The 123,832-nt window shown below is 32.3% G+C and overlaps 18 protein-coding genes and 1 pseudogene across 26 annotated transcripts; 9 read left to right on the top strand and 10 right to left on the bottom strand.

Moving 5' to 3' along the window:
• Positions 1 to 5,915: 5,915 nt before the first annotated feature.
• On the bottom strand, positions 5,916 to 7,236 carry LOC125577806. The gene has a single exon (XM_048739695.1). It carries the CDS (start codon positions 7,072 to 7,074, stop codon positions 6,019 to 6,021), a length of 1,056 nt encoding a protein of 351 aa, XP_048595652.1. The 5' UTR covers positions 7,075 to 7,236; the 3' UTR covers positions 5,916 to 6,018.
• A 426-nt stretch (positions 7,237 to 7,662) lies between these two features.
• On the bottom strand, positions 7,663 to 12,851 carry LOC106427803 (expansin-A18-like). 3 transcript variants are annotated; one of them, XM_048739692.1, is made up of 6 exons: positions 12,364 to 12,851; positions 11,453 to 11,632; positions 10,967 to 11,048; positions 9,253 to 9,419; positions 8,627 to 8,942; positions 7,663 to 8,207 (listed from the first exon to the last, which is right to left on the bottom strand). In XM_048739692.1, the coding sequence occupies exons 1-6, from the start codon at positions 12,632 to 12,634 to the stop codon at positions 7,895 to 7,897; spliced, it is 1,329 nt and encodes a 442-aa protein (XP_048595649.1). In that variant the 5' UTR covers positions 12,635 to 12,851; the 3' UTR covers positions 7,663 to 7,894. The 3 variants fall into 3 exon arrangements, with proteins under 3 accessions (XP_048595649.1, XP_048595650.1, XP_048595651.1); XM_048739693.1 differs by having other exon boundaries at positions 10,967 to 11,039; positions 12,364 to 12,850; XM_048739694.1 differs by lacking the exon at positions 11,453 to 11,632 and having other exon boundaries at positions 12,364 to 12,848.
• A 4,648-nt stretch (positions 12,852 to 17,499) lies between these two features.
• On the bottom strand, positions 17,500 to 24,041 carry LOC106365273 (transcription factor bHLH125-like). Its single transcript, XM_013804726.3, has 3 exons — positions 23,567 to 24,041; positions 20,855 to 21,253; positions 17,500 to 19,664 (listed from the first exon to the last, which is right to left on the bottom strand). Exons 1-3 carry the CDS (start codon positions 23,879 to 23,881, stop codon positions 19,605 to 19,607), a joined length of 774 nt encoding a protein of 257 aa, XP_013660180.1. The 5' UTR covers positions 23,882 to 24,041; the 3' UTR covers positions 17,500 to 19,604.
• A 9,210-nt stretch (positions 24,042 to 33,251) lies between these two features.
• Positions 33,252 to 34,408, top strand: LOC111197895 (copper chaperone for superoxide dismutase, chloroplastic/cytosolic). Of its 5 annotated transcripts, none has more exons than XM_022692445.2 (4): positions 33,361 to 33,626; positions 33,715 to 33,753; positions 33,826 to 33,929; positions 34,015 to 34,408. In XM_022692445.2, the coding sequence occupies exons 1-4, from the start codon at positions 33,431 to 33,433 to the stop codon at positions 34,255 to 34,257; spliced, it is 582 nt and encodes a 193-aa protein (XP_022548166.1). In that variant the 5' UTR covers positions 33,361 to 33,430; the 3' UTR covers positions 34,258 to 34,408. The 5 variants fall into 5 exon arrangements, with proteins under 5 accessions (XP_022548163.1, XP_013664380.1, XP_022548166.1 ...); XM_022692444.2 differs by having other exon boundaries at positions 33,365 to 33,626; positions 33,709 to 33,753; XM_022692442.2 differs by having other exon boundaries at positions 33,252 to 33,626; positions 33,709 to 33,929.
• Positions 34,409 to 34,487: 79 nt separating this feature from the next.
• On the top strand, positions 34,488 to 34,862 carry LOC106368863 (zinc finger A20 and AN1 domain-containing stress-associated protein 1). The gene has a single exon (XM_013808927.3). It carries the CDS (start codon positions 34,513 to 34,515, stop codon positions 34,846 to 34,848), a length of 336 nt encoding a protein of 111 aa, XP_013664381.1. The 5' UTR covers positions 34,488 to 34,512; the 3' UTR covers positions 34,849 to 34,862.
• Positions 34,863 to 35,365: 503 nt separating this feature from the next.
• On the bottom strand, positions 35,366 to 37,125 carry LOC106365271 (metacaspase-5-like). Its single transcript, XM_013804725.3, has 2 exons — positions 36,240 to 37,125; positions 35,366 to 36,160 (listed from the first exon to the last, which is right to left on the bottom strand). Exons 1-2 carry the CDS (start codon positions 36,625 to 36,627, stop codon positions 35,535 to 35,537), a joined length of 1,014 nt encoding a protein of 337 aa, XP_013660179.2. The 5' UTR covers positions 36,628 to 37,125; the 3' UTR covers positions 35,366 to 35,534.
• Positions 37,126 to 37,257: 132 nt separating this feature from the next.
• On the bottom strand, positions 37,258 to 40,428 carry LOC106368860 (4-coumarate--CoA ligase-like 1). The gene is made up of 6 exons (XM_013808923.3): positions 40,299 to 40,428; positions 39,850 to 40,179; positions 38,604 to 39,182; positions 38,093 to 38,437; positions 37,720 to 37,787; positions 37,258 to 37,632 (listed from the first exon to the last, which is right to left on the bottom strand). The coding sequence occupies exons 1-6, from the start codon at positions 40,377 to 40,379 to the stop codon at positions 37,404 to 37,406; spliced, it is 1,632 nt and encodes a 543-aa protein (XP_013664377.1). The 5' UTR covers positions 40,380 to 40,428; the 3' UTR covers positions 37,258 to 37,403.
• Positions 40,429 to 40,592: 164 nt separating this feature from the next.
• Positions 40,593 to 45,665, bottom strand: LOC106368857 (protein SCAR4-like). Its single transcript, XM_013808920.3, has 9 exons — positions 44,506 to 45,665; positions 44,194 to 44,360; positions 43,844 to 43,967; positions 43,622 to 43,733; positions 43,459 to 43,523; positions 41,331 to 43,347; positions 41,152 to 41,238; positions 40,948 to 41,061; positions 40,593 to 40,859 (listed from the first exon to the last, which is right to left on the bottom strand). Exons 1-9 carry the CDS (start codon positions 44,652 to 44,654, stop codon positions 40,809 to 40,811), a joined length of 2,886 nt encoding a protein of 961 aa, XP_013664374.1. The 5' UTR covers positions 44,655 to 45,665; the 3' UTR covers positions 40,593 to 40,808.
• Positions 45,666 to 50,970: 5,305 nt separating this feature from the next.
• LOC106368856 (aspartate aminotransferase, cytoplasmic isozyme 2) lies at positions 50,971 to 61,922 on the top strand. 2 transcript variants are annotated; one of them, XM_048739691.1, is made up of 12 exons: positions 50,971 to 51,157; positions 51,298 to 51,369; positions 51,475 to 51,536; positions 51,792 to 51,875; positions 52,007 to 52,106; positions 59,410 to 59,530; positions 59,614 to 59,777; positions 59,965 to 60,102; positions 60,207 to 60,328; positions 60,448 to 60,542; positions 60,627 to 60,747; positions 61,311 to 61,589. In XM_048739691.1, exons 1-12 carry the CDS (start codon positions 51,104 to 51,106, stop codon positions 61,369 to 61,371), a joined length of 1,194 nt encoding a protein of 397 aa, XP_048595648.1. In that variant the 5' UTR covers positions 50,971 to 51,103; the 3' UTR covers positions 61,372 to 61,589. The 2 variants fall into 2 exon arrangements, with proteins under 2 accessions (XP_048595648.1, XP_013664372.1); XM_013808918.3 differs by lacking the exon at positions 61,311 to 61,589 and adding an exon at positions 61,708 to 61,922 and having other exon boundaries at positions 50,972 to 51,157.
• LOC125577804 lies at positions 52,142 to 55,979 on the top strand. Of its 2 annotated transcripts, none has more exons than XM_048739689.1 (7): positions 52,142 to 52,746; positions 52,818 to 52,893; positions 53,035 to 53,885; positions 53,964 to 54,455; positions 54,544 to 55,079; positions 55,522 to 55,612; positions 55,681 to 55,979. In XM_048739689.1, the coding sequence occupies exons 3-7, from the start codon at positions 53,037 to 53,039 to the stop codon at positions 55,903 to 55,905; spliced, it is 2,193 nt and encodes a 730-aa protein (XP_048595646.1). In that variant the 5' UTR covers positions 52,142 to 52,746; positions 52,818 to 52,893; positions 53,035 to 53,036; the 3' UTR covers positions 55,906 to 55,979. The 2 variants fall into 2 exon arrangements, with proteins under 2 accessions (XP_048595646.1, XP_048595647.1); XM_048739690.1 differs by having other exon boundaries at positions 52,144 to 52,746; positions 54,544 to 55,083; positions 55,681 to 55,844.
• Positions 61,923 to 71,067: 9,145 nt separating the features above from the next.
• Positions 71,068 to 73,404, bottom strand: LOC125577803 (hsp70-Hsp90 organizing protein 2-like). Its single transcript, XM_048739688.1, has 7 exons — positions 72,521 to 73,404; positions 72,159 to 72,447; positions 72,003 to 72,088; positions 71,698 to 71,921; positions 71,545 to 71,611; positions 71,402 to 71,461; positions 71,068 to 71,305 (listed from the first exon to the last, which is right to left on the bottom strand). Exons 1-7 carry the CDS (start codon positions 73,334 to 73,336, stop codon positions 71,192 to 71,194), a joined length of 1,656 nt encoding a protein of 551 aa, XP_048595645.1. The 5' UTR covers positions 73,337 to 73,404; the 3' UTR covers positions 71,068 to 71,191.
• Positions 73,405 to 75,080: 1,676 nt separating this feature from the next.
• On the bottom strand, positions 75,081 to 77,272 carry LOC125577802 (pentatricopeptide repeat-containing protein At1g62720-like). Its single transcript, XM_048739687.1, has one exon. It carries the CDS (start codon positions 76,697 to 76,699, stop codon positions 75,242 to 75,244), a length of 1,458 nt encoding a protein of 485 aa, XP_048595644.1. The 5' UTR covers positions 76,700 to 77,272; the 3' UTR covers positions 75,081 to 75,241.
• Positions 77,273 to 77,421: 149 nt separating this feature from the next.
• On the top strand, positions 77,422 to 80,589 carry LOC106368852 (vacuolar-processing enzyme beta-isozyme). The gene is made up of 9 exons (XM_048739686.1): positions 77,422 to 77,777; positions 78,223 to 78,387; positions 78,764 to 78,920; positions 79,035 to 79,120; positions 79,214 to 79,413; positions 79,490 to 79,538; positions 79,628 to 79,837; positions 79,919 to 80,116; positions 80,256 to 80,589. The coding sequence occupies exons 1-9, from the start codon at positions 77,571 to 77,573 to the stop codon at positions 80,439 to 80,441; spliced, it is 1,458 nt and encodes a 485-aa protein (XP_048595643.1). The 5' UTR covers positions 77,422 to 77,570; the 3' UTR covers positions 80,442 to 80,589.
• A 2,575-nt stretch (positions 80,590 to 83,164) lies between these two features.
• LOC106368851 (pentatricopeptide repeat-containing protein At1g62680, mitochondrial-like) lies at positions 83,165 to 85,779 on the top strand. The gene is made up of 2 exons (XM_013808914.3): positions 83,165 to 85,155; positions 85,447 to 85,779. The coding sequence occupies exon 1, from the start codon at positions 83,272 to 83,274 to the stop codon at positions 84,877 to 84,879; it is 1,608 nt and encodes a 535-aa protein (XP_013664368.1). The 5' UTR covers positions 83,165 to 83,271; the 3' UTR covers positions 84,880 to 85,155; positions 85,447 to 85,779.
• Positions 85,780 to 86,699: 920 nt separating this feature from the next.
• Positions 86,700 to 89,379, bottom strand: LOC106368849 (acid beta-fructofuranosidase 3, vacuolar-like). The gene is made up of 5 exons (XM_048739685.1): positions 88,902 to 89,379; positions 87,804 to 88,421; positions 87,295 to 87,704; positions 87,091 to 87,178; positions 86,700 to 86,979 (listed from the first exon to the last, which is right to left on the bottom strand). Exons 1-5 carry the CDS (start codon positions 89,235 to 89,237, stop codon positions 86,923 to 86,925), a joined length of 1,509 nt encoding a protein of 502 aa, XP_048595642.1. The 5' UTR covers positions 89,238 to 89,379; the 3' UTR covers positions 86,700 to 86,922.
• A 15,051-nt stretch (positions 89,380 to 104,430) lies between these two features.
• On the top strand, positions 104,431 to 106,349 carry LOC106368847. The gene is made up of 2 exons (XM_013808911.3): positions 104,431 to 106,286; positions 106,324 to 106,349. The coding sequence occupies exon 1, from the start codon at positions 104,675 to 104,677 to the stop codon at positions 106,064 to 106,066; it is 1,392 nt and encodes a 463-aa protein (XP_013664365.1). The 5' UTR covers positions 104,431 to 104,674; the 3' UTR covers positions 106,067 to 106,286; positions 106,324 to 106,349.
• A 1,699-nt stretch (positions 106,350 to 108,048) lies between these two features.
• On the top strand, positions 108,049 to 109,878 carry LOC106368848 (transcription termination factor MTERF15, mitochondrial-like). The gene has a single exon (XM_013808912.3). It carries the CDS (start codon positions 108,306 to 108,308, stop codon positions 109,653 to 109,655), a length of 1,350 nt encoding a protein of 449 aa, XP_013664366.1. The 5' UTR covers positions 108,049 to 108,305; the 3' UTR covers positions 109,656 to 109,878.
• A 436-nt stretch (positions 109,879 to 110,314) lies between these two features.
• Positions 110,315 to 112,517, top strand: LOC106365270 (rho GDP-dissociation inhibitor 1-like). The gene is made up of 5 exons (XM_013804724.3): positions 110,315 to 110,922; positions 111,140 to 111,206; positions 111,498 to 111,722; positions 111,802 to 111,926; positions 112,044 to 112,517. The coding sequence occupies exons 1-5, from the start codon at positions 110,752 to 110,754 to the stop codon at positions 112,113 to 112,115; spliced, it is 660 nt and encodes a 219-aa protein (XP_013660178.1). The 5' UTR covers positions 110,315 to 110,751; the 3' UTR covers positions 112,116 to 112,517.
• Positions 112,518 to 116,373: 3,856 nt separating this feature from the next.
• Positions 116,374 to 118,678, bottom strand: LOC106365269 (annotated as a pseudogene).
• Between the last annotated feature and the right edge of the window lie 5,154 nt (positions 118,679 to 123,832).

Raw genomic sequence — 123,832 nt, 5'->3', positions numbered from 1 at the left:
AATGATTTTGCATTCTTTTTAATTAAATATATATAGAAAAGATACACGCCTTCTACCAAAATGACTTTTATTTTACGCAATGAAAGTTATGAAATCAAAATATTGGTCAGATGTCGAAAAAATGAAAGAAACAAAAATAAAAAGGGACATAGTTGGTCGAGACAAATACAAAATGGGCAGTATTGTCGTTGTCTTAAGTCTAAGATTTAAGGCATCTCGCATCTAACACAGTGTGTGGTCCTATTCGTATGAAAACTACTTCTCAACTTATATAATGCAACCATTACCAAATGAAAAGAAAGGTAACGTTAGTGTTGTAGTACAATACTCATCAGTAACTTATAGATAGGCTTTTATCAAAAAAAAAAAAAATTATAGATACGCCAAATAATATTTTCAGTATAGACTTTTTTTTTGTCATCAAATAGATCTTTCAGTATAGACTCTATTGGGCCAATAAATTGATGTGTAAGAGCATCTCCAATGTATTACTCCAAATTTTACTCCAAAATGGTGTAACTCCAAAATGAAGTTGGATTTTACTCCAATGTATTACTCCATTTTTTACTCCAAACAAAAGAATTTTTTTTTTATTTAGTAAATAATTGTTATTAGTACCTTCAACTTATAAAAAATTAACACTTAACCCAACTATTTTATGTTTACAAAATTTCTATAATAATATATTTTATTTAAATTAAATATTTATCATTAAAAATACAACTAGAGATTATCTTCCAATTTCAATTCGTGCAAATTTTATCATATGCAATTTTTCTAATTCAAAAATATTTTTATGCATTAAAAGAACATAAAGAAAAAATAAAGTTTTTTTTTGTAATTTGAATTATGTATTGGGTCCTATTGTTTGTTTGTGCATATATCAAGTTCAACAAGTACAAATGTTATCAATCAAAATTTTGACCCACAAAATTAAAAAAAAACTCATCTATTCCGTTTGAATAATACTTCACCGCTTTTGGTAGTTTCGAAAACAATTTACCGAATTAATTATTAAATTACTTATTTATATTATATTATATTATATTTATTTTATATTTTTTATTCTCAGTTTTGACTTTTATGAGTTTATGCATATTTTCTGTAAACTATAAAGTAGTAATCTTTTGTGGAGTATTATATTTTTTTATGTTATTATGTTATTTTAAGTATGAAATAAAACTATTAAAAATCAAAAGGACCATTTCATAAATATAAAAAGTTCAACTCCAAAATGGAGTAATGGGTAAGATTACTCTATAAATGGAGTAACCCTAGCTATTACTCCATTTTGGAGTTGAATATGAAGTGGGATTGGAAAAGATTTTACTCCATAATTGAGTTTGGAGTCAAAAATGGAGTAGGGTTGGAGATGTCCTAACATCCCTTATACTTGGAAACTTTGTATAAAACTAGCATATATATTTTCGGTTTTTACCTCCTTCTAGTCAAAAATAGAGATCTGAAAGAATCTCTTCTTCTTTGAGATGATTTTGGGAAAATGTTGTTATTATTTTGGGACTCATTTAAACGCATTTCCAGTTTATAAATTACACTAATTATTAATAATGTTACCTTATAATTTATCACTACTACATGATTTTCCATACTCATGCACCGATATAAATATTTATTTTATAAATATATTATAATAATTGACTAACATTTTGATTTAAATCATTTTGTAATTTATATTTGTGATTTATTTTAAATAATATTATATTTTTATTAGACATAGTGATTTTGGAAATATACTATGTAGTCAACTTGATTATTATTTGTGTATTTTGTATTGCCTTTACTCCTCGGAATTCAACCGTAATATTTTTTGTTTAAAATGATTTAAAGTTGGGGAATTGCCACCAATAACACATTCATAGTACCATTTTTCATGTTTACACTAACCATTTTTACCTTCGCTTTTAATGACGGGTAAAAGACAATTATACCCTTAGAGTTAACTAATCTAGACTTAGGGTTTAGAGTTGAGGGGTGGGGTAGGGTTTTTGGAATGTGAAATTTAGGATTCTAATAAATATATAAATAAATACTTAAAAATATATACAAAATTTTAAAAAATAGTTTCAAACATAATTTTCGTTTTTCAAAAAGATTTGAATAAAAAATAAAAAAATTCGAAAAAGAAATTTCAAAAAAAAATTTATAAAAAAGTTCGAATTTGAAAAAATATAATTCGAAAACATAAAAAAAAAATTTTTATTTTTTTTTTTATTTTTATTTTTTTTTGTTTTGTTTTGTTTTTATTTTTTTAATTTTTTTATAATTTTTTTCATTTTTTTTAAATAATGATTTATTATATATATAATAACAAGGGTATAAGAGTCTTTTGCTACTTAATGAAGAAGATATTTTTGAAATGTCTTTTTAGTGGTTGTAAAAATGAAAAGTGGTACCATGAAAATGGTAAACATGTTATTTTCCCAAAAAAAAAGGAAATTGCCACAAATAGCACATTCATAGTACCACTTTTCATTTTTACACTAACCATTTTACCTTCACTTTTAATGAAGTGTAAAAGACAATTATACTCTTAGGGTTAAGTAATATAGACTTAGAGTTTAGAGTTGAAGGGTGGGGTAAGGTTTTTGGAATGTGAAATTTAAGATTCTAATAAATATATAAATAAATACTTAAAAAATATTTAAAAAACTTTAAAAAAAAATTTAAAACATAATTTTCGTTTTTCAAAAAGAAATTTGAAAAAAATAAAAAACAAATTCGAAAAAAAAAAATTCAAAAAAAAATTATAAAAAAGTTCGAATTGCAAAAAGTATAATTCGATTTTTTTTTTTTTAAAATAATGATTTATTATATAGATAAATAACAAGGGCATAAGAGTCTTTTGCTACTTAATGAAGAAGATATTTTTGAAAATATCTCCTTATTGGTGATAAAAATGAAAAGTAGTCTCATGAAAGTGGTAAACATGTAATTTCTCCAACAAAAATTTTAATTAAAACTTTAAAGGGAAAATTACATGTAAACTTTCATTTAATTTAATTTCCCCAACAAAACCTTACCCCACCTTTCAACTCTAAACTCTAAGTCTGGATTAGTTAACCTTAAGGGTATAATTGTCTTTTACACTTCATTAAAAGTGAAAGTAAAAATAGTTAGTGTAAAAATGAAAAGTGGTATTATAAATATGCTATTTGTGGCAATTTCCCTTTTTTTGTTTTCATTTAGTTTGGTTGTTGTCTTATATTAGAAAACATAGTATGATAATATATGGGAAAATTACATGTTTACCACTTTCATGGTAACACTTTTCATTTTTACCACCACTAATAAGACATTTTCAAAAATACCTTCTTCATTAAGTAAGTGACAAAAGACTCTTATGTCCTTGTTATTTATATATATAATAAATTATTATTTAAATAAAAAATAAAAAATAAAAAATAAAAAAATAAAATATAAAAAATAAAATATAAAAAAAATAATGAAAAAATAAAAAATAAATAAAAACGTAAATTTTTATTTTATTTTTCGAAATATACTTTTTCAAATTCGAATTTTTTTATAAAACTTTTTTTTTGAATTTTTTTTTTCAAATTTTTTTATTTTTTTTTTTTCAAATTTCTTTTTGAAAAACGAAAATTATGTTTGAAACTATTTTTTTAAAAAAAATTTATATATTTTTTAAGTATTTATATATTTATTAGAATCATAAATTTCACATTCCAAAAACCCTACCCCACCCCTCAACTCTAAACCCTAAGTCTAGATTAGTTAACCCCAAGGGTATAATTATATTTTACCCTTCATTAAAAATGAGGGTAAAAATGTTTAGTGTAAACATGAAAAGTGATACTATGAATGTGGTATTTGTGACAATTTCTCATAATATTATGTATAACTTAATATATATATTGAGAACTAAATAAAAAAAACTTAAATTTCAATCGATTCAAATTATATAGAGTAGTATGAATTAAATCTTATAAAAATTCATAATATATCTTAAATTGTAACAATTGGTGAATATTTCATTTTCATTTATCAATATGTTAAAGCCATTCTATAAATTTATATGTGTAAAAATAAATAAAATATAACTATAAATGATAATAAATTGTTATTTTAGTTTGAAATTTTATCTTCGGTATACAAAATTATATTCATCCGATATTCATTTTGTGATTTATATTGAGTTACATATATTTCTTCAAATTGAATGAAAAAATATTTTTGATTCTAATTTAGCCAATTTGATTAATTTGATTCATTGCATTTTCTTATTGTTTTCATGATAATGTGTAAGATACTTTCATATTTTGTATAATTTGAATTTTTTTTAATTTGTAAAAATTAGAAAATAAAAGGATGGTCAGTATGAAGTTGCATAAATGGAAATAACTGATAAAATTGTGAATCCTCACATATGGATATCAGTAATTACAAGATAATAAAAATAGTTTAAATTTTTTAACTATTATTCCTTAAATGTATACAAGAAAAACTAAAATTGTTATAAATAATATTAAACATAATAATTTAGATTTATTTATGTATTCTTATTATGGTGATATTGGGTTGTTAAAATATAAAGAAAAAATAAAATTAAAAATAAAACTAAATATTAAGCAAAAAGACCTTCTTATTATGGCGACATTTAGTTCACTAGAAGTACTATGAGTTATGCTATTTAAAAACATTTGGTAACTTTTTTTTATCAAATAGGGTTTTTAGTAAAAATAATATTTTTATTTTCCTTTTCTATTATACGACTTATTTCTTAAATTCAATTGAAAAAAGATATTATTTAATGTTTTAAATAAATATAATTCTCGCTAATCGTTTTTTTGAAAACTTATGTGACATAAATTACATATTAAGTTTCTGTTTTAATATATATATATATATATATATTTAATTTATGTAATTTGATTAACACATTAAAAAATGTAAAAAAATTAAAAGTATGCACAAAATAACATTTCAATAATAATAATAAAAAATATTATTATTTCATTATAATATGTTATGTTGTTTAAATTATGTTTAAAGGGATGATTATTTTTTATAAAATTTTTAATTTATGAGATCATATTATATGTATAATATCTTTCCATGCTCATATATTTATAAAAAATATATTTACATAAACATATTTTTTTCTTTTTCTAAAAATAATTTATTTTACATTTTAAAATTACAAAATTATATTATATATATTATTTGGAAAAGGAAACCAAAATTTAAAATTTAATTGACAAAATAAAAAATAAAAAGATTTTTTTAATAATCGGAAATAAAATAAACATAATATTTTTGGTCATTATTAATAGAGGAAGGTTTTACTCCAATAGTTACATATTTTTCTACTCTAAAAATGATTATTCTTAGTATATTCATTTTTTTATTTAGTAATTTATTATGAAATTTTAAATATTAAAATTTACCCATTCATTTTAATTTATAACAATATACTACCACAGTTTACACTATTTATAAATGTAAATAATTACTTTAAAATTAAATTTTATTACAACATATAATTATAAACAAACGATGTACTAAACATAGTATTTAAATGCATAAAGTTGTAATATATAATTTTATTTTGGTGAAAAATGAAAACATGAAAAAATAAGGGGTGATTTTGTAAAGAAAAAAATATAATTCTAAAAATATAGTAAAAGAACAGTATTACTATTGTTCATTCCTCTATATTTGATGCAACATATCGCGCACTATTAGAGTGACTTATATATTTGACATTTAAAAAAAAAAATAGAGTAGCATTGGAGATGTTCAGAGAACACTTATGTAACTACTCGTCATAGAAATTAACATGATTGAAAACCGTAAGAAGTTGAGTTCTCGAATGATTTATAGAGTTACAGTATATATAATAACTGACTAAATACCGAATATTAAAAAAAGACTAACTAAATACCGTATATGTTTACTCCCAACAGAATATATATTTAATGAAAACTTTTTTACAAGAAAAGGAAAAAAAAAAAAAAAAACCAAACGTACGTAAATTAATTAATTTGGAACACACTCATGTTCCATGAAACCAGGCAAAGTCCTTGTAGCAGAAGCAACAAAAACCCTAGAATGCCCCACCATTGTCACTACTCTCAGAGCTTCTTCTTCACAAGCTTTTCTCTCCATTTCTTCCCTTTTTGCCCTTCTCCCCCGCTTCTTTGCCGTCACAACTGCTGCCGCCATCACAAGCCCTAAAAGCACTATTCCCACCGTCACAGATCCAACAAGCCCTCCAACAACCGATCTCCACCGTCCGATCTTCTCCTTCTTCATCTTCTTCTCTCCCCCACCAGCCGACTTGGACGAATCCTGATCATCTGTCACCACTAAACCAAAATGTCCGTTAGTTTTAACGGCGCAGACATACGGCTTCACTTCTCCAGCAAACGTTACTTTCCCATCTAGTCCGAAAGCTGCACACATTGGCTTATTCAAGAATGTTCTTTCTACCACTACCATCGACGGTCCAGAAATGTTTCCAAAATCAACGGTGGACGGATCTTTAGCATTGTCTAGGAGAAGACTTATCTGATAAGAGCTGCGGAAATTATTACCCAAAACAATGTCGTTTAATGCATTATAAACTAAGAGACCTAGAACCGGAGAGACAAGTCTATAACCGGAGAGATCATAGTTCTTGTAATAGATATCAGACCAATTTGATCCCAAGATTTGTCTCACGAGCACAAGACGTTCACCACACGGTTCAAGAATCGCTCCAACACCAATATGGAATTCTTGGAGTTGAGCTCCATATCGCCGGAAACTCCCACACCGGAACCTAACAGCGTCGAGGTTTATGCCAGAGTAGTTAGAGGGAAGATGAATATGCCGAACAACGCCGGTCTTGACTGAGTAATGTTGATTCTTAAAAGAGTTTAGAATGTAGTCTCTTAGGAGAAGATCGAGAAGCCTTGAAGATTCCTTGAAAGGTTCTTGAGTAGTACTACTAGTGGAAGTCGAACCTTTTAGATGAGACGGAAGCAGTGAGATTAATAATATGGTTTTTATTAGTGGAAGAGAGGGAAAATAGAATGTTCTTGTTGCTCCCATTTTTTGATTTTGATTGAGTTATTGTTCTAGTATGTTGTTGTTGAGAGAAATGCGAAGAAGATGTGAAGGGAAAGACATTAATTTAGTTGATCATGATATATGAATTTTTCTTTACTCTCCATGAAGGCTTTAGATTGAAGGGAAATGTTTGTCCAAAAAAAAAAAAAAAAAAAAAGATTGAAGGGAAATGATTGCTTTTATATGTATATATATCTTTATGAATATGTATATGTTTGTATGCTAATGGGTATGATTTCTTGGGACAATAAAAGGCGGCGTGAGATTGTTTTGAGTAAAGTATACGTCTACATTTACGTATACTTTAGTTCATTAGTACAATTATATATTCAGGGGTACGGTCAACGATCAGAGTAATAACTAAAGTAGTTAATTATATAAAGTAATAAAACTGAAGATAATGCAGGATAAGTTATAAATGATATTACATGTTTACCACGTAGCAGAAGTTTACATAACAGCAAAAGAAAATTTGATCGTGAACTCATCTTGATTGATGTCTCCGGAAGTAGCACGTCTTTTATGTTGTCAATGAAAAGAGTTACCAATTAGATCCCATCAATTCTAAAGTCAAAACGAAAAAAACAAAATTTAAACACGAAGGGTTCAACAATTTGTCTCGTTGAAGCCAATTAACGAGACATCCTTTTTCTCATAACCATTGATGGACAAAACAAAATACACAAGAATTAGTTACCACTACATACAATCAAATCGAGTTATTAAAAATTAGATATCCCCTCGATCGATCTGCCTCAAGATTACAAAGAGTAAAACCGTAACTTTGTCCTTTTCAATCGAATCAGCTGAAATTAGCATTGCTCTTGTAGGTCTGGCCGGCGCTCCAGCTAGCCGGAGCAGCATTCCAAGCGTAAATGGTCTGACGAGTGGTGTAGGAGGTGAGTCTAAACGAGAGAGATTGGCCATAGAGAGAAGAGAAAGCTTGGTACGAAGCTCCCCAGTTGTGGCTCATGTTGATCCAGTTCGTGCGGCTACCTTTAACGGCCATGGTCTTTATATCGCCAGCACCACCTACGTTCATCACGTACACAAGAAGCCAATATCCATTTCCTTCAAATTTGAACCTTATTCCTCCAGTCCTTTTGCAAGCCACTCTGTATATATATATATATGTATTTTATAACGAATGTGTGAGAAGGGCATACATAGAAACATAAATAACACAAACATATTTAGGCAGGTATATATTGATTTTTCAATGCACCTTTAAAACTTAAGTAGGGCCTTCATATCTACATAATCACTGAAGTTGTGGTTTCAAAATTTTGAGAAAAATCGAACGTATTATATAGTAACCGAAGATCTCGTAAAACTCAAACTATTATCTTGCAATTCTGTACATCTTCAATCAACATTTAGCTATCTAAAGAACTCTTTGGTCCTTTTTATAGACGCACATCTCCGCAAAAACAAGGAATTATTTAAGAGTAGGACACACATATCCTTAGTAAAACAGTTAAAAATACTTTGTATACGTATATGCATAAAGGTCGTGGTGGTTTTGTAGATTTACCTCCGGTATGAGATGGGGATGATACCAGCCTTCCAATTTGCGATTTTCATGAAAGCCGGTTTAGTCAGATCAAAATGGGCACGTGGCGGATTACACCACCCACCGTTGTTGGAATTTTGACCCCAATTCGGTGGACATATGTTGGTTGCAGTCACCACGGTGGCTGGTGAACCGTAGTAGCAGTTAGGCGACGACACACACCTTATTTGGAAACACTGACCGCACGAGTAACCATCGTTGAACAGCACTGTACTTAATGCCGACGTGGCTGCACCGTAGCCGCTGTTCCATAGGTTGCCATAGCCACAAGCCCCACCTGATCGATGCACATTATGGTCATGCTAAAGTTGCCGGTACATTTTAATTATAGCCTCAAAACATTCATGCATTATATGGATGCCAAAAAAATTTCTAGCATACAATTTTAAATAATTATATCAATCCTTGAATTATTCTATAGTAAATAATAGAAATATATAAATGTATTTCTCTTAAACGTCATAAGCTTATAATGAATAATTTTGGGCTAAAATTAATAGTTAGTTAAACCAATATTGTCACATGATCTTGCTGTAATATAGTTCGTGTTGTACATATAATGTAATGTTGGAATGTTTGTTTTTTACCCATGGTTTCGCGGGCAGTTTCATCCCCGTAAAAGGTGGCTGAGGCACGGCGCCACGGGCCCCCAGCATATGCCGCAGATGATGTTCCGATCATCCCCATTACTGACAAAATAACCAAGCACTTGCTGTACAAACTTTGATCCATTTTTTCTTTCTTTGTTTTCTCTCTGGAAACCCAAGTTTTATGATTGCATAAGATCTTACATTTATAGTGAATACAATGGCTAGCTAATTTTTTTTTTTGGCTAAAATGAAAGGAAAAATCAATTGACGCAAAATCTCAACGTGAGACACACTAAAAGAAAAGAGTATGAACAAGTGAGACGTGCGTTCATGATTGTTTTGGTCTGCGCCTCTCCATTAGCATTCTAATAAATTAGTTGGTTTGATTTTTTTAATGGTTTCTATTTGTTAAACATAGGCCCAATTTCTTCTCTCTGCAGGCCAATCCAAGCTTATATCTATTTATAAGTAGTTCACTGGTTATACACGGATATAAATAAATATATTATAAATAATTATTAATACTTCATTTTAAAATCATTGTTTAATTTACATGCATAATCTTATATATTAAAACAGAAGTCACAATATTTTTCATGTGTGATTTTTTAAAGTTGGACCATCTTTAAAAAAATTTGTTAGATGTATATTTTTGTTATCCTAACAATAAAGTAATTCCTACTAATTATCATAAAATATTCCATATATCATAATTAAAAGATTTTCTACTTCCTACTTTACATCGGATATTTAATTTCCTACGGATGCTCCATATACGAACATTGTATATAACTTAAGAAAACAAGATTATAATTGCATTATCATAACTATATTTTTAAATATAAACATTTATATCTAGATCCATACGTAGATATGTACAATATCATTTTATTAAGGATATAATAAGTTTAAACCAAACCTATGCCAACCACCAAAACCAAAATATATTATTTTATTTTTATGCATTGCACGTATGGATTAGAAAAAAGAATCATACTAGAACCCTCATTTTACCAAACTATATTTATTTAGTTTATACGAGAATTTGAAATGGACCATTATCACAATTGCATACATACAAAATATAAATTATTGTATTTGAAATAGTTATATCAACATTTAAAAAAATAATTAAAATTAAAATATATACCACTAATTATTTAAAATAAATATATATGCATATAAAAACTGATTATAACACCCGCTCGGTTGAGCGGGTCAAGATCTAGTTTATTTTAAATAACAATGTGTTATTTTAATTATACATCTGATTTTAGATATATAATATCTAGCTGGTTTGATAATATTTAGATATAATAGGTTGCATATATTTCATCAAATTCAACTTCATATATTTTTATTCCAAAAAGATTAAAATTTTGATTAGTTTTTTTTTATTAGCATTTAGGCTGGTTGTTCTTCTAGATTGTAAATATATATTAGTAAGACTATGTATAAATTGATTAAATAAAAAATCTTGATTAAAGTGTTGATCGATTTAAATATATAAATAAATAAAATATAATATTTGTGAAATTTCATGTACAAATATTTGTGAAATTTCATGTACATATATAAATTTTACACAATAACTAAATTGTAAAAAGGCCAATTTGGCTAGAAATACACGAAAGAGAAATTAATTAAAAGTTCATGCAAAACAAAAGATAATTAGGTACTTGGAGAGAGATGCATAAGCGAAATTACTCACATGTCCCGTTGTAATATACAAGTTGTGTATATAGGCTGCAGAGCTATAGTAGGCATATCCAGCTTGGCTACACCTGTTAAGTCTTGTCAGACGAAAACAACATTTTTTCTCATATAATTAGAACATATCAAATTCCCACGTGTTTGACGCACAATGCAGCAACCATAATAATATAAATTGTTACTTATTTACACTTAGCCCTTAAAATTCTCCTTATTAGATGAATAAGACGAAAGTTTGTAATATAGAAATTAGGTCAGAATTTGAACGAAATCAAACACACAAGAACACATTTTAACAGCCTCGTTAATACCAAAAAGATTCCATATAAACACATTTCTCAACAGAATGCATTATTACCAGTACCAAATACCAACAAAAACATTTTATTCCACCTCTTAATCTTATAAAAAGATAGAGCCAACAACAATAACATGAAACGAAACGAAGCAAACCAAATGGTGAAACAAATCAATATTGCCTCACCCGTACGAGTAAACAGAGCAAGCTGGCCACTCAAGCCTATACTTTGTGCTTGTACAACTTCAATACTTTTAACCCACCAGACCGTAAAGAAAGTGTTATTCTTAGCTTCCTTTTCCAGTGATGATTTGTTCGAGGGGTATAAGGACATCCATTGATCGTAACTTACTACACCAGGTTCCTCTTTAGAAAAAATCAAACATAGAAAATCATTTATGAAGGGCTGATGTATAGAAGTTTGTTCCCTACCACAACTATAGCCAAAACACTCCAACCACTTCCAGTACTAACTCAAGTCAAACCCTCTCATTAACGAAACCTTTTTGAGAGGCTGCAACCTTATGAACAAAATACAACTTTGCCAAATATTTGCTAAGCAAAAAGATAGAACACCAAGACACCAGTAGCAAATCTTATTCATTTTTCCTAAGCTCTTGAAGAGGAGCAAAAACAGAACCAATATTAAACCCTGGGTCATAACCCGGCAACAGGGAAATAAGGAAAATAGTAGCATAGTTTCAAATTCTACGCACCTCCACCAGCAGTTGTCTAAAGTCAAACAAGAAACCAAAGAAATAGATTTTGTAGCCAAAACGAGAAACACCATTTATTCCATTCGTTAATGAAACTAAAAATGCTCAAATCATCAATGAAACTCAGCAGTGTATGGTTTAAACATAAACTCAACAATGTATGAGGATCCTGCAATTGAGGAAACAAATGTCTAAAATTCGATAGCCAAGTAGAGTTCAAATCATCTATATTTCCTCGTGATACTACTTTCCCAAGCTCTTCTATAAACACGTAGCTTCCTCATGAAACCAGCATAGCCACATCTAATACCATTTCCAATTCCTTGCAAGTCTGATATCTGATCCATAACAAGATAGGAAAGCTTAAATTTCTCAGTATACCTTGCTCAAATGATGATTGCCTCCAACATTCCATATCCTCTCTGAAACCCATTATCGCCTTTAGATCCTCTGTATTCCCGTTCATCGCGAATCCCAAAGATCCGATCTTTCCTTCAATTTCCATAGAATCCCAAAGAGAGACCCTTATCTGCAATTGAATCGCAAATCGTCGAATCCTTTTCAAGCTCGTACCCGGTCTACTTGATTCGTTTTCCATCCTCTTCCCTGTCCCATGAACGCTTCCTTTCCTCGCGCAATATAAGAGAGACATGATCCTGATGAAGATCCTTGTTAACCCCTGAAAAAACCTTGCAGAATCCCCAAATCCAATCGAGTGCCGCCATCTAAAAACCTAGATCTTGAGTCGTCTTTTTCTATCGCCATCTTTTTTCTGTCGAATATGTATTTTATTAATAAAAATAAAAAGGTCTCAGAGATATTTTTCCATACCTATAGCCTAACGATAATGTCGATCACTAGGTTATAGGGGTACTTGTGGGATATATAGAAAAAACAGTAGGTTTCTGATCACCTAAATAATCTTAATATCGTGTATATCAAGTGCAATTACCCTTGTAAAAATTGGTTAATGTTTTATTAATATACTAGTATTATGCATGTGCACGCACATGTCAATTCACTGTTTCAAAAATTATTTGATCATCCTCGTAATTTTCAAATAGAGTGAATGTTGTTTAAAATATTATATGAATAGTAGCACTTAATATTAGAGGCACATGCATTGAAACAAAGCTGTTAAAAGGTTTGTAGAATTTTTCAAAAATAAATAAAATATAACCAAAATACAAAATATAATTGAAATACAATATTTGATGGTTGTACAGAATAAGAAATACTTACTGTAGTTTAGTGCAAAATTCTGATACGATGGTTATAATAAATTTATTATTTTAGTTTGCTTATAGTTTGAAATTGACATTTTATGTTAATTCACCTAACATGTTTTTTTAAACACACATTTAACCAAAATTAACCCACATTAGTCATTACTTATTTTGATAGTTTGTTTAATTTATAAGATTAAAATTTACAAATTTAGTTTGCCTTTTATAGATTAAAAAGATTTGTTTAGCAATAGTAAAGTGATTCAACTTGGGATTCAGAAATGCAAGCTTCGTTATACGTTCAGCAATAGTTTTAGCTTCATCAATTGCAATAGTGAATACTAAAAGATAATTGAATCAACAAATAAAAAAAAAAAGTAAAAGTGGCAAACTTTCTTCTTGAGGCCACAACCTTATGCATCTTTGATTCAGCTGGAAGATCACTGCCCGAGAGTGTAATTATGGGTTTTCCACAAGAATAATATTTTATGCTTCATCCTATCTCTCCAAACCGTGATCACCAGGGATCGAAGAAAGACGAAGTCAAAATTGCTGATATAAGAGAGGTGAAAAGATTTGTTGCTTTATTGGAGAAGATAGACAAAGGAGAAAAAAGAAACATAAAGTAAATTATTAGAACAAAAGCTATATAAAAGAGGAAAACAGTTTAAGATCGTGGTAAAGTGGCTTTCAACTTAAATGAAACTAGAGTTTGAACCATGCGATCACGGATATTTAGTTTTATTTTTTGTTTTGTATAAATTACATAATATAAATTTATAGTTTACACATAATATATAGTTGTTTAATATGACATTTTAAATATACTAATTTTATTTATCACATTGCATAATTATATTTTATTTTTTTAAAGTTAATTTTATCACCCATATTTTTATCATATAAATTTATTGTATTCCATTTTTAGTGGACTTTTATTTATATAAAAATATGCTACCAATAGTATATTAAAGGAATAATTTATATTTTATTTATATATTATATAAATGATTATTTCATGTGGTTTTTATTTTAATTATTAATAATAAATAATGAGAAATATAAATATATAGTTTTAAAATGATATTGTGTTCCAAATTGAGTAAAGGAATACATAAATCGATTTATGTGGCTTTTACATGTAATTTTATGTGTATGCAAATTAATTATTTTTTCTACGTTTAACATTATATTTTTAACCATCCCGCATGTATAATAGTTGGATTTATATATTTTTTTCAGCAGTTGGATTTATATTTATATGAAAATAGTCTTCTTATAATACACTAATAGATTTTTATATTTTATTTATATACTATATAAATTGATTTTTATGTGGTTTTTTACCTTTTCATTTATTATTAATAAATGATAATTTTTAATGTCTTAAAGTTTTAAATTAATTTAGTAAATGAATAAAATAATTTCCAATATCACTAAAATTTTTAAAATTAATATTATATATGATTTAGTGCATAGAATTTTGAGGAAGAAGAGTTACGTTGATGGATCTTTGCAAAGAGAATCCATTTATGTATAGTATTGATGTGCATTAAAGTATTTTATTGCATTAATATAGCCCTTATAAATTTTAATTTATTTACAAACCCATATAAATTTAAGAAAAGGACAGAAGTTCATATTGGAAAGGAAGAAGAGTTACGTGGGGGAGGTATGGGCAGCAAAAAAACAAATGATGATAGATTATATTTTGTGTATAGTATTATATTTTGTGTTTAATGTTGATGTACATTAAAATTTATAGTATTATGTGCAATCCGTAAGTAAAATAATTATACTGAAATTTTTTGTTCAATTTATTTACGAAATTGTGAGTTGGAGATTTATATTGATTTTTTATGCATTCAATTTAAGAAATTATGTATTTAATTTGAAAAAAAAACAATTAATGCTAAAAAAGAGTAGTTATTAATTCATTGGCATTTAGGTTTAATTAAGTTGAAGTTTTAAGGGTTAATCAATATTTGTACTTCAGTTTTAATAGATTAGATAGTGAGATATAATTGCTAAAAATTAGGGATCGAAGAGCTTTTTTTTTTCAGTCAATTGTTTTTATTTTCTAAAAACTTTTCCATTTGTCAAGTGACTTTTGCTTTAATATATAAAAGATTTTGAGTTGTTCTGTAATAATATGTATACAATAAATAAAATCTTGCTATAAAATAATATGCTGTTATTTTAGTTAAACCTTTGATTTTAGATATAAAAATCTGGATAAGTCCAGCTAATATTTTGTGGTGGGTTTTGAGTTACACATATTCTTTGAAATTGAAAGATAATTATTTTTGGTTCAATTAGGCCAAATTGAGTTAGTTTTATTACAACTTAGATGTATAAGTATATGTTTGTATTTTAATAATTTGATATATGTTGATTTGGTCAGCTAGAGTGAAAATTTAATGGTATAAAATATTACGTGGTAAAAATAATTTAATCACTTAGAGTAAGCGTTTAATACCCCTAATTTAGTAAGAATTATAAACATTCTAGATATAATATAAAGTTTGGTATTAATACTTGATATTAATGATTTATTTTTAATATCAAAATTATTTTAGTGAACTTATATCTTATGTAATCACATTATATATAAAAATTTATTCTTTTAAAATGTTTCCATATTATATATTTATTTGAAAAACATAAAAAAGGAAACTAAATTAAAAACTTTTTTTGGAACACAGCTGAACTAAAATCCAATATACATAATTAATTAATAAAAAAGAAGTTCTAATACAGATAATTAAATATAATATTTTTAATTCATTAAGGGTATTTTTGTTATTAACCATCATAAAAATTAACATGGGCGCGACACGTAAGAAACTGATTTTCCAAATAATATTATAGAGAAATTTATTTCTTTTTAAAATTTTTTCCTTTAAATTTAATAAATGTTTCCATATTATATATGATACTTAAGGGAAAATGAAGTAGCATCTAATTTACAAAAAATAATAATTAAAAATAAAGAGTTTAATAACAGTAATTCAATATAATATTTCTAATTCATTAAGTATACCTCTGCAAATTAACCATCGTAAAAATTAACATAATGCTACACGTAAAAAGCTGACTTCTCAAATAATAGTATATAAATATTATTTGAGAATTCACATTCTTACCGCATTCACATTAATTTTTATAACAGTTAATTATAAAGTTACCATAAAAGAATTGATCCAATATTGTAGAAGAAATTACATGTTTACCACTTTCATGGTACCACTTTTCATTTTTACCACCACTAATGAGACATTTTCAAAAATACCTTCTTCATTAAGTGACAAAAGACTCTTATGCCCTTGTTATTTATATATATAATAAATAATTATTTAAATAAAAAAATAAAAAAAATAAAAAATTGAAAAAAATTAAAAAAATGAATAAAAATATTAAAAAATTAAAAAAAATAAAAGAAAATAGAAAAAAAAATGTTTTCGAATTATACTTTTTCAAATTCGAACTTTTTTATAAATAAAATTCAAATTTTTTATTTTTTTTTTAATTTCTTTTTGAAAAACGAAAATTATGTTTGAAACTATTTTTTAAAAATTTTTATATATTTTTAAGTATTTATATATTTATTAGAATCATAAATTTCACATTCCAAAAAACCGTACCCCACCCCTCAACTCTAAACCCTAAGTCTAGATTAGTTAACCTTAAGGGTATAATTGTATTTTACCCTTCATTAAAAGTGAAGGTAAAAGTGGTTAGTGTAAACATGAAAAGTGGTACTATGAATGTGGTATTTGTGGCAATTTCTCAATATTGTATCTACTTCCCATAATTAAACCTTTTTAATTTTAGTTTCCTTTTTATTTAAATTCTTTCCAAATAACATATATAATAAAACATTTATTAAAGGGAACAATTATCAAATTTAAAAACGAAAATATATATCATACCTAATATTATTTCATAAGAAAGACAGATCACAAAAATTTTAACATTAAAAATAAGACTTCATTTATAAAAATAATCTTAAATGACATAATATATCATATAAATTTTAACGTAATAAAAGTATTTTCTTTATATCAAGCTATTTTCCCATATGAATAGATATAATTTAAATAACATAAACTAAAATACATTTGAATGAAAACTACAAAATTACATAATTTGATATTACTGAGATGTCTTATTTATGTTGCATATATTTTGGTTTAATTTTAATTTACGCTTTCCTTATTTTATATCAAACTACATAGAAAAACAAATCTATAAAATTTTAAAAGTAACTCAACATTTTTCTTATATGACATGCTTTCTCCAAAATAATTCACAAGAAATTTTTTCCACTATCTTCATTTGTTTTCCTCATAAACGTGGGAATTTTTTAACAAATATTCTCTCCTCTAATCTTGATGAGGAACAAGAGGAAAATAATAATTAAAGTTTTAAAAATTAAAAAAAAAAAAAACAAAATATAGATAATTAAAAAAATGGCGCAAGACACTACTAAAGTATTAACTCATCGTCATCCAAGATCAATTAACTGCATCATATACCCCAAAAGAAGAAAACAAAAAAAGTTTGAACTTATCTTCTAGATTATGATTATCCTACTAACTCTATAAATACTTAAGTATTCTTCCTCCTTAGAAAATCTCATTGACAAAAGCAGAAGCAGAGGTAATAGATTTATGCTCTCTATTTTCTTTTAGAAAAAGTGAATTTCTATAGCTGACCAGTTATGACGTGCAAATAGACGTGGTACACGACGCCTATAGTTCTTAATTCTTTATTGTGTTTTAATATTCGTTTGTGTTTTACTGTGTGGTGAGCAAATGTCAGTTTTCAAACGTGGAGTTAACTTGTATTAGAAGTTTAAAACTTGGTTTCATTATGCGTGTATTTTAATACTAGTTATATTTCACTTTAAAATATGGAAACACATGTTCATCTCTTTTTTTTACCATTCATGTTTACTTTTTGTTCAATTCTTCTTTTTTATTTTTCCTCTTTATTCAATTTTTTTTCAACTCAATTCAGTAAATGAAATTTTGTTCAACTTTTTTTTCATTCATTTCATTTTTTACAGAGTCACCAATTGAAGCCTAAATATACTTTTAATGAACTATACATATTATATCTTACCATTATTAAAACCTGTTTTGCTAATATTTTTAGCTTTATTTTATAAATATATTTATCACCCAATATATCCATGATAAAAATACCCAAACTAAAACAAACTCCTATGTTTAAGATGCTTAAAATAGTTTCCAAATTTTATACGTCAAATGTATCATTTAATTAGAATTTATAAAATATTTTAATTATTTTGTAAAAAATAGTTTAATTTAAAGTAGTTCCAATTTTGAAGATTGTGTAGTAAGAAAGAGTGGCGTTTGATTTGTCACCCAAAAAACTATGATACAGAGTTTATTAATCTCCAAGCATGATCATAAGGTTCATGAAATCACTGGTCAATCCCTAAGTTGAGAGTATTTGCACTCTTTTTTTCTAAGTGATGGTTTTATCTCAAAGAAGTTTTCCACATTTAAGTTTTTAATATGACAATTATTTTTGGATCCAAACTTATCAAATGTTCTCCTATGCTCAAGATTAAAGGGTAATGTCGGAATAAAAGAGAGAAAAAAAATATAAAAATAAAAATAAAGAGTTGACCGGGCTTCACCAAACTTCACCAGACTCACTAAAATTAGCCAAACTTTGAGTGTATACTACTTGGAATGCAAAGAAGAGAAGTGAATTCGACCAAAAATCAGTTTACACCTTCTAGAAGACTTCCTTTAACCTTAACAAGTAAAGAGCGATGGTTCCTTTGACCTTCACAAGTAAAGAGCGATGGTTAGCGAAGGCCGACCATTTCAAATTTGAAAATAGAGTTGTCGGAGAAAAGAAACACTCTTATCAAGATCTATTAGCCAAATCTCATCTCTACTCAGTTGTCTCTTATGTCTATCACCCTGTCTTTTTTTATTAATAGTTTATTGTAGCTTCTAGTATATTTAGTGTTACAAAAAGAGAAGCTGCTAGTATCTCTAAACATGCTCTTGTAACTGATGTCTTTAAGTTAAATTAATCATTTTCTTCGTAATTCTCTGGTTACTTCATCTCACTCATATTCTCTTATTGTCTCTACTCTCTAAAACTTTCATATTGCGGGTATAAAAAACATTACTTTTCTTTAATTTTTATTGTCAACTTTTATTTATGAAGTAATTTTTTCCAAATTAGTATTAATACATAAAATATTAAACATCAGAGAAAGCATTTTGAAAAAAAAGCCCTAACTCTAGGCACTCAACAATTTAACCGTAATACTTAAGGAACATGATCTTAATAACTAATAACACAAATACAATATACATTAAAGTTTGCCTACATATTCCTTTATGGCTACATATTCACTATTTTGTCTTTAAGCTCCGAAATATTGATCTTTATCCCACTCCCGACCTGAAAATTCGAAACCATAATATATTGGTATCAGTTTTTATATACAAGATGTATTAGTTTTGTGTTCATAGCCTAGTGAGTTTCACTAATATTATCACTATAGCATGTGTAGTTTAAATATAAATGTTGGATTTACAGATATTATAAGAGATACTCGGAAATTATATGCTATTTAAGTTGAATATTACGGAAAAATGTGTCGCAATTTTGATTTGTGGAAACCAACACCAATAAATGGTATAAAAAGACTTTTTCTTGGGTTCACCCCCTAGGGTGAACCTTTAGGTTCACCAACCAATAGAAAGTTGTCATTTTAGATCTAGTATCTTTTAATTAAGGAAACAAAATAACTTGCCAAATTATATTATGCTTTTAAAATAAAAAATAAAATATTAAATAAATAAAAATAACAATAGTTCTAAAAAAAGATTATTCAAAAAAAATATTTGTTTTTAAGATTTAGAGTTTAGTGTTTAAGATTTATAATTTAGAATTTATCCAAATGTTTAGTATTTTTCCAAAGGTTTAGGATTTACCTAAGGGTTTAGGGTTTACCCAAGGGTTTAGGGTTTTCCCAAGGGTTTAGGGTTTTCCCAAGGGTTTAGGGTTTAGGATTAGAGTTTAGGGTTTAGTGTTTTGTTGACAACATGTTTAGTGTTTTTCCAAGGGTTTAGGGTTTACCCAAGGGTTTAAGGTTTAGGATTTGAGTTTAGGGTTTAGTATTAGAGTTTAGGGTTTAGTATTAGAGTTTAGGGTTTAGTGTTTTGTTGACAACAATTTTTTTTTTTTTGAATTCGTTTTTATATATTATTTTTATTTATTTTTAAATTTTATTTTGAAAAGATAATATAATTTACCAAGTTATTTGATTTCTTTAATTAAAAGATATTAGATCTAAAATGACAATTTTCTATTGGTTGGTGAACCTAAAGGTTCACCTTAGGGGGTGAACCCAAGAATAACTCGTATAAAAAACAACTACTCCATACAAAAGCTAATAGTTAAGTTTAACATTTACACCAAAAAAAGCTAATAGTTAAAAATTAAATTATTCAATACTGGTTTTATTTACAGCATATGGTTTTAACTAAAACTAAAAATGATAGTTTCTGAAACAAATAAAATTATGTATAGAAATAAAAATGATGTTAAAAACTATACTATATGATAACTTTTAGTTACAATTTTACCTGAGAAACAATGGTGTGTACGAATCTCTGTTGCAGCCTAGTTGAGAGGCAACTAACAACACTAAGCCTTTCTTCTTGAGCCAAGATTTGAAGAGCAATCGAGAGACAAGACTTGTTTCTTTCAAGGCAACAACTTATGATGATCTCCATACCCACAAAACAAGGCATGACCATAACCGTAATGTGTTTGTCCCCTACACATGAGCATCTCGATGACGATGTTGACAATGATGATGATAAACTACTAGTGCATTCCTCTGCAGTTGGATGAGCGGTAAGTGTACTCGGTAAGGACTTTTTTAACCGATCTTTCTTTTCATTGAGTTTTTTAATCTTGTTTTGTAAGTCTTTGATATAGTTAACTGCTTGAGAAACGTGATCTGCTGTCGAACGCTTGCCCTGCATAGTAAACGATATGGTCACTTGTACAATAAATTGTAATTATCTGATTTAAGAGTGTAGTTAAATTAGATAGTTTTGAGAAGAAAAACAAGATTAATCAGTTGGAGAGGATGTTTAATCAACGCCGGATCCCAAATTGCCAATTGAATTTTTTTACTTAATTTGGAGAGAAACTTCATTTTTTTATCTTTAACTACCAACGAAGTTATAAAAAATATGTAAACTAGCGTAACTAGATACTAAAATTTTACTGGTGTCAAAATCGTATACTGATTTATCAATGTAGGTAAAGGATTTAAATATGTATAAATTTATAAGAGAATGAATTGTAAGTAACTATCTTGCAAAACTAAGGTTATATATAGGTTGCTCTATAGTTAATATCAATCTAATATATTAAAACATAAGTCATGACTTTTTTTCATGTGTGGTTTTTTTTAGTTTGGACCATTCCTAGAAAATATCATATTTTTCATAAGTTTATTATTATATATTTTAATATCTTTATCTTTTTATTTGAAATACAAATGAATATATTTAAAATGTTCTAACAAAATCTTTTTAAAATCTTCTTAGAATCTTTTTAAATTTACTTTCAAAAATTAGTTAGTTTTAATTTAAATTATCATTAAATATAATTAGAAATAAAAATTGAATATAGTTTCGGTTTATAAACGAAAATTTAAATAAAATGAAATTAAATAATTTCAAAAATACATTTACTAATAATTTTAAAATATTTTGTTAGAAATAAAAATATTTATTTCTATTTTAATTTTTTTTAAAAAAAATTTCTAATAAAATAAAAATCATGATTTTTTGATGAGTGATATTTTTATTTGGCCCATCATTTAAATTTTCTATTAAATGTATATCACTAATGCTAATATATATAATATTTTTAACTACTTTAATCATAATATCTTTTAATTTTTTTAAAAAAATTTAAAATTCTAACAAATCTCTTGAAAAAGATTATAATAAGATCTTAATTGTCATAAATTGAATATAAATATTTTCAACTAATTTTGTAATTAGTAATGAAATGTTACTAAAAGAATAAAATTATATCATATTTTATCAATTTTATAATAATATCTATCATTTTAAAATAGAAACGTTATATTGAACAAAATATGATAAAATTATTTTAAATTGATAAGTTAACATATTTTATTTTCATAAATATAAAATATTTATGCTAAAAATATAATATGTTGGTAGAACGGGTTAATATTAGTAAACTATATAATACATGTATAAAAATTTATCTTATATTAAACTTTTTAATATACAGTAATTTATTATATAAAATTAATAAACAATAAAAAATTACTTAAAAAATCTAGCAATTTGAATTACGGATCATGATTATAATAAATTAAATACAAAATTATTTTCATATATGTTGCTTTATGCATTAAAAAATTAGTTTAGTAATCAAACGCAAATTCAATAGAACAAATATATAATAAGCAACATATATATGTGATGATTTTAATTTACAGCATGAAAACTATAAAATTATTATATTTGGCATAATTATACAAACATTTAAATATGTGAGTAACATTAAAATATATATAATAATTATGTAAAATAAATATATATATATACCCGCACGGTTGTGCGGGTGAAAATCTAGTAATACTATTAAAACATAAGAACTTTTGATCCATTACGCTTACAACAAATCATAATTTGGTTTGACTAAACATTTGCATAGCTAAATTTTGTAAAATCGGAGCATCATATAATATATCCACCGTTCATCTAAATATCATGAATTATAATACTTTAAATATGACAATTTAAGTCAAATTGTAATATATAATGGGTCATCCATCGGTTTAACCAGTAGCCGGATCCCAGATTTTAGGAGTTTTTTGGATTTTATAGAATTTTTAAATGATAATTTTTTTTTGAAAACCAAACCAGATTACATATAGAGTCATTGGTTTTACCGCGGATCCGTTAGGTTTCAGAACACTGAACACTTCATGTGTAATATTTAAATTTATATAATATAATATTAGTTTATACATTTAAATTATTGATATGGATGCAAAGCCATATCCGGACCCGCCGTAATATTGCAATAAAGATATGGTTTCGTGAGACTTGGTACAAGCCCGGTTCTGCGTCTATAATCAAAATCTAGTTTAAAATTAAAATAACTGCTAAATCTTTGTTTTTCTGGCACACGCAATTAAGATTTGGACTAAAAATATAAAATAAAATAGTTTTTGACAAAAGAAAATAAAAATAGGTGTTAAGACAATCAGATTAAAAAATCTTTTAAATAGCTACCTGGATATATTGAAGTGGCAAAAGAGATCTTAGACTTTTGAAAAGAGATGAAACTTCAAATCTTCTTTGCCTTTCAATGGCTCTGTGTTTCATCTTCTTGCTTTCTCGATCACCATCCCCATTGTTGGCTTCACTTGCGACATATGTATCACACAAACTTCGTTTCTTATTGCTTACACCATTTTTGTATGTGATTTGATTGCAAACATCATGGTTTTGGTATGCTATTAACGGCGGAAGAAGAAAAGAATCAGAAAACAGTAATCCATCTTCGTCGGTTAAATCAGGCATGAACATTGAAGTCACAAAGTCCATCTTTTCTTGGTGAAAGTATATAATCTAAGAATTTAGATGCTAGGTGTGCTTTTGGTTTGATTTTGTAGTAGTTTGTGACTTCCTTACTTGTTCGTCTCTTTATAGTTGGCTCAGATTTAACTTTTTCTTCTTTCCTTTAATAATTAATATGACAGATGTGATGACAGGTTAGTGATTGATCTTTTAACCTTTATTAAGATCTCCACATAAGATAAGAGTAGTTGGGATTAAATGTTGATAATATTATTAAATAAACCTTCGGGCTGTTCACTTAGTGGCTATTGAATAATCACGTCAAAAGGAAAAGGAGATGGGAACATATGTTTTAAATGTGCTTGAAAATACATCTCAGCTTCATTATACACCGCCCAATTTTCTACCCGAATTAACTTCTGATATACAACGAGCATGATCGGTAACATGAGAGTAAAATGGAGTAAAAAAAAGTTGGTGAAAAAGAGAGAAAAACAAATAGTGAAAAAATGAGAGAGAGAAAAGAACCTGGAGTAAAAAACTACTCTACCAAAATCTAGAGTAAAAATAAAAGTGTATTTTTCTCCTAGGGTCTGACTGAAAAGTAGTTTTAGCGAGAACATGTTAGCGTTAATTAATTTTCCACTCAGTTCAACTTATTTTTTACCAGTCAGGTGAAACTAACTTTTATGTCTTTTACTCTCATTACTGTTTTGTTAGAGGTATATATGTCACTTTATTACCTCACTGTTTTCGGAGTGGAAAACAAATTAGGTTGGACTTTCATTTATTTTTATCTTTATTACTCTACTTTTTTCCCTCCTATTTACTCTAATTGGGTTACTCTCATTTACTCCAAAATTCACCAGTCACACACCTAATCAATAGTACCTAGGAGGGGTGTTCAATCCGGATATCAGTTCGGTTTCGGTTCGGTTTTTTTTCGGTTTTCGGTATTTCGGTTAGTAAAATATAACTACCATTCTAAATCCATATTTACTTCGGTTCGGTTCGGTTTATATACCGTCGGTTTTCGGTTTATTTGATTTTATACCAAAAAAACATAATTATTTTGTTTGAGATCATATTATATGAAATTTAGAATCATATTTTCAACACAGTCATTTATTAAAAATATATTACATGTTCAAATAAATGAACAAAAAAGTAAAAATGCTTCTACCATCAAATAAAATAATCAAATCAAATAAAAAATCAAAGCTTGAAATTTTAAAAATAAAAATATGAAACAAAACAGAAACATGAAAGAAAAGTTTTTTCACTCTTCCATATTTAGTGTTCATTAAAGTTATGCTTTTTCAATTAAAAATTTTCCATTAATTATTGTTCATCAAATTTATAATCTTCATATTAATTTAGTGAAGACTAAAATAAATCAAAAAAATCAAAAAAAGACTTAGAAAATAAGATGTCTGAATTGAGATGTATTGTTATTTAGTTATAGTTCAAGTGTTTTACAAATTAAGATTTTTTTATTACTATAAAATTATGGTAATAGTTATTAACACAAATTTAACTTATGTAACAAATAGATTTTCATGTATTGTTATAAAATAGATACATATTTATATGTTTCTACTTTTAATCAGTTTTGTTCGGTTTATTCGGTTTAATCGGTTATATACCAAACCATATCCAAATCCTACGGTTTTTATAAAATTATATCCATTCGGTTTATATGGTATATACCAAAACCAAACCATATTGTCTATTTCGGTTCGGTTCGGTTCGGTACGGTTCGGTTTTACCATATTGTACAGCCCTAGTACCTAAAGTAAATATGAAAAATAGTATTTCACTTAATTAGTGATTTTTTGGTTCAATTTACTCTATAAATACTATACAGCCATATCCAATATTTCTATGTACTCTTTTTTTCGAAAAAGTACTCTTTGTATTTCGTGAGGATATACATTTTAGGGTTTTTGATGATTAAAGGTATCCATCGGGCGGATCGAAATCTAACCAATTAATCTTCTGGAGTCTGTTCACCGACATCAGACAAACCTTGTTACTCGCAATAAGAAGTAGAAACTTATGTCACTTGACCACACAAACGGACATATCTGAGATGGTAAGTTTAGAATCTGTGGTGCTTAGCACATTTTCAAGCCCACCATACTATTCTATGATGCTTGTGTGGTTATACTTTAGGTTTTTAGAAAAATTCCTTCATATCAACTATGTTAATAGATTTATATGCATAATTATATGATACCTACAAATATAATGGATATGTCTAATAGAAAAATTCTCTTGAATAACACTAAAATTTTTTTTATCATAAATATAGCACATAAAAATCAAAACGACCAAAATGTTTCATCAAAAAAATAAAAAAATATACTTATACCTTTAAGATTGACTAATCTAGATTTAGGGTATAGATTTGTGGGTGGAGTTTGGGGAGGTGGTGGGTTTATGATTTAATAAATAAATAAATTAATATTTAAAGTTTAAAATAATAATTTAAAAATAATAGCAAAAAGAATTTTTGGATTTCAAAAAAGAAAAAAACTTGAAAAAACAAAAAAGTTTGAATTAAAAAAAACATATATTTATAATTTTTATTATGTATTTAAATAATTATTTATATTTATAAATTAAAGGTGAAAAAGTCTTTTACCTATTTAATGAAAATATTTTGGTCATTTTCTTATTTGTGTACTCTTCGTCATAAAAACCCTTTTTAAGGTTTTTCAGAGATTTACCTTATCTAATATTTATATTGAATCCCCCAACAAATATTGATGTTGAATGATAAAACATGAATTAGAAGTTAATGTTCAATAAGCTAATCACTTCGTTTTCAATATTTAACCTTTTAGAGAAAATTGTTTGTTATAAATCAAACGATGTTTTTAATTATCAATGTAAAATTCATTAACAATTTTATGTTTTATGATCAATAGTATTCTGCAATATACTATATTATTATTGGTTGAATTGTGATTAGATGAATAGTTAATGAAATTTTTGTTTAGAAAATGTAAATAGTAAATTGTTTTCTTAATTTAGGTGTTTAGTTCAAAAATGTTATATGTTAAAAACGGAAGAAATATAAAAAAAAGTATACAAACAAAATAAATAACAATATCAAATTTCAAACCATTAAAGGAAATTAAACAGTAAATTCAGATTCATAGGGAATGACTAATACGACTAAACTTGCACGAGATTTCAACAGTATCATCTGGGATAACTGTTTATAAATCTCATATAATGTTAAAGTATATTTTATAAACAATATATTTTCTATAATATAAATAAATAAAATTTTAAAATGTATTCTATGTAAAATGTATAAATTAAAGAAAAAACATATTTTGTAAGAAGTTCTCTATTTGATAATTTCAGATTATTATTTTATTGTACTTAACTCAAAAATATATTCATACATAATAAAGTAAAATGTATTAAACAAATCACTATATATTAAAAATACCGAATAAGAAATATAAACAATAATATTATAGAGTTATACAATATATAAAGTAAAATAAAAAATTATATATTTAAAATAGGGCTTATTGCAGCAATAGCCATATTTGAGATGGAAATTAAGAGAGTAGCCATGATGTTGACATAATGTACTCACTGTCTTTTTACCATCTTACTAGCCGGTTATACCCTTGTAGAGAACAGGTTTCCAGTTCCTTTAACTAAAGTAAACGACGTGGTGATTTACTGACCATAGTAACAATGAGAGTATTTTGGCAACGCCTGAAATAAAAATGAAAGGAAGGAAAACATTTTAGAGAGATGAAAATATAAAAAAAACAGAAGTGTAAAAGAAAGAACGTTATAAACGGAGAATGCATGGATCGTAATGCTGATGCCAAAATATAGAAATAGTTCCACTTCAAATAGAATACACATAGTATAACAACAGTTTAAAGTTTGTCACCGCCATGTCATATGATAATATTTTCCATTCTATCGGATATAGATCAGTTTATATTTACTAAAATAATCACAACCGAAGACGGTGAAGTGTGCGGTTGGAGAAAGGTGGTGATGTCGTTAGTGCAAAAAATTTGCAATTGTGGGTTACAGTTCGTCTGTGATGATGTCGTTAGTGCAATAAATTTGTAATTGAAGGTAGTTATATTCCATATAGTATAGTGTATGTTATGTACATTTCTATCACTTAATCATTTATATTCGATCCGAACTACAATTCAACCTTATATAAGCCATGTTAATCATATAGTAACTGTATAGTATATCATATATACATATATCTAAATAATATAATGGAGATGGGAGACTTGTATTTACATTCCTAATGAGCTAGATTATATACAAAGGTAAAGGAAATTTGCATTCACCTTCACCCTACGACAAAGGAAACATGATGTCTTCAATTAAAAACTAGTCGATATTATAGGAACTACAAAGAAGTTCCGACCAAGACATGTCGTAAGCACTACAATAATATCGCTTAAACATTACAATAAGATCATTACATCTTAAGAAAGCGGTTAATTATGTCTTCTTCTATCTCTTCTTTCTTGACCAAATCACTACTAAGCTCAGCAATTGTCTTCTTCAATTGTGCAATAATTTTGTTTTTCTCCCAAATTTCGTTTCTAGCTTCAATCAAAGCTTTCTTCTGCCATCCAAAATAGTTATATAGTTTTATATTCATTACATTCCACATACAGTATACTATGTGAGGTGAAAACAAGTTTAATGAAAGCTTGTTAAAACTAAGCTTGAGAGTAATCACTAAACCCAAGTTAGTGGAATATAAACCCCAAGACGAAGTAAACGGAACCCAAACATTTTTTTAATTAAACCCACATGGCATAATAGGGGATAAAGTAATCACTAAACCCAAGTTAGGGGAAATATAAACCCCAAATCCTATTCTGATAGTTATATAGTTTTATATTCATTCCATTCCATTTACAGTATACTAAGTTAGGTGGAAACAAATTTAATGAGGGCCTGTTAAAACTACGCTTGAGAGTAATCACTAAACCCAAGTTGGGGGAATATAAACCCCAAGACATAGTAAACGGAACCAAAACTTTTTTGTAATTAAACCCACATGGCATAATAGGGGACATATGTATTTAGATGCTTCATTACGAGGGAGTGTTAAAACTATACTTGAGAGTAAACACTAAAGCCAAGTTAGGGGAATGTAAACTCCAAAACCTAGTTAATGGAACCCAAACCTTTTTGAATAAAACTCACCTGACATAATAGGGGACATATGTATGTAGACTCTTCATGAGCAAAATCAAATAGAAAGATAGGGGGTATGATAATAGAACACTTGACATCAAATACTAAACCCAAGATAGAAAAATATAAACCCCAATCCAGCACAGAGAAGCGAAATCTATAGTAAACTTATATACAAAGCTTGTAGTGACATGTATATTCTGGTGGACATTTTCCATTCCATATACTGTATACGTCACTTGGATACAAATCTAATGGGAGAGTGGTAAACCTACACATGACGTTAAACACTTAACAAAAATTAATAAAAACAAGTACATATGAAAGACTAGGAGGATGGTGAACCGATAGAAGAATGGAAATAGTATTAGGGGCTTTACTATTAGAGATGAAATGGAATAGTTTGACATGTATACTATTTGTCTTGTTAGTGTAGCTGAATTCTATTCCACTTGTTAATTAAATGAACAACAAAACGGACATGGCGAACTTACTAATCAAACCACACCAAAACTACACATAATGGTTAAGGCCAGTTCTTTTGAACATGCGCATACTACTCAAACAACACAGAATCACCGGTAGCAAATCAAGCAATTGCAAACTTATAGTTTACTAAATATCCTGGGTGAGTGATTCCTGATTACTATGTCATTCGAAGTGGAAACCTAAAATGACAATACATACTATGATATGACAGGATATAATATACTACAAAAAATGGTTGAGTGATTCCCGAATACTATGTCATTTGAAATGGATAATTCCAAGCAATAGTAGTATAAACAGCTTCATACGATCTGTTATTGGCTCCTTCACGATGATACATAGAACTAGTAAAAACCCTAATTTTGACGAGATAGAATAATCAAAACAGAGAAACAGAGAAGAAGCATAAGGAGGCAAGAACTTACGGTCGTGGCAGAGAATTGAGAACCCCGCGGCGATATGAAGTTGAAGACACCGGCGGTTTTACTTGGCTCTGCCGAAACCGTAACGCGTTAGCGAAGATGGAGAGAACCGAGAAGCAAAATAGAAGACGGAGACGATCTGAAGCGAGAACGACGGAGACGGAGGCGAGCGGGTGGAGGAGATTTGTAAGAGAAGCGTATGGAGGGGGAAGAACCGTAGATGAAGAAAGTGGGAATGGAGGTTGTGTGGAAAGGGAAGAAACACGATTTACTTAGGGGTTAAAAGAAAATGATTTTTCATTTTTTTTCATAGCAGGTGAGCCGGTAAATTAAAGAGGGTCTTACAGTAATATTATGTATATATCACGGCGTATATCGATCCGTTAGGGTTAAGTGCTAGTCCTCTAATTAACGTTTTTTTCGTGGCTATATGCCCCAATTTCCCTTTAAATTTGTAATAATAACAAATACATTTATAAAATAAAAAAAATATACACGGAGGTGCAGATCAAATCTAATTTATATTTAAATATTTATCATGATCAGTCAATGCAGTGAAAAGGAGATTAAGACATATTTTGTATTTGATCAATTTAACGCCCAATAATAAGGGGAGTGACGGGGTGTAATGGCGATCTTTGCAGACGAGAACGTGGACACTCGAAAAACCATTAAATGGTTTGCAATAATTGTTAGTGAAGTAAGGGTTTTGTATTTAATACGTTAAATGTCAGGATTAGGTCTGACATTTTGTTAAAGCGGTCCCTTAGTTGCATGCCCATTTCGATATTATTCAGATACAAATTTGTAGGTAATGATGAATTAATGATATATTAGGATAAGATTCGCGTTCTATGTTCTTTTCATTACAAAATTAACCAAATGTAATTGATGTTGTTATATTAGAAATTTGTTTAAAAAAATCTAAATAGATCCCATAAAAAGAAGGTTTAGATATACTGGAAAACCTGATCCAAACAAATGTGCCACAAATATCACATTCATACTATCACTTTTCATGTTTACACTAATTACTTTTATCTTCACTTTTAATAAAAGGTAAAAAACATTTATATCCCTAGGATTAACTAATATATACTTAATGTTTAGAGTTGAGGAGTAGAGTAAAATTTTGAAATGTGAAATTTAATATTCTAATAAATAAATATATTAAAAAATTAAAAAAATAACTTCAAACATAATTTTTGATTTTCAAAAAGAAATTTGAAAAAAAATTATAAAAAATTGAATTTGAAAAGTATAATTCGGAAACATTTTTTTTGTGTTTTTATTTATTTAAATAATTATTTATTATATATATAGAGAACAAAGATAAAAGAGTATTTTACCACTTAATGAAGAATGTATTTTTGAAAATATTTTTTTAGTAGTGGTAAATATAAATAATTGTACCATGAAAGTGATAAATATGAAATTCCTCTATGAAAAGCGCTAACCGCATAAACAAGAGCCCAAAATTGCACAAAGCACTGGCGCCACCTAGAAAAAGTGATCATCACCAAAAAATAACTATGCAAAGTATAAACTGAGGTGGAGGTAACAGTAAAATCTAAGAATGATCAGAGCGTGATTATTGGAGGTTCTTAGGATGAAGTTCTTAGCGAAATATAAGAATCCGTCTCTTAACTTTTAACTAAAAAACATAAGATCCGGCTCTTAAATATCTTATTTAAGAGCCGGTTCTTAGCTTTTTTAGTTAAAAGGTAAGAGACAAATTTTTATATTCCGCTAAGAACTCCACTCTAAGAACCCTTCAATAATCATGCTATTAAGATCCGGTTTCAAGGAATTGTCGCCGTAATTAACCGCTACATGATTTTTTTTTATTTCTTTTCACGATCTTCCATTGTCTGAGAGTTAAAAAGATATCTACATCTCAACTAATCACTTTCAAACTTAATGTATGATTGATACCATTTTTTAGTTATCTATAAATTAGATCCTCAACTCAAACTAAATCAATATTAAGTCATGTTCTAAAACTTGGCCGCCTAGCCAGTTTAGCGGCCGAGTAAACGTTCAATGGTAACCAAGCGTGGCGGATTGAAGCTATTCGGTCAGAAAATCAGATCTGGATTTCTTTTTTTTAAGTTTTTGGTAAATTCAAGTTATAAATCGATTTATCCCCCCGAGTATCTATGAAGATTGAGCAAAAACAACAAATAAACCCAATGATTGAAGCTTCTAGAAACGTAAATTTACACAGCCATCGCGTTTTAGTTGCAGAAAAACAGAAATACATATATGGAAGACAAATGGTAAATGACATTCTTATCCTTCATTAAAAAAAGTGTAAAAGAGAGTCAAAATAGACTCTACGGACATCAAACTCAGGCTGTTTGGTTTAACTAAAGTACGCAAACCGCTACGCCATGACTACATTACGGAATATTAACTAAAATATATTATAGATAACCAAAATAAAACGCCGATTAATCTGCCATATTATCTCCAATTTGTGATACAGTGCTAGGTCCTGCCCGACCACATGCGTTACATCTAGCGAGTTTCCGAACACATGTTATAACCAGAGCCGTGTTATAGAGATGTGTTACATGCGATATTTTTTTAATTATCTATATATTTGTTAGAGTTAAATAACAAATTATTATTATTTGTTTCGAAAAATGCTGATATGTTATGGGTGGATTTTTACTTTGTATTTTTCATATTAGTTATGTTTCTTTGTATTTTAGTTTATGTTCTTATGTGATCTATCTAATAATTTTAGATATTTTGCAACAAAATTATTGTTATCAGTTTCTAAAATAAAAAATATCTATTTTTATTCTAGTGTGAAATATTTTTTTTACTATACTTCTTATTAGTTAAGTGTGTTGGTAATTTTAATTTTGGGTTGAAATGTGATATTATTATCAGAAAATTTAATTTAATCATTTAAGTTAGGTACTAATTTATGATTTTTTTATTGAAATTTTTGTTCTAAATGATTTTTTGTGTTATAATACTCATATTTGTACCATCATTTTGTATTACTATTATTGGTCTCTAGTCTCTGACTCTCTGTACCATTTGTTTTATTCTGCTGTATTTCGTACAATCTAGATCTGTACTACATCACCATTTGTTACCTATAACCACTTTCTTTTGTACCGTTGTTATTTGTACTGCCTATTCTCGTAGTTCCTTTTTGGGTAATCTTCTTAATTTGTACTATCAAATTTTGTACTAAACTCTACGATTGGTCACATAAAAAGATGAAAAAATAGTCGAAAAAAAGATGAAAAATCTGTACTATCAGCGTAACTTGACACCAATTAGAACCATTGTACTTCTCATTTTAGTAGTTACAAAAGTGTAGTGTCCTTTCGTACTATCAACTTCTGTACTAACTTGATGATTGGTTACATAAGATGTACTAACATAACGTAATACAAATATAAGTACGAGCTCAGAACACAAGGCAATGATGTCATTTCTGAGGTCAGTGGCAACGATCCCACGAGCTGCATCTGCGACTCCGACCGAGTCTTCACTCCATTCTTTCTCCTCTACCAAACCTCAGACATTCCCCTTTCCATCTTCTCACCGATCTTTGCCTAGACTTCGTTGGGGATACAAGAGAATCTTTGCTAGCTCTCCCATGGCGTGTGTTCCTCAAGGTTTGTGCTTTTAAACCATCTTCTTATGGATAACTCGGTTTACCATATAACATTGGTTTGGTCGGATTGCATTTTTTTTTAGTTTCAGCTACTGCAGTATCAGAATTCAAAGGCCCAGCCATCTTCGGTGTGGTTCGATTCGTTCAAATTTCCATGGAAAATGTAATAATTGAAGCCAGTTTTGGTGGGTTGTCTCCAGGAAAACACAGTTGGTGTATCAATGAGTATGGAGATCTCACAAAAGGAGCTGCTTCTACAGGGAATATATACAATCCTTTACAAGATGATGAAACCGCCACACAGGTTTGAACCGAACCAATCCAAACCGGGGACTATTTAAAATAAAATATAATGATATAAAATTTGCCATGTTTGTTATATAAAATAGCTACCAGGCGACCTAGGAACGTTGGAGGCAGACCAAAATGGAGAAGCGTTATATACGGTAAAGAAAGAGAAGATGAAGGTAACGGATCTGATTGGACGAGCTGTTGTGGTTTATGAAACAGAGGATATGTCGTTACAGGGGATTACTGCTGCTGTTGTTGCTAGAAGCGGAGAAGTAGGAGAGAGTTGCAGAAAGCTTTGTTCTTGTGATGGAACCACCGTTTGGGAAGCTACTGTTTACTGAGTCATGGCCATAAAATAATTATATATTCTAAAGTCTGAATGCAGATCCAAAAATTGTTCGTTTACAATTTTCTTTTCCTTCACATATGTTCTGTATTTTCTTATATTATTGTGTGAATATATTCAATAAAGATCTAGTGGATTTGTGTACTCTTTTCATTTTTCTTGAGTTCTCAACCGATCAAAAGAATTATAAACGTTTTTCCGAAGTACATTTATCCAAAAGGGGATCCAAAACATTACAGTCACTGGTAATATGAACCTCTGCTCCAAATGCTATCACGACCTCAGAGTCACCCAAGAAGCCTCCTTCGAACCCGAAACCTCCCTTGAATCTGCTCTTGCGTCGTCATCATCATCATCAGAGAGCAGTGGAACGGCTGCACAGACTAGTGCCAAGACGAGGAGGTGCTTGAGCTGTAACAAGAAAGTGGGCTTGATGGGGTTTAAGTGCAAGTGTGGGAGTACATTCTGCGGAGACCATAGATATCCCGAGAATCACGAATGCGAGTTCGATTTCAGAGGACAAGGAAGAGATGCGATTAGCAAAGCTAATCCCTTGGTGAAGGGTGAAAAGGTCAAGAGATTCTAAGTAAAAGAGTAATCTGAATGTTTTTTTTTGGCTATTAAAGATGATCCTTGTGTTACTTATATGTATATGTAGCTATGGTTATACGGTTTGATTGCTCTAGGGATATGTTAGATCGGTTTGTGTTGTTGCTATTGATTTGTCTTTTTTTTTGGTGGAGTGTTGGTTTTTGATAAAATTTGTTTATAGAAATGTGTGTGTGACAGTGTGAGTTCTTGGTACTTGCCTCATTGTGGAATTAGTCGGTTGCTTTCTTAATGGTTTCTATTTCATCAACAGCATGGCTAAACATTGACCTTAGGACTTCAAAAATTATATAGATATAGGTTTTCATAAAAAAATTTTTAAACCCTTAAATTTATAAAAAGAAAATTTAGTTGACATTTTTAATAAGTCGTCTAGGGTCCCTAACTCTCATGGCTGGTCCTGAATAAACACTCTATTTTAGATGTTGTGGCTTCTCACTGTCTTGAGCTCTACAGTGCGTCAGCTCAGCCGGACATGTTCACCTTGTGTTTTGGGTACTTATTGCAGCTAGAGAAAGATGCATTGATTGAAAAAAAAATTGGCTGATGAAAGAGTTTATGTTAAAATAAATTATTTATTTTAAATGAAAAACACAGCACACAAACTTCATTCAGCAACAAACTCCAAAATACTTCAAAGAAACTAAATGTGAAAATTCATTTTCAGCATATGAATGGAGCATCAGCATTACTATCGCTGCAATATAGCCCCGGTTGTTGAGGATAACATTCATACTCAAGAAGCTCTTTCACACCTAAAACCAGTTCTTTGTTTGTGATCTTCTTACCTTTTGTCTCATCAAGTATTATCTGTATTGCATCGCTGAATGCTCCATATGCTTGTCCCTTGGTGCGTACATCTCCTGAAGTCTGATCAGTCTGACATCCACTTAGCAAAATGCCCTTGTCTTTCTTTCTCACCACTTGTTTCTTCGTCGCCGCCTTGAGGCCTTCAGTTTCCTGCACTTTTGGAGATGCATCTTCTCCAAACGCATGGAGAAGAGACCTCCTGATACTCCCCACCTCTATATCATCATTTCCTGTTTCTTGCTTTAGCATATTGATCATACTCTCCAGAGACAGAGATCTGTTTACCACATGGACTCCGTTCCTCATCTCTTCTTGTTCAATCTCCTCAGTAGTCTTTACTGCTTTCCCCGCCTTCTTGGTGCTCTCTCCTATCTGCTCCTTGGTTGCGTCAATGAGACCACCACTATGACAAGAGTCCGAGACGATTGTAATGGAGCAGTCTTCAGGCACTTTATCAACAATCTCCCTGATTTCATCATCTGAAAAAAAAAACAATTTAGATGGTTTGTATTCTCTCACCAAAGATAAAAAACAACATTAGAAAACTATCGTACGCACCAGTGATGTTGTTCATATCACAGGGAACAATACACTCATCGAAACCAGTATCATCGTCTTCACCAGTCTCCGGAGGCAGCCTCACACCGTGTCCACTGTAGTGTACGAAGAGAACATCTCCAGGGTTAGCTGATCCCACAAGCTCCGACAATGCCTGTCGTATGTTCTTACCAGTGGGTTGGATCTTGGACTTGTCGGTATCAATCAGCTCGGTGATGTTTTCCTCTGAGAATCCGAACCGGTCAACGAGGCATCTGTGCATTCGCTTGACGTCGTTGACGCAGCCACGTAACTCTCCCTCGGTTCCTGGGTAGTTGATCCCAATCAGTACTGCTTTCTTCACCATTGGTGATGATTTGATGATTTGTGTTGTGAATCTTCTTATCATTTTGGATAAATTTATCGTAAGATGTTTTGATTGTTCACGATGTTATAAGTCAACCTTTATGTTGATGAAAGATGCTTCTAATTTTCGTTTTCAATTTTTTTTTGTTAATGGCTTATTTATTTATGTATTCTTACCACGGACTAAACGTGAAATGATGATTATAAAAATCAAACAGAGAATGCTGGATGAGCTGTATTTTGTTTACTATAGTCTTTTATTGGTAACCGAGAGGTTCCGTTTGAGCTGTAACATATTTTATTTTGTTTAGCCAACTTTGCATGTGGTTCGGCCATAATTGGTTTTCTTTTTTTCTATGTTTTAAAATGCGTTTTTGTAAATGAAAAAAAAACTATTAAATGGGTTTGTGATTTGGATTTGGTGGAGTCTTTGTTCTGTAATAGTCTAAGAAAATAATTAAACAACACATGAAATTATCGTAGGTAGTTTATACGAATGGATTTTATTGATCTTTATTCACTTCTTAACCGTTAATCTATCACATGGTTCTAAAGAACATTTGTGAATACTATAAAATTTCGATTAATCTTTCATTATATTTTGGATTGGTTTCTACGAACTCGTTATATATTTTCTGGTAGAGCTTGATACATCGGAGATTATCTAACAAACTTAGTAGAATGTCTTGGTGTGTTATTAGTTTTGTCTACTCCGTTAAACATCAGAAACGTTGAAGAAGTTGATAATAATTAGACATTCTTAATAAAAGAAGATCAAATTTAAGTGACTAATGGATAACCAAACCGTTAATCAACCACTTAGAATAGCGTTTTCTTGATGCTGAGGATGTTGTCTCTGAGAAGCCTCCTCATGATTTTACCAGAGAGAGACTTGGGAATTGAATCCACAAAATGGACGGCTCTGATCTTCTTGTAGTGAGCCACATTTGCCGCAACAAAGCTAAGGATGTCTTCTTCTTTCTCTTTCGCTTTTGGATTCATAACAACACAAGCCACCGGAATCTCTCCCGCTTCCTCGTCCGGTAACCTTTGCTCATTATTTTATTCCAAATTATTTATTTTAATTAACCATTCTTGAAAATTTTAATAATTAGACGGCAATGTATATACTCACGGCACGACGGCTACGTCTTCAACTGATGGATGAGTGAGTAGAATAGCTTCAAGCTCCGCTGGAGCCACCTGCCGGAAAATAAACAACTCTGTTTTTAGACATGTAAATGATTTACTTAGACAAGACTGAACCATAACCAAACCAACTTTAAGGTTTTAACTGTTGCAAACACAAGTATATACGTAAAAGTTTAGTAGACACAAATAAACAATTAAAGGCATAATGAGACGTTGATTAACTTTTTGATTCAAAATAAAACTGCACACAAATATGAAAATCCAATCTGGACCAAAAACGGAGTTCAGTATAACATTCTCAAACCGGAAATAACCGAAAAAGAAAACCAAGCTAAGATACTTGTGAATCAAGTTACCTGAAAGCCCTTGTATTTGATAAGTTCTTTGATGCGATCAACGATGAAAATGTCTCCATCATCATCAATGTAACCTATATCTCCAGTGTGAAGCCAACCTTCTTCATCGATCGTCTTCTCCGTCTCTTCCTTGTTCTCGAAGTAACCTTGCATCACACATTGGCTCCGCACACAGAGCTCACCAGAAGTGTTCTTCGGAAGCGACCGGCCAGTGTCAGGATCTATGAACTTCACCTCGAGATTGGGAAGTATAAAACCGACAGAGTTTCGTTTCGCGATTCCTTGTCCTTTATCAGGATCACCGTGAGTTAAAGTAATGCAGCTATGCTCCGTTAATCCGTAAGCCTATTAACACATTAATGAAACCTAGATTGAGAACAACAATAACAGAAAAGGACCAAACACAAACACAAGGAGTTGGTTCCGTTGTGCCTCTAGTCCGAACTCCTCTTAGTTAATAATAATAATAATAAAAAAAAAACATAAAAGGTTTTAGGTATTTAGAACTTGCCTCTTGGACTTGAACATTAGGAAACTTGGCTTCAAAGGCAGTGAGAAGCTCGGGGGCTAAGGGAGCAGCAGCCGTCATAACAGAACGGAGTTTAAGCTTAGAAAGATCAAACTCATCGACGATCGGATTCTTGACAAGATTCAATATAATAGGTGGAACAATAGGCGCAAACAAGACCTCATGAGTAATCAAAGCATTCAAGAAAAGCCTTAGATCATACCGACTCATAGCAACAACTTTGCCTTTATTCTTCATCGTAGCACAACAGATTCCAACGATACCGTAAATGTGAAAGAACGGAATCAAACCAAGAGTCACGATCTGGCCGATCATTTCAGACCGGACGCTGAAGAGAGTAGAGCAAAGATTTGCTATGAGGTTGCGATGTGTGAGCATCACTCCTTTTTGTAATCCTGTTGTGCCTGAAGAGAAAGGAAGTGCACATAGATCTGTCTGAAGTATCTTCTCTCTGTTGTTATCTCCAGATCTGTCTCCTGCTTCTAGAAGATCTTTCCAGTTCACTGCTCCTTCGATCTTCTCTTCACCTAACACTATTACCGGTAAGCCTAAAGCCTTCACCTGTCCAAAATAGGTACATTATATGCGGATCAGTAGATTTTGATAGAACCAAACTCGAACCAAAATAGATACCGGAAAAAGAACTCAATCTTAAAGACTTAAACCGACCAGTTAGGACTGGTCCTAAAGTTTTCTGGAACTTGAACAATTATGATCAAACATAAATTTAATTTAATCAATTTAGGGACCAAATGATATATACATCTTACCTATTGTAATATTTTAGGGATCATAGATAAATGTTTTATTTTGCTATGCGTAGGACTGGCTCTGCAAACAAACTTCCACTCCAAAACCAGGTCTAAACCTTAATCTTATCTTAGTCCAACCAAACAAAATCAACCAAGTATATTTGCATATATTAATTAAAATCGTTATTTTGTTAATTTTTCATACTGAATTCAGACAAAAACTATACCAAACCCGAATATAATAGAACTAAATAAATAAATAAATAAAAATATAGAAAACACATTTGAATTTTCAAAAATAAGATTTCACCACCAAACCAACATTTCACCATGAACTAAAATAACACACGGTTATAACAAGTGATAAAATCGGGCATACCAAATACTAAAATAACCGAAACGAACCAAATTATATGTCTAGTCTTAAACATTTATATGCACAGACACAAACATACAAAGTACCCTATGTATTTTACCTTTTCGAAGTTAGTAGAATCAGTGATGATTCCTCTAGCACCAGAAGCTTCAACTTGCTTCTTGATCTCGGAGACAAGAGCCGTCGGATTAGCGCCAGAGAAAACTCCACCGGCGGACATAATGCCAAGGGCAATAATCCCATACTCGGCGACATTTGGTAGAACCACAACCATTACTTGACCTTTCCTTAGTCCAAGTGAGGTCAACGCTTTGGCTAGCCTCTTTGTATCTCTCACTACATCACCGTACGTGACGGCTTTACCGGTCACAGCTTCAACGAACGCCACATTCTCTGTGAATTCTTCTACTCCTTGGAGCACAAACTCAGGCTGAACACAATAAATTAAGTAATTCTCATTAGGATAGTCAAACAAACCGAATACAATCCCACATACTCATATTCAAAGAGTTTTTCTTTGTTAAAAAAATAACAAATTCAAATCCATACCAGTGTAAGCTTGTCGGGAATGGGCACAGATGGATATAGACTGCGGAAAATGTGTTCATTGTCTTGCTTTTGAGTCTCCATTTTCAGATGAGTTGAATTCGATTTGAGTTATTACAAAAGAGTTATTATAAATAGGAGGATATTTTCTATTGTTCATACGTCATGTCATATCATATGTGTGTACAAACCAATATTGGTAATTAAGAGGAAAGTAGAGGTTAGTCCTTCTTTGCCTTTCTTAGACATAGGTGAAGTTTTGTTGAGTCACAGAAATGTTGTTCTTAGAACGAATTATTCATTAACTGAAAATTTTCAATAAAGAAAGTAAAAAACTGAGAGTGACATACATTGCATATGTGTGAAAGAGAGCAATAAAAACATTACGAGATACCAAAAAAAAAAAATACAATCTGAGAAGAAGTTAACACTTCTTCTATACAAATTACAAAAATGTATTGTGTATGTGTATGATCAATATGTCCTCTACAGGTTACATGCATGGAGACTCATTCACTCACTCCAGCTATCTGAATCGTGGTCGTCGTCGCTTCCCGCCATTGCCTACATAAAAATTAACACATCAATAACTTTTTTCTCTTTTTTATACATGTAATTTTCCAAATTAAACCAAATAAGGTTAGAGAGAGACATGGCGAAGACTATTGGCTTTCTCTAGAATTGCAGCGACCTTCAAGTTGGTTATGGGAGCAGCTACTTGAAAGTTGTGTCTCACCGATGCATCTGCTGGTCTCAAGTTGAATGACTGCTAATGCATTTTATCAGTTATTGGTTTATACTAAACTAGTGAAGCCAAAAGGAAAAAAAAGAAGAAGATAAGTATAGAGCGTTTGACCTTGCTGCGTATGATCTCCAGTAGTGAATCATTCTCATCCACTCGAGCTCCAAGTTGTGTCCTGTTTCTTTCAGACACCTTCCTCAACTGTAATTAAACAAAAAAAGTCAAGTGATTAACGTCAGAGAGATAAATACTGAACTAACCATAGAGATATAAAATTTAAGGTAATTAATCACCATGCTTCTATCGATGCCAAGAACAAGAGACTCCTTGTCTCTTGGAAGCTTCTCAACTTTCTCATTATATTCATATGATTTATTATCTCCTTCTGTTTCTCCTGGTGGTTCTAGTGGATGATCAAGCTGAGGTTCCTCTTCTAGCTTTGTAAGGTTAGGATTGGTATGCTCTTTTAAGTTCTGACTAAACCACTCAAGTGCTTCTAAGCCTTCGGTTGATTCTGCCTCTGGTGTAGCTTCCGGTGTGAGTAGTGACTCCCAAGCAACTGATTCTGAAGGAGACTGTTCCTCCTCGGTTGCTTTAGATGGTTCATTCAGAGTAGTTTTTGCTGAAGTTAACACTGCTTCAACTGGATCAACATCAGTATTGTGGCTTTCATCTGCGGTAACTGAGGCTTCTGACTGATCTAGTGCCTCGGTCCCTTGAACTAATCCATTATGTATCTTCTCATCCCTGTGAATGTAGAAACTGTTGTTCCCAAGTGATGGCACTGGAGAGAACTGAGTTTCTGTTGTTTTGACAGAATCAACCAGCTTCCCCATCCACCATTGTGTTGGAGGGAGAGGCGGGAGAGGAGGCGTTATTTCAAGATCTTCCATAGGTGTTACATGGAGGGACGTGGAGAAGGGAGCCATGGGCACATCCAAGCAATTTTCTTGATCAGTCGGATCCATGGAGAGAACAGACTCAGGGATATTACCATTTAGTGATGTGATATCTCCTTGGTGTGGTGCATTAAGAGCTTCTACTTCAGCTTCATTTTCGTTGCATGTTAGTGTTTCCTCTGAAGTTGAATACTGAACACCAAGAGGAACATCTTGTGGAGGAAGAGACTCGGCTGCTGCTTCTGCTGTTGTATTTTCTGAGTCTGTTTCAGATAGACTCTCTTGCCCTCCTTGGCTATGTGTCTGTATGTAATACTCAGGTGACAAACATTCTTGAGTACCTAAAAGACACTCTTCTGGATCTACTTCTAAGGCTACTTCGGGGACGGTCTCACTGGCCTTATCATTCAGGCTAGTATGGTTATCACCCGCACCATCTCTTTGAGTATCAGTACCATCACTACTCCCAGCTGCAATAATAGGCATGTTTTGTGGATCCTCTTTTCCAGAATATGATGATATCTCAGCTAGATCAGAGTTGGCTAATGCGTCTTCTTGCCAATATGAGGCCGAGGGGGTTATGTTTCCTGTTTGAACATCTCTCGGAGTATCTAACATCAGAGTTTCAAAAGTTGAAGCGTGTCCAGCGTGTTCGTGTTCGGTATTCACGGAATATCCATCTTGTGAGCTGGTTTCATCTTCTTCTTTCGGGACAGCACTGTCATGTATTGCATCAGCATCCACAGATAAATCTTCAAAGTTGTCAAATGTGCTAATATGCTGGTTTTGAATAAGAAGACAATCAGGCTCTTTCTCTGTCTCTTGATTGGTTAAGGAACAGAACTGGTCTTCTACTAAACCGGTTAAAGACATCTCAGATCCAGTCTCCACACTAAAAACATGTTGAGAATGATCATCCTCACCGTCATTTGTTTGAACATCTTTGGTACCCTCAGATGCTCCTTCCTCCGTTGAGTGGTGCAGAACATTAGCAGCCAGGACCCCTGTTTGAGTCACATCAGCCTTGTCTGCTTCCGTCTCTGTGGAAGCAGGTGGTGCATCTGTGTCATTGTAAACCATTGCTCCTCCTCCCTCTCTTTCATCATCAGCAATGGCTTCCATTTCCCTCTCTTTTCTAGTCTCTCCATTGTTTGGATAAACCAAAGAAGGTGTTGACAGGTCCACTCGTACGTTGCATGTTGCAACTTCATCAGTTTCCATTGCTGAAGATGACTGATCCAGTGTCTCATGAACTCTTTCACAGTAGGGCAAAGAATTCTTCAGGAACTTCTCCATGTAACCTGTCCCAGAGCTTGAGTTAATTGGAGGAGGTCCATTCAGATGTCTTCTCTTTAGTTTAACTGTAATTTCTGGATCTTCAGCATGGTCCATTAAGAAGAGCTGATTCAACCTGTACCATCCAAAAAGCAGATTGTCACCAAATCAAAGAGTTGATCATATGAAACTTCAGAAACAGTAATGACTTGAGAGAAAACTAAACATAAAGCATATGGGTGCTCACTTAGCATGTGATGTTTGTGAATCCCCAAGTGTTCTCTCTCCATTACTAATGTGTGATGCTTTCTTCTGTAGATGAAAAATATTGTACCACATAATATACACAAATTATGCATTCCAAATGCTTGTTTTGGAGAGACAAGTGACAAGAGTAGTTAATAAAATACCTTTGGTTTGATTGGTCTCTCATCTTTGCTGAGTTGTGATGCAGTAAGCTTCTTTAACAAAGATGGGTCAGAGTAACGCTTCAAGCATGATCCAGACCCATCAACATCAAACCTTAATTAAAAACAGCAGAAAAAAGACAAAAAGACAAAAAAAAACTTGTAAGCCAAGTTTTACTATAATGAAAATTTCTGAAACTTCCTTGAATCTACTGAAAATTGTACTTGTCAAGAAGGTAGAGCTGGGGCGGACCACGACATTCCTCATATGAATCAATTATACAATGAGGCAACTTGTGTGGATAAATTAGATGTTCTTCTGTTTTCAAAGTAGAATGCCATTCCAATCCTGAAATATTGCATGACCTAATCAATCCTATGCCTGGAGTCTAATATCAAATATCAATACACTAGAATAGGCTGAATTGACATTTTAAAATGATGTGCAATGACTTAGCTCATCAATTCCACACAAAATTTCCATTTGCCTTGAATGAAATAAAATGATTATACCATCAACATAACACCTAAGAGCTCTTATAATACTATATATAAGCCAAAGTAAGATGACTTGCCTGGATCGTAAAAGAAAGTTGAATGATCGGTTTGAGACAAAATAGGTATCTCAACCGAATTAGGAACTTGTGCTTCAAGCTGTTGAAGACGAATTGCCAAACCTTGTCCTCGTGCTGAAGTTGTCATTAGTTCTTCATGCAGGTTATGGAACACTTCACCAGCAAACCTTAAATGTGAAAGTAAGGACAGAGTTGAAACATTGGTTTCAAATAAGCATGAGTAAAATTCCTAGATAAATACTAAAATGATAAACAAAACTCAAATGATCTCTCAAACGGCACCTCATAGCCAATAGGAAGAAAGAAACTTACTCAGCGAGGTCGCCAAGCTGGCGCAAAAGGCCGACGAGTCCAGCCATTGATGAACCTTCGAGCAAAACTTCAGCATCTTCCTTATCGCTGTAGAGCTCCTTATCCGCCAAGCCGTACTCGTTCCGTATCTGGTATCTCGTCAACGTCATTAGTGCTTCTACCTCCGAGAACAATCGTATTACTTTAAAACGAAACAATTAACGAGATGCTTCAACTTCTGTGGTAGACTGATAAAACTTATAAGTGTACAAATAACTAGTATCTCTCGGCTTGCTTACAGAGCGACAAACTTTGCTTAGAATCATAAGAGGTAATAAAACGCATCTAGTATAATTATTGCAATGTAATTATATATTTGTACGAATTATTTGTCTTCAAGTGGCTGTGGTTGAGATCAGTTAGCCCAATGGTTACAGCAACCTTCACCTAAGTTTTTTTATTATAAACATTTTTGTCTCCATTACGAATAGTAATCAGAAGTGTGAATTTATTTTAAATTAATTAAAGATCGAATGACCAAACTTCCTAACAGACATATATACATTATTTTAATTAACGGTTAAGTAGAAGACGTTGTGGGTATTAATTATATTTATAACGTTTTGGTAAGGCTATTTCTTTTGATTTAATTTCTTTGATACTGTAGACCACAACACAATACAAGGATGGACAACTTAACATGGAGTATTCGTATAAAGTCGTTTATACACAATTTACATATATATGGAGTTACTTGTTAAGTTACGAGACTGTCTAATTTGTGTATTTTATTGAAAAGGAAAATGATTTGGTACTGTGGTTAAAAAGCATCACGAAAGTAGTATCACCTAGGCTTCCAAGGAAAGATTATATGATTACTACGTTTAACTTTGTCTCTAGTATAAAGTATAGTTGGTACATTGTTAACGTTATCCTAATGAGTAATGATGAGCATGATTCGTGCTTGTGTCATTAGAAAGCCAAACGTCATATGACGACCATTTGAAATTGAATGGTCGAGGTGGAAAGCTCTACATGATTAGGCCTGATTAACTGACTTGAGCCCAGTTACAAAAATGCTAAGTGTTGCAGCCCATTACTTGACCCAATTGGATTAGATGAGATCTTTTTGACCATAAGAATTAGCAGGGTTATGCGTTCCGGTTATGCGGAACGCATCGTAGGTTGGTTTTGAAGCCGGTGGAAAAAGATCACCAAACACTACAACGACATAGGATTGTGTTTGTGACATGCTCCTTATATATAAATATGTAAAAATGAGCTATCTCGCTCAACTCAGCTCAGCTCATAAGCTCATAGTAAGTTCGAATCTTTCAAGAGTTAGCTCAGCTCATTTATTAGATGAACTTTAATACGTAAACTTGAACTCATATCATTAAAGATCATGAGCAAAACGAGATAGCTCGCGATTTAATATAAAATATTAATTATCATAAAATAAAATATTAAAATAAGTTTTATTAAGTCTTATAATATTAAAAGTATGATTTTTATATTATGTTTTATAAAATTTAAATGTAAAAAAAAAAATATTAAGTAAGATAATTACGAGTAATTTCTAAATTGTCTCTTAGGAATATTTTGTTTTACATCTAAATTTAAAGACAGATGATGGGTATATAAAATTTTCTTTTACATATTCTATATATATATCTAAATAAATTTGGATTTACATTGTAATTTTAGAAGATAAATATGATGATATAGAAATTATCTTATTTACATATGATATATATAATTTTAAGTATAAAAATGACCAAGCTAATGAGTTGGTTCATGTTCATTTAAGATTGTTCATATAACTCGTGATTTAATTTAAGCTTGTTCATTAAACTCATTTATTAAATGAATTTAAAAAATATAACTCATGATCATGAAAAATCAAGCTGAGCTGAGCTACCACATAAGTTATAGCTCATTTTGACACCCCTTATGTAAATTGGTGGATCCATCGATCATAGTCCTCTGAATCTATATTAAGTACTTTTTATCTTGTTAAATAATGAAGGTGAGATGAAAACACCTAATATTCACAAAAATGCAAACAAATCTTCAACAAACTCTATCATAAAAGCAAATACAAAGCAACATGAGCTTCTACATCACAACAAAACAACTCCTACTATTTTTTTTTTGTTTATTTCTTTGCTCGTGAGAGTATAACATATAAAGAATGTTCTACAGATTTTGTTCCGCAATTATATCATGGGATTTTGAAAAAACATGAACTGTCTATGAGGCATTTACATAAGCTTTCCTTATGGTTCTTCACTTTATGTTCGTACGAGTGTCTTTTCCTAAAGTTTTTGTATTTGTATTATGTATTTTTATTGATTTATATTTAAATATTGTATAGTTTTTTTTTGTAAAATAAAATATTGTATAGCTATTCGGTTTATCTTATTGTAAAATTTGCGTTCCTACTCTTGTTTTTGACGAAACCCAAGATTTTCTATGCTTTCGATGAAAGACAATATGCTTGAATTTTGGGATGTTATATAGGGTTTTTTAGCCCACCCAGCCTATAAAATATAAACCAGACCCTATTCTAGCCCTAATCCTATTTTAGTCCTAATAGTTTATGTTTGAAGAGCTGGATTAGGGTTAGTTCAGAGTTAGCCCATTTTATAAAATCTTTTAAAACACAAGCAAATAATATTAGCACGTGATTTACATAATTATAATAATTTCATTAAAAAATATATAATACACTCAAACAATGTTTTTCTGTTTTGGGAATTTTGAAATCAAGATTTTACGGAGAATTTAATTTTTACGGTTATGGCGAAAAGATAAGATTTTTCAAGTTCAACAAAAAAAAAACAAGATTTTGCGGTTTTGTTGAATACAATTTTGTGATTTTAACAAAAAAAAATATGATGTTTGCAATTTTGGTAGAAAATTTTACGATTTTGCTGGAAAACTTAATATTGCAGTTTTGGCAAGAAAAATGATTTTTCAGTTTTAACGGGAAAATTCAATTTTCTATTTTTGGCGGGAAAAATTGATTTTGCGTTTTGGCTGGAAAACTCGATTTTTTTGGTTTTTGCGAAAAACTCAATTTTCTGGTTTTGGCGAGAAATTAAATTTTACGGTTTTGGCGAAAAAAACTCAAATCTTGCGTCTCCATTAACAAAATGTTCGTGATGACAAAAAAAAAGTAGTAAATTGTGACTTAAATATACAGTGTATATACGTTTCACTATAATTAATTTTGCCTCTGATTTTATGAAATGACGCTTCCATAATTGGAAATACACAATTCAATTATGTTTCTAAACCTAGAATCTGTCGAGGAGGAATCATGCCAAATCTGAAAGCTTCCGGTTCATACTTGGTTATGGACTGGTAAACATTAGTTTAATGTATTTTTAGTGTTGATCAAAAAAAAAAATTGTATTTTTAGTGATTTAAACTCCTAGCTATTTTAGATCGGATGAAAAACTCTCAACTAAAATTTTATGTTTTTAAACCCTCAACTATTAAGCTATTTATTACCGTTAATCCTTTGTCAACAAAGTCGTCTTTTCTAAACGAAAACCCGTTAAATTGAAATTTAGTGTCTCATATAATCACAAAAACAACATGAGATGCTTATAATCAATATATATTTTAGTAATTTAAACCTTCAACTATTTTTAAATCGGATAGAAAACCTTCAACTAAAAAATATGTTTTAAAACTTTCAACTATTAAACCTTCGATGCATGTAACCCTCCCTAAACAAAGTCATCTTTTCTAAATAGGGATCCATTAAATTGAAACGTAGCGTTTCATTTAATCGTAAAAACGACACGAGATGCTTAAAACCACATTTATCAGTGGGCAATGATAATCACGATTCATCTCCAAATTAAAAGACAATTGGATTGTTCTTCATTTTCAAGAACCATCAAAAGTGAGATAAATAAAAAAAACTGTGTTGTTTAGGTGGACATATGCCAGACCGACTTGCGTAGAAAAAGGTGAATGTTGGAATCTTAAGTAGATGAACAGGAGAGAAAGAGTTAGGATTAGAGCATCTTCATTTTTTGCTCCAAAATTGAGGGAGAAACGGAGTAATAAATAGGGGTGGGCGTTCGGGTTCGGGTAGGGTAGTTCGGATTTTTGGGTATTTTAGTATAGAGGTGTAGAACCCGTTCGGATATTTTTGAACTTCGGGTCGCGTTCAGGTATTTTTATTTCGGATCGGGTTCGGATATTTAGATTTTGAAAAAAATATTAAATTTTTCATTTTTCAAATTTCTTGTATTTAAAAATATAATTTTCACTTAACTATTTTTTTTAATAGATTGAATGGTTAATAGATTTGAACATAACATTTTAAAACTAAAAAGACATTAATTTGGTTATTGTTTTTTAATTTTGGATGTAACTTTTTGTTAATTTTTGAAATAAAAAGTTTTGACATGCATTTTAAGTGAGTAGCAAATCATTTTTTTCGTAATTGTATGTATATCAAATGAACTTAAAGTATGTGTAGTATCAATATAAATATTTTATATAAAATAAGAGATGTAAACTAGGAATATAAGGTTAATTATACATATATTCGGTTATCTTCGGATATCCATTCGGGTTTGGATATTACCCGTTCGTGTTCGGATATCCAATCTCTCCTAATTCAATATCCGTTCGGATATTTTGCTACTTCGGTTCGGATTTCAAGTCTGGTTTTTTGGATCGGGTTTGGATGCGGTTCGGGTAAAGTGCCCACCCCTAGTAATAAACAAAAAATAAAAGCATTACTCTACAAATAGAGTAATTTTTTATTTTTCTTCATTATTCAATTATCCACTCTATTTTAGACTAAAATATGGAGTGGAAATGAAGATGCCGTTAGAAACAACACAACTTTTTGTTTTATCACACCTTTGATGGTTCTTGAAAAAGAAGAAGAAACCTATTTTTTTTATTCGAGGATGAATTGTGATTGTTCCTACCCATCGATAAATGAGGTCTTTAAGCATTTTGTGTCGTTTCTGTGAATAAATGAAATGATGTGTTTCAATTTAACTGCTCTCCATTCAGAAAAGATGATTTTATTTACAGAGGGTTAAAAGCATTAAAAATTTAATAGTTGAGAGTTTTAAAATATAAAGTTTTAGTTTAGGGGTTTCCATCAGATTTAAAAATTGTTGGGGATTTTAATCACTAAAATATTTATTGATTGTAAGCATCTCATATCGTTTATGTTATTATATAAAACTCATCGTTTCAATTTAACGGGTCTCTGTTCAAAAAAAAAAAATTGTTAACGAAGAGTTAACGATATTAACGGTTTAATAGTTGAGGGTTTAAAAACATAAAATAGTTGAGGGTTTAAAACTATAACGCATCAATTTATTCAAATGAGCAATTTTACGGTGTGGAGTTTCAATTATCGTAGAAAAGGATATTTTGTCTGTTTTTCTGGTTATATGTAATATATTATAGCCATAAAATTGATAGGATTATTTTGTGAATTATATTTTTATGGTTATAAAATGAATTTTTCCTTGTTATTATTACTTTTTGGTCATAAGTTCAAATTGCAAATGGAAATATTAACGAAAATGGCCCCACTTTATAATCCAAAAGTGACCTGTAGTCAGGGGCGGAGGCAATGAAGGAGGTGTGGGGTCAGCTGACCCCACTACTTTAAAAAAAAAATAAAAAATTTTATTTAAAAAAATTTGTATTGACCCCATTAAAAATGAAAATTTGACCCCACTAAAAAATATAATTTCACAAATATAATCACAAAACATTAAAGATTTGAAGATAATTTAAAATTATATAAATAATATGTTTATTTTATTTGTTAAACATTTAATTTATATTAATTTTAGCTTAAATTTCAATAAACACGTTTCTATATTAAATATTAGTTACATATTTCAATAAAGCCCAAATTGTATTAGGTCCAATAACTAATATTAAAAAAAAGTTTGAAATTAATGAGTGAATTTGAAAAAAAGGGATTTGTACTGGACTACGCAAAAAGAAAGAACTCTCATGTTCCCCAAGCAATTTTTGGATACTTTTTTTTTGACCGAATAATTTTTAAATAAGTTTTCTATTTTTTTTGTTATACACTCTCCTCTTTATTTTACCAAACTAAAAATGATTATGATTCAATGATTATGTAAATTTATCAGTTAACTAATGGATCAGTTTCTAAATCGGCAAAAAAATATCAACCAATGAAAATTGTCAAAAAATAGTATTACAATATCACATCAGTAATGAGTTTCTAAAAATTTTATGATTTGTTTTATCGAAAGTATTTTAAATTGTTGTAACTAATTATGATAAACAAGTTTTAAGATATGAATGATCATAGAGTATATTTATAGTTTTCCGTGGTTATAAATTATGTATTTGGAAAAAAAAAATTTGACCCCGGTACAAAAAATATCTGGCTCCGCCACTGCCTGTAGTGTAGATCTTTCATATATATAATAATATCATTTTCATTTTTTGTATTTTAGCCATTATGAAAAGGACAGTTTAACAGAGGATCGGATTCTCTTGGTTGTCGAGTCTATTTATGCTTAAATAAGTGATGACTGTTTTATTTTATTTTTTCACTTTCGATTGATTCAATAATTTGATCATGAGTTCCATCTTGTCAAACGTTCTTCCTGCTCCGGAAGATCCTGTTCTCAGTGTACATACATTTCAGTCTAAGGATCTACATCCATCTTTACTTTTCTTTTTCTGTTGCTTGGATCCATTCTGCCATTTTATTAAAGAGTAAATCCTTTGTTATTGAAAGTTATTAATCTGATTTATATGGTCATAAAACAGGTCATTTTTGCTTGTAGAGATGATCCTTGTCCGGTTAAGTTGAATCTGAGCGTCGGTGCTTATCAAACCGAGGTAATTTTGGTTCCTTTTCTGTTTTATGGATCTTCACAGTCTCTATGACAAAGTTATTGTTTTAGTCCTCACTTGGGTTGGTATATTTGATTTTATTGTCTTAAGGAGGGAAAGCCTCTTGTTCTTGAGGTGGTAAGAAAAGCAGAGCAACAATTAGCGAATGACCTGTAAGTTAGAGTTTGATTAATAATATAGAAAGACTTCGATTGAGGAAAAAATAGTCACGTTCTTAAAATATTTAATTTTACTGTTTTTATAAAGTATTTTTGTGTGTTTTCTGTACAATTAACATTTCAGTTAAAATGTTATAACTGTGGGTTCATTTGTGAACACAAATGTAAACAAACAATCAAAGTCTAAATTTTCTGATAGTAAATGATTAGCTTATGATTTTGTTTTGTGTTGTTTTGTTTTGCCTCAAGGTATTGTGACAAGGGATATCTCCCAATCGATGGACTTGCTGATTTTAACAAATTTAGCGCTAAGCTAATCTTAGGTGATGATAGGTAATATATTAGATAGTACTCTTTTCCCTCATCTTCTTAAATGTTTAATCGGGGTTTGATTGGCTTTTGTTAACTTAAATTCTTTTGGTTATTTTCATTTTACTATAAAGATTGTTTTCGTTTTTTGGCAGTCATGCAGTAAAAGAGAATAGAGTTGTTACTATCCAGTGTTTGTCTGGTACTGGTTCTTTGAGAGTCGGAGCTGAGTTTCTAGCAAAACACCACCAACAGGTAAAGACTCCTCACTAGTTCAGTTAGTTTTTGTTAATGGACATTAGAATTTTGTAAATGAACATTTCAGAAAGAAATGCAAAACGAACAATTCACAAAGTTATACAAATTTGTGTCATATATATATTTCAGAAATTTGGGAAAAGAGAACAAAACAACTACTACTTTGTCCCCTTAGAATTAGAACAAAAATCTTTGTCCCTATAGTATAAACAATAATGCTAATCCCGTTTTGTCCTTTCTATTAATTTTGAAATACATATATTGAGTTATGTAATTTACTGAGAAAGTAAATAAAAAGTTAAAAAAAATACAGAGTAAAAAATCAGAACATGTCGTCGACTCCGGTTTTCCTTTCTCTCTAACAAAGAGGTGGCGATTAAGTTTCGTTATCGAAACCATCTTCTCCGGCCGTCTTAGTTCGTCGGAGACCTTGAACTCATCGTCACATCTCTCCTTCATCCTCCTTCTTTCTTCTCTCCTCTCTAAACACGACAGAGTAGGATTACTTTGCAATCTCCGCCGGCTACAATTGAAGTTGTTCAAGCTCGGGAAAAGCTTCTTGTCGCTGATAAATAACGATTAGCTTCACGTTGTTCTTCTCTTCCTCTTACTTCATCTCGGTTCCAAAATCGTTGAGGTTAGGGTTTCAAAAGCCCCTTTATGTTTTTTTTTTGTGTCGATCTTAATTTCTTTATTTGCATGTACTAGATTTAAGCTCTTCTACGGACGAAGAGATTGACGTTGTTCGAATTTCATCTCGGTTTCTCTTTCCCTAAAATTGAAGGTAAGGTTTTGCGGGTTTTGCGATCTCCTTTTGGAATTTTTTTATTGATTTTGTTGATGTTCATATTGCGAGATTGAGTTTTAGTTTGATTTTCTTAAGGCATTACTAACGAGTTGAAGTTATTGCTATTATGTTTTATAGGAATGGCGTACGAGTTTCCACAACGCATACTTGAAGAAGGAATTGAGACGCAAATTGACAAGATCAACAATACGTGTAGACGTACAATTCTGGAGGAAGTGAAGGGTGTTCTCAACACTGAGTATGAGGAAGTTTTGAAAGATCCTGTCTTCGGTCCGCTTCTGGCAATCATAGAGAACAAGCTCATCTACTCAGGGAAGATCATTCATAGCTTCATATGCAAGCAACTCAAGGTTTCGAAGCTTCACGAGCTGTGGTTTCTATTTGCTAAGAGGCCTCTTAGGTTCTCTGCGCAAGAATTTCATGCTGTGACAGGATTGAAGTTCAAAGATGAACCTGACATAAACTTCAATGATTGGAAGGATGATAAGGGGTTCTGGAGCAATGTGCTGAGGAAAAATAGAAAGGTCAACTTATCGATGATAAAGACGAAGCTTCTTAACGAATGCAACAAGTGGACGTATGTGGACAGGGTTAGGCTAGTGTATCTGTGCGTCATTCATGGATTCCTCATAGCTAAGGATTCAAGAGTGTTTATCCCACATGAATACATCCGTTTGGTGATGGATTTTGAGAAGATGAGGATGTATCCATGGGGTCTTCACGCATATGACGAGCTGCTTGCATCAATACTCAAAGCAAGGAAAGATTTACATCTGAAGAACAGTTACGTGTTGGATGGATTCTCCTATGCGTTTCAGATATGGGTTATGGAGGCAATCCCAGACATTGGTAGTATGGTGGGTAAGAAGATCAAAAAGAACATGACCAAAGTGAGATGTAGGAATTGGAAAGGAAGTGGGAAAGTTTCCTACGCAGATATCAGCAGCCTAGAGTCCCACTTTAATAAGGTAATAATTTTTAAAAAATTATATTCGGTTCAGTTAACAAACAATTTAACTCACTCTGTTGGCGTTTGTTCTTGTCAGGGAGAACTGTTCCCATTTATATCTGCTACTGGGAACAATGATGTGGTTGATAGCACTGAGTTCTATAGGGAAGATGAGAAGATAGATGAAAGAATTGGTCGCATTGTTACTCTTCTCAATGCCAAACAAGATTGGACAGATTTCGTATGGGAAGTCGAGGCTTTGCCTCCAACTTTAGAGCTTTCTGATTCAGAGACTGATGGAGAGAATGTTGAAGTCGAAGATGTCACAGATACTCATGTTGACGAACCGGCTGTTGTTGCAAGAAGGGGAAAGCGTAAGCTAAATGATCCTGGTGCGGAGGCTCGAAAGAAAGAACTGCTTTGTCAACGGGCAGCTGAACATAACAGTGGTATCTCCAGTGGAATGAAGACTTTCATTGAAGGTTTGTTCACCTCTGCTTTCAACTCTTTCAAGGACGTGGTGCAGAATGACATCCAAGAGCGTTTTGAGAAGGTCCAAAAAGAGATGGCAGTGTGGCTGCAAAATCAAGTATGATTTACATTACTCTGCACGCCTACTTACTGTTCTTCGTCTTTAACATCACATCAACTCACTCTGTTTGTATCATATTTTATAGGAAATTGATGCTGTGCTCTTCTTATTTCGCGAGAGGACTTCTTTGAGACGATGGAACCCGTCCAAAGTAGCTTTCATGAGCTGCATATTCAGTAATCAAATGAAGAATTCTTACACTGAGTTCAAGAAAGACAAAAAAAAATTCAGGGTAGAAGGACTGCTCCATCAGTACGGAATTGGTGAACTTCCTTCACACGGCCGAACAAGACTAATGTGGGATCTTGATGTCAATCGTATGTATGTGCCTCTTCTTGTGCACGGTAACCACTGGATCTCTATGTGTGTCAACTTTGTTACTCGTTCCATAGAAGTTTTTGACTGTGCGGGACTGAAACACAACAAGGACTTGGAGCCATTTGCACATCTCATCCCAAGAATTGTCAAAGCCGTGCAGTCTTCAGAGAAGAGGGGATTAACCGTTAAGCCCTATGATGTCACTTACGCTCCAATGCCCTGCTTCCTAAATAAGACTAGCAGCGATTGTGGAGTATATGCGTTGAAGCACATTGAAGCACATCTTCTAGGCATGGACTTAACGTTGGTGAATGACTTACTACTTGAAATTATTGACATTAGTGGCTGATTACATAATTAAATAAAGTAAATCTTACCGAAGCCATACAACATATCAACCCCTAACGATACCCTAAATGAATCTAAACTAACCCATACAACATATCAACCCCTAAAGATACCCTAAATGAGTCTAAACTAAGCCATACAACACCAATGTAGGGAGCTATACAGAATCTAACGTAACAAGGCTACAAATGTTAATAGTCAATACAAATCTTATGACTATCACAACACATACAATTACACCCTAAAACCCGATTAACAGTAGTCGTTTGCCCTAAACATAAACTTATATAACACCAATGACTAGAAACCCTACTTATTTCATCGTTTATCTCTCCTCTCCGTCTTTCTCTCATTATCAAAAACCGATCATGACTAACAATGGAGGGGTTCCTTCCAGATGCTGGTGTGGGAAAGGGATTGTCACTTATGTTTCAAAAACGGAGGAGAACCCATACAGAAGATTCTTCCGATGTGAGATTGGTCTGAAGGTAATTCTGAAAAATTATGACTTTTTATTATTCTATGTTTCAATTGACGTTTTTGTGTTTCAATTCAGAGAAAGAAAGAGCAACATCTTTTCAAGTGGGTGGACGAGGCTCTGCTTGATGAGATACAAATGATGCATGAGCAACAGTCGAGAATGGCCAAAGAAATTGAAGATTTGAGACGTTCCTTGAAAATGACAGTAGAGGAAGCAGTTATCGAGCACAAGAAGTCGGGAGATGTAGGACTTATTGGATCCATTCTCACTTTTTTATGTCTTTGTTCTAAATTTGATTGATCTTTTAATTGTTTTCTGAATCTATTTACTTTGTGAAAGATTGAATCAATTTGATATTCTGTGTTGTCAATTTATGGATCAAATCTTAACGGTAGACTAAAAACTTGCATAAAACTAAGTAAATATTGGAAACGTGCACAGTACATAAAACATAATTGGTCTTGAAAAAACAGAGTTTGACATGAAACAAAGCTAATGTTAGAAAAAACTCTGAAAAGTAACTTGCATAGACCGAATAGATTGTAATCCTATATTGCTCTATCACATGTGGAGCGGTTGTGACCTTCAATACCACATCGACTGCATTTACGACGTTTAGAGCTTTGAGTTCCTTGTGACGACCGGATCTTGTCTTCAACTGTCTCATACCTACGTTTCTTTCTCCGGCCTGCAGCTCTTCTAGTTTCTGGAGGGAGGACTTTTGCTTTCTGTACGTGAGATGGGACAATCCATGCATCTTCCGGGACACTTATAGGATTTATGCTTTCCTCATAAATCGATCTCCATGAAGCAGTGGTGTACATGTCGTCAGTGAGTGTGTGTGCTTGTATGCCTACGCTGAAAGCTGCTTTTATGGCGTGTCTGCATGGAATTTTCATCAGATCGAATTTCCCACATGAACATGTGCGTCTGACCAAGTCGACCATACATTCAAAAGTGTCACCTCGAACCAAAAACCTGTCATCGCTAACTGGAAAAACCTGAAACTTCTTACCCTTCTCAATCCTTCGATCAATCTTCTTCTCTACAGCAACGGTCAGTGGCTGTTTATGCTTTGAACTTAAAGCTCTACGTTTGAAAAACCATCGAGTCATCATTTCCCTTATGCTGTCCAATAAGGGTATAACTGGAAACTCTCTTGGCGAACGCAAAGCAGAATTTATTGATTCAGCAGGGTTATTGGTCCTAACATCGTACCTGTAACCCGGAAATTGACAACGAGCCCACTTTCTCACATCAGCTTGTATCAGATAGTTTCCAATTGCAGGACTAATTGAGAAAATAGCAGTGAATTGCTTCTTAAAATCAGCAACTCGGTAAGCTTTAGAAGCCTTTGCCACCAAACCAGCGACACCTTTACCCTTGAAATATGTAACAACATTGTTCAGCAAGTGGTGAATGCAAATTCCATGATGAGCATGCGGATACACTTTTGCAAGAGCTTTAGCAAGTGAATTATTCCGGTCAGACACAAAAGCTAAATTCTGATCATCACCAATGACAACCTTAAGTTGTCTCATAAACCATTCCCACGAGCGGTCATTCTCTGAGTCGACAACTCCAAATGCAATAGGATATAGGTTCGAGTTTCCATCCAAAGCAGTAGCAACCATTAATACTCCTTTGTATTTGCTCTTCAGGAAAGTCCCATCCACAACAATAACTTTCCGAATTGCAGCATAAAAACCGCGAATAGACTGACCATATGCGATGAAGAGGAATTTGAATCTCCCATCGCTATCAGTTTCATAAAATGTGTGTGATCCTGGATTAGCTTCCTTCATCATGTGCAAGTATTTGGGAACTTTTTCATAACCCTTCTCTGGAATGCCTCTCACAACACTTACTGCATACTCACGTGCCTCCCAAGCTAAAGAGTAGGATATCTCAACTCCATGATCATCACGCATAAACTGGATAATATCATTAGGTTTCGGCCCTTCCTTGACAGTTTCGTACTTATGCTTAATGAGACTACCAACTGTTTTTGATGAAACGGTCCGAACAGAGTGGTTCCTTGATGATGGAGCACATGAATGATCAGGCACATACTTTTTGATGATAAAATATGAAGAACCTGTTAATCCCTCTGCGCGAACACGCCAGCGGCAATCATCATACGCACAACGAACGTACCAAACTCTTCTATCCGTTTTGGCAACCTTGTAGTCGAAATTATGTTTCATTGCGCATATTTCCATTGTTGCCTGCAAAGCTGCTTTGCTAGTAAAATGTTGACCCTTCTTCACAACATCAACCAGAGAAAAACGGACAGACTTTCCGTTGGTCATATCTTTCTCACACTTGTTTTCGTCATCACTTTCATCTATCTTCGCATCTTTTTCTTCAAGCTCGGCTTCACCATCAATATCATCTGAAACTTCACCCGACATACCCACTTCCTCTCTGTTAGGCAACTCAGCAGGCTCTTCATTCAAGTTAAATCCGACCTTAGATCGAATACACACACATAACCGCGTTGAAGCTTTGGTCTTCACATATGTAAGAAAATTTTTGAGTTGTCGATCATTGGTGATGAAAACAGGTGGTGAATCGAGGCCAATAACCAAATCGGAAGGTAAGTAACTCAGGTCGATATTGACCAAGTTTAGATCGGTTCCAAAGTCCTCACAAACCATAACTCTTAGGTTGTCAAAGGTTTTGCTTGTGTCCAAAGTAAGTAGTCTACCTCCTGTTTCTTCATCAACAATAAACTTCCACCCTTTTGTTTTGGACGATCTCCAAACACCAGAATAGGCATAGATGTGCATTTTGTCACGTTAGATTGAATCCCCAAAAGGAGAAGAAACTATGAAAAAGAGAAGAATCCCCACGATTTTTGGTCCAAATCGTGGTTGGCAACGAAGAAACAAAAATTTAGGGAAGAAGATTTAAAAAAGGAAATAAAAAAGATTTAATAGATTTAGGAAATATTTTCTAACCGTTTTTTCCTAGATTTTCGGATTTTTTTAAAAATCTAGTAGAAATTACATTCTACGTACGGTAGAATAAAGAAAACGTGGTAGATATAGAATACATATATTATAGATATATGAGAATTGAGTAGAATGTATATTCTTCCATAGAAGATATAAGAACATTTACTATTACTTATGATCTACCAGAAAGGCAGAACATAGAAGAAAATGTTGATTTTGTATTCTGCCATTTTAGATCTTAATGTTTGCGGTCTAATGCGCATTCTTCTGTATGTAGATCATTGTGTTTCAGTTAGAATGCATATTCTGAATCTCCGTAGATGGTAGATCTTATATACTAACACCTTTAGCCTATTTTTCAATTTACCATTCCAAATTTTTTTTAATCCAAAAATATTTTTCATATATGCACATGTGTGACTACTTCATGTTTTAAATTTTTCTTAATTTTTTTGCATTGTAAATTAATTGATATAATTTTTTTTAACTCTTAAGGGTAGTGAAAGTCCAAAAGTGACAAAGTTTGATTTTGTACTAAGGGGACAATAGCTTAGTTTAGTTGTTCCCTTTTTCCAAATTTCCCTATATATTTCTATGTAAACTGCAACATATTTTATTAGGTAAGCTTGTAATATTGTTGTAATTATAGACTACATTTTACATAGTTTCTTCAAACTTCGCTTATAAACTTTTTATAAAAATCTTACACTAATATGAAAAGGAAAATAAAGTTCAGACCAAAATGTGTTGTATAGCCATTACAAAAATAATTAGGTTTCAGAATTGTCTTTGTCAAATCTACCATTTTCCCATAGTCGATAAATGTGTGTCTCATTTCTTTCAGCGTGTCATTTTCGTTCCAAACCCAACTTGGGGGAACCATCCCTTTATTTTCACATTGGCGGGTTTGTCGGTAGAGTATTTCCGTTACTATGATCCGCATACCCGAGGACTCGACTTTGAAGGTTGATTTTCTTTACGTCCATACTGACTACGTTTAGTGTTCTACCAATCATAACTTTAAGTAAAGACTTCATTTTATAAATAGGCATGCTCGAGGATCTTGGTGCAGCACCGTCTGGAGCTCTAGTGGTATTGCAAGCTTGTGCGCATAACCCCACAGGAATTGACCCAACACTGGAACAATGGGAACAGATTCGACAAATCGTGAGATCTAAAGGCTTATTACCGTTCTTTGATAATGCATATCAGGTAAGACATACCTTTGCTTTGTTGTTTTGTTCTACAAACGAATAAAACACTCTGTAGTAGTTGTTTTTTTTTGTATGCTCACACACATATGACATTCATACAAAAACATTTGGTCTTATCCGGTATATTAGAGATTTAGTTTCAACAATGAAAAGCAACACGACTCTCTTTTCATCTTAATTTTCAGGGTTTTGCTAGTGGTAACCTTGACTCAGATGCACAATCGGTTCGTATGTTTGTTGCTGATGGAGGTGAATGTTTAATAGCTCAAAGTTTTGCCAAAAACATGGGTCTTTATGGTGAGCGTATTGGTGCTCTTACCATTGTAAGCAACCAAACTTCTCATTTTCACATACTGGCGTAAATATAGGCTGTATAAGAAAACATTTTTAAAAATGAATTTATAATCTTTGTGGGTCTAATGTGAAGGTATGCACCTCAGAGGGTGTGGCTAGGAAAGTAAAAAGCCAACTGCTACTTGTTGTTAGACCTATGTATCTTACCCCACCAATTCATGGAGCATCCATTGTTACCACAATTCTTAAAAACAGGTAGTTGTTACAAACATATATATATATATATATGCATGACTTTAAGAATTATTGTTGTGATGAAATGCTTATTAAATAATGAATTTTAATTATGCTCAAAATTTCGTACACATTGGCAGTGATATGTACAAGGACTGGACCATTGAGCTGAAAGGCATGGCTGACCGCATTATTAGCATGCGCCAACAGTTATATGAAGCTATTCAAGCTAGAGGTTTGGTTTAATGCTTTTATTTTCCTCAAAACGTTCGTTAACTGAATCATTTATATGTTCGTTTGTACCATTTTGTTCCTGCAGGCACACCTGGTGATTGGAGTCACATTATCAAACAGATAGGGATGTTTTCTTTTACAGGATTAAATGAGAAGCAAGTTCGGATGATGGCAAAAGAGTATCACATTTACATGACTTATGATGGGTAAGGCACACATTTATTCTCTTCTAATGTTTATAGTACTCAGTTAAATGACAAGAGAAAAATTCAAAAAAATTTCACATTTATAAAATATTAAACATTTTGACGTTTAATAAAAACATATAGTTTTTCCAAATACAAACGCAAACTTATAATTTCGTTTTGCTTCAATTGCTTACTGTTTTCATTTTCTTTGAAAATTATAAACTGATTATAAACATGACATCAAACAAAAACAAACAATTACTACACATCTGCAATTTAGTAGACGGAAGATAGTTTTGCTCATTTGTTTGTAACTTTCAGTGAACCGTGAACCGAATATTGTTTTTTTTTTTGAAAGAATGTTAAATTATATTCAAATAAAAAAACTGCTTTACAATAGCCGTGTCTCTCTTTTTAAAATTTTTAGTCTAAAAACTAGAAAACCATTCTCTATGATCTGAAATGGTTAAAGTTTATCTTGTGGCAAACCACACTTCCATAGCTTTTGCATATCTCGTACTTCCATTTATCCGGCTTGAGGATATTTGATTCCGAATTTGCTTGTCTATGGCCATTTGAAGTCGAGCTGAAGGGACACGCTGCTCTCCATGTCGCCTACCATTGCGTTCTCTCCACAAGTAGTGAATAGTTGTCTGAAAAACTGAGCGAATGAGGAAAATGATAGTCTTGTTCCTTGAACCATCTAGCATAAACCTTAGAATCTTGTTCCATTCGTTTGAGTAGTGTATATCCATAAGCTTCAGTTACACCTGCAGGTACACCTGGTGATTGGAGTCACATTATCAAACAGATAGGGATGTTTCCTTTTACAGGATTAAATGAGAAGCAAGTTCGGATGATGGCGAATATTGTTTTCTATTAACTGACATTTAAGTACTTGAAAAATGAGCTAGATGCTAAGTTTATTTGTCAACTTAAAAGCTTATCATTTATAATGAGAATTGTGTAATATTTCAGGAGGATAAGCATGGCAGGTCTAAGTTCAAAAACAGTGCCTCAACTTGCTGATGCTATACATGCCGCAGTTACCCGCATTCCCTAATCTAGTGATTATGTTCTTTGTTGTTTCTTAAATAAATTTAAAAACAAGAGTTCTTGGTTTATATTTAAGAGAAAACAAGGAAGCATACTATATATATTAATTTATTTTTCCTGATGGGATTGTTAAACCACGTCGTACTTCTGGCCCTCTCTACGACATGATGTCGAGGGTTGTGTTACTTGTCAACGCGCAAAAGACCATATGTCTAGTGCAGGGTTGTATATGCCTTTGCTAATTCCAACTCAACTCTTGACAGATATTACTATGGATTTTGTTTTCGGTCTTCCGCGCATTCAAAAAACTTTGATTCTATCTTTGTTGTCGTGCAAGAAAATAATGAATATTCTTCAAATAGCCATCCTATTTTTCCGCAATATTTACTGTTTACATGAGCTCCCCATCCTCCATCGTTTCTGATGGAGACTTTTTCTTTCTTAGGTACTTTTGCATTCTCTCTAGATACTATTTGATACCGGTTTGGATATGAGTTCTGCTTTTATGATAAAGGAAGACGTAATCGTTGAAAATGAAATGAATCTGAATTGATGTTCATGAAACAACAATTCAACTTTTATATGCCATGAATTTAGCAGTAGAAACAACTCAAGAATAGTGATGAGGAACCATGGGAAATTTCCCAGAAAACACAGAGAAAAAGAGATGACAAACAAACTTGACAATTTTCTTGATTGATTTCTAATCGTCGTCACCACTTTTCCTATATAGTTGTGCTCCTCCGTTTGATTATGCACCAATCACCATTATACATGGTTTCCTCCACTCACATCCCCTTCCATGTGGCTTAGTAATTGATTCACCATATTCCTATATCTTTTTTTTTTTTTTTTTTTTTTTCACCATATTCCTATATCAAATCCTCCCTGTTTCGGAAACCTTATCCTCAAGGTTTAGTGAAGAAACCAGCGGTCATTAGTTCCCGTCAGAGCAAACAACCTCGATCTCCCATATCTGAAGCAAAAGTTTCTCTTGTGCTGCAAGTAAAGCCCGAGCTCTCAAATTGCTACAACATCCAGATAGAATGTCCCGTACGCAACACCATGTCACCAGTGGTGGAGCCAGAAAAAAATTTCACCAGGGGAAAAATATAAAACATAATTTTATTCAAATTATCCCAAAAAAATATAACATGTTATATAAATTCTACTGGAAATTTGTTGAAAATTTACCTAAAATATTTACTGTAAAACATTTAGACAGACATGACCTGTAAAAATAAAGCTATAGCTTATGTTCAAAAAATTTTAATCTGTAGTCATTATTCATAATATCATATAAAATAAAATTGAAACAATTCTTATTAAACTATTTATAATTTAAGCTTAAAAAAAATTAAGCAAAAATGAGTTTCAATAGTTGTAGAATCTCAATCTTTGCAATAGCCTAACTATATGCATGTCTATTGAGTAATATTAGTAAACAATGAAAAAAAAGATTTATTAGCCATCGTATTTAACGGACAAACTAGGGGTGTTCAATCCGGATATCGGTTTGGTTTCGGTTCGGTTTTTTTCGGTTTTCGGTATTTCGGTTAGTAAAATATAACTACCATTCTAAATCCATATTTACTTCGGTTCGGTTCGGTTTATATACCGTCGGTTTTCGGTTTATTCGGTTTTATACCAAAAAACATAATTATTTAGTTTGAAATCATATTATATGAATTTTAGAGTCATATTGTCAACATAGTCATTTATTAAAAATATATTACATGTTCAAATAAATGAACAAAAAAGTAAAAATGCTTCTACCATCAAATAAAATAATCAAATCTATAACTAAAATCAAAGCTTGAAATTTTGAAAATAAAAATATGAAACAAAACAGAAATACGAAAGAAAAGTTTTTTCACTCTTCCCTATTTATTGTTCATTAAAATCATGATTTTTCAATTGAACACGAAACTCTGTTTGTTTACAGATAAGAAAAAAATTGTAAAAATTTTCCATTAATTATTGTCCATCAAATTTATAATCTTCATATTAATTTAGTGAAGACTAAAATAAAGCAAAAAGATCAAAAGAAGACTTAGAAAATAAGATGTCCGAATTGTGATGTATTGTTATTTAATTATAGTTCAAGTGTTTTACAAATTAAGGCTCTTTTTTTTTTTTTTTAACGTCTAATCTGATTTTATTCATATACCAAAGTACAAACACAGTTACAGAAGCTTATACAAAGCAATAAGATACAATTTATTACATAAGCAGAAATATGCGACATATGCTGAAGACAAATTATTTGTTGAAGTGAAGATTGACGTTGCTTTCTTTTACAGTAAGCCTTACACGCTAACAGAATATGTAATCTGTTATTTTCCTTCTCCAGAATTAGTCTTCTCTGATACGATAGATATGCCATTTTGGCATTTTGTTTTTTCCATATCGTATAGTAAAAACCCATTGTATCCAGGACAATGCTTTGAAACGTCGACACGGTAGTCCGTTTCCGTGTTCTTTGTAGTAAAGTATACTCCTCTTTTTGCAACTTCGGTAGATTGACAATTTAGTCTTTTGTTTATCCCATCCACCCATACGCACTGATATTCTCTGTTGCCATGATGGCTGATGAATGTCAATCGAATCCGTTGACAAGGCCATTTGTAACAAGTGTTGATTTCTCTCTGCAGACCTAGTTTCCTCATACAAACACGTCCTTCTTTGTACACTAAAGGACATGATGGAATTTGACGGTGAGTGATGCACGATGGAAACGATATCAGAATCTCCAGGCCAAGGTGACTTAAGAAATGACTGCATCTCTCCAGGATTGACCAGATGAGGAAAATAAACATCGTGCAACAAGTGCTCGGGTAAAGCGCCGACGAAACCACGGAGATTTGCCGGAAATACGCCGACAGATCCAACTTGATTTGCCGGAAGAAAACGCTCCGAAATGGAGAAAATCAAATATTCCATTCGACGAGATCGCTTCGAAACTCTGTCCCATGATTCCAGAACTGAACAAAGGGAATTCAAACCTATGCCAATTACCGTCCGGAGAGGCGGTGGTCGGGTTAATCGAAGAGAATAACGTCTCTGAATGGGTGAATAAAAACATCGACTAGAAATTAATCCAATCGTAGATAGAAGAATCAAACAATTCATTAGTTATTGTAGAAAGAAATTGAAAAAAACATAAAAGAAACCGGCGGTCGGAACCGCCGGTGATGCTCGCAAAGATGAAAAGGTGTGTTAATACGGTCGCCTTTGTTATCGCTCAGAGAGAGAGTTTTTGGGCGCAGAGTTTTTATAAATTGGGGACTCTTTATTACTATAAAATTAAGGCTCTTTATTACTATAAAATTATAGTAATAGTTATTAACACAAATTTAACTTATGTAACAAATAGATTTTCATGTATTGTTATAAAATAGATACATATTTACGTGTTTTTACTTTTAATCGGTTTTGTTCGGTTTATTCGGTTTAATCGGTTATATACCAAACCATATCCAAATCCTACGGTTTTTATAAAATTATATCCATTCGGTTTATATGGTATATACCAAAACCAAACCATATTGTCTATTTCGGTTCGGTTCGGTTCGGTTTTACCATATTGAACAGCCCTGACAAACCCAATCCTACGTAAAAATAACTAAATTAACTAAAACAGTGAATTGAAAGAAAAAGTGACCGTGGCAAAATAGTTATAATGAATGGAGGCAATATTAAATTGCCTTAGGTGTAGTTATTTCATGGGGGGGGGGGGGCAGCTGCCCACTCCACCTTCAACGTACATCCGCCCCTGCATGTCACTGTTGCAGCTCTTTCCCGCCACTCTCGTCCTTTAGCTGAAGAATGTTTTCGAAACTCATACCCAGTAGTCAAGGACAGCAACCAACATCTTCCTCCTATTATGATGTGCTTAGGCGGACAAGAAGTTGAAGATTTTTTCACATGCTGGTCTTTTGAGGAAAACTCCTTGACACCAAATTCAAAGTGTGGAATGTAATCAGTGGCAACCTCCACCATTACGTCTCGTCTCTGAGGAGAACCACACGTCTTCTGCGCCAGATCATCAATGGCGTCATCTTCAACCACCAAAACCAAAGCCCCTACTACTGTGAAAAGAGCATGAGCGATCTGAGATTGCTGTTCTGTACATTTCCACTGGTCCTGAGAAGCCACTAACTCGCCACTGTTTGGAAGACCAACTCCTCCTGGATCAAAAGGTAAGTTTGTAACATTACCAACACATCTCTGTATTACCCTCATCACCAAGCACATTCTGCCACCTTCACCTCTCTGTCCATGTTTTGTAGATTCTGTGACTTCTGTCTCCATGAAATGAATGCACTGCACCATTTTTAGCTACTCGTTCCTTCGTACTCCCACAATACGCATGACATTAGGCTTGTTCGTTTGTTTAACGCTGCATCTGACGCAGAAATCAAAAATTATCAAACAAGAAAAAGAAATTTAAGTGCAGCTTCGTTATACAGCTTCCGCCGGCAACTGCCGCAACTGATCTTTTCCGTGCTTTCATCGTCGCTGCAATTATCAGCGTCTTCAACTCCACGTTAACGTGTCCTTTGCCTCAATTATTAGTATCGTTCAACTCTCTGTTTTAACCTGCTGCTGACGTGTTAATTTTTAATCCTTTTATATTTTTTGACGCACGCCGCTGACGCTGCGTTCTGGAAAAGAACAGGGTTATTATATGCAGAATCTGAAAGTAAACTCAAGAACACACTCTTTTTCTTAGCCATGAGACTCGTCATATGCCACTATACAACTTCAGAAACAACCTCCAATTTTTCTACTATTCTTATAGCAGCTTCTACAAGATCGCCAAGCTGATTCGGACCAGTTTCCACATATCATTGAGACTCAGTCCATTTGATGGTTTCCATATTGCTATGAATTTGACTCTACAAGACTTGAAAATTGCCTTTGTTTGATTTTTCTCTTCATTTCCCTTCCACACTTCCCTGCATTTTCCTTCTAACAGATGACCAAATTTATCTGTCTTAGCATTTATCATTGTTTCAGCCAAGAAAACACATTTCGTGCATGTTTTGGTTCTCCATCGGTGCCACACAAGTTACACCTGAACAACATCTTGACTCATTGCCTCGTTGGTGACCTTGACTCTAGTAAAGGTCAGATCAACAGTTTTGGAGACAAACCCGGTGGTCTCAAGGTACAAATTTAAAAGTCCAACGATGGAAAATCTCAAAAGTTGTCTGATGAATCTGATTATGGAATTGTTGTTCTCGTTATTACAGATGGTGGATTCCCTTGTTCCATTAGCAGAGAGAGATGTTGGCACACTGAGAGGGATGACAAAAGCTTGTGCTTCTTACATTGGGCAGCTGCCCACTCCACCTTCAACGTACATCCGCCCCTGCATGTCACTGTTGCAGCTCTTTCCCGCCACTCTCGTCCTTTAGCTGAAGAATGTTTTCGAAACTCATACCCAGTAGTCAAGGACAGCAACCAACATCTCCCTCCTATTATGATGTGCTTAGGCGGACAAGAAGTTGAAGATTTTTTCACATGCTGGTCTTTTGAGGAAAACTCCTTGACACCAAATTCAAAGTGTGGAATGTAATCAGTGGCAACCTCCACCATTACGTCTCGTCTCTGAGGAGAACCACACGTCTTCTGCGCCAGATCATCAATGGCGTCATCTTCAACCACCAAAACCAAAGCCCCTACTACTGTGAAAAGAGCATGAGCGATCTGAGATTGCTGTTCTGTACATTTCCACTGGTCCTGAGAAGCCACTAACTCGCCACTGTTTGGAAGACCAACTCCTCCTGGATCAAAAGGTAAGTTTGTAACATTACCAACACATCTCTGTATTACCCTCATCACCAAGCACATTCTGCCACCTTCACCTCTCTGTCCATGTTTTGTAGATTCTGTGACTTCTGTCTCCATGAAATGAATGCACTGCACCATTTTTAGCTACTCGTTCCTTCGTACTCCCACAATACGCATGACATTAGGCTTGTTCGTTTGTTTAACGCTGCATCTGACGCAGAAATCAAAAATTATCAAACAAGAAAAAGAAATTTAAGTGCAGCTTCGTTATACAGCTTCCGCCGGCAACTGCCGCAACTGATCTTTTCCGTGCTTTCATCGTCGCTGCAATTATCAGCGTCTTCAACTCCACGTTAACGTGTCCTTTGCCTCAATTATTAGTATCGTTCAACTCTCTGTTTTAACCTGCTGCTGACGTGTTAATTTTTAATCCTTTTATATTTTTTGACGCACGCCGCTGACGCTGCGTTCTGGAAAAGAACAGGGTTATTATATGCAGAATCTGAAAGTAAACTCAAGAACACACTCTTTTTCTTAGCCATGAGACTCGTCATATGCCACTATACAACTTCAGAAACAACCTCCAATTTTTCTACTATTCTTATAGCAGCTTCTACAAGATCGCCAAGCTGATTCGGACCAGTTTCCACATATCATTGAGACTCAGTCCATTTGATGGTTTCCATATTGCTATGAATTTGACTCTACAAGACTTGAAAATTGCCTTTGTTTGATTTTTCTCTTCATTTCCCTTCCACACTTCCCTGCATTTTCCTTCTAACAGATGACCAAATTTATCTGTCTTAGCATTTATCATTGTTTCAGCCAAGAAAACACATTTCGTGCATGTTTTGGTTCTCCATCGGTGCCACACAAGTTACACCTGAACAACATCTTGACTCATTGCCTCGTTGGTGACCTTGACTCTAGTAAAGGTCAGATCAACAGTTTTGGAGACAAACCCGGTGGTCTCAAGGTACAAATTTAAAAGTCCAACGATGGAAAATCTCAAAAGTTGTCTGATGAATCTGATTATGGAATTGTTGTTCTCGTTATTACAGATGGTGGATTCCCTTGTTCCATTAGCAGAGAGAGATGTTGGCACACTGAGAGGGATGACAAAAGCTTGTGCTTCTTACATTGGCTAAGTTCGATGTTGTTCCTCAGCATATTCAGAACCAGACAGGTTTTATTTGGCTCGATATATAGGAATGTAAGCAAAACAAATCTATTTGACAAGGTTATAATTCTCTACTGGATATGAGAAGAAAAATGTTATAACAGAGTAAGCAGTCTGGAAAAATGGGAAGAACCCGCCTTTGGCTCAAGTCACACAGGTAAAAAAATAAATCTGCGAAATAGAAATTGAGGTCTTTTCTTATGGATTTACTTCATCTGGACGATTCCTGAACTGATAAGCTTTTGGATTTTGTTCATGATCATCGGGTTCTGCATGTGTTTTTGTGCTGCTGCTGGATTCTCCTGGAGATCTGACAGAACCTGTTCAAAGAGAGCAGTGTTGGAGTTTGGTGAGACATCATCAACATAGATTGCTCCACAGCAATCATCTAGAGATGTATCAGCAATCATCTAGAGATGTATTGTTCTCCGAAAATAAAACTTCAAACTTAAATTTAAAACTATTAAGTTTAAGTTTGAACTTAAATTCAAAACTATAATAATTCCAAAAAAAAATTCAAAACTATTGTATTTTATACTATAATCTTTATATTTGTCATAATTAATTTAAATTTATAAAACTTTTACTAGCACATATATAAAAATATTACTATAATATTAATTAGTAAAATGTTATATTAAAATATAAAATTTTAAATAGAAATAACATAATTGATATTAAAATTTACGCAAAATATCATAATATTACACAAAATTATTTCCATAATGCATATATGATCATATAGTACATTTTGAAGTAAAAATGACTTTTAATTTTAATTTATAGAGTACGAACTAAAAATTGGTGATATTAATATTTATAAATACATTAGATATGAAAAAGAAAGTAAAAAGGAAAAAATAAAATAATGCTAAAAGGCTTAACTTCTATCGATGATATTAATACTTGTGAATACATTCGATATAAATAAGAAAGAATCGTACGAAAAAGACATAAAAACAACAGCAACAACCATCTTCGGTTACACAAAAAAAATTTGGACAATATTTTGGAGATTTGGAGATTCCAGATCAAATTTACCTGACCATTAATGTTGTTGAAATATTTAAATTTTTGTAATAATTATGTCTTTATGTAATTTTTTAAAAACTTTTTTGTTAAGTTTTTTTTGTATATTGTTATTCAGTTTAACTTATTGTAAAATTTGCGTTCCTACTCTTGTTCTTGATGAAACACAAGATTTAAGATTTTCTATTCTTTGTATGAAAGACAGTATGCTTGATCATAGCTGTTTAAGGAAATTATTATCACCACTCAATAACAGATATACTCAATCCCTAAGATTGCTCCTGTAAATTATGTATAAGCTCTCTCCAGTCTCCACTCAATAACGTAATTACTTCAAACTTATTTAGTAATACCATAGACAAGAACAAAGAAAGTATAGAACAATCTCACAAGATGGTGATTGTTATAGCTATTACGGTGGTTTTCAAGAAGTTGGTTACGATGGTGATATATGAAATGTTGATGGAGATTATAACCAATGGAATCAAGATGGTGGTGATGATGGTATTGAAATCTATTATTAAGATGATCATTTTCGGGTGTTGATGATGATCACTTACAATGAATGGAGAGGAGCAGTAAAAATTGTTTTTTTTTTTTTTTTGCATTAGAATTTGTTTGTCTGTTCGTTTCACTTGCTCTGTTTTTATCTCTGTACAAACATATATGAAGAAATTGAAATTGTTGTGGTCTGTACATGGGTTTTGTTGGGCATTGACAGAGATGGAATATTGTTTACGGACCAAGATTGATGATGCTTTTATTGGATATTCAGTAACTAAAGCCAACCTCTTCACTGATCAGATTCTTTTCAAGGAGAGCAAAAAAAGATAACAAAGCCACGTGGTAGGCCAAAGTGAACGACCGTGAGAGTATCTCCAAAGTTAACTGAAGTGAAATACACACACATGAAGCAATCAGGTGGATAAGGACAGTTTGTTGATATTACAGTCAGGTTTGAGCCACTGGAAACAGGATCAGGATATGAATTAAAGAGTGAGATCAAAAGAGGAGCCGTACCAAGAGATTATAGTCCCGGTGTCATGAAAAGACTTGAGGAGTGTATAAGCTCCGGATAACAAAAGATCGTGCATCTAACAGAGTGCAGTTGGCTAAGTTCGATGCTGTTCCTGAGCATACTCGGAACCAGCTTAAGACAGATTTTTCTTTTGTCCAAGACTACTAATCCTACACTGGAAAGTTATTGTGGTTTTGTTTGGTTCATTATACAAATCTATTAGACAAAGTTATAATTTTCTAGTAAACACTGGATATGAGAAGAAAAATTTTATAACAGAGTAAGCAGTCTGGAAAAATGGGAAGAACCCGACTTTGGCTTGAGTCACAAAAGGTAGAAAAAAATCTGCGAAATAGAAATTGATGTCTTTTCTTATGGATTTACTTCATCTGGACTATTCCTGAGCTGATAAGCTTTTGGATTTTGTTCATGATCATCGGGTTCTGCATGTGTTTTTGTGCTGCTGCTGGATTCTCCTGGAGATCTGACAGAACCTGTTCAAAGAGAGCAGTGTTGGAGTTTGGTGAGACATCATCAACATAGATTGTTCCGCAGCAATCATCTAGAGAAGTTAAACTTTGTCTCTTTACCTGTCTCATTACAGGATCTGTGAGAATGTTCTGGATCTCCGGGTCTTGCATTCCCTTAGCCTGCACGAAGACAACCAAAATCCCAACTTCAGTAACCCAAATTCACAAGGAAGAAGTTTTCGTAACAGAAGTTAGAATCTAACCTGTCTTTCTTTCAACTCCTCGGGAGTAAGGTCACCACGGTTTGCCTTGTTGATCTGTTGTACACATCTACAAAGTTCACAACACGTTACATATGCTACTAAGATAACAGAAGGAATAAATCTCTCTCTGTAGCTTTTACACGTATATTATACCTTCTAACACCGTCTAGAAGCTCCTGATTGTTAGGATCATGTTTGAGACCCTCCTGGTAAGTTTCCATTGCGTTGTCATACTCCTTCATGAAGAACTGGACCGCACCTTTTCTGCTGTATCCCTTTGAGAACGTTGGATCGAGCTCGATACATTTCTCTGCATCCTTCAATCCTTCGGGCATTGCCCCCAGTTTTGTGTAACATGCAGCTCGGTTGCTATACGCCTATGTGAAATTCAACAGGTCATTTAAACAATCAAATAGAGAAACATCTTACACACAACACTGAATCAAATAAGGCCTTACTCTGGGGTCTTTTGGATTCCTTTTGATAGCTTCGGTATAATGCCTCACAGCATCAGGATACTTCTGCTCCTTGAAGAACTCATTACCTGTATATTAAAAACACAACACGATGTTAGTTTTATGAGATTCTTTCCTCGCATAATACAAAGCATATACCTTTCTCACGCTCCGCATCACCAATAGCAGGATCAAAGTACTCTTGCTGCTCCAACTCTTTCTTGGCTCTCTCCGCCTCATTCAACCTCTTCAACGTGTCTGGATTACGATGCTCCGTAAGAGCCTTCTGGTAAGTCTCGATAACAGGCTCATAGTCTTTAGAGACTTTAGCCATCTTCCCAAGAGCAGTTCCTTTCCTAGTCAAAGCTTTGGCTACCATCTTGTAATCCGACCTAAGCTCCCTACCTCTCTCAACCGCCTTATCACAATCCTTGATGCACTCATCATACTGTAATCACACACATTCCACATTTTTACACTCTTAAGCAAATAACTACAGACTCAATCAAAGGTAACATTACATTCCCCATCTCGAGATGAACAGCAGCACGGTTCGTGATGTAAGAGATGTCTTCATCATCAATCTCCATAGCTGTGGAGTAATGCTTGATAGCATTTTCAAAATCCTTCTTCTTATACGCAGCGTTCCCCATCTCTTTCTCCTTCAAAGCCTTCTCCTTCTTCTCCTTCTCCTCTGCAACCTCAGGCTCATTAACAACCATCTCATCCTCCTCCATAGCCTCAGCCTCATCACCAGCCTGAGTCCTGATCTGAACATTCAACAAAACTCCAAGACTCTGCATCACTCTCTGGTCTTTCAAGTAAAGATTGAGATTGCTAGGGCTCCTCTGTATCTCCTGCATCATGTTAACAAAGTCAGGCTGCTTCAAGAACCCTCTCGTCGACGGATCAGCACTCAGCTTCGCCCACATCTCGGGGCCTTTGAAAGCATCCCCAAACGGATTGTTCTGAGGCGCGGCGGCGCGTGACCTCGACGACGCGTCTGCTAAGCCGGTTTTTAAGGCTTCGTTGCTCGGATCGATCTCGAGACCCTTGGAGTAAGCATCGGCGGCTTCTCCGAACTGGTTCAGCCCCACGTGAGCGGCGCCGAGGCGGCTGTAGCCCTTGGCCCAGTCTGGTTTGAGTTCGACGGTCTTCTTGGCGTCGGAGAGAGCTTCTTGGTATTGGTGAAGGGAGGCGTGGGCGGCGGAGCGGTTGGAGAAGAGGACGTGCTTGGTTGGAGATAGGTTGATTGCTTCGGTGAAGTGGTTGACGGCGGAGGTGAAGTCGCCGGAGGAGAAAGCTGCGTTGCCTTTGGCTTTAGCTTCGTCGGCCATGGTTGAATCTGGGAGTCGTCTTTGTTTCTTCTGGAAGGTTCCTTGCGGGAGAGAGAGAGACTATAGTGGGGTTTTGGTTAAGCGGACTGTTTGGATACGAGTATAACAATATCCGGGATTAAGAGTTTGTTATTTTTTAAAGGATTTTTAACGTTAAAACACTTTGACTAAATTTATTTTGGGTAAAAATCCTCAAACTAAGTATTTTAACGAAAAAACCCAAAACTAATTGTATTTAATAAATTAAATTCTAACAAGTCACAATTACCATTACTACCAGTAAATTTTTCGTTTAGGGTTACATTAAGTAAACATAGTTTAGGGTTACTATTAAAAAAATTTTTAAAAAATTAAATTTTATAATATTATCTAAAACTTAGTAACTTAAATTTTTAAAATTAGCATATTTTTTATTTTTTTTTGTAAATGTATGAGTTTGATATGTTTTTAACATCAACATTATATATCTATAAATTTAAAAACCCAGAAAATATAACAAAAATTATCTAAAGATTTATTATTACATTTTTATTATATTTTCTTGTTTTTTACATTTTTAATATTTTAGTAATTTTATCACAGGTAAATCTTTAGATAATGTTTATTATATTTTATGGGTTTTTACATTTTTAATTTATACATATATAACGTTGATGTTAAAAACACATCAAACTCATATATTTACAAAAAAAAATAAAAAAAGCTAATTTTGAAAATTTAAGTTACTAATTTTTAGATAATATTATAAAATTTAAAAAAATTTAATTTTTTAAATTTTAGTGGTAAAACTCTTTAATTATGTTTAGTTAATATAGAAATCCCTAAGTAAAAATTTACCGGTAGTAATAGTAATTATAACCTGTTAGGATTTAATTTATTAAATAAAATTAGTTCAGGGGTTGTTTCGTTAAATATTTAGTTTGGAGTTTTTTTACCTAAAACAAACTTAGTTGAGGGGGTTTAATGTTAAAAATCCTTTTAAAAAAAAGGATTCGAGAATTTTCTTTGTGGATATCAGATATTTAACTTTAATAATTTGATTTAACTTTTTATTAATGTGAAATTATTCAACAACTTAATCTACACTTTTAACCGCATCATTTTTCTCTTTTTTCACTTATTAATTAAAAATTAATTTAATTTTTACTCTTTTAATAATTTTACTTGAACAAAATTCAACATTTTATCCACTATTTTATCGGATATTTTTTTCTTTTATAATTATATTTTATGAGCAAAAAAATATATTTAAAAATCATTATAACTAAAAATTAAAAAAAAAATTTAACTTGTTGACATAAAAAAAAATTTGATCAACTTGAAATTGTATTTTCTTAAAAATAATAATAATACTGTAGTAAAAACTGATTTTTTTCCTATATCCAAATCAAATGAACCAAACATCTATTTATGGACCATAAAAATTATAAATTTTGACATAATTTGTTTCTAAGAAAAATATTATTTGATACAAGATAATTGTTTTTAAATAACTGATTTAAGTAATTAGGGTGTACCAAAAATTTATAAAATTCCACCAACCAATGATTATTGACACTCATGTACCAATACATTTTTGCAGAAGCTAAACCGGTTTTGCTTCATTCTGTACCGGCACAGGTTCTTCTGGATTCGTTAAGTAAAGCACATTTCGATGTGTTTGATCCGAGGATGCAAAGAGGAGTTCTTGGTGTTCCTCCACTTTGGTTTCAGTTTAAGCTCAAGTGGTATTCATGGAGATCTATGTTATGAATAACTTCAGACATTATTACATAACTCTCCCAGCTTGTTTACATTTTTACTTGTAATCATTCAAAATTACAATAGGCAACAGAGAAAAAAAAATACAATAATGTGTTTCTTTTTCCTTCAAACAATATACAGTTTCACAGAATGTACAATCTGCTATAGTAGAAGCAGCCCATCTTCATGCATTTTTCTATACAACTCATCTGCTTCACGCCACAGGCGTTTCCTACAAAACCCTGAGATCATGGTAGTGTACGATACAACATCAGGCTCAACTCCATTGTCCGTGAGGCTACAAAACAAGTCCCAAGCATCTTCCACATAACCAGCCTTGCAAATTATGTGAATCATGATATTATATATAGTAACATCAAGATCCATCCCACTCTTCTGCATATCCTGGAATACAACCAACGCTTTCTCAACCTTCCCGTTATTAAACAGACCATATAGCAAAATGCTGTAAGTCCTTAGACTGGGAGGAGAATCCATCCGTCTGAAAACCCCCTGAGCAGTATCTGGTTTGCCCACTTGAAAATAGCCCTGGATTATAGTGTTGTACGTAACCGTATCTCGTACTAATCCTCTTTCCGACATCTCGCTGAAGAGTTTCATCACATCATCTACTCTCTTAAACTTGCAAAACCCATTTATGAGAGTGTTATAAGTCACTATATCAGGCAAGCACTCGTTTGTCACCATCACCTCAAGCATTTGTTTAGCCTCGTCTACTCGACCGTGCATACAAAGCCCGTTGATCATCGAGTTGTAAGCGAAAACATCAGGAACTATAGACCTATTAACCATCTCCTCGTGAAGCTTCTCAGCCTCCAAAAGGTTCCCTTCTTTCGCAGACGCATCGATCAACGCAGTGAAAGTAATGACATTAGGAACAACGTTCCTCATCACCATATCTCTCAAGAGAAGATCAGCGTCATTACATCTACCGGAGCTGCAAAGACCGGTTATAAGAGAGTTGTAAGTAACAACATCCGCTCTAACTCCATTCTTATCCATCTGTTCGAAGAGCTCCAAAGCGTTGTTCACCAGCCTGTTCTTGCAGAAACCGTCGATGATGGTGTTGTAGATGACAACGTCTGGTTTACACCCCATTGCCTCCATTTTAGCAACTAACTCTATAGCATCGAAAACTCTGTTCCTTTGACAGAACCCATTGATCAGAGAGCTAAGCGTGACGACATCAGGGTGGAAACCAAGCTTCATCATCTTCCCAATAACAGATAAAGCAATGGAGAACCGAGAGCAACGGCATAAACAGTTGATCACGATGTTGTATGTGTAAAGATCATGCGTGATTCCAAGAGTCTCCATCTGGTTGAAGAGAGAGATCACAAGATCGAACTTCTTGGTTTTGGCGAGTTGACTCAGCGGTTTGCTGAATTCGACAATTGAAGGAAGGGGACGAGATTGAATCATGAGACAGAACAGTTTAAGTGGGTCTTTCGGTCTCTTGGAGGTAGAGAGAGTTCGTGTCGTGTAAGAGTAACGGTTAAAGAAAGGAGCAGTTAGAGGATTACCTCTCTCAAGAAGACGGCGATGATTGAGAAAGTTCTTAGCTTTCGATGCAATTGAAGTCGAAATCGATCTCTTCATATGATTTTTGATTGGGTTTGGTTATTCATAACCTCTCTGTGTGTGTCTGTCTGTAAATGGCTTAAACCCTGTAATAAAAACCCTATTATCTTCCAAGTGGGGGAGACGATAGGCGAGATTTTGGAAACCGGTTCAGTCACGGTTTAACATTTTTAATCAAAATCGGTTACGTAGAGATTTGGTTCAGTCCTAACCGATGCTGTCCTTGTAACGGTGGAAAATAGCAATTTGTGGGTCCCGCCTATATATACGTGTCTTGACAATGTTTTGCATGTTCTCTGTTGTGTCGTAAATCAGACAACTGAGCGAGCAGCGAGTCTTTGGTTGTTTTCTTTTTTCTTTTGGAAATCGTCAACAGTATAATCATTTTTTAACTCATCTGTAATTAATATCCCCTAATTTCAATTACAAAGCACTATAAATCATTATAGGTCTCAATTAATATTAAAATTTACATTTACAAACACAAAACAATAGGACAATAAATTGTTAAAAAAATTACAAGCTTATAAAATTACGTACTCATCTTTTGGGACAAGTATTACTAATTATACTTTACCAAAAAACAAAATATTACTAATTATTAAAAGAATAGAGTACGTCTTTAGCCCTTTTCTCAAAAAAAAAAAGGAAGAAAGAATAGAGTACGCTTTGTGACTTTGCCCATCCGAAAGAGCTAAATACTATTGATAAAAAATGTGTAACTATATATTAAAGTGTAATTAGTTGGCAAAAACTTTAGATTAGAATTCTGCTCTTTTTGTTTATTATTAACACCCATTGGTTTAGCTTTATAACCAACCATCATTTGCTTTTATAGCTATCTTTGTTCCTTCGTAGTATCTCTTTCTTTATTCTCTCTCCGTCTCCCATGGCTAAGTTCTATTGTCTCAGACCAGCTCTTCTTCTTCTTCTGTTACTTCTAGTGGTTCGTACCCAGTCACGCCGTCGGTTCGAGCCAAAAATTCTCATGCCGTCAGAGGAAGCTAAATCGAATGAGCAAGAAAAGACCATGATCGGTACTAGATGGGCGGTTCTTATCGCTGGTTCTTCCGGTTACGGAAACTACAGGCACCAGGTACAATAAATGTTCAAATGGCGGATCTTTTTTGTGGTAAAATCAAATGGTTAATCGTCTTATTGCTTAAAATTATTTTTATTAAAAAAAAATTATTTTTATTATTCGTTGTTTTCAGTTCTTTATTAAAATTATGCATCAGTGTAAATAATTTCCCTCAAGATTTTTTTCTGGGGACTTACGAATATATTCTTATGACATGCAATTTTTTTTTAATTCTCTAATTTTATTAAAGAGTAGCTACAAATTAATATCCAATGAGTTCGTTCAAGCCTTGGGAGTTTTTCTTAAAACTAAAAGAACCTTTGATGAATTCTGTTGAACTAGTTCTACTTTATCACATGTATAAAAGTGTTCTTTGTTTTATACTTCTTAAAAATATTCAAAAGTGCTTTTATTAAATACAATTATTTACTTATTGTGTTTTATTGCTTTTGTATTATAGGCTGACGTTTGTCACGCATATCAAATACTAAGAAAAGGAGGTTTAAAAGAAGAGAACATAGTCGTCATGATGTATGATGATATCGCCAACCATCCACTTAATCCTCGTCCAGGTACTCTAATCAACCATCCTGATGGCGAAGATGTTTACGCCGGAGTCCCGAAGGTATTATTAACGTACCTTTAATCCATGATTAGTCTATGTTCTGGTTTTATATTTATTAAATTTGATGGTAATACTATATGTTATTTTTATAATCCAATTTAGCGTCTAATAATGTTGTAGATCTTTATTTTTATATTAATTTGTATATTGAAAGTTACTTCCTTCGAATATTATTTTTATAATCAAATTCCTAATGTATTTTTGGATCAATCGTGATGGTGACTTGGATAGTACCCGCCAATTGTTGATGTTGAGCCAAAAAAAAAAAAATAGTACCCGACAATTAATAGTGACAATGACTCTGTAGACGTCATAAGTCATAACCACTTATTGTTTTCCTTTTCCATCATTTACTCATGTGAATATCTCTTTTCAGGACTATACCGGTCATAACGTTACGGCCGCTAACTTCTACGCGGTACTTCTAGGCGACAAGGAGGCTGTTACAGGTGGAAGCGGTAAGGTCATCGCTAGCAAGGCCAACGACCACATTTTTGTATATTACTCTGATCATGGTGGTCCGGGAGTTCTTGGTAAATTAACTACCCTTTTAGTCATGTGTTCAAGAATACTGTACGTGCAAGGATTATGCTTGTAATTGATTGCTTATAATGGTGTTTGTTTCGTTTAACATTTTCGTCGGTCAGGGATGCCAAACAAGCCTTACCTTTATGCTACTGATTTTATTGAAACACTTAAGAAGAAGCATGCTGCCGAAACATACAAAGAGATGGTAAAATTTAGTAAATATCTTGAGTGGTTCATTGGTTTCTTAAATTTGATGGTAATATCGTTATGCAATTATTATTGTGATGATGTAATGTAGGTTATATACGTAGAAGCATGTGAAAGCGGGAGCATATTCGAGGGGATAATGCCAAAGGACTTGAACATTTACGTAACAACGGCTTCAAATGCACAAGAGAGTAGTTATGGAACATATTGTCCCGGCATGAATCCGTCTCCCCCATCCGAATATATCACTTGCTTAGGAGATTTATATAGTGTTGCTTGGATGGAAGACAGGTATGTATAAATTAGATACATTTTATTATAGAGTACTTTTATGTGCAGTGGTTTATTAGTTGTGATTCGTTTGCAGTGAGACACACAACTTAAAGAAAGAGACTGTAAAGCAACAATACCAAACGGTACATGAAATTTTGGTCTTAACCCGTTTAATCAATGGTTGGTTTGAGAATGTTAAACTATATAGCGGGTCTTTTATCCCGGTGTGTAGGTGAAGATGCGGACGTCAAACTATAATACATATTCCGAAGGCTCCCATGTGATGGAATACGGTAACAGCAGTATTAAGTCGGAGAAGCTTTATCTATACCAAGGGTTCGATCCAGCCACTGTTAATTACCCTGCTAATGAATTACCGGTCAAGTCACCCGTGGGAGTTGTTAACCAACGCGACGCAGACCTTATTTTCCTTTGGCAAATGGTATTGGTCTATTTTGTTTTGCTTATTTTTGGTCATCTAAATCTACTGTAAATAATTGGTTTGATTAAACCATATTGGCAGTACCGAAGATCGGAAGATGGGCCAAGGAAGGATGAGATAATGAAGGAATTAACCGAGACAACAAGGCACAGAAAACATCTAGACACAAGTGTGGAATTGATAAGCACGGTTCTGTTTGGTCCCACGACAAATGTTCTCAAGTCAGTTAGAGAACCAGGTTTGCCGTTGGTCGACGATTGGGAATGTCTTAAATCAGTGGTAAGAGTTTCGCAGTCCTTTAAACTTTTATTTTTTGTTTTTGTACAATACATTTATAAATTTTTTGTTTTATACGTGTTATTTAACAGATAATAATGTTAAAAGGGTTTGTTTATAAAATGTGCTTGTAATTTGTTAGGTACGCGTATTTGAAATGCATTGTGGATCACTAACGCAGTACGGGATGAAACATATGAGAGCGTTTGCAAACATTTGTAACAACGGTGTCTCGAAGGAGCTGATGAAGGAAGCTTCGGCTGCGGCATGCGGTGGTTATGAGGCTCGCTTCACGTCGCACCCGTCTGTTGTGGGCTATAGTGCATGAAAGTCGTGATCTTTTAAGTGTTTTCGGGTAATCACGTTAAGACATGACCTCAAAATAAAATAAAATAAATGTTTTTATTTTGCTATGGTAGTTGCATGTAAATACGGAAAATGCGTAAGACATTTTTAAATTATTTTGGTTATAAGTCCTCGTTTTGTTTTGTTTTGTTTTGTTTTTCCTTTTTAAATTATTTATATAATCAAATCTGAAACCCGTGAATCAAGAATCGATTACAAGCTGATTTAAACAAAAAGTATCCAAATTCAGTTGTTACGTTAATTCTACCACTCTGGAACGTTCCGTTAGTTCCAATTACTCGGATATTAGTGACCCTTTTCAATTTATAACGATTAACAACGCGAAGATGATAAAGTTCATTTCGTTTTTAGTTGCTGGAATTTCCCATATTGCTGGTGAAATAGCTGATTTCCGATGATCTTATCAAGTTTATAATATTTACCGTCTATGAAGCTCATGACAAACAAGAGGAAAAACAGATTCTAAATCACTTATACATGAAGAGCTTCTGAATTTATAATATTTACTCGCCTCTGTCGTCGAAAAGAAATGCAAGAGTCAGGTGTTTGTTTAATCTTGCTATCTCTATGACAGTATTTTTATGGTATCAAAACCATGTTTGTGTGTAGACGTCTAAGATTTGAGTGTTGGTCACTACTTTTTCATTCTTTGGTTTATATATATTTGAATAGTAGTCCTCTTGAATGTCTTTGTCGGTCTAAACACGGCCATAAATTCCGTAGGTATTGGAAACAATAAATCTCTGTCTAGACAAATTGTAAGGAACTTAGATTGTTTATTTCTAAAATCTAAAAATGGAATTTATACTCTAGATCAACATCATACAAGTACCAATCTGCTTCTTCATCTTCTAAATTGGAAAAAGATTTATTAGAGATTCAACAAAGATAGTCAGTAGTCAAGTAACAAATATAAATTATTTCTAAAGATCAAATGATAATTGATAAATCTCAAAACTATATAAAGATAAAATTTATCCATAAATAATAAATATAAATTAAAAATAAACAAACAAAAATATGAGCGGTTAAACCCGTCACTTAAGCACAAAGCATAAGCATAATATTTAAATAAAGAATAAATAATTCAAACAAGATGAAACATGATTAAAATTTTCTTTATTAAAAATTTACTTAGAAAGAAATTGTAACAATGTTCTCCATTATAAGGATAAGAGAAAATGTAAAAAAGAAAATGAATGAAAGAGTAGGAGAATGAGAACTTAGTTTACAACCGAAACAAATAATTCTTTAATAAGAATTTACAAAGATGTAATGATACATAAAAGTTAAAAATAAAATAGAAAAGAGCAGATATGGATAATACCACTTGCAAAATGTGTCTCCACTAAGCTTTATAATTGTTTGATGTTTGTTAGATGTAGACCTTGTTTTTCATGGCTATATGCATGGTACCCTTTCAGATATCTGAATTTTCGAACTTACATATTTCTTTTGCAAAAAAAAAAATTTCTTTAAAATTATTATATCATATGTGAGAACATATGCAACTTAATAAGAATATTTTTTAAAAAAGTTGAAGCTTCAGTTTTAAATGTTATACGAAAGCCCATAATTTTTTATAGTAGATAGTTTTTCGAGTTTCTAGATGAAAACATTTTGGAATAAGTCCAAATGCAATTTACATTTCACTAGTGTTGATTAATGCAACTGTAAACTTTTTGTTATTTTTAGAAAAAAAAAATGGTGACTCTAATTTTATATTTTTGAAAAGTTATTTTTTTAGAATGAAAAAATTCATTAGAAGCTCATATCTAGAGAATAGAGAATAATGATTTTGCTCTTTAAGATTTTCATCATTATTATCTAAGCAATCATTTTCTTGTTTTTAGAACTAGAATCATCATAAGTCATTAACCTTTGATAGATATAATTGAATAAAAATATTCAGTTTTTTTGAGAATTTTTAGATTATTATTATAACATAAATTATGATATAAGTTATTGGATATAAATTAAAATATAAGATCACATATATATATATATATATATCTTATTTATAATATCTCTCAATTAAGAGTTTTTATTTTATTTTAAAATATTTTTATTTTATTTATCCAGCCCACAAATGTAAACATTAATGCTAACCAGTTTTGATTTTGAAAGGTTTAGAATGATCTGAAGTGGTAGTAAATGATTTGAAGTGGTACAAAATGATTTTATATAGTTTCTTATGAATGTTGCAGAAACATGAACCATCGCTACAATTTGCATTTGATGAGACTCTGTGGATTAGTAGCACCGAAACCAATTAAGCCCTTACATTTAGACTGTAACCACTGTTTTGTCTCTTTACAAATTTCTCTGTCTTAGACCAGAGGTTTTAAGACCAAAGAGGAAACTGGAGTATAGGATATCATGTTTTTAGCAACAAATCATTTTTGTAAATTCTATTCTTATTACAGCGAGACTTGAATCCCTGTCATTTGGTGAGTACTCTGAGACACCATCGACATTCGACAAGTCTGAGAAAGATAAATATTACCAAACCAGAAACTGAAACCGATTTTGAACCGAACCGAACCGATAGAGATCATAAAATCATAAACCAATTTCATCCAGTAACAAACCGAAAATTAGAAAGAATCTGAAGTTTCCAAGCAAAAACCTATTTTGTTAACCAGTCGATCACAGGCGACTGAATCCGGTTTGATACAAAGATATAAACCGGAATTAAACCGGTTTAGGTTTCTCGAATTGTCAGTTACCCATTCCCATCTGTAGTTTATAGGATTCTGAATCAGAGACAACGGAAAACCAAATCGGAAACGATGAAGAAGTCGATTGCGATGACGGCGAAGAGATTGCTTCATCGGAACCTTCTCGAAAACCCTAAACCCAGAGCAGCATCTCCTCCGCATTGCGGCTGCTGGACACGAGCTTTCTCCAGCGCGATTGCTCTCCGCGAGAGGCTGAGCCGAAACCGTCTCCGCGACATCAGCCTAGACGACGCAATCGATTTGTTCGACGACATGGTCGAATCTCGCCCCTTCCCTTCGATCATCGATTTCAACAGATTGCTAAACGCCGTCGCCAAGCTGAAGAAGCACGACGCCGTCGTCTCTTTAGGGAGAAAGATGGAGACTTTAGGGATTCGAAATGATCTCTACACGTTTAATATATTGATTAACTGTTTGTGTAGCTGCTTTCAGCTCTCTCTTGCTTTGTCTCTTCTTGGGAAGATGTTGAAGCTTGGGTTTGAGCCTGATAGAGTCACGCTTGGCTCTCTTGTTAATGGGTTTTGTCGGAAGGATAGGGTTAATGAAGCTGTTTATTTCGTTTGTAAGATGGTTGAGTTGGGGTATAGAGTTGACATTGTTGCTTACAACACGATTATTGATAGTTTGTGCAAGAGTAAACGAGCTAATGAAGCTCTTAGTTTCTTCAAGGGAGTTGAAAGGGGAGGTGTGAGACCTAATGTTGTTACCTATACTTCTCTGGTAAAGGGTCTTTGTAATTCGGGTAGGTGGAGGGATGCGGCTCGGCTGTTGAGTGAGATGATCAAGAGGAAGATCAGTCCTAATGTGGTTACTTACAGCGCGTTGGTGGATGCGTTTGTGAAGAACGGGAAGGTTTTAGAGGCTAAAGAGCTTTATGAAGAGATGATGAGGATGTGTATAGATCCTGATGTTGTTACTTACAGCTCGTTGATCAATGGGCTTTGTGTGCAAGGTAGAATAGATGAGGCAAGTGAGATGTTTGATTTGATGGTAAGAAGAGGTTGTTTCCCTGATGTAGTGAGTTACAACACTCTTATTAATGGGTTTTGTAAGTCGAAGAGAGTAGAGGATGGGATGAGACTCTTCCGCGAGATGTCTCAAAGAGGATTAGTTAGCAGTACAGTCACTTACAACACTCTTATCCAAGGGTTTTTTCAAGCAGGGGATGTTGATATGGCTCAGGAATTTTTTAGTCAGATGGATTCTTTTGGTCTCTCTCCCGATATTTGGACGTACAACATTTTGTTAGGTGGTCTATGTGACAACGGGGAGCTAGAGAAAGCATTGGTGATATTTGGAGATATGCAAAGGAGAGAAATGGATCTTGATATTATCACATATACGACAATTATCCGAGGGATGTGCGAGGCTGGTAAGGTTGAAGACGCTTGGGGTTTATTCTGTAGCCTAAGCCTCAAAGGAGTGAAGCCTGATGTTGTAGCGTACACTACAATGATGTCAGGCTTGTGTAGGAAAGGCCTACACTGTGAAATAGATGCATTGTATACAAAGATGAAAGGAGATGGGCTTATGCTGAATGACGGCACACTATGTATTAGAGATGGTGACATAACTGTATCAGCCGAGCTTATTAAAGAAATGTTGAGCCGTGGCAATGCACCATTCTGGGGATGCAAAAAAGCTGTTTCTCTCTTGTAATTGTTACTGTGGATGTTGCATTTCCACTATGATGTTATGCTTGGGTTGTCTTGCAATTTCATCTGTTTCAGTGGTGATGGAATCACTGCCACTTGGCTATGTCTCTAATTCGAGATTTTGAGTTGAGAGATCCTCAAGTCCTTCACTCCAAGTTAGAGATTCTGTATATGGACTTTGTATATGGACGTTGCCATCAGCATCATCATAATCAGCGCTATATCTGGTGCCGATAAGCTTTCTTCATCAACCTCCTCCTCATCTCGGTCGACGCTTGAGGTGAAATTTATGTCTACTTATATCAAATCACATTTTTAGAACATCCCTCGAAAATGCATTCTTATTATAGGCTTTGTTTGATGCAACTTGTCGTCTAAGTGTTGTTTTCTTTGAGTCATCTAACTTATATATCGGTCCCATTCTGGTGTCTAACAGTAGCGACAATGCTTTTTCCAGTTTTGAAGAGATTACTATCTCAAAACAAATGGAAGTGTAAATGTAGATGAACATATTGTTTCTTACTTGAGTGTCTTTTTGCACAAATTTGAGATGTAGAACCTCCCAATGCAGGTAGGTACTCGGGAACAGAGGAATGCATGAAAAAGAGACGTATTTGACTGACCGGCATGAGGAAAAGTGAGCATCACTACGTTTGTGCATACACATAAGACATGCAAGGAACAAAATTGCTCTGCCAGAGGTTAGATTTAGAAAATGCCATGAAGTTGTAAAAACAAAATTCCTTAAATGAAAATTCTCTGAGCACAGACAAATTATACTCATATTGTATTTCTTCAGATTGAAAAGAAAGGTTCTCAGAAATCGTATCTTTTGTTCTTTCCTGATAATCACTTGTATTAGTTGAAGTTCTACAAGTTTTAATTTAAAATGATATTATAATTATGATATTCTCTGTTGTACGTCTTTGATGGCCCATCCATAAAGCTAAATTATCTTGCTCTCATACAAATCTTTTCTTCTCTTCTCTCCTAATAATTGTTACTCATCGGCTAACAGCTTCACATTTTCCTCCCTTTCCCTTTTGTTGAATCTCCTTTTCTGCGTCTCTGAACGATGGGTGGTTGCTTCTCTGTATCACTGTTATGTGATCAATTTGTGAATCAAGTCACTCAATGGTTATGTGTCAAAGAGAGCTATATTCATAACCTCGAGGAAAATCTCGCTGCTTTGGAGCAACTGTTGAAGAGCTGAAGGCAAGGCGAGATGATTTGTCAAAAAGAGTGGAGAGAGAGGGACAAAGGTTTACAAAGGCTTGCCCAAGGTATGGTTTACTAGAGTTGAGACCATTGAAAGCAAAGTCAATGGTCTGTGTTTAGTGTTAGAACAACTGAACTTCAAAGGTTGTCTTTGTGGGTTTTGCTCGAAGAGTTTAACATTGAGTTATCGTTATGAGAAACGGGTTTTCATGATGTTGAAGGAAGTTGAGAATCCAAAAGCTAATGGGGGTTTTGACTTCTTGCTGAGAAAGCGCAAGCCTCTGAGTGGTAGAGAGGCCTATTCAACCCGCAATTGTCGGTCGGGAAAAAAATGCTTGAAACGGTTTAGAACCGTCTCAAGGAAAATGAAGCGAGTATTATGGGTCTGTACGATATGAGCGGAGTTGGCAAAACAAATACTACTCATACAAATCTACAAATTTAAAGTGACTTATTATGAAACAAATGGAGTATATTAACACAGTATAACTTTTGTTAATAATCAATGCTATTGCTCTAAGAAACAACAACTAATAACGTTACAACTTACAACTTATACGTCTGGAACTTCTAACGAACACACATAAACCATCCAACGCTTCATACTTTAACTAACCCCATGCCCAAATTAGAAGAAAATGAACATCAACATGCATTTTAAATTTCATGATGAATTGTGAAGGAGCACCAAATCGGCCGCAGAGTAAGGACGAATAAAAGCACTGTTCATTTGCCAGACCTCAAATGACGCCGTAATGGTAGCATTAAACGCATTGTTGAACAAGAAGAGCTTCGCAGCTCCATAGTTGGCTTCTGTCGGATATACTCTTCACGTAATACATGTTCTCCCACCTTGTCCGAACCCTTCTATTATCGAATGATCCACCTACACACAATTGAAATATAATAATATATAATACATTACCAATATTTAAGTGTCAAAAAGAAAAACTACTACTAGATTTAAGTGTATGGTTTGAAGGATATAATACATTACCAAGATTCTCATAGTCAATTTCTCCTCTTTAAGGACCGGTACGAAGCTTCCATATACCGATTTAACCACATCGTTTGCCATTGTCGACCTATTTAAAGACATTTTTATTAACTTTGTCAATAATTTCTGATATTTAAAGGAAAGTAATTACTTAATTTGTATAAAAAGAAGAATCTATCAATGCATTTTTATCATGAAAATTACCTTAAGGTGTCAGTACAGAAGAAAGTCTTGAGTTTAGAATCTTTCCCCTTAGTCACATAGAAATAAACCGTAGTTTGTTCCGATAAGCTTTCATCGGTAAGAACAGAGAATCCAAAAGGCCCTAAAGCACCACTCACAGTTGAACCTCCACTTGTTTCACAGCTGAAATCTTCTTCAGCTTCCACGGATTCATCTCCAGTGATTTTTTTGAGATCTTCTTTGTTGATCTCGAACTCAGCCTCTATGTCTAGCTGAGCCGTGGAACTTACATCAACCTGAACCACAGTCTCTGGTTTAACCTTCATGTCGAACTTCTTGCTGCTCAGTCTCAAAGATTTGACTTCTTCAACTGGCCACTGGACTAAGTTCTTTCCCGTCTTCGTGTCTAGGACAACAGTTCTAGGGATGCTCTGCTCATGATTTTAACAAATTTAACCCTTAACTTGGGCCACAAGTAACTAACACATCAAAGCCTAACTTTCATAGCACGTTAGGTTGGGAAAACATACCTGAACAGAAGACCAACCCTTTTGTACATCAGCAGCTTCACTGTCAGATTCACCGATCCAACCCCACAAGATTCTTCGTCTCTTATTCTGATCGTAAAACGTTTTTGACGCATAAAATTTCCCGTAATCATATCTCAAACTGGTACTTTTCCCAACATCGAAAGTCGGATCATCCGGGATCCATGTTCCATTTGAATCATAATATGTCCCAATGGCATAATGGTCGATCCTAGTATCGTCCATGCTAGCCTTCAGGATATGTTTCACATCCGGACCATTGACAGAAGTGTCAAGCCCGTTGATTTCAGTCTTGGACACCGGGTAAAAGTCAATGCACTCCCACATTCCCGTATCAGGGACTTGGTGCAACTGGTTATCTAGCTTCTCGTATGTTTTAAAATCGGTAGTATCATAGACTAGAGATGTTCCGGTTCTGTTGACCTTGGAACCGATTGTAATCCGCCATTTTCCAGCCAATGTCTTCCAAGCCGTTGTTGGGTCACGGAAGTCCTTGGCTCCGATACCTGGAGGCGGTACAAGAACAGGGTTGCCAGAGAACTTGGTCCATTTCAACAAAAGTGGGTCACTAGGATCTTCAGGATAGGCAAGATTTTGAACCTAAAGATAATAATTATTAGTAGTAGTGTCATCCATTGGTCCGACCAAATTGGAATGATCTCAATAGTTAATTCAGATATAGTTAGTTCAACAAGTTAAAAAGAAACGTATTATTAGACATACCCGATACGAATTCGAGTCCAATAGTAAATATTATTTATTTACGTTTTACAAAAATATCACAAATATTATCAAAACCTAATATTAGAGCAACTCTTGTAAGAATATCTCAAAAGAGAACTTCCAAAATATTCTCTAGAACTTTTTTTACTATTGTGTCAGTTCGTGATTGACTTACTTTTCTAATGAAAATTGAAATTTAACTACATATAAAAAGTGCATTAAAAAGTATTATTTGTGTTTTAGATACTCATTCTTATATACTTACTATATTAAAGTTGCTCTTAGAATCGTATAAGTCATTCTTATATATCGACGATCACGAGTAAAACAAGATGAAGAGGATTTTAAAATTATTACCTGTACGAAGTTGTCGGTGGAACCGGTGTAGAGCATTACAATGGAGCCATCATCGAGCAAAGTGGCTGAACCGGTCCAGACGCCGTTAGCGTCGTACCACTGGTCATGAACCATGGCTAATGGCAAGTGAAACCAGTGTATAAGATCCTTTGAAACGGCGTGACCCCAAGCAATGTCACCCCAGACGGCTCCATTTATATTGTATTGATAGAAGAAATGATACAATCCCTTATAGAACAATGGACCTGGGCGCACGATTAACATTAGTTCATTTGATGCGATGAAAACATAAGTTCTGTTATGTATTATGGATCTTGTGGTGAATAATGAAATCATTGGTGAACTAGGTTACTAGAACGAGTCGGACCGCAAAATAGACAGCTAAACAATAACTGGCATGCAGTTTGAACAATGCACATGATTCACGTGGTATAGAAAACAGGTCAGACAAATAATTAAACTAAACTAAATTAAACTTCGAGTTTAACTTATAAAGAAAATCTCTACTAATAAAAGGGAGCTTTTGAGGCTCCATAGGGTGTCCACATCAGCGGAAAAAATTTCTCCCGAAAGATGACACGTAGCATTAAATATAGTTTTACATTTTAATATGAGAAAAATACCAAAATAGCACTAACTCAAGTTTTTATTCCCAAACTAGCACTCAAGGCCAAAAGTCACAAAAATAGCACTCAAGGGGTGGGGTTTAGGGTTTAGAATTTAGGGTTTAGGGTTTAAAGTTTAGGTTTTAGGGTTTAGAGTTGAGAAGTGAGGTTTTGGGGATAAGATTTCAAATTTTGAAAAATAAAAAAATTTAAATTTTTCAAAATATAAAATGCTATTTTGGTCATTTTAGTTTTTGAGTGCTATTTTTGTGATATAAACTTAGAAAAGTGCTATTTTGAAGATTTGCCCTTTTAATATTACTTATTTTTGAAAATTGTAAAAAATATGTAAACATACAACATAAAAAAATGGAAAAACTACATTAAACATATGTAAGATTACTATTTTTCGCTTAAAAAAAGACGGCTTATCTCCATGATGTAACCTTACCGTTTTATAAAAAAAAACAAAAAACATTATATATAATTTCAAAAATAATAAATATATGTAAAACATGCAACATAAAAATAGAAATACTACATTAAACATATGAGGCTCCATAGGGAAAAATATGTAAACATACAGCATAAAAAATGGAAAAACTACATTAAACATATGTAACATTACTATTTTTCACTTAAAAAAAAACGGCTTATCTCCATAATGTAACATTACCGTTTTATAAAAAAAAACAAAAAACATTATATATAATTTCAAAAATAATAAATATATGTAAAACATACAACATAAAAATGGAAATACTACATTAAACATATGAGGCTCCATAGGGTGTCCACATCAGCGGAAAAAATTTCTCCCGAAAGATGACACGTGGCATAAAATATAGTTTTACATTTTAATATTACTTATTTTCGAAAATTGTAAAAAATATGTAAACATACAGCATAAAAAATAGAAAAACTACATTAAACATATGTAAGATTATTATTTTTCACTTAAAAAAAACACGGCTTATCTCCATAATGTAACATTACTGTTTTATAAAAAAAACAAAAAAAATTATATATAATTTCAAAAATAATAAATATATGTAAAACATACAACATAAAAATGGAAATACTACATTAAACATATGTAAGATTACCATTTTACATTTAAAAATAACAATAATATGTAAACATACAACATAAAAAAATGGAAACTTTACATTAAACATATGTAAGATTACCATTGTTCACTAAAAAAACGGTTTATCTTCATAATGTAACATTACCATTTTATAAAAAAAAGAAAAAAAACATAAATATAACTATTTGACTATTTGTCCAAGTTCTTCTATTAAACATTGCCGTTTTACATTAAAAATGGAAAAATACGTAAAGATTTAAACATCTATCTTAAAATATAAAATATAGACATTAACTAGATATAAAGTATAAGAAAGAGAAATACTCAATATATAAAAAATATATAATAAGTAAATATTATAAATATATAAATATACGAATTATATATACAATAATAAGTAAATGCACAATTTTAAAAAAAAATGGAAAGAGTACATTAAATATTAAACATCTATATTAAAATGTAAAATATAGATATTAAGTAAATATAAAGTATAAGAAAAAGAAATACACAACTTAAAAACTATGGAAAAAGTATATTAAGATTTAAACATCTATCTTAAAATGTAAAATATAGATATTACGCAAATAGAAAGTATAAGAAAAGGAAATACACAATTTAAAAAAATGGAAAAAATACATTAGTATTTAAACATCTATCTTAAAATGAAAATCAATCTTAAAATATAAAATTATTAGTAAATAGAAAGTATAAGAAATAGAAATACACAATATAAGGAAAAATAAATAATAAGTAAATATATAATATAATCCTGAAAGATGACACGTGGCATAAAATATAGTTTTACATTTTAATATTACTTATTTTCGAAAATTTATAAAAAAATATGTAAACATACAACATAAAAAATGGAAAAACTACATTAAACATATGTAAGATTACTATTTTTCACTTAAAAAAAAGACGGCTTATCTTCATAATGTAACATTACCGTTTTATAAAAAAACAAAAAACATTATATATAATTTCGAAAATAATAAATATATGTAAAACATACAACATAAAAATGAAAATACTACATTAAACATATGTAAGATTACCATTTTACATTTTTATTTTAAGAAAATAATATGTAAACATACAACATAAAAAATGGAAAAACTACATTAAACATATGTAAGATTACCATTTTTCACTAAAAAAAAGACGAGTTATCTGCATAATGTAACATTACAATTTTGTAAAAAATATATTATATATAATTTCGAAAATAATAAATAATATGTAAACATACAACATAAAAAATGGAAATACTACATTAAACATATGTAAAATTACCATTTTACATTTAAAAATAACAATAATATGTAAACACACAACATAAAAAAATAGAAAAACTACATTAAACATATGGAAGATTACCATTGTTCACTAAAAAAACGGGTTATCTTCATAATGTAACATTACCATTTTATAAAAAAAAGAAAAAAAAAAACATAAATATAACTATTTGACTATTTGTCCAAGTTCTTCTATTAAACATTACCGTTTTACATTAAAAATGGAAAAATACGTAAAGATTTAAACATCTATCTTAAAATATAAAATATAGACATAAATTAAATATAAAGTATAAAAAAGAGAAATACTCAATATATAGAAAAATAAATAATAAGTAAATATTATAGATATATAAATATACGAATTATATATACAATAACAAGTAAATGCACATTTTTTTAAAAATGGAAAGAGTACATTAAATATTAAACATCTATCTTAAAATGTAAAATATAGATATTAAGTAAATAGAAAGTATAAGAAAAGGAAATACACAATTAAAAAAAAAAGGAAAAAGTACATTAGTATTTAAACATCTATCATAAAATGTAAATCAATCTTAAAATATAAAATTATTAGCAAATAGAAAGTATAAGAAATAGAAATACACAATATAAAGAAAAATAAATAATAATTAAATATATAATATAAGTAAATACCAAATTTAAAAAATGGGAAATTACATTAAGATTTAAAAATATATATTAAAATTTAAAATATAGATATTACGTAAATAAAAAGTATAACAAATGGAAATATACAATTTTAAAAAATGGAAAACGTACATTAAGATTTAAACATCTATCTTAAAATGTAAAATAGATATTACGTAAATAAAAATATAAGAAACGGAAATAAACATTTTAAAAAATAGAAAAAATACATTAAGATTTAAGCATCTATCTTAAAATGTACTTCTATCTTAAAATGGTAGTAAATTATATAAAAATGGAAATACCACATTAAACAAAAAAAAATAAAAATGTATAGTTTTACATCAACAAAAGTCCCTATAAAACTCATTATTCCATCCACATCAACCTCACACTATGAAGGAAAATTTCAAAGCACTCGAGCAAAAAAATGGTATCACCATTAACTCTTGCCGTCCCAGAAACCTTTAATGACCTTGAATGAGATTTTTTTATAACAACAAACTTTTTGTTAGGTGGATTCATTGTTGGGAAACCCGCAACTTCCAAAAGATAAACTTATTCATGGGAATTGAATTGCTTTTCATAGACTCAAAGGTATTCTTACAAATGTAAATTAATCTAATCCATAATTTTATTGTTAATATTCATACTAACTCTTTCATGATCAAACCATTTCAGTTAATAACCATTCAAAAGTTTATCCCGAAACACTTCCTTCCTCGCCGAATCAGGTATTGGTTCATGTTGGTTTAGTATTGTTTTTGGTTTACTAACCGGTTTAGGATGGTCTTATTGTAAATATAATTTAAGTTGGTTTAGCATATATTATGTTTAAAATAACTTAAATTAAATAATAATAATATTATGCTTAAAATATAATTTTAGAGAGTTTTCAAATATAGTTTACAGAACATTATAGGTGATGAATTTAATTTACTAAATTCGTTTATTACTTAAAACTAAGTTTTTTTAAAAACATACTGAGTTATAAATATCAATGATGGATTGGTGAGTATAACATGAAGACAAAAATATAAATATCTGATTTTCAAGATAAGAAATTCAGCTTTTATTCATATACTCAATATATAATATCTTAAATTATTTTTTAAAAAGTATACATAATTTATATATATAGATTAATCTTCCAAACTTAAACTATTATATTATATATGAATAATGTTTTTAAATAAAAATAATTTCTGATTTAAAATAAAAATAAAAACAACAAATGGTTATTTTCAAATAATGGATGTAATTTACATTATACTATCATTTAACAAGTATTAGATACGTTTTGATATATCATTATTTTCTATTTCCAGAAAACAATAAATTGTTAAACATCAATATCATCTATGTTAAGTATACGAACAACACAAATTCAAACATCACAAAAAATATTTACATAGCCATTATAATACAATAATTTAATCAAAAAATACAATTAAAAAAATATTAAAAAGAATAGTTATATACTTAATATTTGAAAATAAAATATATTTTTGCTAAAATTGTACTTACCTGGCCAAGGAGATCGACCATCTTTTTACGGATCGATCGAATGTTGAGCATGTGGTCGATCCGAAAATACTCTGCAGTTTAATAAAATCTCTAAAACATTTATTCCAACACTCAAAAGATAGTTTTGGTAAATATGATAACTAGATAGCCAATAAAATTACAAAAAAAAATATTTAAATAGTAAAAAATATGTTAATTTAACGTGTTAAAATTTAAAAATAAATTTTAATTATGACATGCATTTTAACATTTATATAAATATATATCATACCCTAAATATAAATAATTTAACAACTTAAATTAGAAAAAAATAAAAATCCCGGGCGTAGCCCGGGTTAATCCCTAGTAATAATCAAACTAAACAATAGAGCTTTTAAGAAACGTCGGGTGTTCATAATTTCTCACAATATTTTTGTTTCCATTTTTTTCTTTTTGTTCCATTGACTTTTTAATTCTTGTCCGCAAACGACTAGCTAATACTCCCTCCGTTTTTTTATTATAAGTCGTTTTAGAGAAACTTTTTTGTTCCAAATTATATGTCGTTTTCGGTTTTCTATGTAAAATTTATTAATAATTAATGTTGTATGACTAATGGTAATATATCTTATATTTTTCTATTGGTTGAATTGTGGTTAGGTAAATAATTAATGATGTTTTTGTTTAGAAAATATAAGAAATTAATGGTTTTCTTAATCTACGTTCATAGCTGTAAAACGACTTATATTAAAAAACAGAGGGAGTATATTTTTGGGGTTTTTGCCAAAACTAACCCACAACTTGATTTTAATCCCAAACCTATACCCAAACTTGAATCAAATGCAAAACTAACCTAAAAGCCTAGTGAAATTACAGCTCAGCCCCTTGTGACCAAACAAAAAAACAGAAGCCATTTTTACGAATATAGCCCCAGTAAATCGTCTGAGTCGTCTGAATTGTTGGAAGTCGTCTAGACGACTGAAGTTTCAGTCGTCTGGTACCAGCTTATTTTAAAAATAATTTATAAATCTTGTAAAAAATATTTTGATGCGTGAAAAATAAAAATCAAGTAATTATAAACAGTTTTAAGTGATATAAATTAAGATATGATAAAATTGATTTGTTTTGAAGATAGATGAGTGGAAGTAGTGAATCATGAAATACTTTGGTTTAGGAGTTTGGCAAACATATGTTGTAGTATTGTATGGATTGTTAGGGTTAGATTTTGGAAAACTAAAATGTTTTTTTCAGAAATTAGTTTTCACTTATATGTGTTTATTTCTGTGTATAGTAAACACTTTTCAAGTTTGATTTGGTTTTATGAAGTGTTTAATTAGATAATTAAGTTTAGGGGTTATGTTTAGGGTGTGGACGACTTATATTTCAGTCGTCTGTTGAATAATTTACCCGGACGACGTATATTTCAGTCGTCCAGACGACTTACTTGTAAGTCGTCCAGACGATTTACTTGTAAGTCGTCTGGAAAGTCTTCTATTTTAGTTTCCCACTAAAAATATTTAATTTCCCGCTAAAAATATTAAACTCTTCTGGACGACTTACATGTAAGTCGTCTGTTTTAATTTCTTCACCAGACGACTGAAATGTAAGTCGTCCAGGAAGTCGTCTGAGTCAAAAATATTTAACCTAATTAGATTTTTTGCCTCCCTATATAAAGAAAAATTTACACATTCTCTCTCCTCCTCTCAAATGGCTGCAACAAAAATGTAATGTTCATCATTCTAAAACTCTCCAACCTCTCTCTAATCTCTTTGACTTGAAAACACCAAACTTTATATGAATTTTTCAGTTTTGTCTCATGTATTTCTTACTAATCTATCTCTTTTACAGGTTTTTAATCAAGTGGTACTCATCTTCCACTAATTTAGAGGTAGATCTATTAATTTTAGATATGTATTTTTGTGTGTTCTATAAATGTAGATTTATCTAATCTTCCACTCATTTTTTCTATTTTTAAGTCATTTGAACGTTTTTGGATATGCAGGTTTTTCAGATCTGGATTTGATGTGCAGGTTTTTCAGATCTGGAAGACTTCTGGGACGACTTACGTGTTAGTCGTCTGGAAGTCGTCTGGAAGTCGTCTGGAAGTCGTCTGGAAGTCGTCTGGACTTCTTGGAAGTCGTCTGGACTTCCAGGAAGTCGTCTGGACTTCCAGGAAGTCGTCTGGACTTCCAGGAAGTCGTCTAGACTTCCAGGAAGTCGTCTAGACTTCCAGGAAGTCGTCTGGACTTCTAGGAAGTCGTCTGGATTTTTCTGAGCGTTTTGGTAAGTTCTTATGTCTGATTTTTCTTCATTTGGTAACTTCTTGTTGTATAAAGTTCTTACTTTTTTCCCAAACTAAAACTCTCCAAACCCACTTTAATCTCTTTGACTTGAAAACACCAAACTTTATATGAATTTTTCAATTTTGTCTCATGTCTTTGTTACTAATCTATTTTTTTTTGCAGGTTTTTAATTAGATGGTACTCATCTTCCACTAATTTAAAGGTAGATCTATTATTTTTAGATATGTATTTTTGTGTGTTCTATAAAGGTAGATTTATCTAATCTTCCATTCATTTTTTCTGTTTTTAAGCCATTTGAACGTTTTTGAATATGCAGGTTTTTCAGATCTGGATTTAATATGCAGGTTTTTCAGATCTGGAAGACTTTTGGGACGACTTACTTGTTAGTCGTCTGGAAGTCGTCTGGAAGTCGTCTGGACTTCCTAAAAGTCGTCTGGACTTCCTGTAAAGTCATCTGGAAGTCGTCTGGAAGTCGTCTGGACTTCCTGTAAAGTCGTCTGGACTTCCTGTAAAGTCGTCTGGAAGTCGTCTGGACTTCCTGTAAAGTCGTCTGGACTTCCTGTAAAGTCGTCTGGACTTCCTGTAAAGTCGTCTGGAAGTCGTCTGGACTTCCTAAAAGTCGTCTGAACTTCCTGGAAGTCGTCTGGACTTCTTAGAAGTCATCTGGACTTCTTAAAAGTTGTCTGGTCTTGTCTACTCATCTACTCAAGTTGTCTGGTCTTGTCTACTCATCTACTCAAGTTGTGAATTGCATGTATACTCTTTTAGTTGTGAATTTTTTGTAAAATCAGTAATAATATTTTCCAAGATGTATTAAATGTGCTAACAATGTGTTTACACATTTACAAATCAATGAAATAATAGACTTCAGTAGCCTTTTTCTTATCTTTGGATCTCTCATATGCAATAATAAACTCCAATGGCCTTTTTCTCATCATAATAAACAAGAATGTTGGTAAGAGATGGAAACAAACAATAGTAACTAGTCAAAGCATATCATATTTTTTATAAGTTTGCATTGAAAAACTTAGTCAAATTTAGTAAAACTAAGGGAGAGAACATATTTTGTAAATATGAGTTTTACATATCTTGAAGTTACTTATCATTCTTAAAAATACAAGTTATTCAAAAACTAACGTAGAAGACTTAAAAACTAGTGGAGAAGACGCGGACGACTTCAATCTAAGTTGTCTAGACGACTAAACTATATGTCGTCTGGTCAACGCAGAGGTTATTTTTGCAATTGACTTTGAAATCTGTTATTTCGGACGACTGAAAGTTAAGTCGTCTACTATTGTTTGGTTAAAAAAAAAACTCCAAAAAAGCTAGACGACTTACATTTCAGTCGTCAGAGGTTAGTTTTGCATTTGACTGGATTATTTCAGAAGTTTGACTTTTTGGACGACTTACATTTCAGTCGTCTAGTGAAAATTAAAATAATAATATTTTTTTAAAAGTAGACGACTTAAAGTTAAGTCGTCGTAGGTTAGTTTTGCAATTGAAAAAAAAAACTTCAAGATTTAATTATATACAGACGACTTATAATTCAGTCGTCCACGAGACGACTGAAATGTAAGTCGTCTAGGATTTACGAGGTTTGACCAGAATCTCGGAAAAAAGTCCTGGACGACTTACAATTAAGTCGTCTGGTGGACGACTGAATTATAAGTCGTCTGTGTATAATTAAATCTTGAAGTTTTTTTTTTCAATTGCAAAACTAACCTATGACGACTTAACTTTAAGTCGTCTACTTTTAAAAAAATATTATTATTTTAATTTTCGCCAGACGACTGAAATGTAAGTCGTCTGGGGAAGTCAAACTTCTGAAATTATCCAGTCAAATGCAAAACTAACCTATGACGACTGAAATGTAAGTCGTCTAGGTTCTTTGGAATTTTTTTTGAATCCAAACAATAGTAGACGACTTAACTTTCAGTCGTCTCAGGTTACAGATTTCAAAGTCAATTGTAAAAATAACCTCTGCGTTGACCAGACGACTTCCAGGTAAGTCGTCTACAGCCAGACGACTGAAAGGTAAGTCGTCTACAGCCAGACGACTTCCCAAGTAAGTCGTCTGACGAACAGATCTGGAAAAAAACTCGATGTCATACCTTAAATTGGTGAGATAAGTTCCTTAGCATACATAAGGCTTCTCCAAGCACACAGAATCACAAACGAAAGTCACCCACCCATAATTGTTAGCTTCTATGACTCTATGAACCATAAAAAATTTAGAATCAAAATCTTGGGTTTTTTTAGCTCATTGTGGAGAGAAATTGAGAGATATGTTGTGTTTAGTTCACAAGAATGGAAAAAGAAGAAGGGTAAATCGATTTTGGGAGCATTAAGAGCTTCAAATTGGTTGTTCATGGTGGTTGTGGTATTGATGACAATGACAATCTTGTAATTACTTGAAGATGATGAGGGTGAGAGAGTAAAAATGTCATTTTCGAAAAAAAAAAGAAAAAAAAAATTGATGGCATTTTCGTAAATTATATGAACTTGTGGGGTGAATAGGGCAAAACCAATTTTCAAAAAAAAGGGAGGTTAGTTTTGTGTTTGACTTTAAGTTGTAGGTCAATTTTGCAAAAATCCCTATATTTTTTTCATTTTAAAATGTCTTCCTTTTTCTCAACATATTTCTACCAGTTGTGAAAATTTCTAATTGAAGTTAAATCATTTTTATAATACGTTCTTCATAATTTACAGAAACAACAAAAACAATGTTAATGGGAAAAATAGTTAGTTTTAGAATAAAAAAACAAGAGAGGAGATCCGGTAGAATCTAACCATTAGGATCTGCAGAAGGTGAAGCCAGATAGTTGCCATTCACAAACGCCATTGGATGGAGAAAGTAAGAGCCAAAAGAAGATGGAAAAACGTTAAATGCGAAATGAAACCGATAGTCATACATCACACATGTAAAAAAAAAAAAAAATTGTATGATTCCTGATTTAAAATTTTACGGATTTCAAAGAAAATATAGTTGACATCACTCTTGCGTGATTACTTAACTCGTGTTCCTTAAGCTATATATGATTATATAGTCAAGAACTCTAATCTTCATGGATTACGAAAAGGAAAAGGAACACTTTGAACTAATTTTGCTATTTACATATATATAATTTTTTTTTTTTGTAACTTAGGCTTTCTACATATATATAATTAGAAAATCACTAATGTTAATACCGTTCATCCAGTTCTTCTCAGGCTGAAAATGAAACGCCGTACGTTGCCACGACAACATCGTATTTTTCCACGCAAACGGTTCTGTTTTCCGAAAGTTTCTCTTCTCGGACACACCGGCCAATGGAGCAGGTGACTTCGTCGTTGTTTCATTACTTCCACCATTCTTGCTTGCAGATTCGTTGTGTATAACGATGAGAGTGACGTACAAAGCGACCAAGAGCAAGATGACGGCGCGATGGACCTTGATGGGTTGTCTCCGACGGCTTTCCAAGATCAGGTCGTCGGATCTTGAATCTGATAATGGTTTTCGTTGGAAGATGACAGGCAAGAGAGCATCCGAGCTCGCCATTTATTTTTCGTGTTTTTTTGTGCAGAATTGATGCATGTAACAGGAAATGGCAAATACACTATATCTTGGAAAATCATTAAAAAGAATAATCTCAATATTAAGTTATATTATCTGAGACAGGTCAGCAAATCAGAGCTGTGTTTTTTTTTGTATTTATTAAACACTAAAATTCATGTTAACACGCTATAAGCATATATATTTTTGAAAGTACAGGCTATAAGCCTGCAAGTCAATAGTTTGTTTAATACGCACTTAATCTTTATCAGCTAAATGGATTTTGGGGCAATAATATAGTTGACCAATTCGGGTAGGCTTGACCATTCGGGCCTTCGGGTCGGGTTCGAGTTCGGTCTTATCGGGTTCGAGTCCTTCAGATCTTAGATATTTAGAATTTGTCGGTTTGAGTTCGGTTCGGGTTCTATGGGATCATTGGTCCTAGATAATTGAACTTAATTGGGTAATTAATTTTGTTTGGTTCTAGATTGAGTTTGGTTCGGTCGGGTCTAGCCCAAAAAAATAGAAAAATACCTGAAAATATTTAACACTCGAAAAATATCCAAATTTTTATCTAAAATCTGACGAAATACCTGAAATTTTATCTGATTATCCAAATTGTATTTTTGAAAATCTAAAATTTTAACAGAAAACCCAAAACCATACCCGAAAACTCAAATCCCAAACTTAAAAAAAATACTCATAATACCAAAAATATACTGAAATACCTATATATATAATATTTACTAGAATTTTTGGGTATTTCGGGTGCCCCATTGGATCTCGAATTCGGGGTCTGGTCGGATCCAATACCCACGGCATTCACAACAAGACCCAATATAATAAAAAATCGGGTTGATTCAATTTTTCGGATCAGTTTCGGCCGGGTCCTCGAGTACGGGTATATTGTTTGGATCCAAAAAGTACAAATCTAAAGAACCATAGCCAAACCCGACCAAAACTAAAATGGTTTGGTATCCAAATAAATATGATTGTCTTAGATTCCATAAGTAATATTAATCATGCATCTTATTTAATTATGTGATACCTAACATACATGATATTTTATTGAGAGTTGTTTTCATTTGCAAATAAAATAAACTAGGTTAAGACCCGTGCCTTGCGCATGATGAATATTAAATATAAATTATTTTTAAGTATTATATATTTTTACATATTATGAAATAATAAATATATATTGAATAAATAAAAATTTAATAACTATTACGTATATAATTAAGAGAATTTGTACTCCCTACACACCACTTTTTCCCTATTTGCACTCCATACCCTATATCCCTCCAATTTTCTTCCCCCCAACATTACCATTTTCCCCCCATTCAATGATATCCCACATTTGTTAGTATATTTAGCTAATTTACTCTATAATTAAATTGGTACAAATACTTAAATAAATTGTGAATTGGTTTACTTTGATTAACTGATTTCTTTTGTGAATTGATTTCGTTTATCATGGGCTGATTTATTGATTTAGATTCTGTACAGAATGATAGTCTTTATGTTTCTGATTTTAGAATTTGTTTGACTTATCTCTTGTGTTTCTCTCTGCTTCATTGTGAAGTTAGAATCAATATCTTGTTGAACTAGAATCAATTTTTTTGTCTTTTGTAGATATGGAGTTAGAGCTACCTAAGCGAGTGTATGCAGAGGGTTTAGAACCTCAGGTGAAGAAGATCAACAACTGCTGCCGCATGGAACTTATCAGGGATTTGAAGAAAGCCATGTTTGCGGAGTACGATAATGTCAAGATAGATCCTGTTTTCAAACATATCATAGCGATTGCAGAAAATAAGCTCAAGTTTTCGGGGAAATTGGTGGATAGATCATTACATTTCGGCCCTTCCTTGACGCCTACATACTTATGCATAATCAGACTGCCTATAGTTTGAAATTTGTAAGACAGAAATAATAAATAACTGAAAATGATTTTATAATTTCTAGCTATTTTATTTTTATAAAAATATTATAATATTTATATATCAAAATAAACATACGTACAAAATATATAATATAAAATCGAAATTTAAACAAAAACCCGGGCGTAGCCCGGACCGATCCTAGTAATAATGATTAATATGTGATTATATGATTTTCATGAAGTTAATTATTGGTGTTAACTTTGGGGATTATATTTATAGTAGTTTTATTATTTTGTTGCTGTCATAAATTGTCGTCTAAATTCTTTATTTGAACAAATTTTAAATGTTTTTTCTCTAACTATGAAATTTATGTTACTTCAAATTCAAATTTGTCGTCTATGTAGTATGTTGGTTATTGTTATACATACAATGCATGGTAAAACTATGAAGTTTGTTTTTTATAGGGATAGTTAATTAGGAAAATTCAAACCAAACGACGGGAAACTCTTTCTAATGAATCCAAAACACTTTATCTTACTTGTATGTGTGTGTATAATATGTGGATGGACGAATAAGTGGGATTCACGAAATAAGGAGGATTCATTTTTTTACCCATTATGAGATTTATCTGTCATATTGAGAATTCAAGTGTTTCTTGTATACATCATTAGTCCGATCCTTTGTAGGAACTACCCGTGATAAAAAAAACTTGTAAAATGAATCAGTTTATCATAAAGAGATTCGTTGTTCCTGACTCTGCTTCACATTAGTTGTTATTTGAACAAGTCAAAATTCTGTCTTGGCATGCGTGGGGATAGCAATTCTATTCTGCATGTCTATGGAGTTTTGAAAAATTCAAACATCTCAGAGATAGATAGAGAGGTAGGAATTTCTCAAACGAACCGCACAAGAAAGTATGAAATAGAATATTGGGAATTTAAAATACATACAAAGCTACTCTCATTTATACACATGCATTGCATAGAATCGAAAAAAGTATGGAGTAGTGGGGATTTAAAATACATACTACTCTCACTTTGTCACTCATGCACATGCATTGCATAGTTTCTCGTCGGTTATAAACATCCCTGAAGCAGATTTCTTGATCTTGCCCACTACAAAGATATCCCTCCTTGAAGAAGCTCTTAGACTCCTGGTCAATCCATAACCTTCTTGTTCATGTTCCATCAGACTGAAATCAGGATCAAACTCAAACAAAGTATCTCTTATCAGCAACTATGTTAAGATAATGCTTCAACGTTTACTTGAGTTTTTCAGAGAGTTTAATGACTTTCTCAAAACTTTTCCTGGATTCCTTTGTCCTATGGATACTGCTCAAATCCAAAGCTCTTCAACAAACAGAGTATAGAACTCTTGTCTCCCAACAGAGCATAGAACTCTCGTCTCCGAACAGAGAGTGCAGCTGACACTGGACTTACTCCATAAACCAGATTACCAACCATCCTAGGCACACTTGACTTGGTTTCCTCTTGCCATGTTTTCTCAAACCGCAGAGTATGCTTCATCTTTTGCCACCCAACGTCCTTTTTCAATATCAGTGTAATCCCACACGAAGAAAGAATTTGTATATAATTCTATCTGAAAACTATGTTACGTAGCTATTGAGTCACTATAATTGAGTCCAGAATTTGATTCGTAGTGCAGAGTCTGAAGCCCGCGGGCCTAACAGGTTTTAGTATAAACGGGCGGACCCGTGATCCATTTATTATGATATAAAAATAAACGGGTTTATACGGGTCCACCCATTTAGGTCTGCTCGTTAACGGGCACACCCACTAAATAAACAGGCCCGCTCGTTAACGGGTATACCCACTAAATAAACGGGTATCCATTTAAATCCGTTTATGAAGTTGTTTTTTTTTTAATTATATTTAAAGATTATTTTTTCAAAAAAAAAAATTTTATATAATTTTTGTTTGAAGCAAAATAGTTATATTATATATAGTTTGTGTTACAAATATATATAGTTTGTGTTTTTTTATAGAAAAAATGTTTAGGTTATAATTGTGTTTAAAACCTACTAAAATTTGTTGATCTTTTTAATGATATTATGAACTGATTTTTTTTTTTCAAATTTTGCTTTAATTGGAATTTCTATTTATTATAAGTTTTAAAATCAAATAAAAATATTAAAAATTATATAAAGATATGACAAAATATTATTGACAAAAATAGAATTCACAAAAAAAAATTAAACGGACCTAAACGGGCTCAACAGATACTATCAACATAAATTGACTTAACATTAAAGAGGTTTAAACGGGTAAGAGGTCTAAACGGGCTTGATATTAAGCATTAGCAACTTTTAGCAACTTCCATATTGATGTGGCATAGCTAAACACTGAGCATTAACAACTTTTAGTATTGTAAGATTGTATTATAGATTCTACTGATTAAAACCATAATAAAATAACTTCTCATTGTGATCTTTAAATTTATAATATATGTATTATAAGTATCACTTAAAAGAATTATGTATGGGGCAAAATACCTCGTCCAGAAGTGTTATTGGTCAAATCCTACATATACTTGGACGATGCATAAGTGTACTCGAGATCTCTAAATTATTCCGGGCTTCAATCTTGAATGATCTGGGCCATTAGAGCCCATACTCTTGATCATGACATTTTGGAATCACGACGAAATTAGGGTTTAACATCCCAAAACCCCCCAAAACTTTGCTGCTCGATCTATGATTTAACTGATCGATGAAAGAGTTCCTTACGATCGGTCTTTCACCTTCCGAAATAGATATCACGGTTCTTGGTTCTGTCTTTGATTCTCATCTACTCCTCTCGGGTAAATCCAATTTTTGCATTTCGATTTCTTCCACACTGTAACATAAAATAGATAGTCCGGTCTCAATCATTACCATTGTGCTGTCATGTTCTCTCTGATACCCCATGGAAGAAGGTCTATCGAGTTACCGCTACGTCTAAATCTCGTGAATCTTTTGCAAAATGCATCAGCTTTCTCCTCTGATGTGAGCTCTCTTCAAGATGGTCGAAAAGGAAAGACCTTTACTGTCTCCTACCTCGTCCATTCTCTGGGTTTAACTAGAAAACTCTCGGAAACCATCTCCACGAAGGTCAACCTCGAGGACAAGTGCAACCCAGATTCTGTTTTGAGTCTACTTAGAAGTCACGGGTTCACAGATTCTCACCTCTCAAGCATCGTTACAAACTATCCACGGCTGCTTACAGCAGATGCTGAGGGATCTCTTAGTCCCAAGCTCAAGTTTTTGAAGTCGAGAGGAGCTTCAAGCTCTGAGCTCAGCGAGACTCTTTCAAAAGTTCCTAGAATCTTGGGAGTGAAGAAGGAGAAATCTATCAGCATATATTACGATTTCGTCAGAGATGTTATCGAGGCTGATAAGAGTTTAGAGTATGTAAAGTTGCGTCCTTCTTCTTTGCCGCAGGGGAGTCAGCAAGAGAATAAGCTCAGAAATGTATCGGCTTTGAGAGATCTCGGTGTGCCTCAGCGGTTGTTGCTCCCTTTGCTTATCTCTGATCATCAGCTTCTCTGTGGGAATGAGAAGTTTAAAGAGTCTCTCAAGAAGGTTGTTGAGATGGGTTTTGATCCCACGACCTCAAAGTTTGTCAAAGCCTTACGCATTGTTCAAAGATATAGCAGCAAAGCAGTAGAAGATAAAGTCAGTTTCTTTGTAGAGTTAGGCTTTGATGTGGAAGATGTATGGGCAATGTTCAAGAAGTATCCTCCGTTTCTGAATAATTCAGAGAAGAAGGTAACGCAGACGATTGAAACCCTTAAGATGTGTGGACTACAGGAAGATGAGATCCTCTCACTGTTTGAGAAGTTTCCACAGTGTATTAGCTATTCAGAGGAGAAGATGGAGAAGGCCATTGATACACTTCTATGCCTTGGATTCAGCAAGGGTGACTTGACAGTGATTTTGAAGCGCTTTCCTCAGTTCATTGGATTATCCGCAGAGTCGTTGAAGGAGAAGACTGAGTTTCTGGTGAAGGAGATGAATTGGCCTTTAAAGGCTGTGGTTTCAACCCCTGCAGTACTTGGATACAGCCTGGAGAAGAGGACTGTACCGAGATGTAACGTGATCAAAGCTCTCATGACGAAAGGATTGCTTGGAAGTGAACTCCCTACAATCTCGCCTGTTTTGGCCATCGCCGATGAAGCTTTCTTAAACAAGTATGTGAGGAAGCACAATGACAAGAAGCTTGTGGCTGAGTTGATGGCTACCTTCACTGGAAAGAAGAAGAAAAACAAAAAAAATTTGGACCTTGTTAAATCAAGTTGATTGTTGCATTTGCAGGGTACAATAAGAAGGCACTTTAAGAGATGAGATGTACCCAGCGACAACAATATTTACTTATCATATGAAGACATCTAATGGCTTTACACGGAGCAGTATGGTAATCTTACGCAGTCATTCAGACAATTTTTATAATTTAAATTAGTTGTCTGTAGTGATCGCTTTTTATTTCTGTTTGAATGTCAAAATTTGGTCAGTTATATTGGTGATTGATTTTTGAAAAAAAAAAAAAAAAAATATTGGTGATTGATTTTATCATGTTTTATTATATGCTGGATTTTTTTGGGTTTTACCACATTAATCATATCAGCATATGTGTAAGCCCGGATCCAAAGGAAATGCACAACCAGGGTCGATTTCTTTACTTAAAAATGCAAATATGAGGCTACAAGTAGAGTTCCAAAAAAAAATTAAAGAGACTACAAGTATTCTTAAATTTCTTATATAAATTACAACCAGTTAGTTGCAATCCTCATGAAAACCATTACTGGTGTTGTTTGTTCGTCTGTCATCTTCATTCAGATTATCTATACAAATGAGTCACCTGGATAATGATCTATACAAGTGAGGCACCTTGATAATATTCATGACAGATCGTTTCTCCGTTTAGATGGTTCATCTAAATGAATTTTTATTTGTTTGTTCATTTCCATTTTTATCTAAATGAGTTATTAGACAAATGACTTATATACTAAATTGTTTTGATTTAATTATATTTTATTTTTGTTTAATTATAATTATTATATTAATTATTATCAACTATCTAAAATATAACTAAATTAGATCACATACAATAAAATTAAATCAAATATATAATATTTCAAAATAACAAAATAATATAATGGTAATTATAATAGATATCTAAACCACTAGACTGAAAAATTATAAAATTTTGTATAAATAGTCAAAAAATAATTTTATAAATATACTTATGTTATTGTATTTTAAAAACATAAATTTGAATAAAAATACAATTTTATGCATAGTTGAATATTTAGATAAATTGCTTGATGGTTAATAAATTTAACTTTTCATCAAAACAAATATTTAGATTATAGAAAAATTCACTAATCATTGTAAATAGATGACTAATCGTGCTTCCAAGTTGTATAGTTTATTTGAATTTGAACACGATATAGAATATTGGCTATAGTATTAACTAAAACAAAATTTAATAGAAATATATTCTAGATATACAATAAAATTCTATAAATTAATGATGTTGAGACTATGAAATTTTATTCATTTTAGAGTTATTAATTTATAAAAATATCTTTTAAAGATTTTTATATTTTATAATATATTTTTATAAAATAAAAAATAATAAATTTTATCGTATATATACATCAGTTAAATTTTAGAGATGAGTTTCATATTACTTTTATTGTATTATTTATTGTATATGAAATATGTTTCATAAAAATTTAAATATAGTTTAGATATAATGATAATTTTATTGTGGATATAAAACAAACAATACAATGCGTTATTTGTATTTATATAAAATGTATATACATAAACTATTAGTTTATGATGTTAGTTAGATCATATATTACATATGATTTTCTAAAAATATATTTTTTATCACCTTATCGATTGTGTCATAGTTTGAATTAGTTTAACTAAACAATAGAGAAATTTACTAATTTATTATGTTTATTAATTTATCAAGTATTAATTTATAATTTTTATCTATATACATATATGAATAATTATATTAATTAAATAGAAACAGAAAAATAAAAATATCATAAGAAGTAAATTTTTGCAAAGCTTCATAAAACCAAAAATTTAAATAAAACATTGTTAAGTAAAATAAAAAATGATTATTTATAATTTATCTAATTTTCATAATTATAGTTAAAATTCTAAAATATATGAAAATATTGTTATTATTTTTTAAAATAAAATTTTAGTTAGGAAAAATTATTGATGTAAACATATATTTTTAAGTAACGTTAATAATTTAGGGAATTGCTCCTGAGCCCTAAAAACAAAGGCATTTGCTCCCAATTTTGGTTTTGGTTTTGGTTTTTCTTCGTGTGGCGACTTTGGATTTGGAAAGTGAACGAACAGAGAAGAAGATCTCAGCTTACACTTGATCTACAAAGAGTCACTAGTAAGTTGTGAGATTGCGAGATTTATCAGTAAAAGACGATTCCTTTTGCTCTAATTGAATCAGATAGATCTGTCGAAATAGCTTTAAACATCGCATTGGGTCCTCATGTATTCACTGCTTCTCCATGGTAAACGAAGGTTCGTCGATTTGCAGAAATGGCCTAGCTTTATAGTTTCACTGAATCTTTCGCGAAATGCATCTTCTTCCTCTGCTTCTGGTCTCAAAGGCAAGAACTTTACAGTCTCTTACCTCGTTGATTCCCTGAGTTTCACCCCAAAACTCGCTGAATCAATCTCAAAGAAAGTCACTTTCGACGACAAGTCTCGTCCTGATTCAGTTCTGAACCTTTTCAAAAGTCATGGCTTCACAGATTCTCAAATCTCCACCATCATTACAGCTTACCCACTGTTGCTTACAGCAGACGCTGAAAAGTCTATTGCCCCCAAGCTTCAGCTTCTGCTGTCTAGAGGAGCTTCACCCTCTGAGCTCACTGAGACTATTTCAAAAGTCCCGAGGATCTTGTCAAAGGACAGATCTTTAACCGTGTACTATGACTTCGTCAAAGAGGTTATAGAAGCCGACAAGAAGAGTACTTCCACTTTATGTCTGCCCAAAAGGGGTAAGCAGGAGAACAAAATCAGAAACATATCTGCTTTGAGAGAACTGGGCATGCCTCAGCGAATGTTGTTCCCTCTTCTCATCTCAAACCGCCCACACATCTGTGGGAAAGAAAGGTTCCAAGAGTCTCTCAAGAAGGTCGTTGAGATGGGTTTTGATCCCACCACCCCAAGGTTTCTTGAAGCTCTGCGGATTGTTATGGGAATGAATAACGAAACGGTGCAAGAGAAAGTCAGTGTCTATAAACGTTTAGGCTTTACTGCGGAAGATATTTTGGTAATGTTCAAGAGGTTCCCTATTTTTCTTGCACTCTCTGAGAAGAAGATAACTCGTAGTTTCGAAACCATGAAGGAGTGTGGGCTCCTTGAAGACGAGGAGCTCCGCTCAGTGGTGAAAATGTTTCCGCAGTGCCTTGGCTTTTCAGAGGAGAATATATTGAACTCTGTTGAAACATTCCTAGGTCTTGGCTTCAGCAGAGATGAGATTGCCATGATGGTGAAGCGCCTTCCGGCGAGCATTGGGTATGCTGGAGAGACGGTGAAGAGGAAGACTGAGTTTGTGGTGAAGGAGATGAGTTGGCCACTAAGGGCTGTGGCTTTGTTTCCTCAGGTGCTTGGATTAAGCATGGAGAAGAGGATTGTCCCAAGGTGTAACGTAATCAAAGCTCTCATCTCCAAAGGATTGATCAAAAGTGAACTCCTCCCTTCACTGTCGTCTGCTTTGGTATGTACAGATCAGGATTTCTTGAAAAGGTACGTGAGGAAGCACGATGAGGACGAGGAGTTTGTGGCTGAGTTGATGGCTGTATTCACTGGAGAGATGAGAACAAACAAATAAAGCTTCTGAAGACAAGAAGAAACAGATAATGCCTAAACTTGAATCTTAGATATTGCAGTTCTAGGCAATGATCATTAGACCAAATGGTTCATGTTTCTTTTTGAAATCTGGTTACTTGTAATGAGCAAGAGGTGAGTTTCGGTTGTATCAAGAGGTAATTTGGCTGTGGAAAATCAGTTTGAACATTATTGAAACAATCGATTATATAAATGAAGTTTTACACTTATCCAACATTACTGAATGCACCTCAACGGTTAGGCTCCAATGGGTCAATGTTTTGATTTTGCTCTCTTGCATAAAAAAAGGCCAAAAACAAAAGAGAGTGACATTAAGCCGAAACTCTTTGAAAAGTTCCTAAAACCAGACATTATAAGTTATATTATAAGTTATGACATGTAAGCATTTTCTCTAATTTTCTGCATAATTTTCTGCATAATTAAGCGTGTACTATAATTTAGTGAAGGACATTATAAAACCGGACATTATAAGTTATGACATTCTTTGCAAGAAGCAGAGGAATAAAATCAGAAATATATTGGCTTTGAGAGAGCTGGCACTCGGAGGCTTTTATTCTCCTTGCTTACATCCGATGCACAACTTATCTACGCAAAAGTTAAATTTCAAGAATGCCTCGAGCTCTGCAAGTTGTTTACGATTTGAGAAACAAATTACATCCGATGCACAACAAGTTGTTTACCATATATTATTTCTTAAATACACTATTATAAACGCTAACCCTTAGTTGATTTTAAGATTTATTAGTTACTCATAGACAACCCATCTATGTGGCACCCTAATAGACCGTCCTCAACGTGTAACCATTTCAACTCGCGCATTGTAAGACTCGTACGTACATATTTAGCAAATTCTGATTTTTGGAGTGGGATTTACAAAATAATAGGATCACCGCATGACCATTTCTTCAAGCTCCAAATATACACATTTCTCAACAAAAAACAACCAAAACTCTCCCTCTTTCAATTGCCATCTTTGCGCTTTGCTCGAACCCAACGGTTGACTTTAACTAAGATCTTATTAGATCGGCAAGGAGATTTTGTTTTCGTTTGTATTCTTCTGGTAGGAGGGAGGAACCAATATGGGTCTGGATGATGAAAATAAGAAAGGAGAAGCTTCAGGAGAAACATCAGATAGAGAAAATAGGCTAAGCAGAATGAACAGTGAAAGCTCCTTGTCTGAAGAAGACGAAGAGAGGAAGCCCGAACTCGGCCCCATGATCGCTCTCAAAGAACAGCTCGAGAAAGATAAGGTCTTTCTATTTTTCAATTTATTGATATGAGGGATTTAAACTATAACTTCTTAGATAGTTAATGGTGTTATTACAGTTTAGTTATATTAGTTGTATCATGGCATATTAACGTATGAATCTCGTACATTTAAACACGTTAACATATGTTATTAAAATTGAACTATTATCAAGCGATATTTCTTTTAAATTAGTTTTTTTTTTCGCGAAAATTTGATAGGATGATGAAAGCTTGAGGAGATGGAAGGAGCAGCTTATCGGGGTCGTGGATTTTGAAGACGTCGGAGGTAAACCAAAACCATAATCTGGTTTATATCTTATGATTTAACGCTAGCTGTAAGCTTTAGAAGGATATCATTGTGATCTCATTATAGTCAAGTAAAGTATTATGTTAATGTAAGAGAAGGACGCTTCATGCAAGTTCATTAAAATCAAATGACAATTTGACTTACCCAAGCCTCGGCTAAATTATATAGCGGCATAAAGTCCATATCTACATGCTAATAATTTTTTTAGAAGGGAAACGCTTAAATTATTACATCAACACACACTAAACGAAATTTAACTACGAAATGCAGAGACACCGGATCCTGTAGTAAAGATCCTACACTTGACAGTTAGGTCTCCAGACAGAGAGGAGATGGTGTTGACGATACCTGATGATGGAGTGCCAAACCCAAAAGGTCCTTGGTTCACCATAAAGGAAGGATCCAAGTACACACTTGTCTTCAACTTCCGTGTCACCAACAATATCGTTTCGGGCCTTCGCTACAACAATACCGTTTGGAAAACCGGTGTCAAGGGTATTTGTTTAGGTTATTGTTAAATATACATTTTCAAGATTTTCTCTATTTATTTTCTGTGTTTTTCTTGTTGGGACAGTGGATAGTACGAAAGCAATGCTTGGAACGTTTAGTCCTCAAGCTGAGCCTTACCAACATGTAATGCCTGAAGAAACGACGCCGTCTGGTATTTTCGCTAGAGGATCCTATTCCGCAAGGACGAAGGTATATATTTCACTTAAGTTGATAAGTATGAGCCAGGCATTCTTAAAATGCAACTATGATTTACTTTGTTAGTTAATCAGTGTCCAAGCTACTTATTTATTTTGTTGTATATTTCAGTTCGTTGATGACGATAATAAGTGCTACTTGGAGATCAACTACACCTTCGACATCCGCAAGAATTGGCAATGATCCACCTAATTCAACACCTTCTTAAGTCCAAAACATACAGACCGAAGCTCTTTTGATAATATTCATTTTTTTCTACCTTACATTATTTGACTTCAGACTAGAAAACTTGTTTAGCTTTGGATTAAATGATCATGAATAAAATTTATCGTACGAGTATTAATCTAATTTCCTCTTCACTTCTCTCGTGATCTTTCTATCTTGTAGAGTATTTATGGGCAATGTTATTAACAATTAGAAAGTGAAAGAATCGTTTGTCTTGATTCTCCACAATAACCAAAAACCAAACAAATTGTCTCCATTTCAGTCCCAAGAAGCTAAACGATCGAAGGTGGGATTCTTGCACTACAAGAAAGCAGATGGATTTAATCGAACTCCGTCGGAAATTTTTGAGAAATTATGACGGAAAAGGGTTCTAACTGACATATTTCCAATGAACTACCGACATATATTGCTGTAAGAATTAGTCATTAGTATTTCGTTGGAAAGAACTTCCGAAAACTTCCTGGTCGTAGGAATTATTCGTGGTCGTCGGAAATTATTCCGAGGAAAATTTTTGTCGGAAATTACTTTCGACAACACTGGTGCGTCAGAAAGGTTGTTGTCGGGAAATTCCGAAGAAACTTTTCGGCAGTATATTTCTGACGGGATGATACTGTTGGATTTTCTTGACGGGATATCCGACCGAATATTTGTCAGAAATGTCAGACTGAACTGTTTCGTCGGAATTTTCCTGATCAAATCTCTTTTCGTTGGAAATGGTTTAAATTTATTTATATATTTAATTTTTAATTAATACAACAGAGCCACACTTGTTTGAAAAAACAAGACTTAGCTTTCGTTAATCTATCATAATGTAAATAAAATTTCAATTATGTGTAAAAAATACCTTCATGTTATTTAATTGGATTGTTAAAGAGATGAAGTTGTACATTCTCTTGTAATTTTTCTACTGTCACCAAATGGCTACACATACATTACAGAAAAGCAAATTAATATCCAAATGAGAATTAAAAGAAAATTAATAGTTAGTTTGCTCAAAAAAATTCATTTATTTTGTTTTGAACTTTTTGTTGAGTTTATACTTTATAGATGTTCTCATTTCGAGCTTCACGATCATGTTTTGGTTGGTTGAGAGGGTTCTGTACTTTAGATCCTTTGGATCTTCCTCCAATGGATATCACAATATCTCCATCTTCATACATGTCGGCCAATGAAAGTAACATAACTACAGCAACAAAATCAGAAAGCTTGTGTTTTTAAAGTCAACAAGTTGAAATTCAAAACTTTGCCTAAATAGGCAACTCTTGCATGTTTCATGATATTTAAGAATCTTTCTTCTCTAAGTAAAAATTTGACCATTTGTTGTTGTTATTATTTTATATAGTGTGTTTGGTTAATATTTATATGATATGTGTTTTGTATTGTTTGTGCATAAGTTTCTTTCCACACACAAATCTCTCAAACTAGAATATTTTAGAATTTTTTTTAGAAATATTAGTAACAACCGTTTGTCAAAGACTGACATAAGAAAATGTAAATAACATGATTTGATATGATTCTCAAATCGATAAATAACCATCTCAAATCGATAAATAAAAGAAACCGTACCGGTATTTTGCTTCGAGCTTCTTGACGTTGAGCTTCTTCCTTGTCCTCATGGGCATCTCCCCTCCCTTTTTGTCCTCTCCCTCTTTGTCTTCCTCCCTCTTAGTCCTCTCCCTCTTTGTCTTCCTCTTCTTCTTTCATGACACGTTTTGCTTGATTTAGAGGGTTTAGTTTATTTTTTATCAAATACTAAGCGAAAATAATATAGTTAAAATATTAATCTGAAGAAACTTATGCACAAACAATACACAAACACATATCATAAAAAGATCATGAAACCTACAAGAGTTGCCTATTTAGAAAAAAAAAGTTTAAACTTCTTCTTGTTTTTTTAGATGTATGAATGATGAGTTTTTCCTCATTATTTTCTTAACAACTTTATTTATGTTTGTTCTAATTGTCGAGAAATAGCTCTTTGTTGCTCTAACTGTGGATGAACAGTTTCAACCGATAAGATTGTTCTTTTCATCTAAATCTATATTATTTGCATATTGTTAGAATAATAGAATGTTTGTTATTATTTACTACATTTCAAGGTTTCATGTTAACAAAACAGAATTATCGTGTGTTCCCATATCTTTTGGAAATCATACTTTTAGAAGACATCTCTTTTGTTTCATATTGGTCTTCTGATTTATAAATATTAATTCGAATAGCATGTTATTCAGTCATACAAAATTTACTAATAAGTATGATTGATAATGTTTTAAAGTGGATTTGAAAATATTTCTTTGTTGTAAATGGAAAGATACACACTCAAATAATAATACCATTATCACATATTCCAAATTATTAATTAACTAAAGAAATTCACATTTTATCAAATAAAATTTTCATATTTGTGTATGACGCTTTACTTTTTTATAAGATAACCAATTGGTAAGTGATACTAATTTATTTTAGCAGCAAATCAATTATAGAGAAATTTTCAGATCTTTTTATAAAAAATAAGCCAATAAATTTCAGATCGTTTCTAAGAGTGTTTGTCGGACTTCCATTACTTCTTGATGGATTTTAAAGAGAGGATTATGTCACAGGTTTAATATAACCACTTGTCTGTTATAGATCGAGATCAAATAGGAACCACGAGGGAGAAAAATTACCTATGAATCTTCAACCAATCTTGCACTTGTACGATAACATGTAATCTAAAATATACATTAGAGAAGTCTAAAAAACTAAACTATGCATACGCATCTCTTTGAGACGTTTATTTTAAATTCAATACATTTTAGATTACGCAATCCTTATTTTCAGCTCACTTCCTTTCAAAATGAGAGAGACCAGTGATCAATACGTTTCATTAGATTATGCATTACATATTTTAATCAGCCATTCAATTACTGTTAACGAAAGCTCGGAGCACACTAAAGCCAAATACGCATCTCTTGATCAGAAAAACAGTAGAATACTCCCTTAGACAACAATAAATTCAAAGGAACCGTTGAATTACAAGAAGGACCACTAGTACGCGATCACAGAGGAAAATTCTTCATGGCAACTAGAATCCATTGGAAAATAACGTTTCATTAGGTTCGTGGCGGGCAATATCATAAGAAATGAATCAATGGGCTAATATAATTACGTGTAACACCATATAATAACACTCGTGTAAGATGCGAAATACACCTTACATATATGAAAAAGGTTTGACACTCAGAGTGGCTAAAATGATATGGAAAAAGAAAGAATGATAAGTAAAAATGAATAGATTAGAAGTGAAATCAATTACAAAAATTTTTTGAAGTAATTTGTTGAATTTATTACTGGGTAGATAAAAGAGAGTTGGATCTACATGTACAATTACCATTCAAAGTTGTCCTTTTGTAAGAAACCCATGTGCTGGCATGGATCTTGGTTTACAAAAGGAAGAGAGGAGGACGAAGACAATGGTGAAAGAAGAATAAGACATTAAGGACGAAGAGACTAGAGGACAAAAGGCTCAAATGGATGAAGAAATAGAACCAGAGAACCTAAAAGTGTAAAAAAGTTCATCCCAAAGTCCTAAAAAGATACTTCAGGTGGGATAGACAAAAACAGGCCAGTAAAGTGTTAAACAAAGAGTGGATATTGAGGGAAATAATTCTGTTGAGGCAAGAAATCTAATGCTAAATTGAGCAACTCCGGATAACTGTGTCAACGACGTCAAAAAATAGGCAGAGATAACAGAACCATCCACAAACAGTTAATGGTGTCCACAATTAACAGACACTCGATTCGCTATTTTTCATTTTTAAAGGGCATGATATAAGCCGCAAGAGACAAAAGGCAATTGGAATTTGAGAAAGTTCCGACGTTAAGCGTCTAATGGGGATCACAGGAATTCTCCGAGAAGGCAGTCAGGAGCACCAATAATTTAGAGCTAGGGAAACAGATGAAACTAAGCCAACGGATAAGCGCAAAGAAGTGACTCTGAGGTAGTAGCCGGAAATAATAGGGCGGCATCCTTTTCTCTGTTGTCTTTTTCTGCTCGTTCACTGTAGTTTATTTCTTATCTGTCTTCGAAGTAATATTAGGAAGTAAAAAACAACTATGCATACGATCTCTTTGAGACGTTTATTTTAAATTCAATACATTTTAGATTACGCAATCATTTCAGCTCACTTCCTTCAAAATGAGAGAGACAGTGATCATACGTTTTCATTATTATGCATTATACAAATGAATCAGCCTATTAATGACTTTAAATATAACATCGTGTAGATGCGAAATACAATCAAATACCTAGTGAAAGAAAAAGAAGTAGAATACTAATCTTTACAATGAGAGAGAGTGTTATGGTAATTAAACAACTTTGAATTACTAGGCATTTACAGGAAGAGAGGAGGACGAAGATGGTGAGCTGATGGCTGAGACGCAGCCTTTAAGTCGATCAAGAATCGCGTTTTTGGTCTTCGTCAGGCTTGCATGTGACGTCAAAGGCAGTCCTTCTTTGACACACTCGTCGTACTTCTCTAGCACCGCCACAATGTTTGAGAAGTCCGGTCGCTTGGAAGGGTTCTCCGACCAGCACCTCTTGATCAGGTGAGCTAGCGCTGGCTGACAGCTAGCCGGTAATGGCGGTCTCTCGTTCTGCTCAGTTTTTTTTAAAGAAAAATAATTAATGACTTACGTCCCAAAAGCACACAAGTTAATCGCAAACGCTATTTCACCTTTTCAGCGACTGCAAACGCGGCTTGCACGGGAGTCATGCCTTGGAATGGAAGCAAGGCAGTGGTGAGTTCCCATAGAACGATGCCGAAGCTATCAACATCGACTTTTCTAGTGTATGGTTTCTCCTGGATCATCTCTGGAGCCATCCAACGATAAGTTCCCATATTACCCTTGGCCTCTCTGCATTGTGTCTCAAGACAAGAAGTCCCAAAATCTGCAACTTTAACTCTCATTTCATCATTCAAAAGTAAATTGTTGGACTTAAGGTCTCTATGGATAACACCCTGCGAGTGAAGATACTCCATTCCTCTCGAGATGTCTAGAGCTAGCCTTAGTACGGTCTCAATCGAGAGCGAGTAAGGTTCCTTCTTGTTGAGGTACATTCGGAGATTACCTTGCGACATGTACTCTGTTATTATGCAGTATACCGGCGGTTTCTTGCACGCCGCAATAAACTATAATATCAAAATAAAATATATCATTAGTATTCGAAACAATTAAGGCCTATGTTCGTATTTGTAGTTGGATGCAGTATCTTGATATATTAAAATTTGCATTTGTATGCTATGTTACTAATAATTAATTATTAAATTTATACCTCATAATCCCAAATCAATGGGTACTACTTCTAAAGACAAGATCTGTGTGTTATGTTTTTTTTTTTTTTGATAATGAAAAGACGTTTAAACTATGATAAGAAGGATAGAGAAGTCAGACCTGGACGATGTTAGGGTGAAAGAGACGAGAAAGCAGAGCAACCTCGGACTTAAACTGTTGTTCGAGTTTAGCCCTTGTCTCTTTCCTTGTGTGTAGGGATCCTAACCATCTTCACAGCGACGGCTCTCTGCTTGTAGATCCCTCTGTAAATCCGGCTGTGTGCTCCGGAAGCAAATTTGTTTCCTATAAATAGCTGCGAGAGATCTGCAGTCCATTCTTCTCTTTCCCCTTTAGACGCCTCCCATGTCTCCACGTTCTCGGACTCTAGGATCATAGACCAAGACTCCATACTATCGAATCTCTTCTTCTCCATCGTCTCACTTTCTGCATACCGGTTGGTTTTGGAGGAAGAAGGGTTAGCGGATAAGGCGGGGAAGGAAGGATCTGGAGGAAACTGGGGTCTCAGAGACCGCCTGAGACGAAACGGGTTGAAACATGAACCAGACATAGCTTGGATCACAAGGTAGGGTGTGAAAGCAGAGGATCTAGGGTTTATTGAGCTAGGGTTTTCCTTCTGAAAGTGTGAATAGATTTCAAGAAGTGCATGAACTGATTCAGAAACATGGGTTCGATAGGATCTCCCGAGAATATAGCCGCGGTTTCATTAATTTTCTCGGGAAAACAAAACAGAATCAGTAAAAGATTTTATTTTTGAAAAGGGGAAAAGAAATTTTCAAACGGAGGCTTTTAAATATGTTAAATAAAACTAAGAAAGATTATGTCAAAAGGAAGATAATTTTACAGGAAGGAAACAAATGGGTTTCATCATTGTCTTTTTCTTAGTAGAACAATGAAATTTTTAGGGAAAAAAGATGAGGATCGGACACGAGAAGAGGGAAAAGCACCAGAAAGTTTTGGATACAGGTTACAGAAGAAACCAAGTGAATAAGGAAACAGATCCAAAGTAAGAGATTGTCAAAGGTTTCTCGTGATTGCTTCGTTCAAAAGTAAGCTTTTTGAGAGAGAAAGAGTTATTATGATACATCTTTTATATACCATTTCTGTTTTCTGTTTAGAACAAATTCAATGGTGTTTGGTTCATGGATAGTCAATGTCGGTCTGATATGTGATCTGAACTTGGAACATGAAATATTGAATTATATTGTACATACACTACAAAAAAACATGCACATAACGAATAACATTTATGACAAATATTGGTTGTCGTAAATTTACAAGGTAACGAGTAGATTACGTGAAAAACAAATTCTTCTTAAAGTACATATTTCATCGTAAAAATGTTCAAGAAATTGCTAGGCAGTAACTAAACTACTAGAGGTATTGGGGCTTAGGATTTAACAAATTACTAGATGTTGATCCGCGCAACCGTGCGGATTTTTATTTTCATTTATTTTTATATAAATATTTTATTTTTAATTTTAAATTGGTATATATTATAATATATATGTGTCTATCAATTTTTAAAACATAATAAGTTTACTGTATATTTTTTTTCATTGAATAGATTATTTCAAACATTCACATGTATTTGTATTTTTTCTATATATATATTTTCGGATTATTATTTCATTATTAAAATCGTAACTATATATATAAAGATTAGTAAAATATTTTTTTATTGTCATATCCAAATATATTGTAATATTTCACAAATTTATAAAGTTTTTAAAAAATTAAACTTTTCACTTCATAGATTTATATTATCGAGTAAATAATTAAACATTTAGTTTTTGTTTAATTTTTAAAATAAACTATATAGTTTAAAATTTGTTTTCATTGGTTTAAGGTAGTAAAGATTAATCATTGTTAGATAATATGATTTTTGTTATTTAATAAAAAATCATTATAATTTTAAAAGTTAACATCGACATATATTTAAATATTTAGCATATACAACATTAAATTATATATATTTAATTTATACTATCTATAAATCTAATGAATCATCTATTGTTTAAATTCAATTATTGATAGCCCAATAAAAATTTATGGTAGACCCAAAATTTAAATGATAAGATTATATATTAAATGTAACATGACTTTCTAGGAATAGGTCTATTTTTTAAAAAAATCACACATGAATCAAAGTTGTGACTTCTGTTTTAATATATAAGATTGATTTATTTTACATTTATATAACATATTTTAGATTTTAGATTTAATTATAAAATTATTTTGATATATTATTAAAATTAAATATATAAAAAATTAAATTAGAAAAATTTATGGATTTGTACTAACATTATTACTTAATTAACATATTTAAATCGATTTAGATCAATTTAAACTGATTTAGAAGAGTTTAAACCGATCTGAATCGTATAAACCAGATTTTTTAAAAAAATCGTTTCGGCTAGGACCGATTTTTCTCCTTGGCGCCGTCTAGACTAATTTTTAGAACATGCTTTACGACAACTCTACGATGAATCACTTTTGTCGTAAAGCAGTTGTAAAACAACGAGTATTTTACGAGGATCATCTTTGCAGTTGTTTAACAAGGAATGTAAGAGTAAATGTGAAATGGTTAGTGAAAACGTGTTTGTAGTGGCTATAAAACCTGTTCGGAAACTCTCTAGGTGTTCCTCGTACGTCGTGCTATGCCTAGTGCTGGATAAAAAAATTGGAGATTACGCGGGGATTAATCGACGATTTGGTTTAAGGTATTTTATGTTTTTTTTTTGTTATATATAATACATATATCTTATTAATCTAGAAGTACTTTAAGTTTTTGTTTGACAACATAGATAGAAGTTAAAAAAATATTGTTGTCTGGAAACATGGATAACAGTAAGTTAGAAAAAAAAAGTAATTGGCTTATGCTATTAAAAAAATTGGAAGTCCATTACATTGTATTAAAAAGTAATGGGTTTATCTTACTTGATATACATATTCAAATCAAAATAATAATTTAAAATTGATTTATATAAAAAATTCATTCAAAAAATACATATATTCAAAATTTGATTTTTACTAACATATTTTCCAATAACCCTTATAAAAATATTTTCAATATATATAAGAAAAATACAATACAAAGCCCAATTTTAAACACCAACTTAAATTATGGTTTTTATATTTCACTTTGAAATTTAAAAATATAATATATGTGATTATTTATATGATTCTACGTATAAAATATTATTAATTATAAGAAAACTTATTTGATGGTACGTATAAAATACGATTAATTATATGATAACACATATTTTTGTAAAATTTGATGACACATATAGGATATATAATAGTGATTAGAGGTGGGCGTTCGGGTTCGTTTTCGGGTCTGTTTGAGATTTCGTGTTCGGTTCAGATCTTTGAGGATTCGGTTCGGATTTGGATAACCAATTTAAATTGGTTTGATTTAAATATTTGGATAGAGAATTAAAAACTCTTTAACTATTTTTAGAGTTTTGAGTATATTTTAGATATTTACGTTTGATTATTTGTATATATTTTCAAGTATTTAAACAAACTTAAAGTATCATATATATTCTGGATGTTTTTATATATATTAAATTTAAAAATAATTAATATATATAAGTATATAAATCTATTTTGGATACCCAAAATATTTTGGTTCGGATCAGATTAGGTTTCAGTTCTTAAAATACCAAAATTTTGAATAATTCGGATATTTAATCAATTTCTGTTCGGATTTGATACTACTTATTGAGATTGGGATCGGTTTGATTCTTCGCATTTGAGTTTTTTGCTCAACCCTAAATAGTGAAATAAAAAACAAATAGCATCATATTTTTTAAAATACACCCGTGCGGGTCAAAATCTAGTTCGTAGTTAAATTCCAAAATGTTCACGTGGTTTATGATGCGCTTAACATGTGAGCAACCCATGTGTATAACTGTTTAAGTTAAATGAAGGGTAATATTGGAATTGACTCAAGCTCTACAGCTGGTCGATGAATTTTTTTTCCTGATTTGTTCACCGAATCACGCCAATTCGCCATGCATGGTGGCTGCGTAACATTTCTCCGGCGACTAGCACTATGCAGTGCGTTTTTGAACAGGGGCTATACCTCACATGTTTCCTCGTAAAGTTTTTGTATTAACATCGTCATCCATGTAAATTCCTCGTAGAATTTACATAACCTGAACGACGAATTAACTTCGAATATTCACGAGTACTTTACAACAAATTTTATGAGTCTTTCACGATGGATGTTTGCCTCGTAGGTTAACGTCGAGTTTACAATGATTTACTATGCTTAGTGTTTATGAAGAAATAATTTCATCGTAACGGTTACAATGAATTTATGTTACGACGTGGTTTACGAAGAATTCAATATTATTGTTAATTCGTCGAAACGCTCCATTTGCGACAAATTAACAATAACATCAGTCGTCATAAATCATATATTTTCTTATAGTAACATATATTACCGAACAAACGATACTTTAGCAAAAATATGTCTGAAAAATAGTTTATAATGTTAGAGGGTGGAAAGTTCATACTTCCACAGCCCCCTCTCAAGGCCAGGGATAGAGTGTAAGAAATATTTTATGTATATGAATAAATATTTTTCTATGATGTGGTCTTATCTTTATCTATTTTTAGTAAAGATTGTTAACCTTAAGCATATTTGTTAACCAATAAACTTGGTAAGTAAAGGAGTTTAGTTCCTAATAAAGATTAACTAATAGGCAAGTGATTTCTTCTAGAGGTTTTCTCACTTAGGTGATTTATGAAAGCATGTGTCAATGTAAGAAAATATTTGAATTAAGTTCAATGCATCAAATGAAAACAAGGTCAATGTATGAATGAATGTTCTAGAAGTTTATTCAACTTTGATGGGTGATTGAGATTAAAGGAAACTTTTTAAGGAAGTAAGAAAGGCTTGGTGAGGAAAGTAATCAAAACTTGATGATGAAGTTCGGTCACTCTCTCCACCTATAAATAGATGTCTTTACTCCATCCTAAAAACATCACAAAAACTAAATAGAAACACATAAAGAAAGGTGTTAGGTAAAGGGAGAGAAGTCTCAATTCGAACTTAAAGATCCAAAACTCATCTTCCATAATCGAAACCGTTCAAGAAGATTACGCAAATGAAGAATCAAGGTATTCCGATAATCCTCTTTGTAGCTCCATTCTGTGATTAGCTAGATGTTAAGCCTCTTAGGTTTAATGTAAAATCATGTTTACATGTGGTATCAGAGCTAATGGTTATAAACATCTAGGTAGACCATAAAGTATAATAGATTTATGTTTTAGATGATGAAAGTAGATCTACACTTATGTAATGAAAATTAGATCTCAATTAATGTTTAAGATTTTCCGTATAAAACCGACAAGAGTTTTTCAGAAATCATGAATCATGCCATATATGTGTGTATTCTATTTCGATCTCTGAAATGAGGAATAACAAATGCGTAATTTTTTTAATACATAAATCTTATAGAATCAAATTGAGTAATTTATGCATCATTTGTATAGTAAAACAATATTTTGTGTAATGAGAAAAATTAGGATAAAGATATCACCACAGTGACTTTATCCTAAAATGATTTGCAATTTGAATTATCGTTCAAATAAATATTTGATATTTTGATTAATAATTAGTTACCCACACAATATGATCAAATAGCTTATAGAGTGAGTATTGTGTAGACTAAATATATCCACATATAACTTAGTCTGAGTAATTCGATACATCACTCATATTTTTTTTCCGAATACTATGATTATTGATGAAAATATGGTTGCACCCATAGGAGCATCATAATTTGTTGGCATGAGTATTCAATAAATCTAGGTGTTGATTAAAAGCCTAATTTAAACTTGCTTTGATATCTCAAAACCTATAATATTTTTTTCAAAGTTTGTCATCTATGGTCTCTTATATCATAGTCCTACTGGAACCAGCTTCTCAGAATGAAAGGAGAAAATTGAGTTCACATTAACAATACTATACTTGAATTTGGAACTCCGCAACAATTAGTTAAATTCACTAATAGTGGATAGTACTAAACGAAAAGGATTTCCATAAAACTTGGGTGAAATTGAATAGACTGACCATTATGATCTTAAGATTACAAAAACTAGAAATATTAAAACTTTCCTTATGAAATCTGAAAAAGCTAAAAAAAATATTTTAAATATATAAAAGAACGGTTTAAGACTGCAAAGCAAATCCTTAGTTGGAAAATTTATGGCATATCTGACAACCTTAAGAATAATGATATAAGGTATATGAATGAACATTACATTTAAAGAATGAATATGAAAGATTCATGTCTTGTTCAATCTATCTTATTAAAGTAGAAGTA

This window comes from Brassica napus, chromosome A9 (genome assembly GCF_020379485.1).
Source record: "Brassica napus cultivar Da-Ae chromosome A9, Da-Ae, whole genome shotgun sequence".
NCBI lineage: Eukaryota > Viridiplantae > Streptophyta > Magnoliopsida > Brassicales > Brassicaceae > Brassica > Brassica napus.
This window is presented reverse-complemented; position numbering and strand designations above follow the sequence as displayed.

Bases quoted from the DNA above. Each gene is read 5' to 3' on its own strand.
- LOC106365271 (XM_013804725.3), bottom strand. From the start codon at position 36,627: ATGATAAGAAGATTCACAACACAAATCATCAAATCATCACCAATGGTG. The intron at 36,161-36,239 runs GTGCGTACGATA...TTTTTTTTTCAG, and splicing joins TGATATGAACAACATCACTG to ATGATGAAATCAGGGAGATT.
- LOC125577804 (XM_048739689.1), top strand. From the start codon at position 53,037: ATGGCGTACGAGTTTCCACAACGCATACTTGAAGAAGGAATTGAGACG. The intron at 53,886-53,963 runs GTAATAATTTTT...TGTTCTTGTCAG, and splicing joins TAGAGTCCCACTTTAATAAG to GGAGAACTGTTCCCATTTAT. The intron at 55,613-55,680 runs GTAATTCTGAAA...GTTTCAATTCAG, and splicing joins GATGTGAGATTGGTCTGAAG to AGAAAGAAAGAGCAACATCT.
- LOC106368856 (XM_013808918.3), top strand. From the start codon at position 51,104: ATGAGTTCCATCTTGTCAAACGTTCTTCCTGCTCCGGAAGATCCTGTT. The intron at 51,370-51,474 runs GTAATTTTGGTT...TATTGTCTTAAG, and splicing joins TCGGTGCTTATCAAACCGAG to GAGGGAAAGCCTCTTGTTCT. The intron at 51,537-51,791 runs GTAAGTTAGAGT...TTTTGCCTCAAG, and splicing joins CAACAATTAGCGAATGACCT to GTATTGTGACAAGGGATATC.
- LOC106427803 (XM_048739692.1), bottom strand. From the start codon at position 12,634: ATGTCTCTCTTATATTGCGCGAGGAAAGGAAGCGTTCATGGGACAGGG. The intron at 11,633-12,363 runs GTATACTGAGAA...TTTTTTCTAAAG, and splicing joins GCAATCATCATTTGAGCAAG to AGGAACCTGGTGTAGTAAGT. The intron at 8,943-9,252 runs GTAAAAAACAAA...TGCATCGATCAG, and splicing joins AACTGCCCGCGAAACCATGG to GTGGGGCTTGTGGCTATGGC.
- LOC106368863 (XM_013808927.3), top strand. From the start codon at position 34,513: ATGAACCTCTGCTCCAAATGCTATCACGACCTCAGAGTCACCCAAGAA.
- LOC106368852 (XM_048739686.1), top strand. From the start codon at position 77,571: ATGGCTAAGTTCTATTGTCTCAGACCAGCTCTTCTTCTTCTTCTGTTA. The intron at 78,388-78,763 runs GTATTATTAACG...ATCTCTTTTCAG, and splicing joins TTTACGCCGGAGTCCCGAAG to GACTATACCGGTCATAACGT. The intron at 78,921-79,034 runs GTAAATTAACTA...TTCGTCGGTCAG, and splicing joins TGGTGGTCCGGGAGTTCTTG to GGATGCCAAACAAGCCTTAC.
- LOC106368857 (XM_013808920.3), bottom strand. From the start codon at position 44,654: ATGACGTTGACGAGATACCAGATACGGAACGAGTACGGCTTGGCGGAT. The intron at 41,239-41,330 runs GTGATTAATTAC...GTTTAATTACAG, and splicing joins TTGGCATCGATAGAAGCATG to TTGAGGAAGGTGTCTGAAAG. The intron at 41,062-41,151 runs GTCAAACGCTCT...ATGCATTAGCAG, and splicing joins TGGAGATCATACGCAGCAAG to TCATTCAACTTGAGACCAGC.
- LOC106368849 (XM_048739685.1), bottom strand. From the start codon at position 89,237: ATGATTTCATTATTCACCACAAGATCCATAATACATAACAGAACTTAT. The intron at 88,422-88,901 runs GTAATAATTTTA...TATTATCTTTAG, and splicing joins CCACCGACAACTTCGTACAG to GTTCAAAATCTTGCCTATCC. The intron at 86,980-87,090 runs GTAATGTATTAT...AATTGTGTGTAG, and splicing joins AATTGACTATGAGAATCTTG to GTGGATCATTCGATAATAGA.
- LOC106368851 (XM_013808914.3), top strand. From the start codon at position 83,272: ATGAAGAAGTCGATTGCGATGACGGCGAAGAGATTGCTTCATCGGAAC.
- LOC106365270 (XM_013804724.3), top strand. From the start codon at position 110,752: ATGGGTCTGGATGATGAAAATAAGAAAGGAGAAGCTTCAGGAGAAACA. The intron at 111,207-111,497 runs GTAAACCAAAAC...TACGAAATGCAG, and splicing joins GGATTTTGAAGACGTCGGAG to AGACACCGGATCCTGTAGTA. The intron at 111,723-111,801 runs GTATTTGTTTAG...TTGTTGGGACAG, and splicing joins TTGGAAAACCGGTGTCAAGG to TGGATAGTACGAAAGCAATG.
- LOC106368848 (XM_013808912.3), top strand. From the start codon at position 108,306: ATGTATTCACTGCTTCTCCATGGTAAACGAAGGTTCGTCGATTTGCAG.
- LOC125577803 (XM_048739688.1), bottom strand. From the start codon at position 73,336: ATGGCCGACGAAGCTAAAGCCAAAGGCAACGCAGCTTTCTCCTCCGGC. The intron at 71,922-72,002 runs GTAAGGCCTTAT...AATTTCACATAG, and splicing joins GGAATCCAAAAGACCCCAGA to GCGTATAGCAACCGAGCTGC. The intron at 71,612-71,697 runs GTATAATATACG...TGAACTTTGTAG, and splicing joins CTTCTAGACGGTGTTAGAAG to ATGTGTACAACAGATCAACA.
- LOC106368847 (XM_013808911.3), top strand. From the start codon at position 104,675: ATGTTCTCTCTGATACCCCATGGAAGAAGGTCTATCGAGTTACCGCTA.
- LOC125577802 (XM_048739687.1), bottom strand. From the start codon at position 76,699: ATGAAGAGATCGATTTCGACTTCAATTGCATCGAAAGCTAAGAACTTT.
- LOC106365273 (XM_013804726.3), bottom strand. From the start codon at position 23,881: ATGGACTTTGTGACTTCAATGTTCATGCCTGATTTAACCGACGAAGAT. The intron at 21,254-23,566 runs GTAGCTATTTAA...TTTACTATGCAG, and splicing joins TGCCACTTCAATATATCCAG to GGCAAGCGTTCGACAGCAGA. The intron at 19,665-20,854 runs GTAAAATTGTAA...TCGAATTTTCAG, and splicing joins TACACACCATTGTTTCTCAG to GTCGGGAGTGGGATAAAGAT.
- LOC111197895 (XM_022692442.2), top strand. From the start codon at position 33,431: ATGATGTCATTTCTGAGGTCAGTGGCAACGATCCCACGAGCTGCATCT. The intron at 33,627-33,708 runs GTTTGTGCTTTT...ATTTTTTTTTAG, and splicing joins CATGGCGTGTGTTCCTCAAG to TTTCAGCTACTGCAGTATCA. The intron at 33,930-34,014 runs GTTTGAACCGAA...TATATAAAATAG, and splicing joins ATGATGAAACCGCCACACAG to CTACCAGGCGACCTAGGAAC.
- LOC125577806 (XM_048739695.1), bottom strand. From the start codon at position 7,074: ATGGGAGCAACAAGAACATTCTATTTTCCCTCTCTTCCACTAATAAAA.
- LOC106368860 (XM_013808923.3), bottom strand. From the start codon at position 40,379: ATGGAGACTCAAAAGCAAGACAATGAACACATTTTCCGCAGTCTATAT. The intron at 39,183-39,849 runs GTAAAATACATA...TATTTTGGACAG, and splicing joins ATTCTACTAACTTCGAAAAG to GTGAAGGCTTTAGGCTTACC. The intron at 38,438-38,603 runs GCAAGTTCTAAA...ATGTGTTAATAG, and splicing joins CTAATGTTCAAGTCCAAGAG to GCTTACGGATTAACGGAGCA.